Source organism: Sus scrofa, chromosome 1, assembly GCF_000003025.6.
Source record: "Sus scrofa isolate TJ Tabasco breed Duroc chromosome 1, Sscrofa11.1, whole genome shotgun sequence".
NCBI lineage: Eukaryota > Metazoa > Chordata > Mammalia > Artiodactyla > Suidae > Sus > Sus scrofa.
Genome location: NC_010443.5, coordinates 226529006 through 226673184, shown reverse-complemented (window position 1 = coordinate 226673184; position 144179 = coordinate 226529006). Strand labels below are relative to the sequence as shown.

Sequence of the window (144179 nt, the reverse complement as noted above, 5' to 3'; positions counted from 1 at the left end):
AAATAGGATTCAAAGAAATCAAAAGATATTCCATGCTCCTGGGTTGGAAAAAATAATATTGTAAAAATGGCCATGCTACCCAAAGCAATCTACATCAATGAAATCCCTATCAAATTACCCATGACATTTTTCACAGAACTAGAACAAATAATACAAAGATTTATATGGAGCCACAAAAGACCCAGAATTGCTAAAGCAATCCTGAGGAGCAAAAACCAAGCAGGAAGCATAACTTTCCCAGACTTCAGGCAATACTACAAAGCCACAGTAATCAAGACAGCATGGTACTGGTATCAAAACAGACATACAGACCAATGCAACAGAATAGAGAACCCAGAAATAAATCCAGGCACCTACAGTCAATTAGTCTTCAACGAAGAAGCAAGAATATAAAATGAGAAAAGGACAGTCTTTTCAGTAAGTGATGCTGGGAAAAGTGGACAGTCACATGTAAATCAATCAAACTGGAACACACCTTCGCACCATGCACAAAAATAAACACAAAATGGCTTAAAGATTTAAATGTAAAATGAGACACCATCAAATTCCTAGAAGAGAACATAAACAAAACATTCTCTGATATAAACCAGAAAAATGTTTTCTTGGGTCAGTCTCCCGAGGCAACAGAAATAAAAGAAAAATAAACCAGTGGAACCTAATCAAACTGAAAAGCTTTTGAATAGTAAAGGAAACCATTAAAAAAAATGACAACTTACAGAATGGGAGAAAATACTTTCAAATGATGCAACTGACAAGGGCTTAATCTCTAAAATATACAAACAACTCACACAACTCAACAGCAAAAAAACCAATAGCCCAGTTAAAAAATGGACAAAGACCTGAATAGACATTTCTCCAAGGAAGATATATAGGTGGCCAACAAGCACATGAAACGATGCTCAACATCATTGATTGTTAGAGAAATGCAAGCAAAACTACCATGAGATACCACCTCACACCAGTCAGAATGGCCATCATTAATAACTCCACAAATAATAAGTGCTGCAGAGGTTTTGGAGAAAAGGGAACCCTCCTGCACTGTTAGTGGGAATGTAAATTGGTACAACCACTATGGAAAACAGTATGGAGGTACCTTAGAAAACTATGCATAAGACTACCTGACTCAGCAGTCTGACTCTTGGGCATATATCCAGACAAACTTTCCTTGAAAGAGACACATGCACCCACATGTTCATTGCAGCACTATTCACAATAGCCAAGACATGGAAAACCTAAATGTCCATTGATAGATGATTGGATTAAGATGATATTGTATGTATACACAATGGAATACTATTAAGCCATAAAAAAGAATAATAATGTCATTTGCAGCAACATGGATGGAAGTAAAAACTCATGGTAAGTGAAGTAAGTCAGAAAGACAAAGTAAATACCACATGATATCATTTATATCTGGAATCTGATATATGGCACAAATGAAGCTTTCCACCCAAAAGAAAATCATGGACATGGAGAAGAGACTTGTGGTTGCCAAAGGGGAGGTGGAAGTTTGGCAGTTTCCATAGGATTCAACTGTCCCATGCCTTGATATCTACTCTGGAGAAGTGAAAACATAGACTTATACAATAACCTGAACATAAATGTTCATACTGGCTCTCTTGATAATTGATAAAAACCATCAGCAACCCAAATGTCCTTCAAGTAATGAATAGAAAAACAAAATACAGTTTTGTTTATCCGTATAGTGGAGTGCTATTAAAAAAGAAAAAGGAATGTACTTTTGAAATGTGCAAGACTTTGGATATATCTGAAATCTTTATGCTGAGTATAAATTAGTTTCAAAAGATAAGATTCCATTATTACAACATTCTATAAAAGTCAAATCTGTAGGATACAGAAGTTATCAATGATTACCAACGATTATGAGCAATAAGAGGATGTAATTTTAAAGATACAGTAGTTCAAGGAATATTTTTGAGGACTGATGGTACTACTCTGTACATGTTTTTGATGGTGGACATGAATCTATACATGTTACAATGCATAGAATTATACACCAAGGGGGGATAAAGTGTTTATACAAGAGCAAAAGACAACATTTTACTTCCAGGTGATTTTTAAAATTTATTTAAAATTTTTATTTCTCAATTCTTACATATATTGTGACTTTTTACTGGTTTAATTGAATTATGCTCAGAGGAATATTTTATAATGAATTCATTTTATAATGAACTCAGTTCATTAGAATATATGACTTGCTTTATGACCACTATATCATCAATAGTTTAAAATAAATCTGTGTATATTGAAAGAATATGTCTATGTAAATGTTTAATTCAGGAATATATGCCTTTCATTGGATCAATTTTGTTGATTGTACAGATCATCGTCCTTATTTGTTTGTTTTATTTGTTTTTTGGCTATACCTGTGGCATGTGGAAGTTCCTAGGCCATGGATCAAAACTGCACCACAGCAGCAATTCAAACTTTTGCAGTGACAACACCAGGTCCTTAACCCACTGAGCCACAAGAGAACTCTGATCAACATCCTTCTTAATTTCAAAGTTGTTGCCTCTTCCGTCAGTTACTGAGAAAAGTAATATTTTTTCTTTTCATATATTAGGCAATGTTACAATACAATTTTAAATTCGTAAGGCTACCTAGAAGGTGGAATTTTTTATTAGAAAGTAATCCTTCCTATCACTGGTATTTTTTTTTTTTACTTGAAAGCTTTTTAGGTTTGATATTAATATATCTGCACTAGAATTATTATATCAGGGAATATGTGATAAATATTTCTATCCTTTTAATTTCTACTATTCTTTTTTTTTTCTTTGTTTTTTTAGGGTCACACCTACAACATATGGAAGTTCCCAGGCTAGGGGTCGAATCAGAGATATAGCTGCTGGTTTATGCTACAGCCACAGCCAAGCCAGATATGAGCTGTGTCTGCAACCTATACCACAGCTCATGGCAATAACCAGATCCTTAACCCATTGAGGGAGGCCAGGGATTGAACCTGAATCCTCATGGATACTAGTTGGGTTCATTACTACTGAGCCACATTGGGAACTCCTCTACTATTCTGTTTTAAATGTCTTACTTAAATAGCATATATTTGAGTTTTATTTTATTTCCAATCTCCCAGATTGTCATTTAACTGGAGAATTTAGGCCTTTTACATTCAATGTAATTTCTAATACACTTAAACTCTAATCTACCTTCTTGTTATTTGCGTGTATTAGTAGTAGTCTGTTCTAGTTTTTCTATTAATTCTCATTTATGATTATTTGTTATCATCCCATTTTAGAACTTATATGTGCTCTATCTACTATTTTAGTCATTACTCTTGAAATGGCAATTTATTATTAAATTATCAAATGTCGTAGTCCATTCAGGCTGCTGTACAAAATAGTGAAGACTAGGTACCTTAGGAACAACAGTAATTTATTTCTTCCCGTTCTGGAGTCTGAAAGTCTGAGGTTAAGGTATCAGCATAGTCAGGTCCTATTTCTGGTGAAAACCTGCTTCCCAGTTGATAAATGGACTGCTGTATTTTAGCTATAACCCCACATGGCACAAGGGGCAAGGGAGCTTGCTTTGAGCCTCTTTTATTAGTTCACTAATCCCATCCATGAAGACTCTGCCTCATGACCTAATCACCTGCCAAACACCCACCTCCTAATACCATCACATTAGGTTTCAACATATAAATTTCAGGGAGGACACAAACATGCAGGCCATAGCAAATATACACATTATTTGACCCAGCATCTTAGTCCTCATAATTTATTTCCAGGAATAATCACAAATATATAATAATAAAGTCTTCATCACAGTACTGTTTAATAGGCTGAAAAATTTTTAAATATTTAAATATCTAATATCAGTGGTTTAATAAAACTTTTCAAAGAAATATTTAGCCATTTAAAATTATATTTTTAAAATATGAATAATTAAATAACAGTATTAACTTAAAAAAAGGAAAGGAAAACTAAATTTCATTGTATGTGAATGCATACTTGTTTGTGTATATATGGATATGTAAATTTATATGTGTGTGTGTGCATTTGTAACATAAAGACCATAGGAAAAATATTGTTAACAGTAACTATAGTAAAAATATTGTTAATAGTAACTAAGATAAAAAATGCCAAAATTTCTTCTGTTTACCAGCATTTTATACATTTTCTTTGAGAATATACTTTTATAATAACAAAAACAATAAAAAAACAATTAGGAAATATAGACCATAGAATAGTGTTAACAGTAAGAATTTAAGTGAAAAATTTAATTCTATCTTTGCTATGATTATAGCAATCTAGAAATTACATATATATGAAAAGTATCTTTCTAAAGAATGCAGAAAAAGTGAAGTTAATTTAATATGATTTTCAATTGTATTACTTCTTATTTTTACAAAAAAAAAAATCTTTCCTAAAAAATAAAGTAAAAAGCACAAACCTTACTGACAGAAACTGTGATGACAGCCAGAGCAATAGAAGAGGAAATTGTATGGATCCAGGATAATCCAACTTCAAATATAGAGTTTCTCACTGCACATATCCAGTTGTGTTTGTCAGATACAAACTGTTATTGCTATCATTAGCCCACAAGTAAATCCCTGATAAATGAGTATGCCAGGGGGTGGCCCTTCAGTCATCTCTGGCTCAGCCCTGCTATTAATCTCAGAAAAGGCTTTTCTGTGATCTTGCAGCCCTACTCATGTGTTGTGACCTTGGGCTACAGGCTCTGACATTGGACTAAGAAGGAGGAATTGTGGTTTCCTCATTGATTCTGACTTTAGGCTAACATAACTTTTGTGAATCATTTTACCTGCTGCTGTGTCACAAGTTCCTTTTCTTGTCATAAGCACTTACACACATGCACAGAGATGTAAACATGCCCCAATCATTCTTGGCATAGAATGAATAAAAACCTTGAGAGAGGGGTGTGGCATGCAACAACGTTCTTTGGTTACTTTTATGCTTTTGACCTTGTCCTGAGAGATGGTGGTGTGAAGGTTGATTACTTCTAATTTAATTCAAAATCTGAATGTTAAAATGAAAAAAAGAATTGATTTATGGATTTCCAGTTTATCCCCAGTTTATTATCTAGAAGCAGTTTATTATCTAGAAGCAGTATACATTAATTTTTCAGTAGAAATTATCTGAGAAAGGATGTTGCCCATCAGTGGATTCCACATGTTTCTTACGTGGTGAAAACTAACTTAAACTGGAGTTCCCTGGTGGCCTAGCAGTTATGGATTTAGTGTTGTCATTGCTGTGACTTGGGTTCAATTCCTGCCCTAGGAGCTACTGCCTGCCAAGGATGTGGCCAAAAAACAAACAAACTTAAACATACACAAAACTGTACACTTGTGATGTACCCAAGGGGACCCCACTGACTTCCCAGCTCCTGGTATTCACTCCTTTGTATAATTCCCTCCTTGTGATGGTTAAATTATGTGTGAACTTGCCTTAGCTCTGGTACTCCATTATTTAGTCAAACTAGGAGTTGCGGTTAGGGTATTTTGTAGATGCATTTAAATCTACAATCACTTGACTTTGAATAAAGGAGATTACTTCCAACAGTGTGGGTGAGCCTCATCTAATCAATTGAAGGCTTTGAGACAAAAAACTGAGATTTCCCAAAGAAGAAGATATTCTGTCTGGAGGCTGATGTGTCAATTTCTAACTGAGCTGCTAGCTTGCTAGCCTACCTTGTAGATTTCAGACTTGCCACTCCCCCACAATCATGTGAGACAATTCCTTAAAATTTTTCCCTCTGTATATGTCCTATTGTTTCTGTCTCCCTAGAGAACTCTGATACAGTGTGTATATAAAAATATTTTTTGCCTTTAATAATGGCATTATAACACATAAACAGTATTTCATGTCTTTACAAATTAATATGTTTTTAGATAACTTTTTGTATATCAGAATGTACAAATCTACTTTATTATTTTTACAGATGTTCAGTGGCTATCACACATACAAACCATAATTTATCCATGAGCATAGATAAAAATATGTTTAGTAAATTTTCCAGCTTTTAATATTCCACTTTAAATCTTAATTACATTTTAATCCAAGGTAGAGTTGACAGTTTGGGGATTGTATGTTTAAAGTTTTAAAATAACTAACATGGAATAATTAAACTTGAATGATGCTCTCTGCATTTCAGCTCCCCTAGAACAAGGTGGAAGCCAGGTGTTCAGAGAGTCAAAATTTCTCTTTTTTCCTCTCTTGTGACCTGTCTTTGAATAATATCTGAGGAGTTGTCTGGCCCAGAAGGTTTCTTTGCTTTGCAAATATTTGCTTTGGCTTACCAAAGTTTCAGTTTTATTCACAAAATTTATACTTCTAAGCTATTGATACATATCATAAGACTTCGTGGACATCATTCATATTTTCTTTTTCTCTAACTATTGTTATAAAGAAGATAAAAATTATTTCATAAAAGACTTTAAAATTAGAGAATTGCATTACAGTTGGAAGAAGAAAAATAAAACAAAAATGATGTTAGATAATCAGATAATTTTAAGGTTTGAGAGTTACTTAAAAGTTAAAAAAAAAAAAAAGGACATCTTCCAAAATGCAACTTTATTACAACTTGAGACTAGAACTATCCTACATGAAAATACTGCCCTGATCATACTAATATACTATTGTCTTTCTTACAAGAGATACTTTTTTTTTTTGGTCTTTTGTTTTTTAGGGCTGCACCTATGGCATATGGAAGTTCCCAGGCTAGGGGGTCTAATTGGAGGTACAGCTACTGGCCTATGCCAGAGCCACAGCAATGCCAGATCCAAGCCGCATCTATGACTTTCTATGACTTTCACTACAACTCACTGCAACGCTGGATCCTTAACCCACTGAGTGAGGCCAGGGATAGAACCCACAACCTCATGGTTCCTAGTTGGATTTGTTTCCACTGTGCCATGACAGGAACTCACCATTTTTAAAACTTTTAATTTCAGACTGTCATATGTGAAATACACTTTCTTGATTGTTCTGATTCCACTTGTTATGAAAAGGAAATAAACAACTGAACAGCAGAATATACATGCTTCAGGCCTTCCACCCTGTGTATAAGATAAGATCTTTGAGTTCTCTGTAATATGGCTTTGTAATGATAGAAAACTCAGGCAGACCAATTCTCTTTGTCTGAAAACCTCAAACTCAGTCACCCCAGCCTCCCAGTTTTGTGCCTTTTTCTTAACAGTACAAATCTTACTTGTGAGTTAAAAATGGTGAAGAGGGGAGTTCCCGTCGTGGCGCAGTGGTTAACGAATCCAACTAGGAACCATGAGGTTGCGGGTTCGGTCCCTGCCCTTGCTCAGCGGGTTAACGATCCGGCGTTCAGACGCGGCTCGGATCCTGCGTTGCTATGGCTCTGTCGTAGGCCAGTGGCTACAGCTCCGATTCGACCCCTAGCCTGGGAACCTCCATATGCCGCAGGAGCGGCCCAAGAAATAGCAAAAAGACAAAAAAAAAAAAAAAAATGGTGAAGAGGACTAGAAAATATAAGTGTAAACTCCCAAGTGTAAGGTTGAGCCAGAAGGGGCTTTCTGCAAGTAACTGAGGGAGGAGCTGCCTATAAGGAGGCAAAATCAGTCAAGAAGCTGAAGCCATGAATGGGAAGGAAAAAATGCAGATCCAATTTGAAAGATGAAGCATGAATTTAAAAGGAGAAAATAGTAACTAAAACTTTTAGTAAAAAAAACATGAGGGAATCTTCTTGGACAAAAATATTTTTTGTTTGGACAACAATATTTTTTTACAATTATATTATTGTAATTAATATAGTTGGACAAAATTTTTTTTACAATTATATTATTACATTTCAGGTGCACAACATAGTGATTCAATGTTTTATAGAGTATACTCCCTGTGTTGTATGTTACATCCTTGTAAAAAGATGAACAAACTGAAGAATAAACAACTTTTCTTAGCTCAGTAAGAAGAGTGAGGTTGCAAGGGAAAATGTGGTACCCCAAATTGGAGAGACAAGTGAATACACAGAATCATAATTACCAAACCAGAATTACCAGCAGAAAACTCTTCAGGAATAGTACTGAGGTAGGGAAACATGCACTATAATTGATGACTTTCTGGAAGCTCAGTGTGGACAGGTCTGAGAGATGAAAACTCCAGGAGAGGAGTAATAGGGAGACCCCACACTTTTTGTGAGTTTTATCTCTTGAAGTCTCACAGTGAACTACTGGAAAAAAAACCCCTCATGTTTTTGACAGAAAGAGAGGGAAAGGAGACATCAGTGAATTCTGTTCTTCTTAACAAGGTCTGTCCTCAGAACAAACTCTTTAACCACAGCCTAATCTGAGTTTTTAACAGAACCCAACTGAACTAGAGGAATTGAAATATTCAACTCTAGTCCAATCTAGCCATCCTGTCGCACCTGATGTTACAAACTTCTGGCCATCTGCAAGATTGAGGAAGTACAAAAAGATATTCATCATGCTTTCATGTCTTTGTTCATTCAACAGGTATTTATTGTGCATCCAGTATGCGCCAAGTACTGTTTTGAGTGAGGATAGGTCAGCAAAGCGACACAAGTTCATGGTCTATATAAACCTTATATTTAATGTATAAGAGAGGCTGTAAATAAGCAAACAAGCAAATGCATTATATAATTTTAGGTATTAAAATTACATGAGAAAAAATTAGGTTAAAAACTAATGCATCAAATGAATTATAATAAAGTTTTTCTTTTGTAAGTGAACCGTGTTTGTGATGTTTGATATGCCTACTACTGAAATGAAGTTGCACACAGGCATAATTTCATGTGAGGAATAAAAATACAAAGTAATTAAGTAAAACAAAACCCTGAAATGCTTCAATTGAGTACTATCAAAGTAGATTGGGTTAACTCTGTCATTTTGCCTTAAAAGGCCAGGTGTTCAGATACTCAGAAAGACAACTATGTGTATATATATAGAGGGAGAGAGAGACAGAGAGACAGAGAGACAGAGAGAGACAGAGAAACAGAGACAGAGAAAAAGAGAGAGAGAGAATGCTTAAAGACAACCACATATATATAAAGAGATAATGCTTAAATATATTGGCATAATAATGACAAAAATCTAACTTCTTCTATACCTCAACACATGGACACACACACACAGAGGCAGAATTTTGATGAGTTACATATATGAAATTACCAATGAACATAGAACAGAGATGAGAGTCATTGACAGGATTTGGTTTTGGTCTAGAGATTTAGAAGGGTATTTGAATAATAAACATGATCTGATTTTTATTTTATTAATGAGAATTTTAAAATTAATATCTTTTCAAAGTATAAAGAAAAAACTGAATGGATTAAGGGAACATATGTACCAATAAAAAAAATTGAACACATATAGGACTACTAATTTATTTAAAGCACTGGATAAAACACAGTTGCATGTATTATTTCAGTTAATATTAGCAGAAAACGGGAAAACAATGGCACATATCAGTGACATAATATGTGAATCTTTGTAAAGTTAAACATTCCTTTCATTGTCGTTCTTCATGGAAAAAATAGAGACAAACTGGATATTTGTAAGTGATATTTATTTCTATAGACTTCACTTCTGGGACAGTGAGGTCATGGGACCGAATTCTTAGTCTCTTGTGATTGTTTTGAGTTCTCACAAACTCTTCATCTTTGCTAAATCTTTTATTTTACTGAATAAACACAAATATTGTTCTTGAAAAACCTAACAATGTTTAAACAGAAAATGTTAACATGCAGTATCACTTGGAAGGGTGGGGAATGAAAACATTCATTGAGAATCTTCACTATTTGCTTGGACATATCCTTGTAATCATATAAACCCCCAAGTCAGACTAGAGACCAGATCAGAGCTGAGTATAATGTGCAGAATTTTGGTTGCAGAAATTAAGAGTAAAATATTTGTCTCCATGGGGACAGATCCATTACTGTACTTTTCAAAATGTCAAGGTTACATTTGAAAAGTAGTTGCAATTTTCTCCCATTTTATAAAGATAATTCCCTGTTTACTTCACACATAAAAATCTCTGACTTAAAAAAAAAATTGTCTTCACAGTATCAAGAAAATAAGCCCAATCTAACATGGCTTAGAGTGCTATATATATATATATATAATATTAAATATATATATATATATATATTTATATCTCCAGATTCCAGAAAAACATGGTGTTATTGATGATTTAGTAATATGTTGTCCTTTGACCACATACTCAGTTTTATGGGCGATCTTAGTTTGTATCAGAACCATTGTCAAGCAAGAAATCTATTTTGGAAATATTAATCCATAGAAAAAGGAAAGCACATTCCCATATGGTTGCCATTAATATCACAAAAAAATGTTGTCTTTTTTTTATGTTAAAATTTTTTTTAATTATTGCTCTCAGGATGTCTCTGGTAAGTTTAATTTTACTAGGCATATAATTTACATTTGTATGTATTCAATATGTTTTAAGTAAATCCTAATTATTTATATAATGGGAGCGGAGCTAAGCATTGCAATTTATCTTTAAAAATATTGAAGCACCACACTTTATTGTGTACAAATGTTAAAAATATTAGTAGCTCTTGGGATGTAAATATTAGATTTTAGTATTTCATTAGATGGAATGATAAGTATAAAATAAAATTCTCATAAAGAATTTTAAAGAGTACAGGTCTTCATCTCCTTGGTTAAATTTATTCCTAGATATTTTATCCTTTTTGATTTGATTGTAAATTGGATTTTTTTCATGATTTCTCTTTCTGATAGTTCAATATTACTGTATAGAATTGCAACGGATTTCTGTATATTAATCTTATATCCTCCAAATGTACTGAATTTATTTATTCTAATTTTTTTGATGGAAACTTTAGGATTTTCTGTATTTACATGTCTACAAATAGTGCTTGTTCTACTTTTTCTAGTCCAATTTAGATGACTTTTACTTATTTTTCTTATCTGGTTGCTGTAACTAGAACTTCCAATACTATATTAAATAGAAGTGGCAAGAATGAGCATCTGAAAACTATAAGATACTGATGAAGGAAACTGAGGACAATACAAATAAATGGAAAGCTATCCCATGTTCATAGATTGGAAAAATTTATATTGTTAAATGTTCATATTACCCACAGAAATCAATAGATTGAATACAATCCCTATCAAAATACCCATGGCTTTTTTCATATAACAGAACAAATAATCCTAAAATTTGTATGGAATGACAAATGACCCCAAATAGCCAAAGCAATCTTGATTAAAAAGAACAAAGCTGAAGGCATTATGCCCTCTGACTTCAGACTATGCTAGAAAGCCACAGTAACTAAAACAGAATGGCACTGGTACAGAAACAGACGCATAGATCAATGGAATAGAGAACCCAGAAATAAATTCAAACACAGATAATCACTTGATCTATGACAAAGGAGGCAATGGGGAAAAGACAATCTCTTTAATAAGTGGTGCTGGGAAATTTGGACAGTTACATGTAAAAGATTGAACTTCAATTATTTTCTCACACTGAATATATGCAAATAAACTCAAAATGCAAGACCTAAGTGTAAGAGTTGAAACTATAAAACCTTTAGAGGAAATCATAGGCATTGTGCTCTTTGACATTGGTCTTGCAATATATTTTTTTGATCTGTCTCCACAGGCAAGGGGAAAAAAGGCAAAAAATAAACAAATGGGATCTAATTAAATTAAAAAGCTTTTGCACAGTGAAGGAAACCATCAAGAAAATTAAAAGGGGAGTTCCCGTCGTGGCGCAGTGGTTAACGAATCGACTAGGAACCATGAGGCTGCGGGTTCGGTCCCTGCCCTTGCTCAGTGGGTTAACGATCCGGCGTTGCCCTGAGCTGTGGTGTAGGTTGCAGACGCGGCTCGGATCCTGCGTTGCTGTGGCTCTGGCGTAGGCCGGGCTACAGCTCCGATTCAACCCCTAGCCTGGGAACCTCCATATGCCGTGGGAGCAGCCCAAGAAATAGCAACAACAACAACAACAAAACAACAACAACAACAACAACAAAGAAAATTAAAAGGCAGCCTACTGAATGGGAGAAGATGTTTGCAAAAAAATGTTAGACAAGGGATTAATATCCAAAATATATGAAACTCTATACCAATATCCTATAATTCAATACCAAAAAAAAAAAAAAAAAAACAAAAAAACACACACACACCAAACAACCCAATTAAAAAATTGCCAGAGGACCTGAATAGGCATTTTTTTCCAAAGAAGGCAGAGATGGCCAACAGGCACATAAAAAGATGCTCAATATCACTAATCATTAAGGAAAAGCAAATCAAAACCACAATATGACATCATACCTGTCAGAATGGCTATCCATAGAAACAAAAGATATAACAAGTTTTGTTAAGGAGGTAGAGGAAAGGGAATCCTTGTGCAAGAAATCCAAGAACATTAGAATATTTCTTTTATAATATAAATATTTAAAAGCTATACATTTCCCTGTGAAGACTGTTTTAGCTACATCTCACATATTTTCATGTGGCAAGTTTTCATATTCATTCAGTTCAGAATATTTTCTAATATGCCCTATGATTTCTTCTTAACTTTTCTTTCTCAGTTACATAAAAGGTTTTGCTTAATTCTCAAATAGTTGGAGTTTTCAGATATCTATATACATTTCTATTTAATTCCATTGTGGTCAGGCAATATTCTCTGACTTTCAGGCTTACCTTCTTAATGACAGTAATGCTGATTTTGCCAACTCTTTAACTTATTTAAGTATATTCGTCTAAGTACATACTTCTTCAGCTCATTGAAAATATTGCTCTCTGGGCAATTTTAGAAGTCAGAAAATTATAAGGAATCACAAACAGGTCTAATTCACAGGATGTTGCTATTTGATTGTAAGCTTTGGTAGGCAGGGGCTGCTTATCATTGTATCCTATGCATTTATTTGTTTCTTTCAGGAAAAAAACAGTATTCTGGATATTGCAATGCTAACAAAATGTATATTATTCAAAATTAAATACATTAGTCTAAGACAGAAGGTGATCAGGATACATGTCATCTGGTTCCCTAAAAAGAGGGAAACTGCAAAAATGTTTATTCATCAAATGTTTGCATTCTCATTTTAGCTCTCAAGCAATCAAATTTATAAGGGAGGAACAAAGCACTTCCTTTATGTCTAGCTTTGTTTATTTTTCATTTTCATTTGTAAAATAAATCTGCCAAATTACCAGCACCTAAAGTGAGGTTGTACACATGATAAATTTTACTAAAGGATATATAAGTATATACATGTACATATGTATACATAATATATAGTCATGATAGGGTGGCTAAAATGCATCACAAATATAAAAATATGCAAAATATTATACATATATATATAAATAATATATGTACACATACAAATGAACTGGTTTCAATAAAAGCATCACCTGTGTATACGAATGTATATAGAGAAGAATAAATTCCTAGAAGGAAGGGAAGTTTGTTATGAATAAAATGGTTACAAAGTTCAATGAAAGAATGTTCATAGTAATAAAAATCAAATATAAACAGAACAATTTATATGGCCAGGCAAATAAGATTACTACCAAAGGCAGGAAGGCTATTAGTGCATAACTGTGTCATAAATAAAAATGAAGTTTCGGTACAGAAGTGCAGCTTAATTCAAATATCGAAAGCAAAGAGCATCATAAAATTCCATTAGCATATGGAAACAATTGTATCATTGCATCATTTTTAATCTAAATATGTTTTCCACTGATTATTTGTTGTGATTATTTGTTTTTATTTTTAGCAAAAGTGAGGTTTTAAACTCAAGCATGGGGAATTTTAGTATCAGCTTTTCCTATACAGTTAAGCATAAAGTCACATATATTAATAATCTATCAAGACCTATTACCATACCTTTTTAAGTGACTGCTTCTCACATATAAGAGTTTTGAGTAGGTACCACATTGTCTTGCTTTTCTTTTAAAATCTGTGAATATATAATACATTTGCATGGTTCAAAATTCACAGTGATATAAAAAGACATACACACAATAGCAAGTTCACAACTTTTCTTGAACCCATTGGAGGGAGCTGACACAAAAATCTAAAAAAAGACTGGAACTTGTAGGAAAACACACTGTGAGCAAGGGCTTACTGACACAGGGCACAGCTGGACAACAAGAAGGGTTAACTTGAGGTTGTAGCCAAATCAGTAGAGACTGAATGTGTACTGGCAGAGAGTGAAGGCCCTGGGAAGTGCAAATACTGGAGGAGTCTGCCAACTGAGGGCTCACAAAATTCTGGCAGATTTCAGGAAAAGTCTCCCTTGTGATGAAGAACTGAGAAAGGGAAACAGCAGATGCTGGGAGAGAGTCTTAAATCTCAATTTAGATATTTCTTCCCTACCTTTCTTACAAAACCAAAAACCTTCTCCTATGTGAGGGGGAAGATGAACACCCACCATCACTCTTAGAGTTCTAGTGATAACCCATTGCTGCTAGGAGAAGGAAGCAGGAAAAAAAGAAACTTTAGACCCTGGAAGAAGGACATAAAAATGTATTATATTTTGAATTACAAAGCAAGCCATGGGACTGCGAACTAACATAGAGCCTAAGACGAAAACTTGGTAGAGAACAACCATGCCTGCCCCAAACTCTGCCCAGAGCATGTATACCATGAAATGAAACATTAAGTAACAATTTGTAGAAGACAAATCTTCACGGAGGCCCAGTGTAGAGGTAAGACCAAAAGATTAGCAAGGAACAGCCATTGAAATAAAAAGCCCTCTGAATGTCCTCACACTAAATGCAAAATATCAACCAGAAGAATATGAGACCTATGACACACTGAGAATAAGCATAGCAACAGTAAACCTGAAAACCAGGTTTTAATAGGTTAACTGAATTTCTTCCCCCCAAAGTCCTAGCAGAAAGAAAACTATGCCTATTTCCAAGCATAGAAACTATTTACCTTAATCTCTTCTGTCCCACACAAGATATTTATCTTCCAGGAATAAATTAGGAAGCATATAAAATGGCAAGGAAAAAAAAGCACAAAAGAAACCAAGCAATCATTAGATCCGAACTCTTACTTCCAAGAGTATCTGAGAGGGAATTTAAAATATCTATGATTAAAATGTAAAAATCTCCAAGGAAAAAAATAGACAGCATGCAAGATAGCTGGTCAAATTCAGCAAACATATGGAAATTATAAAAAAGATTCAAATCGAAACACCAAACCCAAAACACAGTGACAGATCTGGAAAAATGTCTTCAACTGGCCTAATAGAAAACTGGGAATAGCCAAGGAAAGAATCTAGAAGATAGGTCTCTAGAAATCACCCAAGATGGAATGTAGACTGTGACTAAGGAACCTACAGATGAGTGAAATAAACAACTGAAGTGAGTGAGGAAGAAAAAGCCAACCTAAGTAACTCTGCGAAAGTGTTTTGACTGGATCATAAGACTTAAGACACAAGAAACTGTAAAGAAATACTATAGTTGGTAAACTTGTTTTCCATATGTATGGAAAATATTATCAAACTATTTTATGTAAATACTTGGCTTGAACAAATAAATAAATTGCAGATATCTCACTGTTGGAGAAAGACAGGAGTGCATGTCAAAGGAAAAAGAAGCTCTCAATGACCAAAGGTGAAATCATTTGAGTGATAAAACAAATAATAGTAGTATTGTATTTTAACTCAAAAATAAAACAAATATGCAAATACAAAGCTGAGGACTTGGGTTTCAGCCGAACAGGCAAAGTGGTTGGAAATCATTACTCTTACAATAAGAAAAGGACTAGACAAAAGGAAAAATCATGACTTTCTTAGACCTATCAGAGATCTAAGTTATAGGACAGACTGCATTCACAAAGTCCAGAGAGATAAAATACTTGATATTTGCTTACTTGAAGCAGAAACTGCCAGTCAGGGATCATCTATCTAGTAAGAATTAGGAATTGCCAGAGGCTGCAGAGGGGACCCCCACCATTTATGGCTTTTCTTCCAGGAATACCAACAGGTTTTCACTGGAAGATCTGAGAAAGCTCTTATGTGGCCATGACAAAGAGAAGAAAAAAGACAGCCATTGTAAAACCCTCCCAGACTCCTCTCTCTAAATAAAAACCTAATCTCCAGGATAAAGGGCATTACCAGAAGGCAGTTCCAGGAATTTATCTCAGCTTGGAGATTGGAAATCCATCTTACTCTGGCTTGATCCTATGTCACTTAAAGGGGAAAAAAAAGCCACAGTTATGATGGAAGAGGGCTTCAAGGAAATATTCTGAAAACACTGGGGCCACCGGACAGGAAATTGAGGGCCAAGAGAAATAAAACTTTACCCCTGGAGAAGGAGTAGAAATACCTCATAGGCCAAACCCCTGAGACATAGGCACATTAAAAGACTGAGACTTAATCTGAAGGTTAAGACAGGCCCTTTTTTCTGTAACCTGTCACAACACCAACAAATTTCCAGAAATAATGAATTTAAAGCTTCAAAACTGCAAGACACAGACTCTATCTAAAGAACAGTAGACAGGGAAACTGAAAGCCAAGGGGGGCGGGGGAAGATGACCAGAGTAAGTCAAAGCCTCTGGTGCCTATGGATAAAATAAATATTAAATGTACCCCCTTAGCCAGATTAACATAAATCTCTTACTGATGGCCTATTTACCTCAGTAGCTATTACCCTATACAATATGTCTAATCTCAACAAAATTTACAAGGCATGCCAAAATCCAGAAATAAGTACCATCTAAAGAGATAACAAGCATCAGAACCAGATATAAAAAAGATGCTGGAATTATCTCACAGAAATTTTAAGTAACAATGGCTAATATGATAGAGATTTTCTAGGAAAAAGTAGACAACACAGGAAAACAGATGGAATGCTAGCTAAGATGAGGAAATTTAAGAAAATTAAAAGAAGGGAGTTCCTGTTGTGGTTTAGCTGGTTACAAAGACCCAACTAGTATCCATGAGGATATAGGCTAGATCCCTGGCCTCACTCAGTGGGTTAAGAATCTGGCATTGCCATGAAGTGGTGTGCGTCACAGACATTGCTGTGGCTGTGGTATAGGCTGGCAGCTGCAGCTCTAATTCAACCCCTAGCAGTGGTACTTCCATATGCCTCAGGTGTAGCCCTAAAAAGAAAAAAAGAAAGAAAAGAAAAGGAAGAAAAAGGAACTGATTAAAAAACAAAACAAAACAAAACAAAAAAACAGTATTTGAAATGAAAATTACTTTGATGGGCACATCAGTAGATTGACATGGCTGAGGAAAAAAAATCAGTGAGATTGAATGTAATTAAATGGAAACTTCTCAAATTGAAGTGCAGAAGAAAAAGAAAGCATAGAACAGAATATCTAAGAACTACAGAGCAATATCAAAAGCTACAACATGCATATAATTGGAGTATCAAAAAGAAAAGAACAGGAGTTCCCGTCGTGGCGCAGTGGTTAACAAATCCGACTAGGAACCATGAGGCTGCGGGTTCGATCCCTGCCCTTGCTCAGTGGGTTAACGATCGGCATTGCCATGAGCTGTGGTGTAGGTTGCAGACGTGGCTCGGATCCTGCGTTGCTGTGGCTCTGGCGTAGGCTGGTGGCCACAGCTCCGATTCGACCCCTAGCCTGGGAACCTCCATATGCCGCAGGAGCGGCCCAAGAAATAGCAAAAAGACAAAAAAAAAGAACAAAAGAAGGGAGCAAAGGAATATTTGCAGAAATAATGGATAAGAACTTTTGCAATTAATTATGGATACCAAGCCACAGGACCAGGAATTTTAGAGAACAGCAACAGAATAAAAACTCAAAACAATACAAACAAATTATAATCAAAATGCTGAAAACTGAAGATAAAGAGAAAATATTGAGGGAACCCAGGAATTGGTGAACACCTTTCCTGCAGAGGAACAAAGAATTATAAGCAGACTTCTCATTAAAAAAAAAAAAAAAAAATCGAAGAGTCAAATGAAAAGTTTTATAACCTGCTATCTGCAAGCTTGAAAATCAGGACAGCCAGTGGTTGAAATTCAGTTCAAATCCAAAGGACTGAGAACCCCAGAGTGCTAATGTCTAAGGGCAGGAAAAGGAAGATGGGATTTCTCAGTTTAAGCAAAGAGGACAAACTTGGCCTTCCTCTCCCTTTTTGTTCTCTTCAGGCACTCCCTAGCTTAGATGATGCCCACTGCATTGATATCCTTTACTCAGCCTACCAATTCAAATGTTAATCTCTTCCAGAAACACCCTCACAGACACACTCACAAATGATGTCCTTAACAGCTCTCTAGACATTGCTTAGTTCAGTGAAGTTGACACATAAAACTCTCTCACAGCCAGAGTAGTGGTCTGGGCCCTTCATTTTTTTCAGGACTAGCAGACCTTCCCCTCCTTACCACTTTCAAAAAATACTACTCTTTTGCTGCATTTGTTCCCCAGCCTAACTCACTCCAAAGCCTCAGAAATCTCTCCTCATGTTTCCACCAGCAAAAGACTCCGTTGACACAGGCTTATAAAAATAAAGCTTTAAAAACCAATAAGGCAACATGTCATCAATGGCCACTACAAGCAATCCAGCTACCTCTACAAAGGCATAAAAGTTTTGGGGTGTTTGTTTGTTTGCTTTTTAGAAAAAAGTGAAAAGGGAAAAATTCAATGAGTGGAAAAAACCCAAATAAATATTTCAATAAACTTTCCTGCCATATCTTTTCCAAAGAATCAAATTCATTTCAAGTACTACGTAAGACTGCTGAATAGGCATAAAACTTAGCCATTTGGGTTCTTAAACTACCAAGATGGAGCATATATTGTGTATCAGGACACCTTTGAAAAGGTGTCCTTCTTATCATTGGAGGGAATACACATTTTGTGGTGGGGAGGGTGGAGAACAATGATTACAACTCAAAAGCCATCATATAGTAGCAAGAAAACTACCTTTAAAGGACAGATTCAGTTACCTATGGGGAATATGTTTTATTCGGTGCCAAAGTAGGGATCGCCTTAACTTGATTAAATATTAATCAGTAATGCTTTAGAACTCAAGGTAAAAAGCAGTCCTACTGAAGAAATATTTATGTATCCTTTTCTAGAGACTGAAGATAAATTTAGTCTTTCCTTTATCACAAGGCTTCACTAAATTTTCACTTAACATTTGAGACACTTTACAATTGAAATATTTTTCAAATACATTTTAAATCATTATAGCAACCTAATTTGTATTTGTAAATACTTCCTTGAAGTCACTGTAATTATTTAATAGCATGAAAAGTCACAATTTAAAGTTGGTTTCACAAATATTGGCAATTTTGCTATGTATTTTTTAAGTATTGAAAACAAAAAAAAAATTACTGTTTCATAAATACTGTTAATAGAACTATGAGATTTTCTTATAGGGAAATCAGATATTCAGGGTTCTCTTTTATGCTTTCTCCTTCTCCCTATTTTGTTTGTTTTTCTCCAGGTTGTGTTTTTTAATGGTTGGAGAAGTGGGGAGAGCAGGCTTAGTGGAGAGGGAGTGAAGAAGTGTGTGCAAAGGGGGAGACTTCATTGTACCGAATGGTCATTAACTGTGATGCAAACGCCAATGTTTCCATGGAAACCTCTGTCCACTACAGAATATACTAGAGCAATTTTTGAACCATTTGTCCATTTGATTAATTATGTCTTTGTGCCTAAGGCAGCTTGGCTTGATTGTCTCATCATGTATTAGAGAAGCTACTGCTCTAACAAATGGGCTTATTGTTTTGGGCCTATTCATCTTGGTGCATCCCTGCGAGCTGATAGACATTTCAACAAAATGACTGTCCCTTAATGAGCTGCAGCCTGTCAGAATTGTTTAGGGCTTCATGTGAGGCACAGACCATGGTCATGACAGCCTCAGTTATTATGACAATGAGTAGGATGTCTATAAAGGAGTCCATATAAATACAATGACCCATGTTTTGATATAACATAGTTGCTTTTTAATTATCAAACTTATGTATATTATAGTCACAAAACACTCTGAATTTTGTTCCAACATAAGCTATAGATTATTCTGACAAACTAAGTGAACATGACCACCAAATTACAAAGCAGTAAGACATTTTTTTCTAATTTGATTGGATTGTTTTTGGCTTCCAGTTATCTGAAAAAAATATTATTAATGCAGTTACGGGAAACTGCTAATGCAAGTAAAACAAACGTTTTTTCTTATATTCTGATATTCATGCTGAGATTTTAGCACGCTAAAATGAATAAAAGCTAATTTTACTTGAGCAAGTATTCCTAAAAAACAGCAAAGCAAAATAATACTGAAAGAAAAAACAAACAAAGAAAACTTGAGGAGAGCCCATAATAGTTAAAGACACATAACTAATATTTTAGTAGATGAGACAAATATGACATTTTTAGCACCCCCACTATGTGTGAGATGGTAGAATAAGCTGTTCTGGATTAAGAATATTCACCTGTTGATTTGCCCTAAAGACTTGTGAGCATCGTTACCCCAAAGCCCAAATATCTTTCACAGATGTCAGCCCTTCATAGAGATGTGTCTTCCTGTCCCCAGTAAGTTGTAATAATTCTACTAAAAAAGAAAGAAATATTGGCAATTTTGATTTGAAGTTTGCTCGAAGCAATAACAAATTCTCCTTCAGAATAGATGAGTGCACTTTCTAAGAGGGGATGGTATTCCAGTCACAGCCAGAGTCAATATGCCTGAAACACCCCCTTTTCCAGAAGTTAATTATGACACTCAAGAAAAGCTTCCTATATGTTTTAAAATCATGTATTTCAGTCTTACTTCTCCAGCACTTATGTGAAGGGAACAGTGAGGGAGCATCACTGTGTATGGTCTATGCTTTCACTGTTTCTCCACAGATAGTCAGTGGTTAAGTTGTGTCCCTAAAATTCACAGATGGAAATCAGCATTCTGTACTACCAACAGCCACACTTAATCAGTTAATAACTGGGGATTAAACTTAATTCAGATTAATTTGTATTAGTATAGAGTTTGTAAATCAATTGCTTTCATATTAATTTACATGTTGTCTAGACATGACATCATGTTGATTCTTTGTGTGGTTCAACTACTAATTATAGACTTTGAGGGTAACAGATGCAAACTTTTTGTTTAAAGCTCTAAACATAAATCAAGACTGGAGTGGTGGTCCAGTTTGTTTTAGGTTAGAATTTCTTTTCTTAATACAAAACTACATTAAAGTCTGGAATGAAGATAATTTAACATGTTTAACATGGAAATGGCTTCTAATAAAAATAAAAAGGGATAGTTTTAATTGCTGGTGAGGTACATTCTAGAAAAAGAAGAGAATTGTTAAAAATTAAAATCCCCAAACTCAATCAATATGTAGGACTGAAATGTTATTAAAGTTATTAGTACTTACAGATTTCATTTTTCATTTCTCTCTGTTCTATTCAGAGTCTGAACTTTATATAATGGAGTAACCGTTCTGTGCAAAGTATTTATTTAATTCTGATGATTCATTTAATTCTAGTATCTTTTGAATTTCTCAGAGCTTAATGGTCCTAATTTTCTGATTACAGAGGGAGTTGTGGTAAAAAGTAAACAGACTGAAATAAGTAGGAAACATTTCCTTTGTTTCTCTGCAGCACCCAAAAGTGAAATTGGGAGTCTATGTTTAAGTTAGAAAAAAATCTCAAAATTCATTCACTAGTTAATAAATTTTCCTTAAAAACCAGAATATAAAAGAAGCCAAACTCTTAAATATGATTTCTTTACTTGGCTTTTATTTGTATTTAAAAATAGACAAATCTAATAGAATTAATCCTTATTTTCATTTTTAATTTTCCTGAATTGATTTCAGATGTGAACTTTACCATTTTCAGAATGTATGTTACAGTTACCTGGTTTCGTTAAATCAGTGTCTTATATATTATGCACTTTATAACCCCATTTTTATTTACTGGGATATCCAGTTTCTCCCTCCAAAAATAGTATTACCTATACACATGAGAAAGTCATTGCAGAAGAGAAAGACTTGATATTATGTCAAAGTGATTCATGGAGTCTCTATTCTTGGATGGGTAGGAAGGACAAAATGCCAATGCAATGCTATCTTTGTTGCATGTATATAGCCCTTAAAGCATGACATTTCCACTCAGCTAAGTAATTCTGCTATTTTCTATAATATATATGGAAGTCTATCCTTACTATTAAAATGCTGAACATTTTAATCTTCGTGGATTTAAATGTTAGTAAGCATTAATAGCATAAGCATTATTGTACTTATATATCTATACACCACTGGAGACATGTACTATCAACTTTGCCCCTGAATAAATCTTGATTTGGGATAGTTTTCATGAAGTTTTATTTTCAAAATATCACTTTTTAAAATATATAAATAATTTAAAACAAATTTAAACCTCAAGAAAAATAACAAATATAATACAAGGGACTTTCCATATACCATATATATATATAATCCAAAATATCACTTTAATAAAGATAATTTTTTAAAACTCCCAAAGGGCCTTCATTTAGCAAGTCATAATTTTCCTATTCCTTTGAACATTATCTAAAACAAACATATATTTTTCGTATTTCCTTAGAGAGATGATGGAGCATATTAAATAATTTTGTTCTCCAGCTTAGACTTACACCCAATCAGTAAGAATACAAATTACAATGAGGACTTATAAATGTGATTTCTAAATATATTCAGATCATGCCAAGGATCTAAATTGTTGTCTAGATGCAATTGTGCAGTGAGAGAAAAATGGACATTCCAGACTTCAGTAGAAAAGTTTTATTTGCACAGTGTTCCTCTGGCATAGAACAATGTCTAGCTGAAAGGAAAAATACTAGTTTTCAGGCATATAATCTAGAGAACTCATGACTTCAGTCAAAAGAAAGGAAGCTAAATTGGATTGCCAGAGTTTAAAGCTGTGAAATGAAAGGTTTCTTTGGAATAAAAGGATGGGAACCAGCACAATTTAATCCCCATTTCAATATTAAAGTTGTATTTTATAACTTTTCATTGTTCTCAATAGCATTCAGAAAGGTATGTAGAGATAATCATCAGGTAAGCCTCATAGGTAATCATAAATAGTCTTGGATTCCAGAAGAGTCTCAAACCCAACTTTTCCATACCTCTCATTGGATAACCTTTCAATTTTTAAGAAATTGGATGCTGAATGTATCTGTAAAATTATCTTGGCTTCACCTGCCTTTCTTTTTCTTCCCCCGTTTCTGTGAGTCTCTCTCTAATCTGCCATCCTTTGTTTTCTTAGGCCCAGGAATTCATCTTGACTCTGGAACTGTTTTAAACAACAACAGTGGAGGGATCTAAATAATCTTTTCTTGTAAGTTCAAAGCATTATAACACTAAATATCCTATCCAGATAAAGTTGAATATGCTAGGAACAAAACAGGTGAAGACAATTAAAAACTCTGAAGTGCCATATCTTTTGTTAGCACTCTTATACCACGTTCTCATGAAACCTACTGGAATTAGACAAATAAGATGATAATAAAGGATTTGATATGGATTAATTTTTAGATTCCTTGTGATTTTATATAGAAAATTGTCATCTGCAAGTAGGGTCAGTTTTCTTTCTTTCTTTTCTGTTTTCATGCCTTTTATTTACATTTTCCTGACTGCCTATGTTCGTTAGAACTTCTAGCACTATGTTAAATGAGAGTAGTGACATTAGACATCCTTGGCTTGTTCCCAATCTGAGGAATAAAGTACTCACTTTTTCACTAGTAAGGATAATGATAGCTGTATTTATTTTAGATGAATTGAGGAATTTCTCCTCTATTCCTACTCTTTTCAGAGCTTTTATCATGAATGGGCATTAAATTTTGTCAACTTTTTTTTTTCTGGATGGAGTAATATGATGATGCAATTATTCTTCTTTATCCTGTTAATATGGCAGTTTATATTGGTTGTTTTTAAACTGTTGAAATAGACTGGTATCCCAAGATATTTGGTCATGATATATAATTCTTTCATATTTTGCTTAATTCTGTTTGCTAATATTTTAAAGACGTGTGTGTCTATATTTAGGAGAGCTGTTTGTATCTGATTTTTTTCTTTTTTTGTTTTTCTTGTTTGGGTGGGAGAGAAGGGATAGAGGTCAGGTATTTTCTTTGTCTGATTATGGTATAAGAGAACAAAACTTTGTAAAATAGAGAAGTGTTTCTTTCTCTCCTGTTTTCTATGAAGATATTGTAGAATTGGTATTAATTCTTCTTTAATGTCTGTAGCATTTTCCAGTGAAATCATCTAGGTCATGAAATTTCTTTTCCAAAAAGTTTTTAAATTTCTTTTTTTTTTTTAAACTTTTAGGGCTGCACCCACAGCATATGTAGGTTCCCAGACTAGGGGTCCAATCAGAGCAGTAGCTGCCAGCCTACACCACAGCCACAGCAACACCAGATCTGAGCCATGTCTGCAGCTCACACCACAACTCAGGGCAATACTGGATCTTCAATGCACTGAGCAAGGCTAGGGATTGAATCTGCCTCCTCATGGATGCTAGTCAGATTTGTTTCTGCTGAGCCAGGATGGAAACTCCCAAATTTAATTTCTTATAGTCATAGTGATGTTCATTTTATCTAATTCATGTCAGGTGGGTTGTAGTTGTTTGTGTTCTTTGAGGAATTAGTCTATTTTATGTAAGTAAGTAGAATTATGTACATTATATACATTATGTATATAGAATTCTTTGGAATATGTCCTTCTGTCTTCTTTAAGTCTATGTAATCTGTTATAATATTCCATATAATTTCTGATGTTTAATATGTATCATCTCTGTTTTTTTAGTGTCATTGTTGCTAGAGATTTGTTGATTTTATTGATCTTTACAAAGTACTAGCTGTTTCATTTTCTCTACTAAGTTCCTACTTTTAATTAATTTCTTATTTTTATCATTTCCTTTTTCTGTTTCCATCAAGTTTATTTTGTTCTTCTTTTTCTTTTTGAGGCGGATGCTTTGGTTGCTCTATTGAAACCTACATTCTTTTCTAATGAATGACTTTAATGCTATAAATTTTCCTCTCAGCACTGCTTCAGCTGTAACCCACAAAATTTTATATGTTTATCAAACATGGATATGAAATATTTTCTATTTTATTCAGATTAATGCATTTTAATATTTCTTCTAATGCTTATTTTCATTAATTACTTAAAAGTGTGTGATTTCATTTTCATATATTTGCAGATTTTCTTTTTTCTGTTATTGATTTCTAGTTGATTCCATTGTGGTTAGAGAGAATACTCTGTATGATTTCAAGTTTTAAAATGTGTTGAGTTTCATTTTATAACATATGATCTGTTTTGGTATATGTTCCATGGGCACTTGAAAAGAATGTGTTTTCTTTTTTCTTTTTTTTTTTTTTTTTGCTTTTTAGGGCTGCACCTGTGGCATGTGGAAGTTCTCAGGCTAGGAGTCCAATCAGAGCTGCAGCTGCCAGCCTACACCATAGCCATAGCAATGCGGAATTCAAGTTAAGTCTGTGACCTACATCACAGCTCATACCAACGCCAGATCCTTAACTAACTGAGCAAGGCCAGGGGTCAAACCCCCATCCTCATGGTTGCTAGTCTGATTCATTTCCACTGAACAATGATGGGAATTCCAAGGATGTATTCTCTACTGCTATTCACACATGGAATGCTCTATTTACATCAGTCAAATCCTGTTGATTGATGGTGTTGTTAAGCTCTTCTAAATAATTGCTTAGTAATTTTATTTATTTCTTAGTAATTTTGTTTATTTTTTCCATTCAACATGTATTTATTGAGCATGATAAGCACTGTAGTACACAATTTATGTTGAAATCAATATTAACAGTGGGAATTACTAGTATTTTTGTTATAGTAGAACTTTTTTTTCATTTTTAAAAATTTTATTGAAGTATAGTTGATTTACAATGTTGTGTTAATTTCTGCTATATAACAAAGTGATTCAGTTATACATATACACATATCCATTCATTTTCATATTTTTTCTCATGTAGGTTATCATAGAATATTGAGTAGTTTTCCCTGTGCAGCAGATTCCCCACTGACTTTCCACCAACTATCTCATTAATGGTGTTGTTAAGCTCTTTGAAATAATTGCTAATTTATTTTCTAGTTGTAGTTGAGAAAGGGGCCTGAGGTCTCCTATTATAATTGTAAATTTATTCATTTTTTTGTATTTCATTTCTCTTAGTTTTATGCATTTGCAGCTTAACCGCAATTTGGAACATGAACAGTTGAGATGGTCAAATTTTCTGGGTGGAATGGGTTGACCCTTTTATCATCATATAATATTCCTCTCTGTCTCTGGTAATTTTCTTTGCTCTGAAGTCCACATTATCTGACATTAATATGACCACTCTTTCTTCATTTCGATAAATGTTTTTATTGAATATCTTTGTTCCACCATTTTACTTTCAGCCAGTCTATACCTTTATACTTGAAGTGATACTCAAATGAAGAGAAAGTCCTTCATTAATACTGGGTGGGTTGGGAGTTTCAGATCCTCTTATGGGCTCTACTGGCATCATGGTGAGAGTGACCTTATTACAAGTGAGTGATGATAAACATTCCAGCTATCCTCTAGGCCTCTTTTGAAACTGTTTTAGTGGAGAAGGGGCATGGTGGCCTCTTTGTTACATCTAGTAGGGATGAAATTTTCTGTTTAGCATTCTCTGACATCATCCCAGTGGACACGTTGAGTTTCCTCATGGCAGCCTTGCAAGTATGGAAGTAGAGTTTCCTTACTCAGCCATTGCTGTTGTCATTGGAATAGGGCCACACATTTTTCTGTGGTGTTTGGCTGGAATAAAGCAGTTATTGTCTAAAAGTTCTGTCTGGCCAGGCTGCTTCTTTGAAAAAGAGAGCAAGCTTTTGTTATAATTTTTTTTTCTGTGTTCTTTGGTATTTCCTTGTTGCCAGTTTCTTTAGCTTCAAGTCTGGGATATATGAGGCAAAAAGAAAACCCAGGGTAATAACCACTATTGTTCCTTAGTTTCTGAGGTCCCTGGACAACTTATTACCTTCTTTCTGTATTTCGGAATTTTTTTATGTTTGTGTTATATAGACTTTGAGTTGAACTTAGCAATAAGAATAAAGAAAAGCATGCCTATTCCATTTTACCAAGAAGTAGAAATCCCCAGTACAGATTTTAAAGGTATAAGCCTAAGAAATATGTTTTGTTAAATTTTAAAATATTTTAACCAGAGATAAATTTAGAAATATAAGCTAGACCTTAATGTCTCTTTAATCCCAGTCAGCTATTTGTCAGGTTGTAAATAATAAGCATTGTCTTTGGTAGATATATAATAATGGGCATTAAAATATCTAAATTCTTTGTATAAATCAAATAATCCCAAATCTCAGAGGTTTACAAAAGCAAACTTCTGTCTCTCTTACAAAATATTCCTCTCATCAGCCATGGTTCCACTTAAACTGTGTCAGACTTAGGTTTTCTGATTTGGGCTCTTGACCTGCTCCTCATGTTTTTTGTTTTTTGTTTTTTGTTTTTCAATCTGGGTTCAAAGCTAAGGGAACAGCCTCTCTCATATGCTATTCTTTCATGTCAAGGGTAAGAGTAAGAAACTGATGGATATACATAATAACTATTAAAGCTTCTGCTCAGAATTGGTACACCATTCCTTTTGCTCATATTTTTTGGCACAGTAATTTACATAACCAAACCCTAAGTCAGCTGGGTGTAGAATTATACTCCTTTCATTGGAAGCAGAAAGTTTATTTGGTATATGTTCTTAAATAAAGAGTGTGTCAAAAATATTTTCTATTAGAGATGCAAACCTCATCTGGACAAAAAAATAGCTCTATAAAATGTGAAATTTTTCACATATTCTTTAAAAGATGAAAATAACTAGTAATTAACTTAAAATAGTACATCAAATTAGGGTACTTGAAACATACTATCAATTTAAAATTTTAAAATAAATATTATAAAAACTATCTTTAGGTTTGTGTTTTCAGCCTGCTAATGTTTTACTTTGCATTTCTAAATCTCCATTAGAATGTCTAAAGAGTCAGAGATACATCTAGATATATCTGTATGTCTCATTGTTTCATGAAATATTATATTAAGGCCAGACACAGAATAATTCATAAAATGATAGCAAGGGAAAAAATAAAAAGGATTTTTAGGCAGCTGAAGTGAGAAGATGAATTAGAAAGAAAATGTTCTCTACTGGAAACTATTTTAAGTAAAGAATCTGGGGCAAAATTTTACATAGCTTCTTCTTTATAAATGAGAGAATTGATTCTTATTCCCACAAATTCAATAGTGAACTCACATGGGTTCCACAAAAAGGATTTCACCATAAAGGAAGCCTTACAGTGTTGTGAGATATAAATTATTTTGTGTTGCTTACCTTTTGCTTAATTATATATCTTGCTATATGCTGATAATTGCATGTAGTTTATACAAGTTACCTAGCCTGATTTAAATCTAACTCAAATAAATAGAATTAAATATTACTTAATGCTTTCTGTAGACAGCAATTGAAAAGAAAAACATTTAACAAGTAATCACAAATTAGCACAGAGTAGACCCTCAAAAATAGTGAACAAATGTATATATTGTTGAATTAATCTCCAAAAGAATATGAGACAGTTGTCCAAAGAGATAAAATCTTAGTCAATATACAGTATCTACACTGGAGATATGGGAAGTGTTAATGGAACTCTAAGCAAGAGAGATTATATGCTTTTAGGGGAGGGAAATATATGGAAAAGAGGAAACAAAAATATTTTCAGGAAGGATTTGACACAGGCTTTAAAGTTTAGGTACAATTCTAGCAGTTAAATGTAGGAGATAAGTAGAAGCAGGGTTTAAAATAGTCAAGTAGGAAGATCTTGAACTCACATCCTCCCGCAGACACAACAAATGTAAAAACCACATTAGAATAATTCCTTCCAAAATGGGCCTGAAAACTGAATGAACAGAACCTTAAAGGATAAAAGAACAGCACGGGCATGGGTAGGAGATGCAGAGATATGGGCTTGCCAAGGAAAAACCCACACCCCCGCTGTGGCAATCCACAGTCAAGAGGGATCACAAAGGTATAGATCTTTCCCTTGAGGAGCAATGGATTTGAACACTGTATCAGGAGTGGAGATCATATACAGGACAGATGAGGTCCCAAAACACCTGGCTTTGGAAAACCAATGAAGAATATACTCAGAAAAACTATATAACTGCAGGGACGAGAAATCCCACTCTTAAAGGCCTAGTCAGAAGACTCATACAAACCAAAAGCCAGCACAGAAACACCTGACTGAAAAATGCATGGGCCATAGGTGAAAGGTGCCTACTTACTCATCTGGAAAGACCGCCAGGGAGGCAGAAAATAATTGAGACATTCTTTGGGGACTGAGTCACTGGCAGGAGCTGGTTATACAATTTCAGGTACATTACTAATACTGTTACAGGAGAGGACCATTTTGGAATTTTTGTTTTTCTTTTTGTCTTTACAGGGCCACACCCATGACATATGGAAGTTCCCAGGCTAGGGGTTGAATCCATGCTGCAGCTGCCAGCCTACACCACAGCCACAGCAAAGCAGGATCCAAGCTGTACCTGCGACTTACACCACAACTCATGGCAATGTGATCCTTAACCCACCAAGTAAGGCCAGGGATCAAACCTGTGTCCTCAAGAACACTTGTTGGGTTCATTATCACTGAGCCATGATGGGAGCTCCCACTTTGAAATTCTTAATCTAATCTGTTAGCACCAGTGGGTATACCCTGCTGGGAGATCTCCCACCCCTGCACTTCAGCTGGACCTCACAACTGGCCCAATGACAGCCCTGCCAAACAGTGCCCCATGGCAGCCACCACAGGTCGTGAAGCTGGACAAAGGCCCAGCCCTGCCCACAAGTACCTCACTGCATTGTAGCCCCACCACAAAAGGAGAACACAAGCAGCTCACAGAGAGAACACCTCACTGCTTCTGAACCCCACACTTCATCTCCTAAAAAGTAGACTTCTTCAAGACTGGGAGAGATAGGTGAAATACTTAGAAATGAATACAGAAAATCCAGGCAAATGAGGAGAGAAAGGAATATGTACCAACTGAAAGATCAAGAAAAAACTTCAGAGAAAGAACTAAACTCAAACTAAAAGCAATTCACCTGATGTAGAGTTTGAAGTAACAGTCATAAAGATGCTCACCAAACTCAGAAGAAGAATGGAGAGTTTCAATAAAGAGATAGAAAATATAGGAAAGTACCAAACAGAAGTTATAACTGAACAGAAAAAATACTGGATGGGTTCAACAGAAGACTGGATGAGGTAGAAGAATTAATCAGTGAGCTGAAAGATTCAGAACAGAAAAAGGAATTTTAAAAAGTGAAGATACCTTAAGGAAACTTGTGACAACATCAGCAGAATAAGATTTGAATTATAGAGGTCGCAGAAAGAATATATATAGAGAAAGGGCGAGAAAAGTCATCTGAAGTAACAGTAGCTGAGAACTTCCCTAATCTGGGAAAAGAATCAGACATTCAGGTCTGAAAAGTCCAGATAGTTCAACATAAAATGAACCCAAAAAGCACACACTAAGACAAGTTATAATTAAAATGGTAAAAATATTCATTGATGGGTTCTCAAAGACAAAAGTTAATTCCTATTCTTTTTAAACTCTTCCAAAAAATATGAAGAGTAAGGAAAACTTCCAAGCATCCTTTACAAAGCCCCATCCTGATTAAAGACAAACAAGAAAATAAAAAATAGAAAAAAACATAACTCTTAAACTTTCATGCAGTTTACCTTAAAATCATTAGAACTTCTTGATTGCCTTCCAGTAGTAGGTCTGGGGCCAAATATGATGTGGCCTATTGTTAAGAGTCAAAAGCAATGATTATAAATGAGTTCCTTCACGGCTTAGTGGGTTAAGGATCCAGTCTTGTCACTGCTATGATTTTTTTACAGCTTGTGATGCAGGTTTGATCTCTGGCAGGGTAATTTCCACATACCATGGGTATGGCCAAAAAAAAAAAAAAAAAAAAAAAATGATTATATAGATATCTATGGAGTTTGTTTCATTTTGAGAACAAGGAGTAAATGAATTCCAAAAAACTTCGTTTATGATAGAATATAAATATAAATCAACTACTTTTATTTAAACTGAGGTACTCATCCCAATCAAACATTTAGTGTAATATGATTTTTCCCACCTCAAATCTAAACTATAGCTCTACATGTCTGCACAAAATCAGAGCCTCTTTAATTTACTTGAAGCTAAATCATCCATTTGAACTAGACATATGTTTTATTTTATAATTACTATGAAAATGTGGATATCAATCTAAAAAATAAATCAGAGTTTCTGCCTTTACTGGCTGAATATAATTTTAGGTTGGATTTTTTTCTGCTATATAAATTATTAAAAGCTTTTATCATTTCATTCATTTTTGGCTAGAAAAAATTAGACATGATTTATGGAGATTTAAAATAACACAAGAAGTAGAAAGCTAAAAACACATTTATGACTTAAAAATTCTGCCACCAAAAAGGGAATATATTTTGAGATTTTTTTCATAATTTCCATTATTGCCTACACAGTCTGAATTCATTCCATAATTAAATATTCTATGGCTTTATCTTTGTCAACTCGGTGCTTACGCTCTTAACTTATACTTAATTGGGTATGTTTTCCTAACTATTGCAATAGATAAATTATTAAGACTTTTTTAAATCTATTTTCTGTCAAAGTTTATTAAAGAAAATGCAGAAGTAATTCATACTAGACCCTAAAAATAATGCTTTTATAATTTGTCATTTCAGGCTAAATATTGAAAAGTAGTAAAGGATATTTTGTTAAGTGTGATAATAATGTATCTGGTTTCTGAGAACCTGGAAATGTAAAGATATTAATTCTATCAACAACAATTCTGAAGATTCATTTGACTCTCAGGTAAGAAACAACATAATGTGTGCTAACTCTGGTTTATCACTTTTGGTGGGCTTCCAAATGTCAGTATTACATTGAGTAGTAAAGTCTCATTTGAATGAAAATGGATAACAAGTTTATTGTGAAAATATATGGTTACAGTGTTTTATAATCTTTCAAATAATAAACAAGAACATTTGGTGAGAAGGCATGTACTAAAAATCCAAGGAAGATTATATTTTAAAAGTTAAGCCGTCTCTTTATGTTTTCTATTTTTATGCCTTTAATTTGTTTGCATAGCAAGGAAAGGCTGATGATAATTCTTTATCAGGTAGAGCAGAACCTGTCATAGGAAAGTAAGTATACCTAGCCTGAACTGCATTGAAATTGTGATGAGAATTTCCCTAGATGCCTAGGAAGTAACTTGATTTTTTTGGTTTGGTTTTGTTTTCTAGCCTTGGGGAATGATTCATGGGGAGAGAGGGGGAGTTGCAGAAACAGAACAGGTAAGCAATGACAAACCAGACAACTGAAGAAAGAATAGAAGGGATCAGGCATTATTTTGCCATCTTGGTCACTAAAACCATTAGCCTCTCGTCTGACCAAAACTTTGCCTCTTTTCTTCTCTATCCCAAACTTAAAAATGAGAAAACTAAGTCTTGGAGAGGCTAAGTTATTTTACTACAGTCATTTAGCTTCTGTGTAGTAAAGACGTATTTTTCACTATATCCTGCCAAGCATTTTTTTTCAATTAAAATGTAGTTGATTTAAATGTTGTGCCAATTTCTGCTGTACAGCAAAGTGACTCACAGATATATATATATATATCCTTTTTTATATATTATTTTCCATCATGGTCTATCCCAGGAGATTGGATATACAGTAGAACCTTAGTATCTATCCATTTGGAATGGAATAGTTTGCATCTATTAATCCCAAACTCCCACTCCATCCCACACCCTCCTCCCTCCCCCTCAGCAACCATAGTCTATTCTCCATATCTGTGAATCTGTTTCTGTTTTTTAGATAGGTTCTTTGTGTCATATTTTAGATTCCACATGTAAATGATATAGTTATTTGTCCTTGTCTTTCTAACTTTCTTCACTTAGTATGGTAATCTTTAGTTGGGGAGATTTATGTTGCTCCAAATGGAATTATTTTATTCTTTTTTATGACTGAGTAGTATTCCATTGTACATAGTACAGTGTCTTCTGAATCCATTCATCTATGGATGGACATTAAAATTGTTTCCATGTCTGAAATATTGAGAATAGTTCTAAAATGAACATGGGGTGCATGTATCTTTTTGAATTATAGTTTTGTTGCCAAGCAATTTTTAATCTGACATGATAGTTACATGACAAAAAGCATTTGTTTTTTAAGAAAAAGATACTTTCACCATGTAACATTTTAACTTCTAAAAATGAGTTACTTACTTTGCCCTGTTACTTTAGGACTTCAATTTTTAATGATATGTATTTATAGTATATATATATATATATATATATATATTTAGTTTCTTAATACAGCTTACAAAATAATATGATGTCTGCATCATCACCATTGAACTTCATAATAAACCTGAAAGGAAGACATGGCATTTATTAATACAATGAGAAAACATCATCTCAGAGAGTTCAAGGGACTTGCCCAAGATGATAGTGAAAATATCTGAAATAGGCAAGTTCAAATACTATTCTCAGACTCAAATATCAGTTGTTATTCTACTACATTGTTTTATAATTTCATTAATTAATCCAGGATATAGAAAATTTTTTCTGATTTTTACATTCAGAGATAAACCTAATCTCGCTTTTGGAATTATTATATACATATTTTGCTTTAAGTATTTCTAACTTTTATATGATTCCAGAATAATTTGAAATTACACGTTTGGAGTTATGTAGTTAGATGCCAGTAGTGTCTAGACTTATCCAGCATTGTGGTTTTTATAGATATTCCACAATTTAACTAACCTGACCTTTTAATAAATATTTTAAATTGTTTCTAAAACATTGTCTTAGGGTATAACTGTGCATATTGCCTAGGAAATATTATGAATTAAAATAAAAATATGGTGAAATATATCAGCAGACTCTAGATTTTCAATATTACAATACAATTATACCACTTGTGAATTTCACTTAAGAATACATCTATGGGGAGTTCCCGTCGTGGCGCAGCGGTTAACGAATCCGACTAGGAACCATGAGGTTGCGGGTTCGGTCCCTGCCCTTGCTCAGTGGGTTAATGATCCGGCGTTGCCGCGAGCTGTGGTGTAGGTTGCAGACGCGGCTCGGATCCCACGTTGCTGTGGCTCTGGCGTAGGCCGGTGGCTACAGCTCCGATTCAACCCCTAGCCTGGGAACCTCCATATGCCGCGGGAGCGGCCCAAGAAATAGCAAAAAGACAAAAAAAAAAAAAAAAAAAAAAAAAAAAAAAAAAGAATACATCTATGGAAGCTTGTGAAAAACAAATGGAAAAAGAATAACTATTTAAATGGGCCTATCAAACTATAACATGAATACATATAATGTATCATTTTTGCTGCATTATAATAGATAGTTTTGTCAGGTATAGTTTATTATATTAAATAACTTTGTCTATAAGAAAATGTTACCTGAAAACCTGGTTTGCCTCTTGGTGAATGTTGAGCCAAAAGTCACAACCAAGACAAAGAGCTGGAGAAGGAAGGATTTATTACTCACAGGAAGTAAGGAAAACACCAGGGATCTTTCCCAAAAGCAAAATTAGGAAATTTTTAAGGTAGGGTGCATGTATGATTGTGAAGAGGCTTGAGCAGAGGAGAATTCAGAATAAAATTGGGACAAAGATCAACAGAGTCCAAGGTTTAGTTGATAGAAGTCAGAAATGGTTGTCATCATCATCATTTCATCCTCCACCTAGACAGGTACCTTAGTTCCTGCAGAACGCAGGGATGTGTATCAGATTGTTATGTTTATCCCTTGAGGAGGAACTAGGACTGTTTTATTGCTGAAGTATTTTTTCTTGACTGCTTTTCCTTTGTTTCTACTTTCCTTCACTTCTCTTAAGATCATTAACTACTGAGACCTGTTGTAGGGCAAGTATTGTGGCCAACCTTGGATCAAAATGACTTGGGCCAAAAGATGATTTATCTTATGTCAAGAAAACCATGCCTGGCTCTCTTTCTTCAGGGGCCCCCTATGCTATTTGCTTACAATACCTCAAAAGGAAAAGGGTTAATTTAGGAAGAGAGCTTCTAGGGTTTTGGGTGCTGGATTTATAGGATGTCTTTGGGAGAGATTGGTCAGATTGTCTAATCTAGGGAGTTATTATGGAAGTTTTTATCTTTAGGGATTTACAAACTCATGTGGAATCATTGTTTATCAGTTTACTCATGGTCTTATCTAAATTCAAGGATCTAAATAAGTTGGTGCTAAAAGAATGAGTTTAAATAGTATGTGATATACATAATAATTTTTTCTGGCACCCTGTCTATTTTGTGATTCAACATACATGTTGTAACTTGTGGTTTCTGTTTCAGTTCTCATTTATTCCTCCTCAGCCACTCTGCCAACAAATTTTCCCTCTTTTCACTATTGACAAAACTTATAACTGAGTGTAAGTCATTTAAATTTCCTTGAGTCAATGCTTTCATTTGTATAATAAAAACTTGGACTTGATATTCAACATATTCCTTATACTTTTGAGTATGAAATACTAAAGTCTAGAGACATTTTGTTTTATTTTTTTAAACTTTTACTGGAGTATAGTTGACTTACAATATTTGTATTAGTTTAAGGTGTAGAGCAAAGTGAATCAGTTGTACCTGTATACATATATATTCCTTTTCAGATTCTTTTCGCATATAGGTTATTATAGAGTACTTAGAAGATTTCCCTGAGCTATATAGCAGGTCCTGGTTACAGACTGATTTGGTATATAGCAGTGTGTATATGCCAATCCTGTCCTCCCAATCCATCCCTCCTCACAGTGTTTCCCCTTTGGTAACTATAAATTTGATTTCAGAATCTTTGAGTCTGTCTCTGTTTTGTGAGTAAGTTCTCTGGAGTGCCAGTTTAATATCCTGTATCTTTACCAAATTCACTGATGAGCTCTAGTAGTATTCTGGTAGTATCTTTAGGATTTTCTGTGTATAGTATCATGCCATCTGCAAACAATGACAGTTTTACTTCTTTTCCAATTTGGATTACTTATATTTCTTTTTCTCTTTGATTGCCATGGCTAGGACTTCCAAAACTATGTTGAATAAAAGCGGTGAGAGTGGACATCCTTGTCTTACTCTTCATCTTAGAGAAAATACTTTCAGCTTTTCACCACTCTGAATGAGGTCAGCTTTGGGTTTGTCATATTTGGCCTTTATTATGTTGAGGTAGGTTACCTCTATACCCACTTTCTGGGGAGTTTTTATTATAAATTGGTGTTAAAATTTGTCAAAATCTTTTCCTGCATCTATTGAGATGATCAAATAGTTTTCTTCAATTTGTTAATGTGGCGTATCACATTGATTGATTTGCATATTTTAAAGAATCTTTGCATTCCACTTACCTATTTTATATTTAGCAATGTATATATATATATATATATATATATATATATATAAATCCCAACCCTCTAATTTATCTACCGCATGATTTCCCTTTGATAACCATAAATTTGGTTTGAAACTCCTTTAGTCTGTTTTGTGAATAAGTTATTTTGTATCATTTTTCATTAGAATCCCTATATTAGTGATCTCAAATGATATTTGTAGAGACTAAACATCTGCCTTTAAACTTAAAGGAGAGTCTGAATTTTGTGTCCACTCAGCCTTAACTACCATCATCTCAAATTCCACACTGGAAAATTGCATAATTGTGATTTAACCATAAAAAATAGAAAATATCAAATTCTTATTTTTACAAATATTCACTAAGAATTTTAAAAGAAATTGCAATATAAAATCATAGTAGCTTTAAGACATGGTGAATTTAATATTAAATGTACTCAGTAAACTAGAAAAATAATATAATGAAACTGTTAATTCAAATGAATATTCATCACCTTTATTAGATATCAAAAGAATCAAAGCAACCACAGATGAAATTAAAAAAAAAATAGACACATTGTATTACTAGTTGTCTTAGTCTGCTCAGGCTGTAAATACAATAGACTGGATAGATTAAACAAAGAAATGTATCTTCTCACATTTCTGGTGGCTGGGAATTCACGTTCTGGCGGTGTTCAGTTTCTGGTGAGAGTTCTCTTCCCGGTTTGCAGGTAGCCACCTTCTCTCCACGTCCTTACAAGGAAGAGAGAAAGAGCTCTGATATCTCTTCTTCCTCTTATAAGGCCACCATTCCTGTTATATAGGACCCCATTTTTATGATATTTAAATTTATCACCTCCTGACATGCCCTTTCTCCAAATACAGGCATGTTGGGATAAAGATTTCAATGCAGAATTTGGGAGGATACAATTCAGTTGAACACTAGTAAGCACCCCCCCCCCAATAATTTACTTTCAGTAAAACATTATATGTAATAGAGTATAAAGAGTATAAATGCTTTGTTAATTTTAGCTCATGAAAAAATAAGTCTACATGAAGTAGAGAGAATTCCATTATCTTCATAATGCAATCCTGTCCCTTTCCCTTAGAAAGAGGTTCTCCATGAGAAGAGTGAGAAGTTCCAGGAGTTCCCATGTGGCTCAGTGGTGACAAACCTCACTATTATCCATGAGGATGTGGGTTTGATCTCTGGCCTTGCTGTCACAGACATGGCTTGGATCCCAAGTTGCTGTTGAACCCTAGCCTGGGAACTTCCATATGCTGCAGGTGTGGCCCTAAGAAGCCAAAAAAAAGGAGTGAGAAATCCCTTGAACTGTGCTGGTAAAATCTGCCTCTTCTCTATGTCATTCCCAACTCTGACCTCTTCACAGATTATCTTGGTAGAATTCCTGATGGGGTTGGCTTTGGGTAATTTGAGTGATATGTCCTTCAGTACTTTCTTAAACATGAACTTAAAAAGGATCAGCCTCTAGCAGTTTAAACTGAAATCAAGCAACTACCAGAAAAAAAAGTTTAATTTTAAAAACAATTTTACTCAAAATTTCTAGTTTTCTTTTAAGACTTATCACAGCCTAATTTCAATGAATGGATATCTGGATCCTTCACTGTCAACTATTTAGTCATTAGCTAGAAACAAGTTTCCTGGCTTTCATCCTATTTCATATAATATAAAAGCCCTGTTATCAGAAGATGCGAATGGCTAAGTTAATTTCCAAAATCATTATTTCATTTATTTTATTCATTATTGTTGAGCTTACTATTAATAAGCTTAAAAATCTAGTTTATTGCTTATACATGCAGTTGTATTTTAAAAAATAATTTATTTTATGATATGGTTTTATTGATTTTTAACTAGTTTTCTCATCTAAATAGAAATCTAAGTACTGATATATAATCTTTCTACTTGATCCAAAATGATTGAAACAAAACACAAAAAAACAACTTTTAATTTCCACTGCTACACCAAGGGATATATTTTACCTTATTTTTTTCTAACTTGTAAGTGGAATTATATACATTATTTTATCATGGACACGTTTCTCTCATCCATCTCTTTATTTTTCCTAATTGTAGCAGCCTATACCAATCACTTCCTTTTACTTAACCCATATTAGCAACTTAGTGCATGTCTATATATATTTCTCCACAGTTTAATAATCTTTATAGTTCATATAAATATTAATCTACATGCTCATACACACAAATTCAGAGTTGGGTTTTTGATACTGCTTTTACCTTCATTTTTCATTACCTTGAACAACTCTGCCATTTGTAGCTTTATATATATATAAATATATATATATATGTATAAGCTCTTACAAACTGATATATTTGCTTCTACAGAAAAGCATTCTAAGAAAGGAATAACTTAAAAGTTTTAGTAGTTATTATCAGATTCTCCTGTTACAGGTTAATATAAAGACCTCTGGAACAAAAGGCTAAACAATGTTAAATCACATTACAGTTCAACCAGCAATCTAAGACAGTACCTTTTACCTCATATCTGTGTTAGCTTTAGGTTTTAGAGCATTTTTAAATACTCTCAGGTTAAATTGTTGTTGTATTAATTTCTGTTTCTCTGGTAACTAGTGAATTTCCTTTTCCCCAAATGTGTTAGTCATTTGGATTTGCTCTTGATACGTTGTGTACTCCATCAATCAATTTTTTAATTCAACTGGTATTAATTTTTGTAAAAGTATAAGACAGAGATCCATTTAAAATTTTTATAGATATATACATTGCTCTTTCAGCCCATCTTTTTCTCATCAAATGCATCTACACCGTTGTGTTAATGTCATTATTTTGATAAGTTATTCAATAAGAAATAGCATCTAGAAACAGTGTTTAAAACTGGTTTTTCAAAAAGTATTTCTTCAATTAAAAATACGTGCCCTCTAATATACTAATGTGAATTAGTTAGTGTGAAAATAAGATTCATAAATTCTATCTCCTTGCCGTATGAGTACCATTCTTCTGAATTTGATATGTATAGTAAACAAACTTAGTATTTCTGTATCAGTATTTCAGCCCTTGTCAAATATCAAATCATTCATTTTTGCAAGCATTTTAATTATTTCTTGTCACATACATACATATAGAGTATATGTTATCTTTACATATATGTGTATATTATGTAAACATACATATTGTGATATATCTGTGTTTGCGTGGTTGATATACTCTGTCTCCCAAGGCTAGGCACAAATGAAATCTGTATTATTTTGACTCGTACTGTGTGCACACCTACTAATTCTAGGGGTACAACAGCAAGACAGAACATTCATGAAAGCTATGTCATACAGTAAGCATACACTTTGAATTTAAATAGTCTGGGTTTGGATCTGTGTTGTGCTTCTTATTGAGCTGTGTGATCTTAGGCTGTTTAACTGTACTGCATGTACATTTTTCTCATTTGTGAAAAAGAGATAACAGGTATGTCTCGGTTTACTTGTTTTGTCCAAGGTGAAAAAGACCAAGAAATATATAGGAAGTCTGTGATTTGTCTCCATTGCTACTTTAATGCATTTATCTTCTTTGCTTCTTGCATACCTAATATCCACTTCTTCCCCACTTGCCAACGGCAGCAGAACTATCTAATCATGTCCTTTGTCTTTGCCTATTTTTTAATTAGACTGTTTTGTTGTTGAGTTGTAGGAGTTCCTTAGGTATTCTGGATTTTAACCCCTTATCAGATAAATAATATGCAAATATTTTCTATCATTTTGTAGGTTGCCTTTTTGCTCTATTGATTATGCCCTTTTAGGCACAAATTTTTTACTTTGATGTAATCTAATGTGTCTTTTGATTTTTGTTGCTTGTGTTTTTGGTGTCATTTTACAGAAATCATTTCTAAGTTCAATGTCATGAGGATTTCTCCTTTGTTTTCTTATAAAAGTTTTATAGTTTAAGCCCTTACATTTAGATACTTGATTCATTTTGAGTATAATTTTTATATGATATAGGTATCCAACTTCACTCTTTTTCATGAAATATTCAGTTTTCCTAACACAATTTGTTGAAAGGACTTTTATTTCCCATTGAATGGTCTTGGCATTTTTATCAAAAATCATTTGACCAAATAAAGGAGGGTTTATTTCTGGGCTCTCTATTCTCTTCCATTGATATATATTGTCTACCTTTACTTCAACATATTGGTTTGATTACTATAATTTTGTAATAAGTTTTTAAATCAGGGAATGTTGGAATTTCAAATGTATTCTTTTTTTTCAAGATTTCCCAGTTACTTGAGGTCCCTTGAGATACCATGTGAATTTTAGGATATTTCTATTTCTGAAAAAAAATAACATGGTGTTTTGATATAGATTGTGTAAGTCTATTTTTTGGTATATAGTTATTCCATTCTCCAGTTTCTAAAAGAGTTCTTAGAATTTAGAGTATCTCTAACTTTATTAGTTTGGGTATTATTTCTCAGTGGGAGATAGAATGTTAAGAACATTACCATATAGCAAGAAGCAGAAATTCTGAGAAGGATAGAGTAAAGAAAGAAAGAAAAGGTATGTATAACCATGTCACAAAAGTTAAGAAAAAATGGATATGCATGTGTATTTGTCTGCTCAGGCTGCCATAACAAAATATCACAGAGTGGGTGACTTAAACAACAGAAATATACATTTCTCATACTTCTAGAGTGTAGAGGTTCTGAAGGCATCTTCAGAAATGATTTTAGGTGAGGTCTCTCTTCCTGATTTGCAAATAGTGACCATCTTTCTGTGTTCTCAATGCCTTTCCTCTGTGCTTAAAGGGAGATAGAGGAGTTCTCTGTCATGTCTTCTTTTCTTATAGAGATACCACTCCTATCGGATTATAGCCTCACCCTTATGACTTTATTCAATTACCCCCTTAAAGACTTTATCTTGAAGTACAGTCTCATTGGGTTTGGGGCTTCAACATATGAATTTGGGGAGCAGGGAAGATGACAGAATTTGGTCCATAATAATATGGATTGAAAAATAAAGGAGTTCCAGTTGTGGCTCAGTAGTAAAGAAACTGAATAGTATCCATGAGGACGTGGGTTAGATCCACGGCCTCAGTCAGTGGGTTAAGGATCCAGCATTGCCATGCACTGTGATATAGGTTGCAGACACGGTTCAGATCCTGGGTTGCTGTGGCTGTGGCATAGGCCAGCACTTACAGCTCCAATTTTACCCCTAGCCTGGGAACTTCCGAATGCTACATGTGTGGCCCTAAAATGACAAAAAAAGAAAGAAAGAAGATAGAGAATAAGAATGATATGTCACTAACAGATAGTGACAGTCTCTTGTTGAAATGACTGCCTGTGTCGTTTTAGACAGAACTGGCAAGTCAGATGCTTAATAGATTTCCAGAATCTAGTATTAAATTAATAGAGTATATACAGTGTCCAAAGTTGTGAAAAGCAAGCTTTTGTGAATTAAAAAATTAGCTTCACTCATTCAGTGGTATTTTTAAAATGGCCCACAATACATTCTTTACTTTTTGAAAATAAATAAGTAGGATGAGAACATTTATATATCCAGACATTCAGTTTACATTTGGAAGAGTGGGTTTTAAGGCATTGAGTGAGATTACAGTAAAAATTGTCTTGTCTTTTATTTAAAGCAAAATATTTATAAAGCTTCCTAAAAATATAAAATACTGAGTCTTTATTGATATTGCAGTGAAAGAAAAATGTGATCCAGTATATAATAAATCACCTGGATGCCAGAGCAATGATTTACATTTAAAATACAATTTCTCTAGTCTCTTAACTTCCACAAAACTAAAGCAAAAATTTAAAACAGTTAGAAGAACTATTTGGTGTTTCAGAGTGACACTAAATATGAATGAAAATTCAAAATTCTTATTTAAGTACACATTGGCATTTTTACTTTTATAAAGCATGAGAAGACTATAACCTAGAAAAATAACTGTCTTCTAAAATTATGTCAAATAGCCATGCTACTTCAATCAATAACATGGAAGTCAGAACCCTTCACAAGTTGTCTTTTTTTTTTAATTGAATTTTTAATTGTTATTTCCCCCGACACACTTTTTTCTCCACTGAACAACATGAGGACCCAGTTACACATGCATGTATACATAATTTGTCTCTAATTATCATGCTGCGTTGTAAGTATCTAGACATAATTCTCAGTGATACACAACAGGATCTCATTGTAAATCCATTCCATGAGCAATAGTTTGCCTCTGTTGACCCCAAGCTCCCACTCCCTCCCCCTCTGCCTGGGCAACCACAAGTCTGTTCTCCAAGTCTGTGATTTTTTTTTTTTTGTGGAAAGGTTCATTTGTGCTGTATATTACATACCAGATATGAGTGATATCACATGGTATTTGTCTTTCTTGTTTTGACTTATTTCTCTCAGTGTGAGAGACTCTAGTTCCATCCATGTTGCTGCAAATGGCATTATTTCGTTCTTTTTTATGGCTCAATAGTATCCCATTGTGTATATATACCATATCTTCCTGATCCAATCAACTGTCAGTGGACATTTGGGTTGTTTTCAGCTCTTGGTTATTATGAATAGGGCTGCAATGAACAGGTGCATGTGTCTTTTTTAAGGAGAGTTTTGTCAGGATATGTGCCCAAGAGTGGGATTGCTGGATCCTATGGTAGTTCTATAAGTAGTATAGATTTCTAAGGTATCTCCATACTGTTCTCCATAGTGGCTGTACCAGCTTACATTCCCACCAACATTGCAGGAAGGTTCCCTTTTCTCCACAACCCCTCCAGCATTTGTTATTTTTGGACTTATGAATGATGGCCATTCCGACTGGTGTGAGGTGACATCTCATGGTAGTTTTGATTTGCATTTCTCTAATAATCAGTGATGTTGAGCATTGTTTCATGTGCCTGTTGGCCATCTGTATATCTTCCTTGGAGAAATGTCTATTCAGGTCTTTTGCCCATTTTTCCATTGGGTTGTTGGCTTTTTTGCTGTGGAGTTGTATAAGTTGCTTGTATATTCCAGAGATTAAGCCCTTGTCAGTTGTGTCATTTGAAACTATTTTCTCCCATTCTGTAAGTTGTCTTTTTGTTTTCTTTTTTGGTTTCTTTTGCTGTGCAAAAGCTTGTCAGTTTCATTAGGTCCCATTGGTTTATTTTTGTTTTTATTTCTGTTGCTTCAGGAGACTGACCTGAGAAAATACTCATAAGGTTGATGTCAGAGAATGTTTTGCCTATGTTCTCTTCCAGAAGTTTGATGGTGTCTTGTCTTATATTTAAGTCTTACAGCCATTTTGAGTTTATTTTCGTGCATGGTGTGAAGGTGTATTCTATTTTCATTGCTTTGCATGCCGCTGTCCAAGTTTCCCAGCAGTTCTTGCTGAGAAGACTTTTTCCCATTTTATGTTCTTGCCTCCTTTGTCAAAGATTAATTGACCATAGGTGTCAGAGTTTATTTCTGGGTTCTCTATTCTGTTCCATTGGTCTGTCTGTCTGTTTTGGTAACAGTGCCACACTGTCTTGATGACTGTGGCTTTGTAATATTGCTTGAAGTCTGGAAGAGTTATGCCTCCTGCTTGGTTTTTGTTTTTCAGGATTGCTTTGGCGATTCTGGGTTTTTTTGTGGTTCCATATAAATTTTTGGATTGTTTGTTCTAATTCTGTGAAAAATGTCATGGGTAATTTGATAGGGATTGCATTGAATCTGTAGATTGCTTTGGGTAGTATGGCCATTTTGACAATATTAATTTTTCCAAACCAGGAGCATGGGATATCTTTCCATTTGTTTACATCTTCTTTAATTTCCTTGATTAATGTTTTATAGTTCTCAGCATATAAGTCCTTTACCTCCTTGGTCAGGTGTATTCCCAGGTTTTTGATTTTCTTTGTGGTACAGTTTTAAAGGGTATTGTATTTCCGTATTCCTTTTCTAATATTTCATTGTTCGTATATAGAAGTGTGACTGATTTCTGAATGTTAATCTTATATCCTACTACTTTGCTGAATTTGTTGATCAGTTCAAGTAGTTTTTATGTTGAGTCCTTAGGGTTTTCATATATACTATCATGTCATCTGCGTACAGTGACAGTTTTACCTCTTATCTTCCTATTTGGATACCTTTTATTTCTTTTGTTGGTCTGATTGCTGTGGCTAGGACTTCCAATATTATGTTGAATAACAGTGTATTGAGTGGTGGGCATCTTTGTCTTGTTTCTGATTTTAGTGGGAAGGCTTTCAGCTTTTCTCCATTGAGTATTATGTTTGCTGTAGGTTTGTTGTAAATGTCTTTGATTATGTTAAGGAATATTCCCTCTATACCCACTTTGGTGAGAGTTTTGATCATGAATGGATGTTGGACTTTGTAAAATGCTTTTTCGGAATCTATTGAGATGATCATATGGTTTTTGACTTTTCTTTTGTTAATGTGGGGTATGATGTTGATTGATTTGCCTATGTTGAACCATTCTTGTGAACCTTGGATGAATCTCACCTGGTCATGGTGTATGATTTTTTTGATATGTTGTTGAATTTGGACGGCTAAAATTTTGTTGAGAATTTTTGTGTCTATATTCATCAAAGATATTGGCCTGTAATTTTATTTTTGGTGGTATCTGTGTCAGGTTTTGGAATGAGGGTGATGGTGGCATCATAGAATGACTTTTGGGTTTTTCCTTCTTCTTCAACCTTTTGAAAAAATTTAAGGAGGATGGGCAACAGTTCCTCTATGTATGTTTGTAGAATTTGCTGTAAAGCCATCTGGTCCTGGACTTTTATTTGTAGGGAGTAATTCATTTAGGTGGTGGGTTAAGTTGTCAATTTGAGATCTTTCTTCTGTTTTGAGGAATGCCTGTATTGCTGTGAATTTCCCTCCGAGCACTGCTTTTGCGGCGTCCCATAGATTTTGAGAGGTTGTGTCTTCATTATCAATTTTCTTGAGGTATTTTCTAATTTCTTTTTTGAGTTCCTCATTGACCCATTGGTTTTTTAGTAGCATGTTGTTTATTCTCCATGTAATAGGGTTTTTTTTTTTTTCATTTCTTTTCCTGTGGTTGATTTCTAGTTTCATGCTATTGTGGTCAGAGAAGATACTTGAACTAATTTCTATATTCTTAAATTTGTTGAGATTAGCTTTGTGCCCCAATATGTGGTCAATTCTTGAGAATGTTCCATGAGCACTTGAGAAGAATGTGTATTCTGATTTTTTTGGATGTAATGTCCTGAAGATGTCAATTAAGTCTAAATTTTCTATTGTTTCCTTTAGGATCTCTGTTGCTTTATTGGTTTTCTGTCTAGAGGATCTGTCCATTGATGTGAGTGGGGTGTTAAAAGTCTCCTACTATGATTGTATTCCCATCAATTTCTCCTTTTGTGTCTGTTAATATTTGTCATATGTATCTGGGTGCACCTATACTTGGGACATATATGTTGATGATACTAATATCCTCTTCTTGAATGGATCCTTTAACGATTAAATAGTGACCTTCTTTGTCTTTATTTATGGCCTTAGTTTTAAAGTCTATTTTGTCTGATATAAGTATTTCAACTCCTGCTTTCCTTCCTTTTCCATTGGCATGCAGTATCTTTTCCCATCCCCTCACTTTCAGTCTATATGTGTCCTTTGTCCTAAGATGAATTTCTTGTAGGCAGCAGATTGAAGGTTTTTGCTTTTTTATCTAATCAGCCACTCTGTGTCTTTTGATTGGAGCATTCAGTCCATTGACATTTAAGGTGATAATTGATAGATTATCATTTTAAACCTTGTTTTCCAGTTGATTCTATGATTCTCCATTCTTCCTTTCTTTTTTGGACTTCACAAGTTTTGAAGCAGGGTTTAAAACCACCATTTTCTTCACCAAGATTATGAATTTAAAATAGTATTCACCTAATCTTTCTTAAATAATACTAATTTCCTTGTATCACTATGTTATGCATTTATCTTATTATTTAATATTTTCTTATTTATTCTTTTTAAAAAAGTTACCAGCCTATGTTTAAATCATTCCCTTTTATGAGGAAATTATACTGATGTGAAGTCAAGTGGTTTACTATTTGGAGTAACAATATTTATGAAAACTCACTGAAAATAAGTTCCAGTTTCATTATTTTTGTAGGCAAGTTAGTTTCCATCTATTTCACTGCCACAGGTAGCAATTTTTAGGGAAGGGCAGATGACTTACAAGAAAGACATTGTATATACCAAGAGTGTTAGCATAAGAAGATGGTGGATTGGAGTTCCCATCATGGCTCAGTGGAAATGAATCTGACTAGCATCCATGAGGACATGGGTTCAATACCTGGCCCAGCTCAGTGGGGTATAGGTTGCAGACACAGCTTGGATCCCACCTTACTGTGGTGTGGGCTGGCAGCTGCAGCTCTGATTTGACCCCTAGCCTGGGAATTTCCATATGCTATGTGTACAGCCCTAAAAAGACAAAAAAAAAAAAAAGTGGTGGATTATAAAATACTATGAATTAATACCTGAGAGATATTTCAAATCTATCACTCCCAATGCATGAGACTTCTGGGAAATAATTTAATTACCCTCATTTGTTCTTTGAACTATTAAAATGGAAATGGCAAAATAAAATAGAATTAAATAAAATGGAAATAATGGTAATGAAAACCTTCCCTATATATTCAAATAGATGTGGTAAGGACCAAATGGCTGTGAAAATGCTCAGCATAGAGAATTTCAAGTATAATTTATTAAAGAATATTATATAAAAACTATATGTGTTTAAAGATGTGGATTTAGAATTTTTATTTTTGGTTAAGGTACTTTTTATCACTAGAACATTTTCATGTATTGAGGAAGCCAGTAAGTTTCATCTGGCTTGCAGAAATGATGTCTTTTTCAGTTTTGCCAAATGTTCAGTATTTGAAATATCTCATATTCCTTCATATCAATCATCCAGTGTTTAGCAATTCATCCTCAGAATTAAATATAGTGTTTTACAATTTACCACAAGGCAAGAATGATATGGAAATACCAGATTGACCACTTCCTTTTGACTTAATCTTAAATAAACATACCAGTTGCAGATATCTAAGACTACACTTTATTAGATTTATTTCTTGTATGACTTTGTACTACTCACCTGACCTTATATTTGACAATTCTTTTAAAAAATGGGAAATATTATGATTCATATCTCAAAAGAAATAATTATTTTAAGGTCTCTTCAAAAATTAGATACTTAAAATCAGAAAAAGACATATGTCTAAAATTTGTACATATTTTGAAAGAAAATTTTCAGCAAATTTAATTCCTTACTTCTTGTATTAAAAAGAGTCTAGATCATCCACAAAAAGGTATTCTTGTGTTAAATATATATAAAATGAGTAATTTCTATACTGCCTGTGGTATGTCAGCCATAGAGAAATACAACATTATTAACACAAAGAAAATTAAAATAAACAAAAGGTGCATTTTAAATTTTAAATTGATTGCACAGTCTACACTCAGAACACATCAAACCTGCACACTATCTGACAAGTGAGTTTACAAAGTGAGATAGCTCTGTACCAGTGTCATGTAATTTTGATAAAGTAAGCGATTAAGTTCCTGTACTTAGTGGAAAGGAAGTCATTCTGAAAGGTATAGGTGGAATCATTGTAATTTACACATAAATTATTTTGTTTATAATAAAATGCAGTTGAGGCAAGGTAAGGCTAAGTCAGATACCAACATATGTTCTTGCATCTCTTGGGCAGTCATTTCTTTAGGGTGATTAGCAAACTGGAACGCTTTAATTTGAATTGGCCAAGTTTCTAAAACTGGATCATGAACATATGTGGTCAGATGACAGTCTCCTGAGATCAGGAAGGATGTATTCCAGTTAGTAGTGTCTTAAAGTTTCACATCCTATCTGCAGATGGCCTTTTTTCAGAATTATTATCAAAATGATAAGACTAAGGGGAACAAACTTACATAGTCAATGGTTTGACCTTGGCATTGTAAGAAAAATAAATTGTGGGGGAAAGCAATGGATAGAGAAACATGATATTTTGCTTCATTTTGCCATTTCTGTGTGAATAATTTGCCTTCTTGTTCTTATATGATTAATGATGATACAATCTTTTGGGGCCCTTCAACTCCTCATTTTAGGGAGCCTTGATCTCATCGCCTCTTTCCTCATTTTTAGTTTATAAAGCAAGTGAGCTAATAAATGTTACATGCTTAGCATAGTGCCTAACACTAATTATTTGAAAAATATTAAAAGTATTAATAGCAGGCATTCAATAAACATTGCCTAATCCCCGAAATTTTAGTTTCTCTTTATTATATATTAAATAGTATAACAATGTCCTCAAAATTTTCTAGCAATCAGTACATATGATAGTACTTTATATTTTGCCATGATTCTATTATTTTAAGAAACATCAGGAATGTCTGGAGGATACCAAAATTCTGTTAAATGAGAAATGAACTGTGAATTAAGAAGAATCTATAAGATTAGAGGAATAGATGTTACACTAAACAACAACAGAGACTGAAATAAACTATTTTTCAGCCTTTGAAGTGGCCTTTCTTAAAAACTAAGTATTGGCCATTTCATCCTAAGTAGGTATTTTCACACATGAGATCTCATAAAGAATATCTCATTTAACAAGTGTAAAATAGGTGTCTGATAAGTTGTTTTTAAACCAGCTTTGGATGAGTGGAGATAGGAAAGTCATGAAATGAAAATTGTGGAATTATTTGTCTTGTCCATAATTGAGAAGAAAATCTATCAGTTATAGACAAAACTCTTCCCTGTTACATAGTTTAAAATGACTGCTTTAACTCTAGCTCTAAAAAACACAATTCCTAAATAATCTTGTTGGTCATTAGTACCCTATTCATCTCTGCTTAAAGTGCTTATAGGGTTTCCTACCTCAAGAAGCAGTATGAAAAAGTGGGCATATTCAGATCTCTAACCTTCCACCAAAAGTAATCTAGAATTACAGAAAATATATCCAAGCCCCAAAGGAAAAAACACAGCAAAATCTATGAGTTTCACAAAGAAAAAAAAGAAAAAGCCCTGGAATAGAATATTTGAGAAAACGCTAAATAATAGGTTAGAACTGATACACAAGAGGACAGAGGCAAAGAAAATATAAAAGATGACTATATACTGTAGCATTTGATGATGCCTTTAGCATCATCAGAATGATCCTATCTGAATGAAGGTCTGGAGGCCTGAGATCAAGGAGAACTGATATGCTGTGTTTACTCCAGAACAGCCATAAAAACCTGGGGAACAAGATACAAACATCAGGCAGTTCACTAAATACACTGTTGCCTCAGTTTCCAGGGAATAATTATATCTCCATCTGAGGCTATGGTTAGTGTGAGTTAATAGGCGTAATTATTTATTAATAATTCTTTTTATTATCATCATTTTCCTACTGTGTTTTTCTCAATTTCTAACCAGTTAATATTTTGGTCAAAGTGGAGTTATTTCTATTTCATTGACAAATATGAGGATATAAAAATACTGTCAAGTTTTATAAACTACCATGTAAATATTTAAAATGCATATTATTTACTTCAGTGATCAGTGATTACTACATATTATTAAATACATTTTATTAATCAATGCTTTTTTATTTTTTTATTACTTAGTGAATTTATTACATTTGTAGTTGTATGATGATCATCACAATCCAATTTTATAGGGTTTCTGACCCACAACCCCAGCACATCCACCCATCCCCCAAACTGTCTCCTTTGGAAACCATAAGTTTTTCAAAGTCTGTGAGTCAGTATCTGTTCTGCAAAGAAGTTCAGTCTGTCCTTTGTCCAGATTCCACATGTCAGTGAAAGCATTTGATGTTGGTCATTGTTTGGCTGACTTCACTTAGCATGAAAATTTCTAGGTCGATCCATATTGCTAAAAATGCCAGTATTTCGTTCCTTTTAATGGCTGAGTAATATTCCACTGTATATATGTACCACTTCTTCTTTATCCACTCCTTTGTCGATGGACCTCTAGGTTGTTTCCATGTCTTGGCTATTGAAAATAGTGCTGCAATGAACAGCAGAGTACATGTGTCTTTTCGAGTCATGGTTTTCTCTGAATAGATGCCCAGGAGTGGGATTGCTGGATCAAATGGTGGTTCCATTTTTAGTTTTCTGAGGAATCTCCATACTGCTTTCCACAGTGGTTGCACCAATTTACAAGCCCACCCCAAGAGTGTGACAGAGCCCCTCTTTCTCCACACCCTCTCCAGCACTTATTATTTGTAGACTTTTGGATGATGGCCATTCTGGCTGGGGTAAGGTGGTACTAGAGTGGTTTTGATTTGCATTTCTCTAAGAATGAGTAATGTTGAACATCTTTTCTTGTGTTTTTTGGCCATCTGTATGTCTTCTTTGGAGAACTGTCTGTTTAGATCTTCTGCCCATTTCTTGATTTTTTTTTTTTGGTAATGAGCTGCAGAAGGTGTTGATAAATTTTGGAGATTAATCCCTTGCCAGTTCATTCACTTGCAAAGATTTTCTCGCATTCTGTGGGTTGTCTTTTCATGTTGCTTAGGGTTTCCTTTGCTGTGCAGAAACTTTGAAGCTTGATTAGGTCCCATTTGTTTGTTTTTGTTTTTGTTGTCAATACTCTTAGAGATGGATTGGAGAAGATGTTGCAGTCATTTATCTCAGAGAGTGTTTGGCCTATGTTTTTCTCTAAGAGTTTGATAGTGACTGGTCTTATATCTAGGTCTTTAATCCATTTGGAGTTTATTTTTGTGTATGGTGTTAGGGAGGGTTCTACTTTCATTCTTTTCCATGTGGCTGTCCAGTTTTCCCAGCACCACTTATTGAACAAGCTGTCCTTTCTCCATTGTATATTCTTGTCTCCTTTGTTATAGATTAGTTGGCTGTAGGTGCGTGGGTTTAATTCTGGGCTTTCTATCCTGTTCCACTGGTCTACATTTCTGTCTTTGTGCCAGTACCATATGGCTTTTAAGACTGTTGCTTTGTAGAATAGTCTGAAGTCTGGGAGCCTGATTCCTCCAGCTCCATTTTTCTTTCTCAGGATGTCTTTGGCTATTCTGGGTCTTTTGTGCTTCCACACAAACTTTAAAATATTTTGTTTGAGTTCTGGGGAAAATGTCCTTGGTAACTTGATAGGGATTGCATTGAATCTGTAGATTGCCTTAGGTAGTATAGTCATTTTGATAATATTAACTCTTCCAATCCCCAAGCATGGTATATCTTTCCATCTGTTTGTGTCATCTTTGATTTCTTTCATCAGTGTCTTATAGTTTTCAGAGTACAGGTCTTTTGTCTCTTTAGGTAGGTTTACTAATAGGTATTTTATTCTTTTGGATGTGGTGGGATTGCTTCCCTAATTTCTCTTTCTGATCTTTCATTGTTAGTGTATAGAAATGCAGTCAATGTCTGTGCCTCAATTTTGTATCCTGTGACTTTGCCAAATTCATGGATGAGTTCTACCAGTTTTCTGGTAGAGTCTTTAGGTTTCTCTAGCTATAACATCATGTCATCTGCAAATAGTGATAGTTTTACTTCTTCCTTTCCAATTTGGATTCCTTTTATTTCTTTTACTTTTCTGATTGCTGTTGCTAGGACTTCCAAAATTATGTTGAAGAGTAGTGGCAAGAGCAGACATCCTTGTCTTGTTCCTGATCTCAGTGGGAATTCTTTCAGCTTTTCACCATTGAGAATGATGTTCACCGTGGGTTTGTCATATATGGCCTTTATCATGTTGAGGTAGGTTCCTGTTATGCCCACTTTCTGAAGGGTTTTTAGCAGAAATGGGGTGTTGGATTGTGTCAAAGGCTTTTTCTGCATCTATTGAGAGGATCATGTGGTTTTTATTCTTCAGTTTGTTAATGTGATTTATCACACTGACTGATTTGCAGAAATTGAAGAACCCTTGCATCCTTGGGATAAATCCCACTTGGTCATGATGTACAATCCTTTCAATCCTTTGAATGTATTGTTGGATGCAGTTTGCTAGTATTTTGTTGAGGATTTTTGCATCGATGTTCATCAGTGAAATTGGCCTGTAGTTTTCTAATCAACCTTTTTTTTTTTTTTTGGTACAGCTTACAAGTGTTAAGGCTATCACAATATGTTTTAATTTGTACTTCCATGACCATGAATGATGTTTATATCTTTTCATGTGCTTATTGGTCATTCTCCTTGGATATTTTTTTCAAATCTTTTGTTTTTGAGCTACTTATCTTCTTTCTAGTAATTCATAGAAGTTCCCTGTATTTTTTCATGCAGCTCCTTAGTGGTATATAGATACAGCTTTTCATCATTTTATTCTTGCCAGTTGGTGGGCAAAAAGTTCTTTTTTTTGATGAATAGTGTACACTTTATCAATCTCTTATTTTATGCTTAATGTTTTTGTGTCTTATTCAATAAATTTTGATTCTCCTCCCCAAGGTTTCTATTTTATATTCTAAAAACTTTATTATGTTATCTTTCATATTTAATCTACATCAGTCCAGAATTGACTCATATGCCCTTTGGTTCCATGTGGATATTCAACTCATCTATTACTACTTCACGTCTGCCCTTTCCTTTTCTTTGATCATTACAGTGATCTTTTTACAATAAATTGAGGCTCACTATTCTCTCACTCTGATTTTGTTCTTCAAGATTTCCTAGCTATTTCTGGTCCTCTGCATTTCCATATACATTTAAGAATTGACCTATAAATTTATATACATACACACTGGAGTTTAAATTAGAATTGCACTGAGTCAATAAATCATTTTGAAGGAAACTGACTGATAAAATGTCATATATTAGATCTTACATTCCTCTTGATGTTTTATAAATTTTTTTGTTTGTAGAGACTCTGAAGATCTTTTGCTATATTAATTCCTAATGTTTTTGTTGCTATCATAAAAAGTAATGTTTTAAATCTTTCTTAGTAGTTCAAAGAATTCTATTTGATTTTTCTTAATTTTAATTTGTATCCTATGAGCTTGATTAATTCACATACTGATTCTAATACTTTGTACACTATTTTAAATTATCTTTCTATACAAATTTTATTTTTTCTAATTGTTTATTACCTTTTATTTATGTTCATGACTTGTACTAGCTAGGACCTCCAATTTTAGGTTTGTAGATTGATGTTCAGTTTTATAAAATTCCAGGAGTTCCCATCATGGCTAAGTGGAAACAAATCTGACTAGTATCCATGAGGATTCAGGTTCTATCCCTGGCCTTGATCAGTGGGTTAAGGACACAGCATGCTGTGGTGTAGGTTGCAGAAGTGGCTGGGATCCTGCATGGCTGTGGTGTAGACCAGCAGCTACAGCTCTGATTCTGCCCCTAAGCTGGGAACCTCCATATGCTGCGGGTGCAGCCCTGAAAAGCCAAAAAAAATTTTTTTACAAAATTCCATTTCAGTAGGTGAGCATATTATGTGTCTCTTGTAAGCAGTATGTCATTGTGTATATTTATGCACTCTAACAATTTAGTCTTTTAATTTACATTTTTGGAAATTACTGAAATGTTAAATTTTATCTGTAATTTTGCAATTTTTTTCAAGGTATTCTACCACATTTTATATCTTTTTTAAAAATAATTTTTATATTTTTAAATGCTTACAAAGGTTGCAATCAACCTAGAAATTTATGGTCACCTTAAGTATCACTCATATTTGAAAAATAAACATGTTTTGAAATATGTAAGAATAATTTATCTTTTATAAATTCTATTTATTTTTGAAAGAATAGTATTCTTTATTCTTAGGATGAAGGTCTTTAACATCTTCTAACTAAATAAAGGATTATCTTTCTAATGTCAAACTTGATTGCAACAGTATAGTTGGGAAATTTTATGGAAATTAGGCATTTGGCAGGACTAAATAATCAATGTATTTCCCTCACCCACCTGCCTCTGGAGGTTTTCATTATATCAAAAAGTTCCAGTTGCTACAAAGAATGATCTCTTCATCATTTTTAAAAAAATTTATTTTGTAGTAGAATTGATTTACAATGTTGTGTTAGTTTCAGGCATACAACAAAATGATTAAGTTATACATATGCCCATTCTTTTTCAGATTCTTTTCCCATATATGTTATTACAGAATATTGAGTAGAGTTCCCTGTGCTATATATACAGCTCTTGTTCATTATCTATTTTATATATAGTAGTGTGTATGTATTAATCCAAAACACTTAATTTATCCCTTCCTTCCACCTTTCCCCTTTGGTAACCATAAGTTTGTTTTTGAAGTCTTGTGTTTCTATTTTGTATATAGGTTGACTTGTGTAATTATTTTTACTTCACATATAAGTGGTATCAAATTTGTCTTTGACAATTTCACTTAGTATGATAATTTCTAGGTCCACCCATGTTGCTGCAATTGGCACTATTTCATTCTATTTTATGACTGAGCAGTATTCTATTGTATATATGTACCACACCTTCTTTATCCATCCCTCTGTTAATGGACATTTAGGTTGCTTCCATAGCTTGGCTATTGTAAATAGTGCTTCAGTGAACATTGTGGTGAATGTAACTTTTTGAGTTATGGTTTTCTATGGATGTATGCCCAAGAGTGGGATTGCCGGAACATATGGTATTTCTATTTTTAGATTTTTAATAAATATCTGTTCTTCTCTCCAAAGTGATTCTAATATTTTACATTTCCACCAGCAGTGTAGGAGGGTCCCCTTTTCTCCATACTGTCTCCAGCATTTATTGTTTGTAAACCTTTTGATGGTGGTCATTCTCACCAGTATGAGATGACACCTCGTTGAGCATCTTTGCCTGTGATTTGTAGCCATCTGTCTGTCTTTGGAGAAATGTCAGGTTAGACTTTCTGCCCATTTTTTGATTGGGTTGTTTGTTTTTTTGCTATGAAACTGCATGAGGAATTCCCTTCTGATGCAGTAGGTCAAGGATCCAGTGTTTTCACTGTAGCGACTCGGATTGCTATTGGGGTATACATGTGATTCCAGTCCTGGGAATTTCCACATGCCCTGGGAGTGGCAAAAACACTGCATGAGATGTTTGTATATTTTGGAGATTAATCCCTAGACTCTCACTTCATTTGCAAATATTTTATACAATTCTGGGCTTGTCTTTTCATTCGTTCATGGTTTCCTTATATGTGCAAAAGCTTTAAAGTTTGATTAAGTCCCATTTGTTTATTTTTGTTTTTATTTTCATTATTCTAGGAGGTAGATCCAAAAAGACATTGCCACAGTTTATGTCAGTGTTATTCCTATACTTTCCTATAAATGTTTTATAGTATCCAGTCTTAGATTTAAGTTTTTAATCCATTTTGAGTTTATTTTTGTGCACAGTGTAAGAGAATATTCTAATTTCATTCTTTTACATAAGCTGTTCAGTTTTCCCAGCACCACTTATTGAAGAGATTTTCCATCATTGCATAATCTCCCCTCCTTTGTCAAAGATGAGTTGACCATAGGTGTGTGGGTTTATTTCTGGGCTTTCCATTCTGTTCCATTGATCTATATTTCTATTTTAATGCCAGTACCATACAATTTTGATGACATTAGCTTTGTAGTATGGTCTGATGTCAGGGAGCCTGATTCCTCCAGATCTGATTTCTTTCTCAGTATTGGTTTGGCTATGTGGGGTATTTTGTATTTCCATACAAATTTTAAAATGTTTTGTTTTAGTTCTGTGAAAAAATGCTATTGGTAATTTAATAGGGATTGCCTTGGGTGGTATGTGCATTTTGACCATATTGATTCTTCCAGCACAGGAGCATACTGTATCTTTCCAACTGTTTTTGTCCTCTTCAATTTATTTCATCAGCATCTTATAGTTTTCAGAATGCAAAGCTTTTTGCTCCTTATCTAGGTTTAATCTTGGGTATTTTATTCTTTTTGATGTGATGGAAAATGGGGACTGTTTCCTTAATTTCTCTTTCTGATCTTTTGTTGTTAGTGTATAGGAATACAAGAGATTTCTGCATATTAATATTGTATTTTGCAACTTTGCCAAATTTATTTATGAGCTTAGTAGTTTTCTGAAAGTATCTTTAGATTTTTCTATGTATAATATATCATGTTCTTTTGCAAATAGTGACAGTTTTACTTCTTCTTTTTCAATTTGGATTTCTTATAATCTTTTTCTTCACTGATTGCCATGGCTAGGATTTCCAAAACTAGGGGAAAAAAAAGTGGTAAATGGACATCCTTGTCTTGTTCCTGATCTAGGAGAAAATGCTTTCAGTTTTTCACCATTGAGAATAATGTTAGCTGTGGGTTTGTCATATATAGCCTTCAATATATTGAGGTAGGTTCCCTCTATGCCCATTTTCTGCAGAGTTTTTATGATAAATTAGTGAAGGATAGGTATTAATTATTCTCTAAATATTTGATAGAATTTGCCCGTGAAGCCATCTATTTGTGGATTTTTGTTTGCTGGAGTTTTCTATTAGTTTCAGTTTCAGTACTTTTAATTGGTCTATTCATACTTCCTGTTTCTACCTGGTTCAGTCCTGGAAGATTGTACACTTCTAAGAATTGGTCCATTTCTTCTAGGTTGACCATTGTACTGGCATATAGTTGCTTTTAGTAGTCTATTACGATCCTTTGCATCTCTGTGGCATCAGTTGTCACTTTTTTCTAATGTTATTGATCCAAGCCCTCTCCTTTTTTTTCTTAATGAGTCTGACTAAAGGTATATCAGTTTAATTTTTTCCAAAGATCAGCTTTGATATTCATTGATCTTTTGTATTGTTTTCTTCATCTGTATTGCATTTACTTCTGCTCTGATCTTTACAATGTCTTTTCTTCTATTAATTTTGGATTTTGTCTTTAGTTTCTTTAGGTTATCTGTTTAGCGTATTTTTTTTTTTTGAAGTATTTCTTGTTTTCTGAGGTAAGATTATATTGCTATAAACTTCCCTCATAGAATTGCTTTTGCTAGGTCTCAAGTTTGGGGTTTTTTTCCAGAACTTTTTTTTTTTGAGATACAGTTGATGTACAGTATTGCATAAGTTGCAAGTGTTCAGCACAGTGACTCACAATTTTTAAAGTCTATACTCCATTTATTGTTATTCTAAAGTATTGGCTATATTCCATACGTTTTGGATTGTTGTGTGTTCATGGTCATTTGTCTCTGGGTATTTTTCAGTTTCCTTTTTTATTTCCTCAGTTATCCATTGGTTGTTTAGTAACATTATTTAATCTCCACATGATTGAGGATTTTTTACAGTTTTTTTTTTTCCTTTAGCCTATTTCTACTCTGATAGCATTGTGATTAGAAAAAAATGCTTAATATGATTTCAATTTTCTTCAATTCACTGAGGCTCTGTAGCCCAACTTGTTTAATGTCCTAGATAATGTTTCATGTACACTCAAGAACAATGTGTATTCTGATGATTTTGGATGCAATGTTCTATAAATATCAATTGATCTGTCTGGTCTATTGTATCATTTAAGACCTGTGCTTCCTTATTGATTTTCTTGACTAGATGATCTATCCATTGATATAAGTGGAGGGTTAAAATCTTCCACATTATTGTGTTACTGTCATTTCACTGCTTTTTTCTGGGTCCCAGTGCACATGAAATCTTGTATGTGCCCTCCAAGAGTGGGGTCTTTGTTTCCTAAAGTCCTATGGGGCTACAGCATTCAAGCCCCAACTGCCTTCAAAAGCAAGTAATCTGGGGGCTCCTCCTCCTGATGCCAGACCCTCATACTAGGGAGCCTGAATGGAGCTCAGAACTTTCACTCTTGTGGGATAACCTCTATAATATAATTATTTTGCAGTTTGTGAGTCACCCACCCAGGAAGTATGTATGGTATTTGATTATATCACCAAAGTTCCCCTCCTACCATCTTGTAGCTTCTTCTTTGTCTTCAGATGTAGAATATCTTTTTTGGTTGGTTCCAGTCATTTTTCTTGATGGTTTTTTTTTTTTTTTTTTTTTTTTTTTTTTTGTCTTTTTGCTATTTCTTGGGCCGCTCCCGCGGCATATGGAGTTTCCCAGGCTAGGGGTCTAACCGGAGCTGTAGCTGCCAGCCTACGCCAGAGCCACAGCAATGCGGGATCCGAGCCGTGTCTGCAACCTACACCACAGCTCACGGCAACGCCAGATCGTTAACCCACTGAGCAAGGGCAGGGATCGAACCCGCAACCTCATGGTTCCTAGTCGGATTCGTTAACCACTGCGCCACGACGGGAACTCCTCTTGATGGTTTTTTTAGGAGTTAGTTGTGATTTTGGTGTTTTTGTGAGAAAAGGTGAGCTTAAGTCCTTCTACTCTGCCATCATGTCTCTTCCTTGTATAGATCCTATTTAAAAGCACTAAAGGATTCTTTAACAAAAAGAGGCATGAATTCAAGAGGAGTAGGATGAAAGTGACATTGGTCAACACCATAATACATATGTAATACTGAAAAACTGAAAAGTCTAAAAAATGTTAACTATTTTTAAAAGATGGAATACAACTGCAGATGAAAATTACCTTAGAGACTCATGGGATAAAGATATGGGATTGTTCAGTATGCAGCAAAAGCATGCTAACAACTGTGGGGAGCTGAGGAGATGTAGGGACTCGAAAAAAGGACCTTGCCTGACAGCAGAAAAACCTGAAGGCAGGTTCCTAACCAAGGAAGGGAGCTCACCTGAATGGTACAAGCTGAAGGTGGGTTTCTGGTCAGGATAAAAGCCTGCCTGAAGGTACAAGCCGAGGGCAGGCCTCAGGTTACACAGCTTTCATTTTGATGTTGATGGGGAAGAATTGGAGCTTTCCTGGGAAAAGAATTTCCATGTTTGCCCTGGAGAACATGGATTGTTTCTCGGGTGACCTTGTCTTTCCTGTTTTGTTATTCAGTTTTCCTCAGTCTTTCCTGATTATTTACTTATTATTCTTATTTTTCATTCTTATTTTCCTGTGGCGATTTGTGATTTAACAAAGTTACAACAATAATATAATAAGAATTTCATCCTGAAGGACTTTCCCCTATTTAAATCCAACTTCGTTAAAACATCATAGTGTTTATCTACTAACCAGTTATATAGTAAACTTTAGAGTTAGGATTTTAATGAGGTTCATAGAAGTTAGACATATATTATCCATGAAACCTAGCTATGAGTTTTGTCCTTGATTTTAAAAGCTTTTAAGTGATAGCTAGTTAAGTTGGTTTATATTTTCTTACACTGTCTCCCTGCCATAATACTTTAAAGATAAGCACCAGTCTAAAAACAAGATTTGTGAATGCCAAATTCTTGTGTCTGTGACCTCTTCAAATTGTAAAGACTGGCTGGCCATAGCATGATTTGTACTGAGTCTCCTCCTTTCCACATGATGTATTGTACCTAATTGCCTTTAAATTGTACTAAGTTTAGTTAAGATAAAGATCTTAAACATGATGTATTGTACCTAATTGCCCTTAAATTGTACCCACTAAATTTAGTTAAGATAAAGATCTTAGAACATGATGTATAGCTGCTATCCCATGTAATAGTTAACCAATGTACATTTAACACTGTGATGTAATCTGTAGTGAAAAACTGTCTATATAATCAACCACTTATACCAATAAAATTTGAGCAGTCCAGTGCCCTGAAAGAAGGGACAAAGAGGCTGTCTCCGTGTACATCCACCGATGCTGTCCATCTCCTTCAGGAAAAAATGTACATTCCCTGGCCACCAGAGCTAGCCTCCAGAAAACAACTTGGCATGGGGAGAAAGAATGAGATATAAACAAATAAATTATGCTTTACTAATGAAAATATTTTACAATACATACATAAATATGTCCAATATCATCTTTATAAGAAAAACACATGTGTTCCTAATCAGAAGAGATAACGTCAAAATAAAATATAAAAAAATTAATAGAAAGCAAGAATAAAAATGAATTAAAAATGGATAATTTAAAAAAATCCAGGAGTTCCAGTTGTAGCTCAGCAGGTTAAGAATCCAACTACTGTACAATAAGGCTGCAAGTCCAATCCCTGGCCTCACTTATTCGGTTAAGAATCCAGTGTTACTGCAGGCTGTGATGTAGGTCACAGATGTATCTCGGATCTGGCTTTGCTGTGGCTATGGTGTAGGTCAGCAGCTGCAGCTCTAGTTCAACCCCTAGCCCCAGAACTTCCATATGCACAGGGGTGGCCCTAAAATGCAAAAATAATAATAATAATACAAAATAATACATTAAAAAGTTAATTGTTCATTAAAAATTAATAAAAATATTAAATTCATCAGTTATAGAAAGCAATATAACATAGAGTTAAAGAAGAACTAAACAAGGTGTCCCTATTACTGGTTACAAAAGACAGGCCTAAAGGAAAATGGCACAGAACATTATAAATGAGAAAATTAAAAAACCCATGCTAGAAATCAATTGAAGTAATGCTAATATCAGAAAAAAAAGTAATAAATAATTTTTAGGAGTAAAGGCTAAAATCACATTAGGGTAAAGTGTATAATCATTTTAAAGTGTGAACCCATGAATCTAGTCAAATTAGATTCCAAAAATGAATAAAATTATAAAAGCATACAAGAAAATATTAACATCTTTGTTACATATCTCAATTTCAATCAGATTAAAATAAAAAACTGAAAGTGCTCATCTTTAATAGTGCCTTATTATTAAAGGTCATAATAAGTCTGATTTCTTAAATTACTCATAACTAGAAGATGTTGAAAATTATAAAATCAATAAATTCATTTTATAAATGAAGACAGTCTAATAATATATGTCTCTATTTCTAGAAAATCTTCATGTCAAGAAAAGCATTTTTAATTTATGACAGAAAATGTTTCTTTCAAAGGCAAAAAATGTTTTAGAATCAACAGAGCGTCACATTCATACTCATTATTTTTCAAGTAGAAATTTTAATTGATTTTTTTTAAATATATAAAGTTTAGAACTGCATACCAGGAATAATTTATGTATAAAAATTGGAAAAAATAACACAAATTTACTTAGCTAATCCTGGATACTTGATTAAATAGGTCTAGGAATAACCTACAGCAAAGATTTACAACCACCTAATGGTAAATAGAAAATTTGCATGCTTAAGAACCTTGTCAGACTAAGCAATTGCACCCCAGTATTTTTTAAGTGACAGTAATTTCTTATATTATTATGATATTGAAATCATATCCAGTAGGAGTCTGTATAGTGTTTCTTAACTTATGAATGGCAGAATATCTGATTGATGTCATAAATAACTTATGGGGGAATTTCTGCTCCTATCCTTGTTATGAGTTGAACTGCATCTCCAAAAATTTATTATGTTGCAGTACTAACCCTCAGTAACCCCGACTGGAAATTATTTGAAAATAGGGTCATTGTAGATGCAACCAGTTAATACGAGGTCATACTTGAGTAGTATGCATTCCTAATCTAATATAACTGATGCTTTGTAAAAAGGGAAAATTTTAATGCAGAGATGTACAGTGAGAGAGAATGCCATGTGATGATTGGAGTTAGGCTTTCAAAACAAGGAACTACCAGAGACCAGAAGAGAGGCCTGGAAAATCCTTCTCTAGTGCCTTCAAAGGCACTATGGCCTAGCCAATACTTTAAGTTTAGATTTCTGGAATCCAGACTTCTGAGACAATAAATTTCTCTTATTTAAACTGCTCAGGTAGTGGTATTTTGTTGTAACAACCCTAGAAATCTATTACAAAACTTGATAGAGTTCAAGGGACCAAACATATAATCCTGCCATAAATAAGTAGCAAATTGGGGGAAAAAAGTGTGAAACTAAAACATTGAAAGGTGATATTTTATAATAAAATTAATTCTAAAACTTCCCTAAACAAATTTAAAGACATCTTAGAAAGAGTCAAAATAATCTGAGCATCTTGCTGCCTGTGCCATGCAAGATCAATAATAGAAATAAAAAATAGCAACCTAGAATTACTCAATTAACCCAAAATTAGGCTGTTCAAAAGGAAAGAAGGAACAAATGGAAAAATACAAAACAACTACGAAGACACTGGGTTTAAACACAAACATTTCAGTAATTACATTAAAATAAATTATTTAATCTTCCATTTAAAAGATCTAAATACGTTTGTGAGAAATAAACTATAAATATACAGATACAGATGACAGTATAGATTATATTACATGAAAGTATGGGCAAGGCCATACCAAGCAAACCCTAATCATAAAAAGCTGGATTTAATATATAGCGACAACATTATAAAGATAACATTTATAATTACCAGAGAAAAAGGACAATTCATGATGATAAAAGAATCAATTTATAAAGAAAACGTGGCAATCCTAAAGGTGTCTGCATCTGATTAGCGTGCTTCAGGATAAGTGAAGCAAAAACATACAGAAAAATGAATTAGACAAATTCACAATTACACTTGGAGAATTCAACAGTCATCTCTCAATAATTAATGGAACAAACAGAAAAACTGGAAGTAAATATCCCTAAAAAAATCCATTCAACCTACTTGACCTAATTGCTGTTTATTGAACACAATGCTCCAAAACAGCATAATACACAAGTGCATAGAAAACATTCATTGAGATAAACTGTATGCAGGCCCATAAAACAAGTCTCAATAAATGTTTAAAAAATGGCTCAGATGAGACATTTTCTTTGACAGAAACAGTATTAAACTAGGAGCCAGTAATTGAAATATATCTGGAAAAAATGTTAAGTACGAAATGTAAATAGCCTAATTTTAAATAACAGCTTATTTGTTGTTTAAATAATGGGTCAACAATTATAAGGAAAAATTTTTAATATTTTGAATTAGATAAAAATTAAAGTATGACAGCACAATTTATGGTTCAGGAGGGATGAGGTCAGGGAAATGTTGGAGCAGAGTGCTCTGAGAAGCATTTCCTCACTAAAGCAACCATTAGGCTGGCAAAGTTGACAAGATCAACTTTTTTAGGACTCTGAAATCCAATAGGAAATTACACAAACTAACTGAAGGATTCAAAATCAACATGTAAAAGTTGTGTTTCTGTACTCTAACACTGAGACATCAGAAAAACAAATAGGAAACAAACATCAGAAAAAAAATACTAGGTAGGTGAAAGACATGTATACTGAAAACTGTAAAACACTTAAAAGAATTTAAAGAAGACACAAACAATTGGAAAGCTTATTCCTTGCTCATGGATTAGAAGACAATATTATTACAATATTCATACTAACCCAAAGTTATCTACAGATTTAATGTGATCCCCATCAACAACCAAATTGCATTTTTTAACAGAAATTGGAAAAAAAAATCTGCAGTTTTTATGGAGCCACAAAAGGCCATGATTGGCCAAATCAATCCTGAAAAAGAAAAATGCTGGAGGCATATTTTTCTGATTTCAAAACATATTACGAAATTGCAGTAATTGAAACATAGTGCTGGCACAAAGGCAAACAATTTCTGCAGCATTTAATTATGATTTTATTTCTCTTTTCTGATTTTGTTTCTTCTTATATTTAAGTGTAATGCCCTGGCCAAGGTATTTCCCCCTGGAGAGCCAGGCATTCATCAGCTTTGTGACATTTAATGGACAGATTCTGTTTTAAAGGGAGGTCCAGTCCAAGACATAAGTTTTCCAAATATATACTTTGAGGCATATTGGACTAGAACTTAGAATATTGAAGGTCAGATTCTAGAATACTGCCTCAAGAAAAGATCCTGCATCCAGAGTTTTAGTAATTGTCAGAACAGTAGGGTAACCTCTAACGTAAAAAAACAAGAATGTTTAGCCCTCAGCACATCCTATCTAAAACAACACTCAACACTTATTTTACTCAATACTGCACTCACAGGGACATTTTTCATTAGCCTTTCAGGAATACCATTATTGGAAAAGTGTTACTTCAAGTGAACTATAGCTACTAGATTTCATACATATCTTGTACATTAACTCATTCGCAGAATAGCTTATCATCTTTTATCTCATGAATTTGATCTATGAGCATTTTCAGTTTCTTCCAGGCTTTGATATATTTATCACCTTTGTGACACTGATAAGACTGAGGGAACTTATAAGCAACTATGCCGTGTTTTTATCCTCCGTCTCCTTGTTTCTCATTTCTGTCTAACTGCCCTTTACTCAATTCTCTTTAGAAAGTTAACAGTATATGACCTAAGAAAATATTTAGCTGAGGTTTGGAACTTATTTATTTTTCCAACTATGGGTTAACTTGTTCTACTTACAAAAGCAAAAATTTTTTATGAATGGTTCTAAAACGTGTATTTCCAAGGAAACTGGAAACTGCATGAGCCATTCTTGCTGTTTATATAGATGAAATCATAGTTTTGTCTTTAGAATGTGTATTATTTCCCCAGCTGCCCAGGAAAAAAAATATATGATTTAAAGACATTTAATTAGCACTTATTTCTTTGGTCAACTCACTAGGGTATAGGGACCCAATTTTTTAGGTAAAAATAATCTATTGAAGAAATATATTTCTTTGACTAAGATATTTAGTGCAATGCTTCCACAGAACATAGATTTTTTTTTTTAATGGATGAGTTATAGACCCTTGGAAAAGGAATTTATAGTGGAAATGCTGACACAACTTTAGCTCCTGTATGGTAGTGCGAACTCGTGCTATAATAATTAAGCAATTAGGCATGACAGAGAGTGTGAGTTTCCTGAGATAATCACACCCCTGGGGCAGAGCAAGTCATGATCCAAAGATAAGTGTTTTTAATCTCCCAAGAGTGTGATTATCAGATGATAACCACACCCTCTGGAGAAGACTTATGACTCATAAAAAAATCTTTACCATAAGGGAAAAAATGATTATACTGCTGTATGCAGATAAAACTAGCCATTGAGACTGCAATGTGTTTGCTACAAATTAATTAAAAATTGCAAAATGTACACCACTTTAATGGTGTTGAGTATTGATCCCACGGACTGGTTTGTTTTCTCATGCTTATTAAAGCAGACAGATAAGAAGGGCCTCTGCATCGCAATTTCAGAAAGAAATGAGTGATTGATTAAATGAATTATAAGGCACCTATTGCCAAGCCTTTCTATTGATTAGATTTTATCAAGTGTATCCTAAGGCAGAGTCTCACTACCCAAAATACTCATTTTGAAGTAACTTGGTCACTTTTAATAACCAACATCTTTATATAAGTATTTTGTATCTTAGCATCCATTCATTGATTTCATTCCAATACCTAATAAGCACACAAGAAGCAACTATGATAAAGATACAGAGAAGCTAAAGACCTATGTTCTGATTATGGAATACAGGCACATAAGTTATTAGTAAAGAAAGTGTCATCATGGTTGTAACTAAAATGTGCTAAGAGGGCAAAGAATAAAGTGAGTAATCTCAGCTGAGCAAGAATAAGAAGGCTTCATGGAGAAAAAATATTTGATATGGATAAAAATTATAGTTGTTACACTTTTTGAGCATTGACTGTATATCATAAGACATTACGCTGAGCACTTAACTTTCATAATCCCATTTTAATCTTTACAACAGCTGTGTTGAGGTTTGATGATATTTTCTGTGTGTGTGTCATAGATGTAGAAACTAAAACAGAGTGGTTATGTGCAAAGCTCAAAGTCAGATAGCTAGTTGACATTGTCTAGAAAAATGGGGTTGCCTCTAGAAGATATACCATCAACCAATAAGCTCTACTGTAAAAGGTAGCTGCATCCTTGTTTATTTCAGAGTACTATATAAGGTGAAGTATTCCAGGAAGAGGAAGCATAAAATGGGGAGACTAATAAGGGCACAGCATATTCCTTAAACATTCTCTGTAGCTAGAGTCTATGATGCTTGCGTGGGGTGAGTGATAAGAGGAGAGTCTGGAAAATTCAAGTTCACATTAAATTTAATCCAAGTCACAGAAGAGCTTCAGTGCTTTGCTGAGCAGTTTGCAAGATTGTTCTGAATGAATCTGCCTCATTGATTAAGGTCAGTCAGACTGGTCAGCAGGCAGTAAGGATTCCTTCTCTTACTTTTATCTACCAAGGTCAGAAACATTTCCTTAGAATCCATATAATTATGGCAGACATTATAAAAGAGATAAAAGTCAGACAGGTCTAGTATTCTCTTTAAAAATAATTTCTGATTGTAGTTTTACAAAGCCCTTGTTGGACATCTTCAAATTTTTGAAAAATTTGACTTGAGAAATAAATATAAGTTGCATTGTACATTCAAGATGTGGAAACTGTTACTCTTGAAGATAATTATCATGAAAACTGCATGAGATCCAGGCTCATAACCATATGGAGAAATATGGAAATAAGCATCAAAGAAAATATATATACAAATAAGCAAGAACTGGTGTTTGCAAAGCACCATAGTCTCTGAGAGATATAAAGCTGCATAATACAAGGGATCTACCTTTGAGGAGTTTGTGATCTGTTTGGGAGACAAAATATGAACAGATTTCTGGCAAAAGAGAAGAATAAATGATATAGTTATATGGATAAATGACATTGTTCTACATCATTAACAACTCCTTGGGGTTTAGATGGAAACTTCTGGTGACTGGTTTTTGAAGTATTATATATTTAATAATAAACACAGTAGAACTCTTTTATTGCTGCCTAAATCATTTTTTTTGATGTCTTCATTTTCTATAACTTGAATAGCCCTGTATTTAGATCAGATAGGCGTGATTTTAATTCTTCTTCACACTTATCACCTGTGTCATCTTCTACCCATTTTTTGACTCTGGAATTTTACTAGTCATTTTGTAAAATATCATCAATAGTTTCCAAATCACAATATGAGAACATATGAAATATTACATAGAGTTGAGTTCAGTGGCCAGCATATGAGGAAACCTTCATTAGATCATAGCTATAATGATCACAATGACAGCTACTGTGCCAGATATGAGAAATTAAAAGATAAGTTAAAAATAATCACTCTTCTGAATTTAGTAATGGTTTCCCTCTCTCCCTAGTTCCTGGTGCTTCACTATGCTTTGCTGTTATCTGTATATCTCTATTTCCTCTTGGGACTCCTTAATATAGTTTAATATTAAGTCCACCTTAAAAACTTTAATCTGAAGTTCCCATAGTGGTCCAGTGGAAACAAATCTGACTAGGAACCATGAGGTTGTGGGTTCAATCCCTAGCCTCGCTCAGTGGGTTGAGGTTTTGGTGTTGCCTTGAGCTTTGGTGTAGGTCACAGACGCTGCTCGGATCTGGCATTGCTGTGGCTCTGGCATAGGCCATTGGTTAAAGTTCTTATTAGACTCCTGGCCTGGGAACCTCCATATGCCTCAGGTGCAGCCCTAAAAAGGAACAAAGACAAAAAAGCACTTTAATCCATTTCATAAATATATAAAATAGTATTCTTAACTGTTTACATTTATTAAAATTGCCACTTTAGGATGATATGCAATGCTTCTCCTGGGAAGTTTATTTCCTTAGCATAAATATGCTGACTGCAGCAGATTTTCTGTTCCCCTGGCTGTCAGATTTCATAGATGGTCCCAAGTAAGCTGAATGGATGAGGTTCTCTCATGGGAGCTTCAAAGACTACCTTCATGTCAGTGGAAGCAACTCCTAGGACATGTTTTGGTTTTCCTTCATGGAGCCTTTCTTCTCTATCTGTAGAAATGGACACAAATACCTTTCATTCTGACCTTAACCCTACCACTGCCCTATGACAAATTCCTGAAAACCTCAGCTTTGCTCACTCAAATGAATTCTGCCCATGATTATTCTCTATTCTTTGTATATCTTCTGATGTTTCTTCAGTGCTTTGTCAATTAAACTTCCCTGAAAAGAAGATATGATAAGGCCAGATAATAGGATTAAAATCTGAGGTTACCTTAAAAGTAACATTTCAGAAGCTCCAAAAACTTTATTTATTTGGGCTTTTGGAGATCTCACAAAGTCCCTGGGTATCACTTCAACAGGTGAATTTATGAATGACAGTAAAATGTGCAAACCATTAGCAGGTTTCTTTGCCAGTCTGTAATGTTGTTTATTCCTGTATAAAATGAAAAGACCATGTAACTCATGGGGCTGTTAAGATAAACAGGAAAACAAACAGGTAAAGGACATATCAACATAGTGGCACAGAATAGTTCAGCAATTTAGAGCTGTTAATATTATGATTACAGTTTCAATGATACAGTCTTCGTTCATTCATCTTTCACAGGGAATCTGCTTGGATGTATTTTAATAAAACTGTTGCTGTCTTAGTAATTGGGTTGGTGAGGTGAAGGATAACTCCATCAATTGCTAGCTTTAAATGAGTCCTTGGAATATATCACTAACTATTTAAGCGCTATTTTTATTATCTCATCTACTGATAAAACATGTTTGACGTTGGTTGTGTTATTCCCATTTTATATATAAGGTAACACACATGAAGAGGTTGAGTTACCTGTGCTCATGTGGCTATAAGAATAGGGGTGGCGTTTGACTCCAGAGCCTGAGTTCTTAACCAGTCACGTTTCTCCTTATCGAGAGCTCTGGAGGTCTTCTGAGAAGTAGGAGTTCATATAATGCTTAAGAAAATAGAGACTGAAATAAAAATTACTAAATTTAAAATTATGTCTACTTAAAGTCTTTCCTAGAATAAAAGAGATGAAAACAGGATTGTGTAATATATGTTCTTGGGTAGACATCATTCTGAGGTAGCTCTTAACTGCATCTTTAGCACAAAGCACATAATAAGAAAACTGTTCCTTTTTAGTATGATTATTAGGAAATTAATAGGAAATAGTATAGATTCAAAGGAATTTAAAATTCCTTCAAACTGCTTAATTAAAGATTAGATTTTTCTCATATATTTTATGTTAAGGAAGTGTGTGATTGGAAGCTGGAAAAAGAAATTTGATTCTGTGGAAGATTATGACTTCTGATCTTGCATGTCCTTTAGATGTATTACTTTTTTATTTGCCCAGATACAGATAACATGTAAGCATAAGACTGTAAAACTTCTCAGGCTTAGAAATAAACTAATACTAAAAAAAAATAGAATTAAGGAAGTCTGAAAAACTTATGGCTTTAATGTCTTATAGTTATTTTCTCTCAATAGCTATAAACACAAATATATTATTTAATTTTTATTTCAAAGTCAGTGGATAAAAATAGAGAGTGCTAAACACTTAATACATATTAAGTGAATAAAAGTTATCTTATAAAAGGAATACTTTTAGGATATTTAAATATAGAAATGAATTGAATATGAATGAGTGGTTTACAGAGGCTGGGGGAAAGAAGCCTGGAAAGTGACTGCTAATGGGAGCAGGCTTTCTTTTTGGACTGGGGAATATTTTCTGGAATTAGATAATAATGATGGTTGTACAACCTTATGAATACACTTTTTTAAAAAAAGGAACACTGAATTTAACACGTTAAAAGGGTAAACTATGCAAAGGTATGTGAATTGTATCTGAACTTTTATTTAAGTAATGCCCCCCAAATCAATTATTTTCAAGCCCTTGGTTGTGAAAGACAGGACAGGACATGATACAGCAACATAATTTTGGAGCTGGAATAAATAAAGGAAATTTAATGTCTAAAAAATTCATGAAGCCCATTAAATTAATATAATACAATTAATTGTGGCTATTCATGATTCAAAGACAATCTAGACAAAGTGACCACATTTTCCAAAACAACAACAACCAAAAGGGCAGTCTAACCAAGTACGAGGATTGCCCTGGTTCTTTATGAATAATATGATACTGGAAATACAATTTGGATATCCAGCTTTGGATATTAGAATGTCCAGATTTCAAGTACTTAGGGACACAGGAGGACAGACTGTAACTAATCGGTATGGATTAATAGCTCTCTTTTAGAATTCTACATCAGCTGAATGCAAATATAAATACAGCAAAAATATACAAAGAAAAGGTGAAAAATAGGAAAGAGCAAACATTATTGAAAGAGAAGCTGAAAAATTAGGCCTCAGGAAAGGGGGGATGTATCCTGGGAAGTAATGGAAGGTTTCCTACAAGGAAATACCACGAACCTAGCTCAGATCCAGTCACTTCTCCTATTTCTATCATTCTGCTTAAGAATTATATTCTAGGAGTTCCCATTGCAGCTCAGCAGGTTAAGAACCTGACATAGCCTCCATGAGGATGTGGGTTTGATCCCTGGCCTCACTAAGTGGATTAAGGATCTGGTATTGCTGCAAGGTGTAGTGTAGGTCCCAGACGTGGTTTGGATTTGGTGTTGCTGTGGCCATGGTATAGGCTTGCAGCTGCAGCTCTGATTGTCTGATTGGACCCCTAGCCTGGGAACTTCCATATGCCCCAGGGGTGGCCTTTAAAAAAATTAATAATAATTTTACTCTAGGAAAAAAGCACATTTCATTGCAGAGAAGGCAGAAAATAAGCTGGATTAATAGTCCTACCTTGATTGTATATAATGGAAGAGTCATCATCTCAAGAACTCTTACCAAATGAGCAAAATTTCCTGGGAATAGGAAACAGGTCATCCAAAACCACCAATGGCAACCAGAGCCACCTATCTTCAAATAGCTCTACAAAACTTGCTAGTACAAGATAGAAGTTTGGAGCTAACCTGTTTGTATTCAAATTCTGATTCCTTCTTATATGTGCCATACCATCTTGGATAAATTATTTAACTTCTTTGTATTTCAACGTCTTCATTTGTGAAATCAGGGTAATAATGTTACTCATCTCCTAGAGTTGAAATTTAGCACAATATCAGGAACCTATAAGGAAATTGTTAGTTGTTATTATCAGTGATATATAAATAACATACACACACACACATACAAATATAAATTTATCCATTACAAAATACCTATTTACAAGTTTAGAAGATTGTGGAAGAGAGATTTCTTTTCAATAGATAATAAATTAAAGCATTGTATTTATTGAAAAAGAATAGTAATTTTTCCCTAAATCAGATTGGGCTACTCAATCTATATAAGTTAGCTAACATTTCTTGTGATTCTATGGAAAAGCAATTTTTTTTTTTTTTTTTGCTTTTTAGGGCCACCCCTGCAGCATACAGAAGTTCCTGAGCTAAGGGTCAAATCAGAGCTGCAACTGCCAGCCTATACCACAGCCAGTGCAATGCAGGATCCAAACCACATCTGCAATTTACACCACAGCTTGCAGCAACGCCAGCTCCTTAACCACTGAGGGAGGCCAGGATTTGAACCTGCATCCTCATGGATACTAGTCATGTTTATTTCCACTGAGCCACAATGGGAATTCTAGATAAGCAATATTTAAAGTTTTTTTTTGTTTGTTTTTTGTTTTTTTTTACTTTGGAGAAAGGCTATAACTAAGTTCAAAGTAGCTCCCCTTTTATTTATTTTGTGAGCCGATGTCGATTTAGTCCAGAAGGCAAACTTCATAGCATCAGCATTTACACAATCATTTATATCCTAAAGAATGCCACACATAAACATATCATACATAAGATTTAGTTGAGCCTTTCAATATTAGCTTAGTAACAATAGGAATCCATAATTTCACTAGAGTCATAATTCATTCTTGCTCTTTTAAAATTAAACTCGACAGAATGGATTGTCCAATAGGAGTCAATTTTCAAATAAACACAAATAGACAACCCGAAAGTAAGAAATACACAGTGGACAATCTTTATTTTTCAGTAAATTTATTCATTGACCCATTCTTTTTAAGTTCAGTGGAAACTTTACTTTTGTTATTGAGAAAATAGTCTCCTTTGGTGGTTTCCCAAGACTTAGCCACAGCTGAAGGCTTTAAGTGTTCACGCAGAAACAAAATCACCTAGCTTGAGATTTAAAATGGCCATGTGCCCGTTTTCTGACTCCTCCCCAGTGTATCCACAAAGATAGCACTTCCAGCTACTGTCTCTCTCCAGTTCAGAAAGGCAGCATTTGGAGAAGATGTGTGGGTGGCTTTTGTTGAGCTACTTATATCAGTCAGGGTTCAATCATGGAAAAAGAATCACTATTTGTATTCTAGAATAAAAACTAAATGCAGCAGAATAAATCCATGGAGAGGATTGGGTTTTCCTAAACAGTTATATAAAAATAAACCTTCAATAATTGAAAAATTCTCCTTCAGATTCTTTTCCCATATAGGTTATTACAGAATATTGACTAGAGTTCCCTGTGCTATGTAGTAAATACTTATTGGTGATCTATTTTATATATAGTAGTGTGTATATGTTAATCCCAAACTCCTAATTTACCCCTCCCCAAAATGCCCACTTTAGTAATGATAAGTTTGTTTTTGAAGTGTGAGTCTGTTTCTGTTTTGGAATAAAATTCATTTGCATCATTTTTTTAAATTTCACATTTAAGTGGCATCATGTAACATTTGAATTTCTCTGTCTGAATTACTTCACTTTGTGTGATAATCCCTAGGTTCACCTATGTTGCTGCAAAAAGCATTATTTCATTATTTAGGCCTAGTAATATTCTACCATATATATGTGTGTGTGTGTTATCCACTCTTGTGTGGATGGACATTTAGGTTGCTTCCATATATTGGCTATTGTAAACTGTGCTGCAATGAACATTGGGGTACATATATTTTTTTACATATTTTGGAATTATGATTGTATCCAGATATATGCCCAGGAGTGGGATTGCTGGATCCATATGGCATTTCTATTTTTAGTTTTTTTTTTTCTTTTTCTTTTTGTAATTTCTTTTTGTATTACTTACTGAATTTATTATATTTATAGTTGTACAATGATCATCACAATCCAATTTTATAGGATTTCCGTCTATTTTCAGTTTTTCAAGGAACCTCTATACTGTTCTTCATAGTGGTTTACGAATTTACATTCCTACAAACAGTGCAGGTAGGTTCCCTTTTCTCCACACCTTCTATAGTTTTGATTGTTTGCAGACTTTTTGATGATGGCCATTCTGATGATTGTACTTTGGTTAGCATTTCTCTATTAGTGATATTGAGCATCTTTTCATGTGCATATTTGCCATCTGTATGTCTTCTTTTGAGAAATGTCTATTCAGATTTGCTGCTCATTTCTTTGAGGGTTTTTTGTTTTTTTGTTTTTTTTTTGATACTGAGCTAATGAACTTTTGTAAATTTTGGAGGTTAATCCCTTGTCAGTTGCTTCATTTCAAATATTTTCTCCTATTCTGTGGGTTGTGTTTTAGTTTTGTTTGTGGTTTCCTTTGCTGTATAAAAGCTTTTTAGTTAAATTGGGTACCATTTGTTCATTTTTGTTTTTATTGTCATTACCCTAGGAAGTGGATCTGAGAAGATATTGCTGCAGTTTATGTCAGAGAGTGTTCTGCCTGTTTTCCTGTAAGAATTTTATAGTATCAGTCTTACATTTAGATCTTTAATCCATTTTGAGTTTATTTTTATGTATGGTGTTAGTGAATGTTCTAGTTTCCATTCTTTTACATGTAGCTGTCCAGTTTTCCCAGCACTATTTGAAGAGATTCTCTTTCCTCCATTGTATGTTCTTGCCTGCTTTGTCTTAGATTAACTGACCATAGCTCTGTGGGATTACTTCTGGGTTTTATATCTTCTTCCACTGATGTATATGTATATGTATATGTATATATACATATATATTTTAGTGCCAGAACCATGTAACTTTGTAATATAGTCTAAAGTCAGGGAGCCTAATTCCTCCAGCTCCATATTTCTGAAGATTGCTTTGGCTATTTGGGGTCTTTTGTGTTTCCATGCAAACTTAAAAATGGTTTGTTCCAGTTCTGTGAGAAATATCATTAGTAATTTGATAGAGATTGCATTGAATCTGTAGATTGCCTTGTGTAGTAGTTATTTTGACATTATTGATTCTTCCATTCCAAGAGCATGTTCTATCTTTCCATCTGTTTGTGTCATCTTTGATTTCTTTCATCATCATCTTATTGTTTTCAGAGTACAGGTCTCTTGCCTCCTTTGAGAAGTTTATTCCTTGGTATTTTATAATTTTTAAATGCAGTGGTAAATGGGATTTTTCCTTAATTTCTTTGTGATCTTTCATTGTTAGTTTATAGAAATGCAAGAAATTTTTATGTATTAGTGTTGTTCCCTGACACTTTACCAAATCCATGATGAACTCTAGTAGGTCTCTAATAACATCTTTAGGATTTTCTATGTATAGTATCATGTCATCTGACAACAGTGGCAGTTTTTACTTCTTTTCCAATTTGGATTCCTTTTATTTCTTTTTCTTCTCTTATTGCTGTGGCTAGGACTTCCAAAACTACGTTGAATAAAAGTGGTAAGAGTGGAAATCCTTGTCTTGTTTCTGTTCTTAGAGAAAATGCTTTCAGCTTTTCACTGTTGAGAATGTTAGCTGTGTGTTGTCACATATGGCTTTTGTTATGTTGAAATAAATTCCCTCTATGCCCATTTTCTAGAGGTTTTTATTATAATTGGATATTAAATTTTGTCAAAAGCTTTTCCTGCATCTATTGAGATCATATGTTTTTTATTCAGTTTGTTAATGTGTGGTTTGTTACAGTGATTGATTGAAGAAATCGAAAATTTCTTACATCCCTGGGAGGAATCCCACTTGATCAGGGTGTATGATCCTTTTGATAAATTGTTGGATTCTGTTTGCTAGTATTTTATTGAGGATTTTTGCATCTATATCAGTAATATTGGCCTGTAATTCTCTTTTTTTTTGATGGTATCTCCCTCAAGTTTCAGTATCAGGGTGATAGTGATCTCATAGAATGAGCTTTGAAGTGTTCCTTGCTCTGCAATTTTTTGGAAAAGGTTCAAAATGATAGATGTTAATTCTTCTCTAAATATCTGATACAATTCCTCTGGGGGTTTCTCTCTCTCTCTCTCTTTTTTTTTTTTGGTCTTTTTAGGGCCACACCCATGGCACATGGAGGTCCCCAGGCTAGGAGTGAAATCAGAGCTGTAGCCTCCAGCCTACAGAAACACCAGATCTGAGCTGCATCTGTGACCTAAACCACAGCTCACAGCAACACCGGATCCTTAATCAATTGAGCAAGGCCTCATGGATCAAACCTGCATCCTCATGGATACAAGTCAGATTCACTTCCACTGAGCCATGATGAGAAATCCTTTGAGTTTTTTATCTTATTCCTTTGTCTCAAACATAATTATCTGCCATCTCATTTTGTCTAACATTCTGAGTTTGTGGTCTTTTTTTTCCACAGACTGCAGGTTCCTACTTTCTCTTGCTTCTGGTGTCTGCCTCCTGGTGGGTGAGGTTGGTCCGGGGGCTTGTGCAGGCTTCCTGGTGGGAGGGACTGGTACCTGTTCTCTGAAGTGTCGAGCTTGGCCTTGACTCTCTGGTTAGCAGGGCCATGTTTACAGGTCACTGTGTACTCATTAGGACTTTAGGTAGTCTGTCTGCTTTTAGGTGAAGCAGTGTTCCTACCCTGCTCCTTGCTTGGTGAGATGCCTTCCAGCACTGGAGCCTCCAAGCTGTTTGGTGGGAATAGGTCTTGGTGCCAAATATGGCAATTTCCAAGAGATCTCACACCAATGAATACTCCCCAGGCCTCCACCACCACTGCCCTTGACTCCAAAGTGAGCCACAGTTGACCCTTGCTTCCTCAGGTGACCCTCTGAAACCCCCAGATAGATTTGGACCCACCTCCTATGGAGTTGTTCGCACTCTCCAAGAATGAGGTCTATGCTTCCCTTGGTCCTTTGGCGCTCTTGCACTCAAGCCCCACTTGCTCCAAAGCCAAATTCTCTGGGGGTTCCTTTTCCTGATACCAGACCCCCAGGCTACAGAGCCTAACATGGGGCTCAGAACTCTCACTCCAGTGGGAGAACATTCGTGAAAAAATTATTCTTCAGTTTGTGGGTTGCCGCCTGGTGGGTAGAGGATTTGATAATATTGTAAAAGAACCCCTCCTACCATCTCATAGTGTCGTCTTCTTTGTCTTGTGGGTGGAATGTCTTTTGTGGTATGGTCTAGTCGTTTTTGTTGATAGTTGTTATCCAGTAGTTAGTTTTGATTTTGGTGTTTTTATGAGAGGAGGTAAGTTCAAGTCCTTCTGCTTTGCCATATTATCTCCTCTGGTGCAATTCTTCAATGTTTTCTGTATAAATAATTTTACTTTTTGTTGTAATTTTTTGTTCATTTAGTCTTCATATGATCTTCCAATACAGGTGGACTCTATAGAATGCTTTTTTCCCTTTTAAATAATCCACTAAATGACTCAGTGATAAACACTTCAATCCTGAGCCACTTCTTGCTTATTGAGAAGTGATTTTATTCTTTAGATAAATGGGCATTACACTTCCTCACTCTTTATTATCATCGTATATATATATAATTAACATTAATATATTAAATTCAGGTTTCCAGGGTCAAAAGCCAGGGCAATCTTTAGCTTTAAAAAATATCTGGGTCCCTTGGTTATTTTCTTTGAGTGGTAAAATTTAAAGTTCTTCCTACTCGAAATTTCTCATCAACAGATACATCAAAAATGACATTGTTTACAGTGTGCTAAACATCATTTCATAAGAAGTGGCTCCACTTATCAATCTCAGATTGTGGCTACCTAAGTTTTACTTTTAGATATTTATAGCATGCTCTGTATAAGCTTAATCATTCACTTAAATTCCTAATCTTATGGCTGGCTCAGAACTACATTTTCCTTTGAAAAAGTTTCAAAGATGAGAAAGAATTGTAAATGCAATGAGAAGTGAGGCCTTTAAAGGCACACTTTTAGCATGACTTTACCACTGTGCCTGTTGCCAGGTCATGCTGAACATTAATGATTTGTTGTCTCCCCAATCCTTGTGTATGTATAAGTTATAGATGGTGGATTGAAAGGAAGGTGTCAGTTCAAAGACAGAAACTCAGACTCTACAATTAGTGATTCTTTTTTTTTTAAATTAAAGTCTCGTCACTTACTTTTGACGGAGCATGATAATGTGAGAACAAAGAATGCATACATGTATGTGTAACTGGGTCACCATGCTGTACAGTAGGAAAAAAAATGAAAGGTTAAAAAAAATTTAAAAATAAAGAATAGTTGATTTACAGTGTTGTGCCAGTTTCTGCTATACTGTGACACATATATTTACATTCTTTTTCTCATATTATCTTCCATCATGTTCTATCCCAAGAAACTAGATATAGTTCCCTATGCTGTATAGTAGGACCTTGTTGTCTATCCATTCTAAATATAATAGTTTGCATCTACTAACCCCAAACTCCCAGTCAATCCTAATCCCTCCTCCCAATATGTGATTCTTTAAGTTGCTTATATTTGGCTTTTTATCCTTCATTTTATTTTAGGAAGATGAAATCTATACTCTTAACTATTCAGTACTTGTTTAGAGCATAATGTGGAAGAAGTTGTGGGAAGTAGCAGAGATGCCTTCCCTGGTCCTATGATCTGGACCTTAACATTTATTTTATAAAATTAAGCATCCAGAGAAGTTTAGTTTCTTTCCTATTCATACATGGTTTACTTGCATCATGCAAAAAAAAAAAAAAAAAAAAAAAAGGCAAGAAAGAAAACTTACATTGCCAGCTCTTTCTGCATTAAGGAACTGGGTATTTGCATCTTTGCAGATGATTTAATGGTCACTAAGCAGCAGGAAAGAGTGCTCACCTCAGCAGAAGATGGGACTGCAAAAGCTAGGTAACATTGCCGGAGCACAGCTGGGTGGTCAGGACATTGGCCAGTAATTACCAGCCAGTGTAAGAGAATCAATTCTAAATGAGAGGATGAAAAGACCAAGGCCTTAGGGATTGGATTTCAGACATAATTAACATAAATTGAGAGACAGGTTTGGTTTAGCCCAAAATATAGGAAGGGACATATTTCTAAGCTTTTGCTGTGTGAACCTTAAAATATCTGCCAAAACACTTGGATTTCATTTCCTTTCAATTCTTTCACAGCTGTAGTGTGCTATTTTTACTGTGGTTAATAATAACGACAGTAATATTTTCCATAGTACCTTTCTCTTGAAGTCTTTAGGACATCAAGTAAGAGCTTCAAAATTCTCTGAATAGCATTTACCTAATAAGCATGACAAAATGTCAAATTAGTGAAAAAGAATAAGGTGTTAGTTTATGATAGGAAACGAGGGAGAAAAAGATGCTTTGAACAAAGCAAAATAAAAGTAGCAAAAGGAGAAATTATCAGCTAATAGCAAAGAAACATGACAGATAATCAATGTCCCTTTGGCCAAGCTTTTCTGGGAAAACATGGACATATTAAATGTTAGTATATTGGAAGCCATCAGATAAGACTTTTTAGAACTTAAAAGATGTAACTGCTTTTATTTCCTCATATTCCAAGCTCTGAACTAGGCCAAGAATTAAAGATACCACAATCATAAGGTAAACTAGGAAGGAAATGAGTTCTAGAACTTTTCACACGAAGATGAGGCAGAGGTCTAAGAAAAGGTAAAACATATAAGAAGACAGTGTTTCTTTGAAGAAACTCATTCCAGCTTGTATTAAGTAGTGTTTGCCTCAGCCACATGAGGTTGGTGATTCAGATGCTTTTGTCTTCATCTTTTTTTTCAGAGTAATGAGATTTTTATGTGCTGGATAATAATAGAAAATGTTTATTGGATGCCTACTCTATGGCATTTTTCTAAGTACACTTTACATTGGGTTATTAACTTAATATCAAAGCCTCATGGGATAAGTGGCATTATTATCCAGCCCATCTTTCAGATGAGAAAACTCAGGAACTGGATCACCCAACATCACATGGCTAGCAAATTGTACAGCTAGAACTTGAGTCTAAGCAGTCCGACTCCAGTGTACATTTTTGAACTAGTACACTAGATTGACCAAAGTTTGTTTCATTTTGTTTTGGTTTTCGTTTTGTTTTGTCTTTTTAGGGTCTCACCCATGGCATATGAAATTTCCCAGGCTCAGGGTCAGATCAGAGCTTCAGCTGCAGGCCTACACCACAGCCACAGCATGCAGGATCTGAGCTGCATCTGTGACCCACACCACAGCTTATGGCAACATCAGATTCCTAACCCACTAAGTGAGGCCAGGTATCAAACCCACATCCTTATAGATACTCATCAGATTTGTTACTGCTGAGCCACAATGGGAACTTTGTCAAATTCATTACTGCTGAGCCACAGTGGGAACTTTGATATTGACCAAAGTTTTGATGAAGTTTCTAGGTACCAAGGAACTCATAGTTTGCTGCTGCTTTATACTGATGTGGCATTTGAGGAAACAAAATAGTCAGTAATAGTCTCTATCACAAAGAAATTAAAAAATACTCAATTTACTATCAAGACCAAATCACATCCCATTTTCATTCCTTTCCATACAACCCTCACCAGTGTTTGCTTCTTCTTTTCTGTCTACTTTAAATCCTGCTTCCATCACATTATGTATAGATTCATATATGAACTCAATATTATTCAATTACATTGGCCCATATTAAGTCCTGAACATATGACACTTCTTAAAAAACAGAACAATGAATCAAAAACTAGGTAGAAATCACATGTAACACATTTAAAATAATTTGTCTTATAGAAATATCTACTATATTGAGAAGATTTTATGCTCTGATATCAAATGAGAGCATAACTCAAATAAGGTTTGCCCAAGTATCAGGCCTTTCGACCTAGCTTACATCAATTTATTTTCACATTCCAAATTGTTTTATTGTTGAGCTAAAATAATTATCATCTAAGAGACGAACAAAGTCTAATAAAAGTTTGGAACTCTCACAATCAATACTGGTTGGTATAAAGTCCCACTGGGGAACAATGAAAAATGTACTTGCTAGCTTTCTAACAATAGGTCAGGTTATTGCCATGGCATTTCTGACTAATGCAGGTGCTTCTGAATTGTGCATTGAAATATATGCTGTTCTTTCTGTAGGGAAGTTGTTTTTGTTTCTCTATTTTCTCAACATTATTTGGGAAGAAAAATAGGAATTAACAGCTTGCAGCCTATATTTTGATTTCCTTTTTTGTGGGTAAGCTTCTTCATTAACAATACTGAAAATGAATATGCTGCCTTCTTATTGAACCAAAGTTTTCTGTTTGGTCCAACTATATAGAAATATAATACAAGAAATCAAGGACAGGAAAAGTTGGGGTAATTAATTTTTTTTCCAAATTTATATAAAATACTAGAAGTTATTATTAAGTATTAGCAAAAAGAATGTTAGAATGTGCCTGTTTACATCATGAAAATATTAAATACAAATCTTTGTTGCAATGAACATGCGGGTGCATGTGTCTCTTTTAAGTAGAGCTTTGTCCGGATAGATGCCCAAGAGTGGGATTGCAGGGTCATATGGAAGTTCTATGTATAGATTTCTAAGGTATCTCCAAACTGTTCTCCATAGTGGCTGTACCAGCTTACATTCCCACCAACAGTGCAGGAGGGTTCCCTTTTCTCCACAGCCCCTCCAGCACTTGTTATTTGTGGATTTATTAATGATGGCCATTCTGACTGGTGTGAGGTGGTATCTCATGGTAGTTTTGATTTGCATTTCTCTTATAATCAGCGATGTTGAGCATTTTTTCATGTGTTTGTTGGCCATCTGTATATCTTCCTTGGAGAAATGTCTATGCAGGTCTTTTGCCCATTTTTCCATTGATTGATTGGTTTTTTTGCTGTTGAGTTGTATAAGTTGCTTATATATTCTAGAGATTAAGCCCTTGTCAGTTGCATCATTTGAAACTATTTTCTCCCATTCTGTAAGTTGTCTTTTTGTTTTCTTTTGGGTTTCCTTTGCTGTGCAAAAGCTTTTCAGTTTGATGAGGTCCCATGGGTTTATTTTTGCTCTAATTTCTATTGCTTTGGGAGACTGACCTGAGAAAATATTCATGATGTTGATGTCAGAGAGTGTTTTAACACTATTCACAATAGCCATGACATGGAAACAATCCAAATGTCCATCGACAGAGGATTGGATTCGGAAGATGTGGTATATATACACGATGGAATACTACTCAGCCATAAAAAAGGATGACATAATGCCATTTGCAGCAACATGGATGGAACTAGAGAATCTCATACTGAGTGAAATGAGCCAGAAAGACAAAGACAAATACCATATGATATCACTTATAACTGGAATCTAATATCCAGCACAAATGAACATCTCCTCAGAAAAGAAAATCATGGACTTGGAGAAGAGACTTGTGGCTGCCTGATGGGAGGGGGAGGGAGTGGGAGGGATCGGGAGCTTGGGCTTATCAGACACAACCTAGAATAGATTTACAAGGAGATCCTGCTGAATAGCATTGAGAACTATGTCTAGATACTCATGTTGCAACAGAAGAAAGGGTGGGGGAAAAACTGTAATTGTAATGTATACATGTAAGGATAACCTGACCCCCTTGCTGTACAGTGGGAAAATAAAATTAAATAAATAAATAAATAAATAAATACAAATCTTTGGGAGTTAACGCTCATCTCTTTCAGAAATATTTATAGGCCAAAAGGAAAAGGATTAGTGAGGCAATAAATGGCTTCAGAAAAGTTTTTACTTTTCCTCTGGAAGTGTAGAGCCACTAAAGACTTTTAAACAGGGGAGTTTTAGTCATAAGTTAGTGTAGAAAATTCCACTTCTGTGGAAGATAGATTAGAGAAAGTCGAAGTTAACAACATGGGAACAAGTTAGGAAGCAGTTGTATTTGTCCAGTCATTCATAGTGATCTTGTCCCACTTGGAACAGTTATCGACATCTAGATTTTTTTTTTTTTTTGGTCTTTTTAGGGCCACACCCATGGCATATGGAAGTTCCCAGACTAGGGGTCAAATCAGAGCTACAGCTGCCAGCCTATACCACAGCTGCAGCAACACAGGATCTGAGCCACATCTATGGCCTACACCACAGCTCATGCCAATGCCAGATCCTTAACCCACTGAGCAAGGCCATGAATCAAACCCCCATCTTCTTGGATATTAGTCGGGTTCATTATGGCTGAGCCATACTGGGAAGTACCTAGAGAACTTTTGACTTTCGCAGCTGGGTATGGGGGTGTTTTTAGTATCTATTGAATGGAGGCCAGGGACACTTCTAAGTATATGCAATGCCTAGAACAGCCTGCCACAATAAGGAATTATTTCGCCCAAAATGTCAATAGTGTCAAGGTTGAGAAATGCTGTTATTCCATGCAAGAATAAGAGGCTGATCCAAAGATGTGAAATATAGAAACAGAAATATTTTTAGGATATATAATCAATCAAAAACTTAATGCCTAATTAAACGTGGTCAGTGAGAGAAAGTGAGTGGTCTTATTATAATAGATATTATACATAGATAGTGGGAGGCTGTGTGGGTAAATTGTACTTATATGTAAAAGAAAAAGAAAGGTAGTATCAAAAAGGGAGTTTCCATAGAAAGTAATAGGTTGGGAACAGAACATTGGAATTGAGGTCTCATGAGCATTACATTTACAAGTCTGAAAATCAGAATAGAAATCTATTTTGAAGGTACAGATTAGGAAGATATCAACAGATGGCAGTTGGAGCTATGGGAATAGATAAGATGCCAGTGAAAAAGGATGTGGGAGTGGAAAGATAAAAATTATTGAGGAAGGATGGAATGAGAAGTCAAGATTATAGACTGAGAAGACATAGTTGGAGATCTGGAAGGAAAATGTATTCAGGAAGTTCCCATCGTGGCTCAGTGCTTAATGAATCCGACTAGAAACCATGAGGTTGAGGGTTCGACACCTGGCCTTGCTCAGTGGGTTAAGGATCTGGCATTGCCTTGAGCTGTGGTATAGGTTGCTGACGCAGCTCGGATCCCGCATTGCTGTGGCTCTGGCATAGGCTTGGCAGCTACAGCTCCAATTAGACCACTAGCCTGGGAACCTCCATATGCTGTGGGTACAGCCCTAGAAAAGGCAAAAAAAACAAAGAAAAACAAAAAGAAAATGTATTCAGTTAATACAACGCTATGTTAACTATGAATAGCTCCAACCTTGAGCATCAATGGCCTTCCTAAGTTCTTATATTCTTAGTAATTACTAACCAGAGAGCAGTTCCCTTTATGTGAAAAGGGGCACCTGAGGGATGTAGAATGCTAGTAGATGGATATTTAAAAATAAATATTCCAGAAAAGTGAATGTGAAAATCCTTTCATAAATGAAAACACTTGCTACTAAAACTTCAGCCACAACTTCTAGCTGGGAATTATAACTTTCAATACTGACTTGATCAAATTTCATGATCAAGTGTTAGGTTTCAGTAGCTTTTCTGTTAAACCCAGTTCATGTTTTTAAAAATGCTAACTTTCTTTAAGTGGAATCTTAATAAATTGTTGCAGAAAATATGTAGAGTCTAGTAGAGTATTCAATACTATTCTGTAACCCTGACCCAAAATTAATTTTCCAGCTGCTTTAGTAAAATACTCAGGAAGTAATTAAGGATATGACAACATTTCTTGAACATATCCTGAGTTAACATGTCTTGAAATAATAAATACCATGGTAAAATATTGATCTCAACTGTTTAAAAAGTAAGTAAAAGTTGTATTTATCGTCTGCCACAGATATTCTCCATTTCCAAGAAGATGGGGGTTTGATTCACGGCCTTGCTCAGTGGGTTAAGGATCTGGTATTGGCATGAGCTGTGGTGTAGGCCATAGATGTGGCTCAGATCCTGTGTTGCTGCAGCTGTGGTATAGGCTGGCAGCTGTAGCTCTGATTTGACCCCTAGTCTGGAAATTACCAAATTTATTCTCTAATAAATCATACAGTGATACTTATTAACCACAAGTAGTTTAGCACTGATATTTCTCAGATAAAAAAGAATTAGCCTCAAATTTGTTATTTTAACAACAACAACAACAAAAAGATAAAAAAAAAAAATTTGTTATTTTGGGCATCACACCCTAGCACATATTCTGTATGCCCACTCTTGCTTCCAAATGCTAAAATATGAGTTTAAACAACTGAGTTATATCCTTAGTCATAAAAGCAGAAAATAACCAATGTCAGAGTAAATTTTAAAATAGATCAAAAATGAGTATGACCCATGAGCTTTGTTCCAAACTTTTGCCTAATTGTTTGTATGAGACCCATGCCTTGATCTTTATTGAAATGAGTGGGGTTGGAAAGGCTCCATGAAGATAATAATAGAGAATGGTACCAAAAGTCATAAGAGCATTACTTTAATATTTCTTAACTTTACCTTCAAAGCTTCTTTTCCAAATATTCTAGTACTATCACTTCAGGGATATTTTAAAGCTCTAAAGTCTAGTGCTACTGGTTCTTCCCACCCACTGGCAAAACCAGAAAGAGCCTCCTTTAACATGGTTCTGTCTCAGTTTCCCCCAGGAGCTAGTTCAACTCATTTACTCTATTGCTAAACTTGGAGGATTAATGGAATAAAGCTTGTAAATCGATATTTAAAACCTGACAGAAACTTTATTAAAGAAAGGTCATTTTCCAAGATCCCTCTGTGGTGCAAGGGGATTGGTGATTTATTGGGAGTACTGGGATGCAGGTTTGATCCTGGGCATAGCACAGTGGGTTAGGGATCCAGTATTGCCACAGCTGTGGCTTAGGTCACAACTGCAACTGGACTCGCCCTGATCCCTTGACCTAGAACTCCATATGCTGAAAGGCACCCCCCACCTCCAAAAAAAAGAGCCATTTTCATGAGTAACTATAGAGTTGAGGAAAACCTTACTTGTATATTTGGTGTTCTCAAGTCTACATAATAAAAATCACAAAATGTAGAGGAATTTGATGTAACTTTCAAGAGGAGCAGTTTTAAGATATGTTCTATGAGTTCTAACACAGTAAGGAAGACACATTATGATTGCTACTGAATGATCCTCAAAATTCTACAAAATCAATGATTCTTTTTGCCACCCATGATTAGTTTTTCATTTTCAAGGAAAAAATATCCTCATGTAAAGGCGCTTCTGTAAATCAGGGGTTTAGGGAAACTGGATGTACCCCATAACAGAGTAGGTGTTATGTCAATTAGAAAATACATTCATATAGTAGCACTGATAATTTTTATATAATAGGAGTCTTAAAATCAAATAGAAAACTGGTTAATTTTAAAGTTAGATAATAAATGCTCCTGTACAAAGGTAAAAAGTCAGTTTCCTAAATGAAAGCAAATAAAAGCAATATCAAGATAAAATTTAAGATGTTGAAGGGTAGAGGGTGAGACAAATGGGTGAAGGGGGTCTAAAGATACAAACTTCCAGTTTCACATTTAAAAAGTCATGTAAAATATGGCATAATGACTATATGTAACAGTATTCTACTGAATATTTGAAAGTTGCTAAAAGCATAAATCTTAAAAGTTCTTATCACAAGAAAAAAACTAGATGGTGACAGATGTTAATGAGATTTACTCTAGTGATCATTTCAAAATATATAGAAATATTGAATCATTGTTGTATACCTGAAGGTAATATAATGTTGTATGTCAGTTATACCTCAACTAAAAATAAAGTGCCATTCCTGAAAATTCACTATTATTCCCAAAATCTAGACTTTTCTTCCTTGGCTGAGTGGGTCAATCACTAACAACAGGGTCACATTGCTTTTAGAAACTGAAAACTGTAAATTTGGATGCACAGTATTATGTTGGAATTATTTTTATAATATCAGTGTCTCACACACTGAATCTAGGTACGAATTTATTTCCAAATATATATCCCCACTTTGACTTTTACGTGTAGAAAAGGTAAGGATGAAAAGACCCTTCCCCCCCATAAAAAAACCTGCAGGTATCAATACTTTGAAAAACTAATTAGTGAGGCTGAAATAAGCATACTGAAATAAAACATATGAAAAAAAAAAAAAAGAAGAACCAATGTGGGTGCTGTAGTGCTACTGCAGTCCACCCGCAAATTCACTGATTTCTGCCAAGCTGTCTACTTATCTTCTAGATGGCTGTTGAATATTAAAATCTTATTCTGAAACAATTATGGCATAACTTTCAAAAAATCAATACTTTAATAAAGATTCAATCTTCATGGTGTGACTTGAAAGTAGCAGATAATAAGGATGTTGAGCAAAAGGATGTAATTTCCTATCACAAATATAAACCAGCTTTTTTCCTTTCTTTTGCTTTCTTCCTGCCTCTCTTTTTTCCTCCCTCCCTTCCACTCTTTTTGCTTTTCCTTCCTGCCTTCATTTCTCGTCTTCTACAGAAATTTATGAACCATGAGACATAAATACTGCAATAAATATCACAAAACACAATGGCAATGAACCTGAATTCTAGAACTACACTGTCTGAATTCAATTCCTGGCTCTACTAATTAAAGATGTGTGATCTTGGGCAAGTTACATCACTCTTCTGGCTTTGTTTCCTTAGCCTATAAAATATCAATGTGTATCCTAATGCATTGTTTTAATAACTAAATTAATTAATATACACAAAACACTTACATCGGTGATTTCCACCTGAGGAGTTCCTGTCTTGGCTCAGTGGTTAACAAATCCGACTAGGAACCATGAGGTTTTGGGTTCGATCCCTGGCCTTGCTCAGTGGGTTAAGGATCTGGCGTTGCCATGAGCTGTGGTATAGGTCGCAGATGTGGTTCAGATCTGGCATTGTTGTAGCTCTGGTGTAGGCCGGTGGCTACAGCTCTGATTAGACCCTAGCCTGGGAACCTCCATATGCTGCAAGTGCAGGCCCCAGAAAAGACAAAAAGACAAAATAATAATAGTAATAATTTTCACTTGAGTATTTGCTCTTATCGCTCTCAGTTTGAAAAATAAGACTTGGCCTAAGACTAGAATAGCCAGGCATGAAAAACATAAAGTAGGATATAAGGTGGAAACTAAAAAGGAGGAATAGCACCTGAAAGAATATAATATGACATTAATAATGTTAGTAAGAGTCAAGGAAGTTCCTAAAAATATTTAAATATTTTTAAAGTGAATAAGGCATATTATTTTTATTTATTTAGCTTTTTTTTTTTTCTTTTTAGGACTGCACTTGCGGTATATGGAAGTTCCCAGGCTAGGGGTCGAATTGGAGCTACAGCTGCCGGCCTAACACCACAGCCACAGTAATGCAGGATCGAAGCTGTGACTGAACCTATACCATAGGTCATGGCAACACTGGATCCTTAACCCACTGAGCAAGACCAGGGATCAAACCCACATCCCCATCCTCATGGATACTAGTTGGACTCATTTTTGCTGTGCCATAACAGGAACTCCTAAAGCATATTATTTTAAAATCTGCTTCTATCTGCTTTTCCTTCCTGAAGATCTGTACCAATGTTTTTGAATAATAGAGAACCCTTCTGACAATTGCATTTTCTAGGAGAACTTATGTCCTCAAGTATGGCATTGTCTATTGCTTCTTCTCTTTAAGCCTCTTATCTGGAAATACAACAAGCCTGATGTTATCATTGGCTTTCATTGGGCAATTATGAGGTCAGCAGTTTATGGTATCATGAAGAAATGCATAAACAATCAAAATCTCTCTCTCTCTCCCCATCTACAGAGTGGTACATATGGGTAATATTTAGGAGGATTTAGCAATGAAGTTATCTCCCACAAAAGAAATTTTTCAGTGTATGAGTTCTCTTCACAAAGGAGAATAAAGTCAACTGCAAAGAAAAATAATTCTCTTCAGTAAAGGGAAATGACATTTAAGTTAATTGTAAGCATCCAGCAAGGAAGTGAGATTCTACAAACAAAACAATGACACTGATGCTCACTCTGACCAGTTCATATGTTTGGGAAATCAGCTTTATAAACTGTGCAAGGTTGATTAAAAACAGTCATCTTAAAACTGAAACCAATAAATTATATTTCAGAAATTCCAAGAGGGAATAATCTGAAATGCAGATAATGAGGAAATATTTCTAGTAGTAAATTTTTCAAACAAATCTCTAATGAAGGGAGAATACTAGATGAATTATGGGTGGTTGATCATAACATTGTTTCTAAAATGTCTTATTCCAAATAATTTGTATGTAATATTATTTCTATATTATTAATTAATTTATATAGACATAATTTTAAAAGAAAATAAATGATAGAAAATTATTATAGCAGATGCTCCTGGGAAAAATGTGGAGAATTTTCAGAATCAAAGACAAAAGTTCATCAAAAATCATCTGGTTAAGATGACAGAGTATTCAAAAACAGTGAGTTCAAAGTGTTTTAATTTTGTTCATCTCATTGATGATTTGTGAATCATAGAATTATTTTATAATAATTTCAGCACTTGCAAGGCCTTTTAGAATTTTTTTCTTTTACCTTCAGTCTTTTTCTGTATTATTTGATTCTAAGTTCATAATTATAATTACTAGATTTCCTACTTTCAGTGAAATATTTAAAAGTACATTTTCCAAAAATTATTTCTAAATGCTATTATTCACTATCTCAGTAAGTTTTGTGTACAACAGAAGAATTTTAACTGAAATTTTTCATTTTATCTGCTTTTACTATTTTTTTGGCCACACCCACAGTATGCAGAAATTCCCAGGCCAAGGATCGAATCTGTGCTACAGCAGTGACCTAAGCTGCTACAGTGACAACCCTGGATCCTTAACCCACTGCAGATCCTGCTTTGATGCTTTTTTAGAAATTCCTTTTTGCTTCAATGTCCACAATTTCATGTATGCTTTACATACTATAGGGCACAAATTATATCCTTTATTATTTTTAACTAGTTTGTAAGGTGACTAGAAACAATTGCATTTGACCAAGATATATTTTGAAAAGATGTTATAAACCAAAAGACATTTTAAAAAGGCTTTTAAATTATTTCTGCATTATCCATATTTTTATAATAAAACACATGATCAAAACTTAATTTAAAATAAAGGGAGGTTAATGAATAGAAAACCCAATGCAACAGGTAATAGCTAATCAGACTCGCTATATAAAAAGGGCTTGCTGACTCAGAGCAGAGTCCAGAGGAACAAGATGATGGAATAGAAGGACTGGAGTTCAACTTCTCTCCTTAAAACAACAAAATTCACAGCTAGAGGCTGAATAGTCTTTAACCAAATGGACCAGAAACCTTCAAAAAGATGTCCTACTCCAGAAGACAAAGAGGAGGCCACATCAAGGGTAGGAGGGACGATTATGTGATCAAACAACCCCATACCTCCCGAGTGAGAAGGCCCACAGACTGGAAAGAACCTGGTTCACAGAGATTGACCTACAGGGGTGAGAGTTTGAGTCCCACATCAAACTCCCACATGTGGGGCTCTGGCACTGGGAGAAGAGCCTCTGGAGCATCTGGCATTGAAGGCCAGTGGGACTTGTGTGCAAGAGCTCCTTGGGACTGGGGGAAATGGAAATCCCATTCTTAAAATGTGCACAGAGATTTTTCAAGTGCACTGGGTCCAAGGGCAAAGCAAAGTCTCCATAGGAATCTGTGTCAAACCTGACTGCAGTCCTTGGAGGACCTCCTGGGAAAACAGGGATGAATGTGGCTTGTTGTGAGGGAAGGACATTGGAAGCAAAGTTCTCAGGAATATTCATCAGTGTGCCTTTCTCTGGAGGTGGCCATTTTGGGAAAATCTGGCCCCACCTGTCAGCACTGAGAAGCCCAGGACAAACAACAATCCAGGTGGGACCACAGCCCCACCCATCAGTAAACAGCACCTAAAAACCCCCTAAGTATACAGCCACCTCTAATCCCATCTAGAGATTAAGCCCCTCCCACCAGAGGGATAGGAATCAACTCCAGCTACCAGTAGGCAGGCATCAGCCCCTCCCATCAGGAAGCCTACAGCAAGCCCTCACACCAACTTCAGCCACAAGGGGGGCAGATGCCAGAAGTAAGAGAGGCTACAACTTTATTATCTGTAAAAAGTCACCACACCAAAAACCTATAAAAATGAAAGGACAGAGAACTATATCTCAGATGAAGAGAAAGAAAAAAAACCCAGAAAATTAGCTTAGTGATGAGATTCTAAGCCTCCTGGAAAAAGACTTTAGACTGTTGATGCTAAAGATGATGCAAGACATTGGAAATAAACTGGAGGTAAAGATGGATAATTTACAAGAAACATTGAGCAAAGAGATACAAGATATAAAACTTAAACAAGAAGAGATGCAAAATACAATAACTGAAATACAAAATTCACTAGAAGCAGCTAACAGCAGAATACAGGAGGCAGAAGAACGAATAAGCAAGGTGGAGGACAGATTAGTGGAAATTACAGATGCGGAACAGAAAAGAGAAAAAGATTGAAAACAAATGAGAATCTCAGAGAAGTCTGGGACAACGTTAAACACACCAACATCCATATTATAGGGGTGCCAGAAGGAGAAGAGAGAGAGAAGGGGACAGAAAACATATTCCAAGAGATAATAGCCAAAAACTTCCCTAACATGGAAAAGGAACCACTCACTCAAATCTAGGAATCACATCAAGTACCGTATAAAATAAACCCAGGGAGGAATACACCGAGACACATATTAATCAAATTGACCAAAATTAAAGACAAAGAGAAAATACGGAAAGCAGCTAGGGAAAAGAAACAAATAACATACAAGGGAACCCCAATAAGGTTATCAGCAGATTTTTCAGCAGAAACTCTGCAGGCCAGAAGGGAGTGGCATAATATACTTAATGTGATGAAAGGAGAAACCTCCAATCAAGATTACTTTAACCAGGGAGTTCCCATCCTGGCATGGTGGTTAATGAATCGACTAGGGACCATGAGGTTGTGGGTTCAATCTCTGGCCTTGCTCAGTGGATTAAGGATCCAGCATTGCCATAAACTGTGGTGTAGGTTGCAGACACGGCTTGGATCCCGCATTGCTGTGGCTCTGGTGTAGGCCGGCGGCTACAGCTCCAATTAGACCCCTAGCCTGGGAACCTCCATATGACATGGGAGCAGCCCTAGAAAAGGCAAAAATCAAAAAAAAAAAAAAAAAAAAAAAAATTACTTTACCCAGCAAGGCTCTCATTCAGATTTGAAGGAGAAATCAAAAGCTTCACAGATAAGCAAAAGCTAAGAGAATTCAGCAACATTAAACCACCTTTAAAACAAATAGTAAAGGAACTTCTCTAGAAAGAAAAGAAAAGGCCACAACCAGAAACAAAAACACCACAAATGAGAAGGCTCACCAGTAAAGGTATATATATACAGTAAAGAGAGGAAATCATCTACGTACAATTATGCTACCAAAATCAGAAATCTTGAGAAGAGGAGGGTACAAAGGCAGGACAGTGGAGATGTACTTGAAATTAAGAGACCAACAAATTAAAACATCTCATATATATGTAGACTCCTGTATCAAAACTTCAAAATAACTGCAAACCAAAAATCTACAATTGATACACAAATAAATAAGAAAAATCAACTCAAATACAACACTAAAGATAGTCATCAAACCACAAGAGGTGAGAATAAGAGAAGAAGGCAAGAAAAAAGAGCAACAAAAACAAATCCAAAGCAATTAGTAAAATGTCAATAAGAACATACATATCAATAATCACCTTAAATGTTAATGAACTAAACACCCCAACCAAAAAACATAGACTGGCTGAATGGATACAAAAACAAGATCCATATATATGCTGTCTTCAAGAGACCCACTTCACTTCTAGGGACACATACAAATTCAAAGTGAGAGGATGGAAGAAAATATTCCATGCAAACGGGGATCAAAGAAAGTTGGAGTAGCAATACTCATAACAGACAAAATAGACTTTAAAATGAAGAATATTTTAAGGGACAAAGAAGGTCACTACCTAATGATCAAAGGATCAATCCAAGAAGATGATATAACAATTTTAAATATCTACACACCCAGCATAGGTTCACCACAACTGCTAACAACCTTAAAAGGACGAAATGATAATAGCACAGTCATAGTGGGAGACTTTAACACCCCACTTACAGCAATGGACAGATCAACCAGACAGAAAATCAGTAAGGAAACACAGACCCTGAATTAAGCATTAGACCACATGGACTCAATAGATATTTATAGGAAAGTCCATCTAAAAGCAACAGAATACACATTCTTCTCAAGTGCACATGGAATATTCTCTAAGAATGATCACATTCTGGGCTACAAATCAAACCTCGGTATCTTTAATAAAATTGAAATCATATCAAGCATCTTTTCCGACTACAACACTAAGCAAATGGAAATCAACAACAGGAAAAAATCTGCAAAAAACACAAACATGTGGAGACTAAACCACATGCTACTAAACAACCAACGGATCGCTGAAGAAATCAAAGAGGAAATTAAAAAATACCTAGCAGCAAATGACAATGAAGATACGACACTCCAAAATCTATGAGACGCAGCAAAAGCAGTTTTAAGAGGGAAGTTTATAGCAATACAAGGCCACCTCAGGAAACAAGAAAAAGCTCAAATAAACAAGATAACTTTACATCTAAAGAAGCTCAAGAGAGAAGAACAGACAAGACCTGAAGTTAGTAGAAGGAAAGAAATCATAAAGATCAGAGCAGAAATCAATGAAATAGAAATGAAGAAAACCATAGAAAAGATCAATGCAATGAAAAGCTGGTTCATTGAAAAGATCAACAAAATTGACAAACCCTTAGACAGACTGATCAAAAAAAAAAAAAAAAGGGACGACTCAAATAGTAAAATTAGAAATTAAAAAAAGAGAAGTAACAATGGACATCATAGAAATACAAAGGATCATAAGATACTACTACATGCAACTACATGCCAATAAAATGGAAAACCTAGAAGAAGTGGACAAATTCTTAGAAAAGTACAATCTTCCAAGACTAAACCAAGATGAAATAGAAAAGATGAATGGACTCATCACAAGAACTGAAATTGAAACTGTGATGAAAAAACTTCCAACAAACAAAAGTCCAGGCCCAGATGGCTTCACAGACAAATTCTATCAAACATTTACAGAAGAGATAACACCTATCCTTCTGAAACTAGTCCAAAAAATTGCAGAGGAAGGGATACTCCAAAACTCATTCTATGAGGCCACCATCCCCCTGATACCAAAACCAGACAAAGAAACCACAAAAAAAGAAAACTACAGGCCAATGTCACTGATGAACATCGATGCAAAAATCCTCAACAAAATACTAGCAAACCGCATCCAACAATACATTCAAGGGATTGTACATCATGACCAAGTGGTATTTATCCCAGGGATGCAAGGGTTCTTCAATTTCTGCAAATCAGATAAACCACATTAACAAACTGAAGAATAAAAACCACATGATCCTCTCAATAGATGCAGAAAAAGCCTTTGACACAATCCAACACCCCATTTCTGCTAAAAACCCTTCAGAAAGTGGGCATAGAGGGAAGCTACCTCAACATGATAAAGGCCATATATGACAAACCCACGGTGAACATCATTCTCAATGGTGAAAAGCTGAAAGAATTCCCACTGAGATCAGGAACAAGACAAGGATGTCTGCTCTTGCCACTACTCTTCAACATAATTTTGGAAGTCCTAGCAACAGCAATCAGAAAAGTAAAAGAAATAAAAGGAATCCAAATTGGAAAGGAAGAAGTAAAACTATCACTATTTGCAGATGACATGATGTTATAGCTAGAGAAACCTAAAGACTCTACCAGAAAACTGGTAGAGCTCATCCATGAATTTGGCAAAGTCACAGGATACAAAATTGAGGCACAGAAATTGACTGCATTTCTATACACTAACAATGAAAGATCAGAAAGAGAAATTAGGGAAGCAATCCCATCACATCCAAAAGAATAAAATACCTATTAGTAAACCTACCTAAAGAGACAAAAGACCTGTACTCTGAAAACTATAAGACACTGATGAAAGAAATCAAAGATGACACAAACAGATGGAAAGATATACCATGCTTGGGGATTGGAAGAGTTAATATTATCAAAATGACTATACTACCTAAGGCAATCTACAGATTCAATGCAATCCCTATCAAGTTACCAAGGACATTTTCCCCAGAACTCAAACAAAATATTTTAAAGTTTGTGTGGAAGCACAAAAGACCCAGAATAGCCAAAGACATCCTGAGAAAGAAAAATGGAGCTGGAGGAATCAGGCTCCCAGACTTCAGACTATTCTACAAAGCAACAGTCTTAAAAGCCATATGGTACTGGCACAAAGACAGAAATGTAGACCAGTGGAACAGGATAGAAAGCCCAGAATTAAACCCACGCACCTACAGCCAACTAATCTATAACAAAGGAGACAAGAATATACAATGGAGAAAGGACAGCTTGTTCAATAAGTGGTGCTGGGAAAACTGGACAGCCACATGGAAAAGAATGAAAGTAGAACCCTCCCTAACACCATACACAAAAATAAACTCCAAATGGATTAAAGACCTAGATATAAGACCAGTCACTATCAAACTCTTAGAGAAAAACATAGGCCAAACACTCTCTGAGATAAATGACTGCAACATCTTCTCCAATCCATCTCTTAGAGTATTGACAACAAAAACAAAAACAAACAAATGGGACCTAATCAAGCTTCAAAGTTTCTGCACAGCAAAGGAAACCCTAAGCAACATGAAAAGACAACCCACAGAATGCGAGAAAATCTTTGCAAGTGAATGAACTGGCAAGGGATTAATCTCCAAAATTTATCAACACCTTCTGCAGCTCATTACCAAAAAAAAAAAATCAAGAAATGGGCAGAAGATCTAAACAGACAGTTCTCCAAAGAAGACATACAGATGGCCAAAAAACACAAGAAAAGATGTTCAACATTACTCATTCTTAGAGAAATGCAAATCAAAACCACTCTAGTACCACCTTACCCCAGCCAGAATGGCCATCATCCAAAAGTCTACAAATAATAAGTGCTGGAGAGGGTGTGGAGAAAGAGGGGCTCCGTCACACTCTTGGGGTGGGCTTGCAAATTGGTGCAACCACTGTGGAAAGCAGTATGGAGATTCCTCAGAAAACTAAAAATGGAACCACCATTTGATCCAGCAATCCCACTCCTGGGCATCTATTCAGAGAAAACCATGACTCGAAAAGACACATGTACTCTGCTGTTCATTGCAGCACTATTTTCAATAGCCAAGACATGGAAACAACCTAGAGGTCCATCGACAAAGGATTGGATAAAGAAGAAGTGGTACATATATACAGTGGAATATTACTCAGCCATTAAAAGGAACGAAATACTGGCATTTTTAGCAATATGGATCGACCTAGAAATTTTCATGCTAAGTGAAGTCAGCCAAACAATGACCAACATCAAATGCTTTCACTGACATGTGGAATCTGGACAAAGGACAGACTGAACTTCTTTGCAGAACAGATACTGACTCACAGACTTTGAAAAACTTATGGTTTCCAAAGGAGAGAGTTTGGGAGGTGGGGGGATGCACTGGGTTTGTGGGATGGAAAGCCTGTAATATTGGATTGTGATGATAATTGTACAACTATAAATGTAATAAATTCATTGAGTGTTAAAGAGAAAAAAATAGTGCTTGCTACTGAAGCTCCTTTTTAAAAATTTCTTAATCTCAGATTAAGACGGCATAGAAGATTTATTATAACAAACTTTTTTTCCTTCTGTACCTCTTCCCCCCCCTCGCTTTTTTTTAGAATCAAGGAATTTCCACTTTCAGCCAAAAGGGAGTTACAGGGACTGGATATACCCTCCTATCTGGAAGAAACCACAGACAAAATATGAAACTACAGTGTTTAAACAATGCAGATCAGGCAGCCAACTATGGTAGTCTCTACATAAATAAAAGTGGTGAGCCCTACAATTGCCCACATTTAAGTGAGAGAGTTTCCAGACTGCAGCAAAGGGAGGAAAAACCAAGGAGGAATCCAGCACTCTCTGTGGGTTGAGAAAATGGAGCTGAGAGTTCAGAAAGACAGGGGTTGCTAGGATTTGGAGGGCAGATACTTAAAGTTACACAGAGTGTCCCAAAGATCTGCAGTGTATTCTGGGACAGACTGAAATGTTAGATAGATATGTGAAAAATATTTTCTTAAAAACTCAAAATATCAAGAGGTTAAAACTACAAAGTCCAAAATGAAAAATATGGTGGATGAGAATAGCAGATAGCACCTTACAGGGAAAAAAAAAAGAAAGTGAATTTACATAGTACTGGAAACTATCCAAAATGAGAAGCAGGAGAAAAACTATCGAAAAATAAGAATGTATCAGTGAGCTGTGCAATGATTTCAAATAGCCTAATGTACATGGAACTGGAGTTTCCACAAAGGAATAGGTCAAGGAAGAGACTGAAAAAGGTATATGAACTACTGCCATTATTTAATGGCCAAAAACCCGAAAAAAAATTGAGACGTATTTTTCAGCCAAAGAATTTCCATTTTGTTCTTTTTTATATCTTCCTTTCTCTCTACATTATATTTATAGTATTTAATCCTTGAATACATTTATAATAGGTGGTTTAAAATTGTTGCTGCTGGAGATCCTGCTGAATAGCTTTGAGAACTATGACTAGATACTCATGTTGCAACAGAAGAAAGGGTGGGGGAAAAAACTGTAATTGCAATGTATACATGTAAGGATAACCTGACCCCCTTGCTGTACAGTGGGAAAATAAAAAATAAATAAATAAATAAAATTGTTGCTGCTACTTTTATAATCTCTTTTATTTATAAATGTGATTGCTTGATTTTTCTCCTGATAATGGGACATGTTCTTCTTGCATCTTTGCATTCTTATTAATATTTCATTGCATATAGACATTGTCATATTTTATTTCATGTCTGGTGTTTGTTGCTTTCTTTCCAAGAATACTGACATTTATTTTTCAGGCAGTTAAGTCATTTGGATCAGCCTAATATTTTTGAGACCTACTCTTTGCTTTGTGGTGGGTTTTCTGTTGTATCTTTACTCTAGGACTACTTTCATCCTCCTACTAAAGTATTACTCTTCAGGAATCTGTTTTGAATGCCCTGGTTATTCAGCAAGATCTCTCCAACTTGCTTTGTTGTAACTTGTGTATCTCCCAGTCCTACATAGTAGTCTGGCAATTGTTCATGTTATACATGTTTGGTAATTCTTTACCAGCCTGAGGGGCTTTCACTCTATGCTGTGCAGGTTAATATTCAACAATAGATTCAACATGACTCCTATGCAGATTTCCAAAGCTACTCCCTGTGTATCTTTTCTTTTCATACACTGTCCCACAAATTCCAGCCACGTTAGTGTCCTTAAGGTCTGACTTCTGTCATCTCCTTTCAGCAAGACTGATACTCTGCTCGAGATCTCCTTCTTGGGTCATGATCCAGAATATGCCTCTGGGCAGAAACTGGGGAAATCACAATGCACATCTTGTGTTCATTTCCTCTTCTCAAGGATTGCAGCCCTGGGCTGCCTGTTTCCAGTATCTGAAAACAGCTCTTTCCTATAGTTTATGTAGTTTTCTAGTTGTTTGTGATGAGGAGAGCATGTTCTAGGACCAGCTACTCTCATGGTGAGAAACAGAATTCAAAATTGCTTTATATGAACTTATTTTCAATAGAAGTAAATTAAAGGGATATTTTCAATGTTTTAAATCCAAATGCAAAGCAAAGAGTAGCAGCTACAAAAATATCAGTTAAGAGTTTTATGAATGACCTTATGAAAATTATTATATACACTATGTTCAACTTTATCTGTATCACTACAAATTTCAAGAGAATGACATTCTCTGCTGACAGGGAGAAATGATAGCATGATTGTATTGTCATTCCAAATACCTTTTCATGATGTCTTGATTGTTCTCACTCTCCCTCTCTTTTTGTGCTTTCAGAAATATACACAATATAATCATCTATTTATTACCTTACACATAAATGGGGAGGTTATGAAGGAAGAAGATCAAATAAGATAAGGAAAACTTCAACAATCTCTAGCACCTAAATTTGAAAAAATAAATGAGTAAAGTACTAGGACAATGGATAGCAGCTCTAGTCATTGTAATTCATGTGCCCACTGGATACTGTACTCACAGAAAATACTGAGTCTCCGAGTTCCTGTCATGGCTCAGCATTAACAAACCTGACTAGTACCCATTAGGACATGAGTTCGATACCTGGCCTTGCTCAGTGGGCTAAAGATCCAGTGTTGCTGTGGCTGTGGTGTAAGCCAGCATCTACAGCTCTTATTTGACCCCTAGCCTGGGAATTTCCATATGCCACATGTGCAGCCCTAAAAAAAGAGACAAAAAAAGCAAATGCTGAGTCTCTTCCTCCTAGATGTGTGCCTCATTACTCACCTAACAACATGTAAAACAGGTACCATGGTAATAACTATAGTTTCATATTTGTAGTTTTTCATTTAAAAAAAGTAATAAAAAGACAGCTGCCTTAGCACTGGAATCTGAATTTAAGGCAGAGAAGAACCAGAAGAAATTGTTTTCTTGATATAGAGAATATCTATTTAGACAGCTTATGTTTACTTTGCTGGGTTTACAGTTTAACCCAGCAAATATTAGGGTTAAAAATAGCATGAGTTCTGTAAGTTTAACAGTCACAAAAGTAAAATTTTAGGGTTTTTTTTTCTTTTGCATTTTCATTAAAGATTGTGTTTGGGAGCCACATCTACACATTAGAATTACCTATGGATTTTTAAAAAAATATATTCATTTTTTGAAGTTTTTTGAAGATTGTGATTTCATTGAGCTGCAGTGAGGCTCAGGTGTAGGGTTTTTTGTTTGTTTGTTTGTTTGTTTTTTAAATTTCCAGGTGATACTAAAACATGAAATAGGGAGGGAAGGGATCATGATGGCAGAGGAGTAGTACCTGGAGCTTACCTTCTTCCACAAAAACATTAAAAATAAATCTGCATAAGATCCTGTTGTGGCTCAGTGGGTTAAGAACTCAACATAGAGTCCATGAGGATGCAGGTTCAATCTTTGTCTCAGTGGATTAAGGATCTCATGTTGCCACAAGCTGAGACATAGGTTGCAGATGTGGCTTGGATCCCACATTGCTGTGGCTGTGGCACAGGCCAGAAGCTGCAGCTCCAATTTGACCCCTAGCCTGGAAACTTCTATATGCTATAGGTGGTGCTCTAAAAAGAAAATAAATCCACAAATTGAACAATTTACACAGAACAACTTCTAAATGCTGACAGAGGACCTCAGACTCCAAAAGAGAAGTAAAACCTCTACATAACCAGGCAGGACAAAAGGAAAAAGGAAAAGAGAGAGAGCATGTAATGGAGACAAGGCCTATGCCACAGAGAAGGAGCTATGAAGGAATAAAAGTTCCTGCACCAAGAGAGAGGTGGATACAAATGAAGGATATTGGAAATGCATTTACAATTAAGACACCAGCAACTTAAAATAATCTTGTACACATATAGGCTGCTCTATCAAAACCTCATGGGAACCACAAACCAAAAATCTACAATAGATAAACACTAGGAAAAAGCAACCTAGCTTTGCCAAATTCACTTATGAGTTCTAAAATTTTCCTGGTGCTGTTTTTAGGGTTTTCTAGGTATACTATCATGTCATCTGCAAACTGTGATAGGTTTACTTCTTATTTTCCAATTTGGATTCCTTTTACTTCTTTTTCTTCTCTAGTTGCCATGGCTAGGACTTCCAAAATTATGTTGAATGACATTGGTGTAAGTGGACATCCTTGTCTTAATCCTGATCTTAGTGGAAAAGTTTTCAGTTTTTCGCCATTGAGAATGATAATAGCTATGGGTTTGTCATACATGGCTTTTATTCTTCTCAAGTAGGTTCACTCTATGCCCACTTTCTGAAGTTATTTTTTAGCAGAAACAGATTTTGAATTTTGTCAAAAGCTTTTTCTGCATCTGTTGAGATGACCATATGGTTTTGCAATTTGTTGATGTGGTGGATAACACTGGTTGATTTGTGAGTATTGAAAAATTATTGTATCCCCAGGATAAACCCCCCTTGATCATGATATATGATCATTTTAATATATATTTGTATTTGCCGATATTTTGTTAAGGATTTTTGCATTTATGTTCATCAGTGCTATTGACCTGTACTTTTCTTTTTTTGTGTGGTACCCTTGTCTAGTTTGGGTAGCAGAATGATGGAGGCCTCATAGAATGAGCTTGGGAGTGTTCCTTCCTCTGCTATTTTTTTTTTTTTGGAAGAGTTTCAGTAGAATTCTTTTCTAAATGTTTAATAGAAATAACCTGGGTAGCCATGAGGTCCTGGACTTTTGTTTTTTGGAAGTTTTTAAATCACATTTTTTATTTCAGTACTTGTGATTGGTCTATTCATATTTTCATTTTCCTCCTGGATCAGAGGAGAATATGTACATTTTATTAGCATATAGTTGCTTATGGTGGTCTCTTATGATTTTTTGGTATTCCTATGGAGTCTGTTGCAAATTCCTTCACTCTTGGTGGGAACGTAAATTGGTACAACCACTATGGAAAACACTATGGAGGTACCTCAGAAAGCTAATTATAGAACTACTATATGATCTAGAAATCCCACTCTTGGGCATATATCCAGATAAAACATTCATTAAAAAAGATACATATACCCCTATGTTCATTGTTATTCACAATAGCTAAGACATGGAAACAACCTAAATGTCCACTGACAGATGAATGGAATAAGATGTGGTACATATACACAATGGAACACTCCTTACTCATAAAATAAAACAACATAATGCCATTTGCAGCAACGTGAATGGAACTAGAGATTCTCATACTAAGTGAAATAAGTCAAAAAGAGAAAGTCCATATGATATCACTTACATGTGGAATCCAAAATATGTCACAGATGACCCCATCTACAAAACAGAAACATTTTCAATCACAGACATGGAGAGCAGACTGTTCATCAGTGCTATTGGCCTGTACTTTTCTTTTTTTGTGTGGTACCCTTGTCTAGTTTTGGTAACAGAATGAGGTGGGGGAGGGGGAGTTTGGAATTGGCGGACAAACTGTAACATCTGGAATGGATGGGCAATGGGGCCCTACTATACATTGCAGGGAACTGTGCATTATTGGGTCTTTTGGATGTACAACAGAAATTGAAAAAACATTGTAGATCAACCATACTTTAATTTACAAAAATAAAAATCAGAAAAAGAAGAAAAAGCAATTCAAACCCAACACTAAAAATAGTCATCAAATCACAAGAGAAGAGGGAGGAAAGAAAAAAGATCTACAAAAATAAATCTAACAGAATTAACAAAATGTCAATAAGAACATACATATCAAAAATTACCTTAAATGTGAATGGATTAAATGCTCCAATCAAAAGACATAGACTGGCTGAATGAATATGAAAATGGGACAGATACATATGCTGTCTACAAGAGACCCACTTCAGATCAGGGACACATACAGACTGCAAATGAGGGGATAGCTAAAGGTATTATATCAAATGGAAATCAAAAGCAATCTGGAGCAACCATATTCATATCAGACAAATTAGACTTTAAAATAAAGACAGTGACAAGAGACCAAGAAGGACACTACATAATGATAAAGGGATCAATCCAAGAAGAAGACATAACAATTGAAAATATATATGTACCCAACATAGAAGCACCTCAGTATATACGGCCAATACTAACAGCCATAAAAAGAGAACTTGACATTAGCACAATAACAGTTGGGGACTTTAACACCACACTTAAAGCAACGTACACATCATCCAGACAGAAAATCAGTAAGGAAACAGGCCTTAAAGGATGCATGGGACCTGATGGACTTAATTGGTATTTATAGAATATTCCATCCAAAAGCAGCATAATACACATTCTCCTCAAGCTCACATGGAACATTCTCCAGGATAGATCACATCCTGGGCCATAAACCAAGCCTTGGTAAATTTAAGAAAAACGAAATTTTTTTTTTTTTTTTTTTTTTTTGTCTTTTTGCTATTTCTTTGGGCCGCTCCCGCGGCATATGGAGGTTCCCAGGCTAGGGGTTGAATCAGAGCTGTAGCCCCCAGCCTACGCCAGAGCCACAGCAACGCAGGATCTGAGCCGCGTCTGTGACCTACACGACAGCTCACAGCAACGCCGGATCGTTAACCCACTGAGCAAGGGCAGGGACCAAACCCGCAACCTCATGGTTCCTCCTCAGATTCTTTAACCACTGTGCCACGACGGGAACTCCGAAAAATGAAATCTTATCAAGCATCTTTTCTGACTACAATGTTATGATATTACAAGAAAACTACAAGACAAAAACTAAAAACACAAACACCTGGCAGCTAAATAATATGTTACTAAACAACCCAGTGGATCATGGAGAAGAGAGAATATTTAAAAATACCCAGAGACAAATGACAATTAAAACACGATGATAAGAAACCTAAGGGACACAGGAAAAACAGGTGAATTCTATCAAACATTTATAAAAGAGTTAATACCTATCCTTCCAAAATTGCAGAGGAAAGAATACTCCCAAGCTCATTATATAGGCCACCAACACCCTGATACCAAAACCAGACGCAAAAAAAAGAAAATTACAGGCCAATATCACTGATGAAAATAGACACAAAAATTCTCAACAAAGTACCAGCAAACAAATTTACATTAAATGGATCGTACACCATGATCAGGTGATATTTATCTCAAGGATTCCTCAGTATCTGCAAATCAATCAGTGTGGTATACCCCATTAACAAACTGAAGAAAAAAAGCCATATGATCATCCCAATAGATGCTGAAAAAGCTTTTGACAAAATTTAACACCAATATATGATAAAAACTCTGCATAATTGTGAACCTATCTCAACATAATAAAGGCCATGTATAACCAACCCACAGCTAATATCATTGTCAACAGTGAAAAGTTCAAAGCATTTCATCTCACTTCAGGAACAAGACATGGTTGTCCGCCCTCACCACTTTTATTCTCATTTTGGCAGTCCTATGCATGGCAATCAGAGAAGAAAAAGAAATAAAGAGGAGTCCAAATTGGAAAAGAAGTAAAACTGTTGCTGTTGCTGAGGACATGATGCTATACATAGAAAATCCTAGAGTAATGAAAATTAAAACAAAAATAAATGAAAGAGACCCAATTAAAATTAAAATATTTTATATGGCAAAAGAAACCATAAACCAAACAAAAAGACAACCCAAAGAGTCTAAAATTTGAAAAAGTCCACAAACAATAAATTCTGGAGAGTGTCTAGAGATTAGGGAATCCTCCTACACTATTGGGGCAATGTATATTGGCACAAGCACTATGGAGCACAGTATGGAATTTCCTTAATAATCCAAAAATAGAACTTCCATGTAATCCAGCAATCACACTCCTGTGCATATATCTGGATACAACCATGATTCAAAAGTATACATGCACCCTGACATTCATTGCAGCACTATTTACATAGTGAAGGCATGACAGCAACCTAAAAATCCATGGACAGAGGAATGGCTAAAGAAGATGTGGTACATATATAAAATGGAATATTACTCGCTGTAAAAAAATAACAAAATAATGTCATTTGCAGCAACATGGGTGGACCTAGAGATTATCATTCTACATGAAATCGGAGAAAGAAGTATCACATGATATTTACATGTGGTATCTAATTTAAAAATAATCCAAAGAATTTATTTACAAAATAGAAACAAATTCAGTTTTTGAAAACAATCTTATGGTTCCTAAAGGGGAAACATTGTGGGAAGGGATAAATTGGGAGATAGGGCTTAACACATATACACTATTATAAAAAAATATATAAATAACAAGGACCCACTGTTTAGCATAGAGAACTATATTCAATATGCTGTAATAACCTATATGGAAAAAGAATCTGATAAAGAATATATATACAACTGAGTCACTTTATCATATACCTGAAGCTAACACAACATTGTAAATCAGTATACCCACATTAAAGTTTATAAAGTTTTGGCACAATGGGATCAGTGGCATCTTGGGAATGCTGGGATGCAGCTTCAATCTCCAGCCTGGCACAGTGGGTTAAGGATCCAGCATTGCTTCAGCTGTGGCTTAGGTCCTAACTCCAGCTTGGATTTGATCCCAGGCCCATAGCCACCTAAGCATCTAATAGCAGAAAGATTCAGCCCATCCACACTGTTCCAAATTCTAACACGACTGCAAAAGAATAGACCCTGAATATAATCCAGCATATACTCACTGTTCCATAATCTAACCAATCACATACATATAAACTCTCAAAAGGATCTAGCACATTCTCACTGAAACAAATTCTAACACAATAACATCAGAAAAAAAGATTTTAAATCACATAGGTATTTAAAGTGTTCTCCATAAACAAACAACACTCGTATCCACTAGGAGCTTTTCTGAAATGTAGAATCCCTGTGCAAGACCTACTGAATCTATATTTTAACACCTAGATGATTCATAATGCACATTTAAGTTTTAGAACAGTCTTTGTTGACAAAGATATTTCTTGCTTTTAAATAATTCTTAATGTAAATTATAGAGCATTTAGACCTGTGATAATCCCAAATTAAGCCTAGCATTACAATGAGGTGCTCTTTTTTAAAAATGCAGATTCCTAGGCTTCAGTCCAACCCTGTTCAAACAGTTCCTCTAAGCATGAAGCTTGGGCATCTGTGTGTTTATTATATGTTCCAAGCGATTTTGAAAATTAGAGAAGTTTAGGAAGTAAAGTAAAATAAGGGCCATGGTTTTAACATTTGCTTCTATCCAAAGACCTAACTAGGCAAAGAGTAAGTGCTGTTATGAAACTAATAATGGTAGATACATATTTTTTTCTTACACAGAATTCCAGAGCTTTGTAACAACAACAATTTGAGATAGGTTTCAGAGTTTTCTGTTAAAATAAATTTTAGGTTTCAGACATTTTTGCTGTGGCTACAATAAGGAAAAATATACATACCTGGCCATTTACAGGTTCTGTCAGTTGAGAATTTTAAGCCATTTCTATGCAATACGGGGGTCAGTCTAATAGAGGCTGCAGAGTAAAACAGCAGTCTGACATGAAACTGAAAGAAAACTGACAGGTGTAGTGAGTGTGAGAATGGCATAATGCTGAATAGGCTGTTTTATAACAGAAAAAAGAGAACATTTCAAAACTAGTTAACTTAGTTACAAGAGTTTAACTAGGTCAAAAATTTAAGAGTCTGTGAATACTTTCAACATAGTAAAGACTGTCAAAAATTAATCATATGGTTAAATCTTAGGTGTTTGAATCATGAGACAATTCCTGGCTAAGTAGATGGAGGTAAATGAAAATACACCAAAATATACAGTCTTTTAATTTATTATTTTATTATTTTGTCTTTTCTTTTTGTGCCATTTCTTGGGCCGCTCCCACAGCATATAGAGGTCCCCAGGCTAGGGGCTGAATCAGAGCTGTAGCCACCAGCCTACACCACAGCCACAGCAAGGCGGTATCCGAGCCACATCTGTGACCTACACCACAGCTCACAGCAATGCCGGATCCTTAACCCACTGAGCAAGGCCAGGGATTGAACCCACAACCTCATGGTTCCTAGTCAGATTCGTTAACCACTGAGCCACGACGGGAACTTCTACAGACTTTTTAAACAGATATTAATTTTTGTAAAAGTTTTTAGCATTTCTTATTAAACTCTATAGATTTACAAATGGTTAGAAGTCATGAAAACTCTACTATGTCACCATATTCAGTGACATACCATATTAAGAGACACAAAGCATGAGATTGGAGTTAAGAAACCTGATATTGAGCTCCAGCAAAGTTACTTCATGTGCACTATTTGTCAGACCTCATAACATTTCTGAGGCCCAGTCCTCTCATCTCTAAAATGGAAATAATAGTAACTCTCTTGTTAGGACAGCCATATCCCTGACATCTTCTCTCACTCATGGACACCAATTTGATTATGGTAAAATGTTTAGGTAGAAACTCATAATCAATGTAAATCTCTCACAGTTTAATGGAGGTACACATCATAGGCAAATGCTAATGCTCTGGTTCTTAAAGTCAAAAAATTACATAATACAATCTGACTTGAGTAAGGTCAGAAACACATTAATCCATACTATCTGGCACTTGCAAAAGATGTACAGTTTGGGGTATATTATAGCAATGCACAAAAACAGTTAAGCTAGTACTTAGTTGCTTTTTTATGCTGCTAAGCCTTTTAGATATTTTACCACAGTAGCATATTTTGATAGTAATTCCATCAATTATTAGTTCACTTTTTTTAGACTATACTATGTACCAGACAATATACAAGATATGAACGATTCAGTGGTCAGATGGAGATTTAGGTGGGGCTAATAAGCAACAAATGCATAAATAATATAACCCAATATGATATTGCTTAATAATAACATGATATATCACATAGCACTACAGACTGTGTTACATGTTTTAAAGAAAATAAATAAGGTGATTAGCTAATGTGTACCTATGGTATCAACATAGGCAGACCTATCCAGGGAGATATTTCTGAGCTAACAGCATTTGAATTTTCCTGATCTGAAGAATGAAAATATGTCAGGTAAGTGCTAAGAAAGCATTCTTAGATGGAAATACAGGTCCTATGAAGTTAGAAATATCTAGGCAGGGGGAGAACAGTATGAATTGATGATGGAGAATTAAGACAGAGACCCTATGCAGGGCCTGTAAGCTATGTAGAGTAGTTTGGGTTTTTATCTAAAAGTAATGGGAAGCCATTGAAGAGTTTTAAGTGAGAGGATGGCACTATTTACAAAAAATACAAGTAGACAGTCCAAATATTCACAAATAGATGTCTGGTTAAATTATGGTATATCCACAAAATGAAATACTATGTAGCTCTAAAAGACATTAGCAACATCTCTCTTATGGCTTTATATCCAGCATCTACCATGAAGTAAAAAGGTAAGATGCAGATGAGTATGGATGAGTATGTGCAGTATGCTATCATTCATGATTACACAGGCATGCACACAAATATGCCTAGACTAAAAAAGGAAGATGAACCAAAACTAGTTTAGAAAAATAGGTTATACAGAAAGGAAGGGGGAGACTAAGGTTAAATGGACTAGACTAGAAGTGAGACTTCACTCTATTTTGTAGCGTTAAGTTTGGAATTGTGCGAATACCTTTATAGTAATACAACATAATAAACATAAGCAGAAGGAGTCCTTAAGAATTGAAAGCAAAATAAAACACATGAAATGGACTGTATTCCAATGGACTAAACTACCCAAACAGGTGTAATATCAAGTTGTGTTAAAGTTAATCTTAGCCAAAAGGCTGAAAAGCAGTTATGTCAAGTGATTTTAAAACAGTAATTCATACATTTCCAGTGGGATACAGCCTAAGGAGAAAAACACCAAAAGATCTTAAACAATTTTTAGTGGTTATGCTGTTTTTCTGTAATTATTTACGTCTGTTTCTATATTTGACAAATCATTTCAACAAATACACATACGTATTAGAATGAGCAAAACGTACTTATGCCACTGTTATTAGGATTCAAGATATATAAGAGAAAATATATGCAAATATAGGACTAATAATGTCAAAATAATATTTCAGTTGGAAATTTGAACATGAGCTCATGGTGTATTTTATCTTCAGTTTTTTCTGAAGATCTGTCCAATGAGAAGGTCTGAAAACACTGATCAACACAGTAGCCATGGACATCACTAGCACTTAAATTAAGGTCTTTATCATTTCTTCTAAAGGAACTAGAGTTTTTGAAGAATTTGGTGCTTCCAGGTATGGGGCAAGAAATTTACAAGAAAAGCACAGAAGAATTCGTCATACCAGAAAGAATGGAAGCATTTGGGTAATGTCATCAAAACCCAGGATTCAATCTGAAGTGATCAATGAGCCAAAAAAATAAAGCACGCGCACACACACACACACACACACACACACACAAAATGCAATAATTTGAACAGCAATATTAATAATTAAAAACAGTATAAATATGTTAAAATCTGATTTCATAATAAAACCCAATAAAAACAAAAAATTTATCAGTTACCTTGAAGGATGCTTGAAAATGAATCCATTCTTCTAAAAAAATCTACAAATAAAAGATATCCCATTTACCCTGTATTTTCTGTACAAATTCACCTACATATTAACAGCTTAGATAACAAAAGTTGTTTTGTTTTTTTTTCTTTTTAGGGCCACACCCACAGCATATGGACGTTCCCAGGCTAGGGATGGAATCAGAGCTACAGGTGCCAGCCTATACCACAGCCATGGCAATGCCAGACCCGAGCTGGATCTGCAACCTACATCATAGCTCAAGGCAATGCCAGATCTTTAACCCCCTGAGCAAGGCCAGGGATCAAACCCACAACCCCATGGTTCCTAGTCGGATCTGTTTCTGCTGTGCCACAACAGGAGTTCCATGAAAGTTATTCTTTACAGATGTATCCCAGCAAATAAGTGGGAAAAAAATGTAAAATTAGTATGTAACCATTTTGCAACCCTAAGTAAATAATGGATTTAGTTTACAACCATCAGCAATAGCTAAAGCTACTTACTGAATTACTGGTGGAGACTACTATTATGAATGCATCAGGCTGACAAAATCTTCACCTACTGATTACTGTTAACATCTCAAAAAGAGACAGCCAAGGTATTTGTGACTTTTGATGTGTTGCACAAGAAAACACAAATATTACCTATGAACTATTCTTTTTAAAAACTTTATTAGAGAATAGTTGATTTACAGAGTTGTGTTCATTTCAGATGTACAACAAAATAAATTACTTATACATAAACATATATCCATTCCTTTTCAGATTCTTTTCCCATGTAGGTTATTACACAGTATTGAGTTGGTTACCCTGTGCTATACAGCAGGTCCTTGTTACCTATCTATTTTAGTTATGGCAGTGTATGTCAATCCCAGCCTAATTTATCCTCTCCTCACGTTTCCCCTTTGCTTATCACGCATTTTGTTTCTAAATCTGAGTCTGTTTCCATTTAATAAGTTTTTTTTGTTATCATGTTTTACTAGATCCCACATAGTAGTGATCTCACATGATATTTGTCTTTTTCTATCTGACTTACTTCACTTAGTATGGTAATTACTAGTAACAGCTATGAACTGTTTTTGCCACAATATGAATCTGAATCCCTTCTAGTCCCTAACATAATTATCACATTTCATAAATATGTAAGTCAGAGGAAAATGTTAAAAGACACCATTACAAAGAATGTACAATTACAAAAATTTGGATTGAGGGACACTGCAGATCAAAGGACAGGTCTCTGACAGATACAATGGAAGAAAGTAGAAGAAAGGGGAAATATAAGCAATTAAAAAGAGCTATGAAATAACCAAATATATGTAAATATTTGTAATAATTAAATATTTTAAGACAGCCATGAAATCTGAATACTGAATGGATATTTGATGTTATAGAATTATTTTAAAAAACTGAGTCTGTATCTTTCCATTATATATACTAAAGTATTCACAGAAAAAATGATATGAGGCCAAGAATTTACCTCAAAATAGTTCAAGGCATGCTTGAAAGGGGGAGTTTAGTGAAAAATATAGTTAAAACAATTGACAATTGATGATGATGGGTATTAAATCTAGACAATGGATATGTGAGGATTCGTTGTACTGTTTACTTTTGAATATGTTTGAAATTTTTCCTAATGCCATTTACAAGAAAAAAATATGTAAAGATCCCACTTACATTTAGGAATTTTGAAATGGGGCTTAAGTGAAAGCGGGAAGACCAGTTAGGAGGTAACTAGTGAGTCAGGGGAGAGATGATGGTGATTTATACTACAAGGTGGTAGTGAAGATTGAGAACCGAAAAGATTTAATATATTTAGAAGTCAAGTCCAGAGGACTTCTAATTAATTGGATTAGGGGTTGAAAGAAAAAGAGCCATCAAGAATACCTCCCAAGATTTCTGCTGGAGATCTGGGTCGATGATGATGCCTTTTGCTGAGAATGAGAACACTGGGAGCAAGACAGCCACAAGGAGGGTTGAGGTAAGAGGTAATCGAGAGTTCAGTTGGGGCATTTTAAGTCTGAGACGTCTATTACACATACAGGTGAAGAGAGAGCACAGGGAAGAGGTCAACCCTTGAGATACACATTACAGAACCAGTAACGTATAGATAGTGTTGAAAGGCAGAGGACTAGGTAAGAACACCTGTGGAGAGACTAGAAAGAAAAGCAAAGCCAGGTAGAGCCCTGAAGGAAAAGCAGCATTACATAGCAGGTAGAGCAGAAGGAACAAAAGAATCAGGAACTGGTAGGGTACAGAATGAAAGACATGCAGCCCAGATTTCTTATTTAACATGAGTTGTTTTTTACAACTTATTTAGAGAAGATAGTCTAATAACTGGACTTACCAATAAGCACATAAACCTTGAACCTTCAAAACCAACCTGCAAAAGCAGCACACCACACAAATGTCTACTTAATGATACAAATGTAAAACTCCTGGTTATAAAAGAAAACAAACCAAAATCAAAACAAAGTCTTTGAATATGACTAGGTAATGGTCATGCTTTGGTAACTTGATTAAAAGGCTGAACAAGATAGTAGTAGTTCCCATTGGGGTGTATATTTATTTATATCCAGCTTTAAAGTCTTAGCGAACAAATCTGAAAACATTGAGCAATGAGTTTCCCTTATATTTTCTGAATTCAGCAAGAACTGATTAACCCATTTAGAAAGAGCCGAACCTATCTTTATATGTAACTAATTATGTTCTAATGCATACATTCAGCAATGCCATGAGGCTGTCCATCTGCAAACTGCCAGAAATAAGCCATCCAAATTCAGAGAACTGCTTATTTTAAGGCTTAAAAATGACACTGATTTAAAGATTGCTTTTGCTGATTTGATAAACTGTAAATTGAAATAATTACATTAATGTAGCACATTGTGATGCCAACAATTTTTCTAAAAAGAAAAAGTAATTGCCTTTAACTTACATGTGTTAACAGAACGAAGCATGATTTTGAAAGTCAATTTCTGACCATCTTCAAAGTGCTACACTAGAATAAAGTGAGTGGAAAAGAAAGTGTTAACTCTTGACTTCCCCTGAGTGAAAGATACCTTCCAGGACAAGGTATAAGAGATTCCAAAGGTAAGAGATTCCAAGGGTTAGCAAAGAAATGCCATTTTCAGGTAGTCTGCAGCAGTTGTCTCTTTATCAAGAATGGGTAAAAATAGCAAAGGAATCAGTGCACAGTTGAAAAGTTAGTAGGATAGTCAATCCATACGAATGACCCACATGCAAGGAGAGACTGCTCCACAGACAGAGAAGAATTATCAATGAGCAGCCCAGGAAAGAGGGAGAAGCACAAGACCATGAAGCCAAGACAGAAAGAGAAATAATTTTGAGAGTTTCAAAGCCCTTTCCAGTGGAGCCCTTTGACTGGAGGCTTAACTTAGTCCCCCAAGGGGCTGACAAGGATTAGATGCTATCAGCAAGTCCACTGCCCTCTCTGGGCCATCAAAATTGGACCAATCCATTCTCCTAATGGACCTCCTCTTTCTCCCTCTGTTTTCTGCCTTCAGGCAGGCCCTTTTCTGTTTTCTTAGTGTTTCCAAAATGGAAAAATATATAGATTGTTCCATTCTTTCTCAAATTCTACCACAATTTTAATGTTGACTTCATTAGCACACCCTCTATTTGTCACCACCACAAACGGCAGAAATTAAAAAAAAAAATTCATACAGTAGTAAATCCTTGCTTAACAGATTTTGAGTTTAAAATAGGCTTTTTTTTTTCATTCTAGAGAAAAGTTTTTGGCCACAGGTAGCTCTAACCTGAATCTGTTGAGTTCTGCATTTTTAAACAGTTTTGATATATTTTCTTTGTTTCTTTTTATAGCACATGCTGAGTGGGAATGAATCAGGGCCAGTCCTAAAATATAGATTGGGCAGCTCTTGGAATTTCAAAGGCAATGTAGTCAAAGCAAAGTTTCTAATAGGATGAACATACACTAAGAGAAAATTTTTCTTTATTATTCTAAAAGTTTTATTCACATAAAGACTGTTTTTAAGTAGACATAAAATCAAGATAGAGACTGGTTTAAACAAATATTGCCATTTAAAACAACAGAAATGTTCCACCTTAAAAAATAACTAACCCTAAAGTTCCTCAAAAGAACGTAAGAATTAATAAAGCTATTCTTTGAAAGAAAAAAAAAAACCTCGAATTATAATTGTTCAAATGACCATCTATGATAAATAGCTTTATTTTGAATTTTCTGATTCTTGTCAAGTTATTCTTGACATTTAATTATACCTGAATCACTAAAGCTTAGAGTATTTTTTAATGGTGAAATACATAACCCAAGTCCCTGAGTGATATCTGACAAGAAAATATGCCTCATATTCATATATCAGAGCCATGGCATTTCAAAAAAAAAAAAAAAAGAAAGGAAAGGGAAATTTTGCTGTTTTTAAGCACATGAATGTTGGGGTAGGGAGGGGGGTTGATGGCGGAGAAAGGACTGGCGCTTTTCTAGGACTACTGGCCTTCAATAGAAGACTAAGGGTTACTTGGACTCACAAACTGCTGCTAAAACAATTCTTTTTAACAAGCCATCATGAACCTCACATGGAAGGTAAAAACCCATCAGAGTGCAGCTTCACAAACAGTCTGGTGTCGTCAAATTGCAGCTAACCTCAGCAAGGTTTTTAGTCCTCTAATGCTTTCACTTCCACACTAGGAACTGTAAAAATAGGAGCTCTTGGATGCATTAGAGAGACCTTTCTTCTCTCACTGAACAACACTTTATATTGCTTCATTCAGTGATCCAAGCATTGCCACTTTACTCCCTTTGCAGCGTTTTCTATGTAACACTGTTTTTTTCAGATGCATCTATCTAAACCATCCAAATCTGTACATATTAACATTTCTGAGCAGCAACTCTGGGAGGATTTTCACCCTGACCTTTCCTTTTCCTGACACAATCTCCATCACAGTTTTCATTTCCAGTTTTATTTTTGATATCAAAGATGTTGCTATAACGGCCAACAGCCTTGCCTTTGGGTTTCTTTTCTCAACTCTGGAAATCATTCCTCCTCTAACAATTGGTGGAGTGAAAAACCTGTGAGAATACAGGCTTCGGTGTACTGAAAATTTTCTCTGCTTATTGTATTGCACAAGTACTGAAAGATCAAAATATAGGTTTATAAGACAAAGCCAATAGGGTAAACCCCCGCATTTTCTATAAAATTCTAGCTTTCCTTTTCCCCCTTTCTCTTACACATACCCAAAATTATACACATAGAAAATTTAATACTTCATTAATAATCATTTCTCTCTAAAATTCCCTTTATTCAAGTTCTTTTTAGTATACCGAAAAAGAACTTGGGGAAAATGTCTGGAAATAACCTAAATATCCATCCACAGGGGAATGAGTAAATAAACTGTTACACTCATACATAAATACTATACAATATGAAAACATAATGTGCTACATTTAATTTTAATGAAAGGAACCAGAATAAACTAAAGGAGCAAAATTGAATGTATAGGATGCCACATATAGAAATAATATAGGTAGTTATATACATATGCAGTCTGGCATATGAATTAGGGGTATTTAATCAGATACATAAGAAAATATTCAGTTGCCTTTGGCAGGTAGGTATAGGGAACATCAGTTATAACTGAATTGAGATTTTTTTGCTTCAATTCTTTGCCCTCTTTAGTTTTGCTTGCCTTGTTCATATATTAATTGTATTAGAAATATACATTATAAGGAAGGCCTAAAAAAAAAGGCTTATCTGGATCTTTTGAATATTCCAAATGACATCCAGCTGAATTACATAATTACTAATAAAATGGAGGCACACACAGGGTATAGTGTAGCATTGAGGAAATAAGCTCCATAACTTTATATTTTATTGAACATGTTATTTTATGACCATGTATAAATTGCTCATCTACTGATACCTGATTTGCTTCATCTGTAAAATGTGAAAAAGTAGTTACATCTACCACAACTTTCACTTATACTCAGTATCGTGATGGAAATAAAATGATAGATAAATCTCCTTGTGTATCTTGCAGGGCTCAAGTGTATAGATGTGAAATTTTGTGATGGAGATCATGTTCACTTTCAGATCTCAAACTGATTGACTCTTAGTTTATCCCAGGGTCTCACATTTGTTCTTACTGTACATTTTTCCTGGGAAAGCTATATTCCACTAATAGCTGAGTAGTAAAAAAAAACATGATAGTAATAGTGTATGCTTAATCTAAAACTTCAAATTTTGGTAATAGGTACATAAATAGACATTATTAATTTAAAAATTATAGTTAACAGATACATGGCATCATAATGAATTCATAATTTATTCTTCATAAATTTTTCTGCTTACCTACTTATAATAACGATAACAAAAGTTGTTGGTTTGCTAAGTACAGCACATGGTTCAGATATTTAAAGATGTTATTTTTTTACTTATCCTCAGATATTTTTACATATTTATTATTAGTATTATTATCTGAGTAAACAAAATGAGACTGAATGATGCTAATTTTCTTGTCCTTGGTCATTTAAGTAGTAATTGAAGTCTAATTATGACTCAAATCTATCTAAATCCAAAGGCTAATCTTCTCCTTTTCTAAACCATCAGGCACTATTAGCTTAAACTAAATTTCAACCCGAATACATCTCTCCACCTTCCATTATCTGTTAGGCAACACTACCAACTATAATGCCTACTCTAAGGACACTAATCTTTTTTAGTGTAACTATAAATAGAAAATCCTACATTTGTAGAAATCAGTTTGGCAGTTCTTTTAAGGAATTTTTCATATTCTATGAGCCAAACTTATGAATTTACCACAAAGTTTTCAAAGATAAGGACATGACTTTATACCCAGAGATGTTCATCAGAAAGCAGCATATGTAAAATGCATAGAGAAAAAAAGTCAAAGAAATTAATGTTTCCAACACAAATGTCTAAACGCATAGTACATTTGGTATTGAAATACATATGGAATGATAGATAGCTTTTAAAGTTATCCTTTTGTAAAACATTTGGTGATATTGGAAAAAATTTCTTGATGACACAATATAAAGTAGGAAATACATGTGTGTATAAGATAGAAAAAAAGACAACTCTGAGGAAAATGATAAAATTAGGAGCAGTGTTTTCTGTTTTTCTTAATACTCTAATATTTATTTAACATTTACAAAAATAAGGATCTATTATTTTTATAATATAAAGGCTTTAAAAAAATAATAAAACCTAATCATACCAAATCTTCAAGTTGCTTCATGCTCTTTAAACTTGAGACTCTAAGCATGCAACAATGCCACTACCCCAATAGAAAGAATGAAAACAAAACTAAGTTTAATGTGTAAAATCTTTGTCTTTTATTGCTTAGCTTTTGGTACCTTTGATTCTTAAAGACTAGATATTTCTGCTATTACATTTATTTTTATAACTACTTCTAAGATACATAATATTTGGTGAATGTTAGGACACTATCTCTAAATGCCTAAGGTGGCTTTCAATTTTTTTAAATATGAACTGCATTAGTTCATTTTATTAAGCTTGAATCTATTTCCAGACTTTTTCTATGCTCATGTTTGTGTCTTTGAGCATATATATACATACATATGCAAACCTAAAACATACAACACTTTGATTTGGCATTCCTGTGTGAAGAGGTGTGGTAGATTTTAAAGTTCAGACATGACCCAAATATCATCCAAAGATAATGTACCCATTTATAGTCTCATCTGTAAAGCATTTCCACATCCTGTTAGTGATTGATATCAACCTCTTTTTTTTTTTTTTTTTTTTTTTTGGTCTTTTTGCCATTTCTTGGGCCGCTCCTGTGGCATATGGGAGGTCCCAGGCTAGGGGTTGAATCGGAGCTATAGCCACCGGCCTACACCAGGGCCATAGCAACGCAGGATCTGAGCTGCGTCTGTGACCTACACCACAGCTCAGGGCAACGCGGGATCTTTAACCCACTGAGCAAGGGCAGGGACCAAACCCGCAACCTCATGGTTCCTAGTCGGATTCGTTAACCACTGCACACGACGGGAACTCCTGATAGCAACCTTTTTAATGTTAGTCATATGACTGATGAAAACTTTTATGTATATTGTAATTTGTATTTACTTAATAGTGGACATGATTTATCATAGTTTGATCGGTCTAAAAAGTGTTGTATACTTTGAATGTGAATACCTTCTTTATTATTTTACTCCCCTCTTTCCTGTTAAATTGTTAGTCAAACAAATCATAAATTCGTGGAGTCACTGAAGACAGTTGTGGATATGCGATATGGAGTAAATAACTTACTCCAACCACCTCCCCAAATGATAAGAAATAACTTCTCAATTGTGGAATTTCCTAGCAAAGCCACATTCTTGGCATCCCTTGACCCCAAAGACCACCCAAACCTCAAAGTAACTTTGAGCCCCTGTGCTTCTGCCTTCCTGCCTGCTCTGAGAACTTTGGGGTGAACTGAAGTGGAAAAAAAGAAGCTCAAGGCAGACAGGGAAGGGAGGCTGGTTCAAGAGCCAGGATTCGCATTGGTGTAGGAAGAACTTATAAATAAAATTGAAAATTAAAATGAATCCTACAGTGTCAGTTTGGAACCACAAGCAGTAGTAAATAATAGATGTGCCCATGTGCATGTATACACACATATATTAATACACACATATCTGTATATATTTGAGTGTATTCACATTTGCATATGTGTAATCTTTGTTTCAATCCTTTGAAAATGTAAAAAAAAAAAAAAAAAACCCTAAGAAGCTACAATTGACACCACAGAAATAGGATTATAACAGATTACTACAAGCAACTATATGTCAATAAAATGGACAACCTAGAAGAAATGGTCAAATCCTTAGAATGGCACAATCTTCCAAAACTGAACAAACAAAAAAATATAAACAGACCAACCACAAGTACTGAATTTGAAACTGTAGTTTAAAAATTCAAACAAACCAAAGTCCACTACCAGATGGTTTCACAGGCAAATTCTATCAAACATTTAGAGAGGAGTTAACACCTATCCATCTGAAACTATTCCAAAAAATTGTAAAGGAGGCACACTCCCTAACTCATACTATGAGACCACCAACACCTCAATACCAAAACCAGACGAAGTTACAACAAAAAAAAGAAAACTATAGGCCAATATTATTGGTGAGTACAGATGCAAAAATCCTCAACAAAATACTAGCACTCTGAATCCAGCAATACATTAAAAGGAATATACACCATCATCCACTGGGATTCATCCCAGGGATGTAAGGAATTCAGTATCTTCAAATAAATAAGTGTGATACAACACAACAAGAAATTAAAGAATAAAAACTATATGATCATCTCAATATATGCAGAAAAAAAGATTTTTACAAAATCCAATGCCCATTTCTGATTAAAAAAAAAAGAAAAAAGAAACTACGGGAAGTGGGCCTAGAAGCAAACTACTTCAACATAATAATGGCCATATATTACAAACCCACCAGTAATAGCATTCTCAAGGATGAAAAACTGAAAGCATTTCGTCTAAGATCAGGAACAAGTCAAGGATGTCCACTCTTGCCACTTTAATTCAACATAGTTTTGGAAGTCCTAGCCATGGCGATCAGAGAAGAAAAAGAAATAAAAGGAATCCAGACTGGAAAAGAAGAAGTAAAAGTGTCATTGTTTGCAGATGACATGATACTATACATAGAAAATCCTAAACATGCTATCAGAAAACTACTACAAAAAAAGAAAAAGAAAGAAAAAACTACTAGAGCTCATCAATCAATTCAGTAAGTGGCAGGATACAAAATTAATACACAAAAATAGCTTGCATTTCTATACACTACAATGAAAGATCAGAAAGAGAAATTAAGGAAACAATCCCATTTACCATCACACAAAAAAGAGTAAAGTATCTAGGCATAACCCTAGACAAAGGAAGCTAGAAGACAAAAGACTGGTACTCTGAAAACCATAAGATTCTGTTGAAAGAATTCCAAGAGGACACAGGTGGAAAGATTTACCATGTTATTGGGTTGGAAGAATCAATACTGGCAAAATGAATTATTGTATAAGGCAATCTACAAATTCAATGCAATCCCTATCAAATTACCAATAGCTTTTTTAATTCTCTATTTTATAGATTTCCTCTTTGATCTTTATGATTTCCTTCCTTCTGCTGACTTTAGTTTTGCTTGTTCTTCTTTTTCTAATTCATTTAGGTAATGGATTAAGTTGTCCATTTGAGATTTTTTCTTCTTTTTTGAGGAAGGCCTGTATTGTTATGAATTTTCCTCTGAGCACTGTTTTTGTGACATCCCATAGATTTTGCGTGGATGTGTCTTAATTATCATTTGTCTCCGGGTGTTTTTTAATTTCCTTCTTAATTTCCTCATTGACCCATTGGTTTTTCAGTAGCATGTTGTTTAGTCTCCATGTAATAGGTTTTTTCTCATTTCTATTCCTGTGGTTGATTTCTAGTTTCATGCCATTGTGATCAGAGAAGATACTTGAAATAATTTCTATATTCTTAAATTTGTTGAGGTTAGCTTTGTGCACCAGTATGTGACCAATTCTTGAGAATGTTCCATGTGTGCTTGAGAAGAATGTATATTCTGATTTTTTTGGATGTAATGTACTGAAAATGTCAATTAAGTCTAACTTTTCTATTGTGTCCTTTAGGATCTCTGATACCTTATTGATTTTCTGTCTAGAGGATCTGTCCATTGATGAGAGTGGGGTGTTAAAGTCTCCTACTATGATTGTATTCCATCAATTTCTCCTTGTATGTCTGTTAGTATTTTCTGTACTTATCTGGTGCTCCTATATTAGGGGCATATATATTGACAATTGTAATATGCTCTTCTTCAATGGATCCTTTACTGATTAAATAGTGGCCTTCTTTGTCTTTCTTTATGGACTTCATTTTAAAGTCTATTTTGTCTGATATGAGTATTGCAACTCCTGATTTCCAAACAATTGAAGAAATTAATAAAACCAAGAGCTGGTTCTTTGAAAAGGTAAACAAAATTGACAAACCTCTGGCTAGACTCACCAAGAAGGGGACAGAAAAAAACCCAAATAAACAAAAAAAGAAATGAAAAAGGAGAAGTCAAAATGGATACTACGGAAATACAAAAAAAACCATCAAAGAATACTATGAACAATTGTATGCCAACAAATTTGACAACCTGGAAGAAATGGACAACTTTCTAGAGTCTTACAGCCTGCAAAAACTGAATCAAGATGAAATAGACCAAATGAACAGACCGATCACTAGAAATTGAATACGTCATAAAAACACTACCTACAAATAAAAGTCCAGGACCAGATGGCTTCACAGGCAAATTCTACCAAACATACATAGAGGAACTGTTGCCTATCCTCCTTAAATTTTTTTCAAAAGGTTGAAGAAGAAGGAACACTCCAAAGACATTGTATGATGCCACCATCACCCACATTGTATGATGCCACCAAAACCTGAAACAGATACCACCAAAAAAGAAAATTACAGGCCAATATCTTTGATGAATATAGACACAAAAATTCTCAACAAAATTTTAACCATCTGAATCCAACAACATATCAAAAAGATCATACACCACAACCAGATGGGATTCATCCCAGGTGCACAAGGATGGTTCAAGATATGCAAATCAAACAACATCATACACCACATTAATAAAAGAAAAGTAAAAAACCATATGATCATCTCAATAGATGAAGAGAAAGCATTTGACAAAGTCCAACATCCAGTCATGATCAAAACTCTTACCAAAGGGTGTATAAAGGGAACATACCTTCACATAATCAAAGCCATTTATGACAAATCCATAGCAAATATAATACTCAATGGAGAAAAGCTGAAAGCCTTCCCACTAAAATCTGGAACAAGAAAAGGATGCCTACTTTCACCACTGTTATTCAACGTAGTATTGGAAGTCCTAGCCACAGCAATCAGACAAACAAAAGAAATAAAAGGCATCCAAACAGGAAGAGAAGAGGTAAAACTGTCACTGTATGAAGATGACATGATACTATATATAGAAAACCCTAAGGACTCAACATAAAAACTACTTGAACTGATCAACAAATTCAGCAAAGTAGCAGGATATAAGATTAACATTCAGAAATCAGTGGCATTTCTGAATACTAACAATGACATATTAGAAAAGGAATACAGAAATACAATACTTTTTAAAATTGCACCCCAAAAATCAAATACCTGCGAATACACCTGACCAAGCAGGTGAAAGACTTATATGCTGAGAACTATAAAACATTAATCAAGGAAATTAAAGAAGATATAAAGAAATGGAAAGATATTCCATGCTCCTGGGTTGGAAAAATTAATATGGTCAAAATGGCCATACTACCCAAAGCAATCTACAGATTCAATGCAATCCCTTTCAAATTACCCAATGACATTTTTCAGAGAACTAGAACAAACAATCCAAAAATCTACATGGAACCAATAAAGACTCAGAATTGCCAAAACAATTCTGAGGAACAAAAACCAAGCAGGAGGCATAATTCTCCCAGAGTTCGGGCAAAATTACAAAGCTACAGTCATTAAGACAGCATGGTCCTGGTGCCAAAACAGACAGACAGACCAATGGAACAGAATAGAGAACCCAGAAATAAACCCAGATACCTATAGCAAATTAATCTTCAAAAAAGGAGGCAAGAACATAAAATGGGGAAAAGACAGTCTTCTCAGCAAGCATTGCTGGGAAACCTGGACAGCTGCATGAAAATCAATGAAACTAGAACACACCATGCATGAAAATAAACTCAAAATGGCTTAAAAACTTAAACATAAGACAAAACACCATCAATCTCCTGGAAGAAAACATAGGCAAAACATTCTCTGACATCAACCTTACAAATGTTTTCTCAGGTCAGTCTCCTAGAGCAACAGAAATAAGAGCAAAAATAGACCAACGGGACCTAATCAAACTGACAAGCTTTTGCACAGCAAAGGAGACCACAAAGCAAGCTTACAGAATGGGAGAAAATAGTTTCAAATGATGCACCTGACAAGGGCTTAATCTCTAAAATTTACAAGCAGCTTATACAACTCAACAGCAAAAAAGCCAAAAACCCAGTTAAAAAATGGGCAGAAGACCTGAACAGACATATCTCCAAGGAACATATACACGTGGCCAACAAGCACATGAAACAATGCTCAACATCCCTGATTATTAGAGAAATGCAAATCAAAACTACTATGAGATACCACTTCACACCAGTCAGAATGGCCATCATTAATAAATCCACAAATAACAAAGGCTGGAGGGGGTGTGGAGAAAAGTGAAACTTCCGGCACAGTTGGTGGGAATGTGAGCTTGTATAGCCACTATAGAGAACAATATGGATATACCTTAGAAATCTATACATAGAACTACCCTATGATCCGGCAATCCCACTCTTGGGCATATATCTGGACAAATCGTTCCTTAAAAAGACACATGCACCCACCAGCATGTTCATTGCAGCACAATTCACAATAGCCAAGACATGGAAACAACCCAAATGTTCATCGACATTTGATTGGATTAGGAAGATGTGGTATATATACACAATGGAATACTACTCAGCCATAAAAAGAATGAAATAATGCCATTTGCAGCAACATGGATGAAACTAGAGACTCTCATACTGAGTGCAGTAAGTCAGAAAGAGAAGACAAATACCATATGATATTACTTATATCTGGAATCTAATATAAGGCACAAATGATCCTTCCACAGAAAATAAAATCATGGACTTGCTGAATAGACTTGTGATTGCCAAGGGGGAGGGGGAGGAGTAGGGTGGTTGGGGATCATGGGGTTAATAGATAAAAACTATTGCCTTTGGAATGGATTAGCAATGAGATCCTGCTATGCAGCACGGGGACCTATGTCTAGTCACTTATGATGGAGCATGATAATATGCTAAAATAGAATGTGTACATGTATGTGTAACTGGGTCACCATGCTGTACAGTAGAAAAAAAAATTGTATTGGGGATATAATTATTAAAAAATAATAATAATAAATTACCAATAGCATTTTTCACAGAAATAGAACATGATTTTTTAAAATTTGTGTGGAAACACAAAAGACCCTACATAGCCAGAGCCATCCCGACAAAGAAGAATGGAGCTGGAGGAATAGGGTTCCCCAACTTCAGACTATACTACAAAGCTACAGTCATCAAAACGACATGGTGCTGGCACAAAAACAAATATATATCAATGGAGCAGGATAGAAATCCCAAAATAAACCCATTCACCTATGGTCAATTAATCCATGACAAAGGAGACAAGAATACACAATGGAGAAAATACAGGCTTTTCGAAAAGTAGTGCTGGGAAAACTGGACAGCTACATGCAAAAGAATGAAACTAGAACACTTATACCATGCACAAAAATAAATTCAGAATGTAATAAGGATATAAATATAAAACTATATACCATAAAACTCTTTGAGGAAAACACAGATAGAACACAGCTGGACCTGAATTGCAGCACTATCTTTTCAAATCCACCTTCTAGAATAATGAAAATAAAAACAAAAACAAACAAATTTGACCTAATCAAACTTAGAAGCTTTTGCACAGTAAACAAAACCATAAACAAAATGAAAAGACAACCCTCAGATTTGGATTAAGTATTTGCAAATGAAGCAACTAACAGGAGATTAATCTTAAAAATATACACATGGTTCATTCAGCTCAATATCTATAAAAAAGAAACAACCCAATCAAAAAATGGGCAGAAGATCTAAAGAGACATTTCTCCAAAGAAGACATACAGGTGGCCAAAAAGCACATGAAAAGATACTCAATACCGCTAATTATTAGAAAAATAAAAATCAAAACTCCTATGAGGTACCAACTCATAATGGCCATCATCAGAAGGTCTTTGGAGACATTTAAATGTTGGAGAGGGTGGGGAGAAAAGGGAAACTTCCTACCCTGTCTGTGGGAATGTAAATTGTTACAACCAGCTTGTAAATTGTTACAAGACAGTTTAGAGGTTCCTCAAAAAACTAAAAATAGAATTACCATATGATCCAGCAATCCCACTCCTGGGCATTGATCCAGAGAAAACCATAGTTTGAAAAGATACATGCATCCCAATATTCCTTACAGAATTATAACAGCCAAACATGGAAGTAGCCTAAGTGTCCATGGACAGAGGAATACATAAAGAAGATGCAGTATATATATTCAATGGAATATTACTCAGCCATAAAAAGAATGAAATAAAGCCATTTGCAACAACATGGATGGACCTAGAGATTATCATACTAAGTAAACTAAGTCAGAAAAAGACAAATATCATATATCACTTACAGGTAGAATATAATAAAAATGATGCAAAAGAATTTATTTATAAAACAGAAACATGCTCTGTCTGCCTGAGAACAGAGTTAGTGAGAACCAGTCACACTGCCCCTGCTTGATTGCAGGAGGGCTAGAAAATACTGTTGCCTTAACATGCTCATTAAGAGGATAGGGTTGATCCATGTCTCATCAGTCCTTCCATCAATACCATTTGCTTAGGCTTTACTCAGAATTCTTTTTGACCTTAGTTTAAGGATAGGATACCTAGTTAAAGACGTGGTATCTAAGCCTCCTGACATCCATAGTACTTTTCTTCCTATCACCAATTATTGAAAGGGGGAATGATTATAGATGGAATTACTATAATGTGAAAGTTTAACCAGGTTTCATGTGCAATTTCTCACTAATTCAGTGATTGAAGGAAGAGGGTGAATGAATAAATTATTTCCATAGGTCTTAATTCATGTCTCAGAAGGAACAAGCAGTGTTTCCTGACAGGTGTGTAAGGAAGGGATTCTAGTTAGAGTACCACAAATCAGGCTGTTTAAGCAGCTTTGAACTTTTGTTCTCTTTTGTACCTTAGACCCTCAGGAAACCAAGCAGATTGTGTTTAACTGTTGCAAGTAAGTCCTTACCTACTTCTAAATTCAGCAAATGCCAAAGTTAAGTGAAAAGCAGAATAGTTTGAGACAACCATTTCAATATATGTGAAGCAATAAATTTCTATAATAAAAAACCCAGCAGAACCTTCCATAAATAAATTCATAATTATTCTAAAGGAATTAGTGGATAATTAAATGCCTACTTATTACTGTTTATTCACATCCTAGAAACTTCACTGATAAAGTGATTTAATATGAGAGTATTGGAACATTTACCAGAGGGGAAAATACTTGGAGAAACTGACAATCATTATATATTTGTTCTAAAAAAAGTCATTTTTTTCTCCTAGGAAAACAAATTTTTGCTGTTTTTTGCCAAGCTGTCACAAGATACTTTGTATTTACCTTACAATCCTCAATGCCATCTAAATGATACCTAAGGAAAAGGATTTTAATTCCATAATTTCCTCACCAGCCAATTTGTGATAGAAAGGCAGAGTTTTAATAACACAGGACTATAGAAACAAAAATGTTATACTGCCTTCCATAGAGAAATTGGGAGGAAATTTCTGAGAAAAACATAGTGCAGTATCTTAGGTCTGGATCTTTGCTATTCTGCTTGCTTTGAGACTGTGAGCCTAAACCAATATTACTTTTTAGGGAAGTTCTGGATGAATGAATTCATATTTCTCCATGTAGCTTTCCCTGTGTCATTTTAAAATCCTTTTTTTGTTTTTAATTTGTTTATAGCCTCAGAAAGTCCTAAGATTTTCATGTCAAAGTTATCCACACACACACAAAAAAAAAAAAATGCTGTTTGAGGGCAGGGACTGACTCTTGTACAAATTTGTAGCACTAACATTTTCTAGTGCAGTGGCTATCACACCACAGTTTTGTTATGAAAACCTAAAAAAATGAGGACAGTTATTTTTCTCAATAAGAGACACTTTAAATTGAATCAGTATAATGGTTATTGTAGTACAACAAATATCCTTTCTATCCCAAATCTCTTATCTTCCCTCCCACCACTCCCCTCACTGGGACTATAACACCTGCTCACCTACCCATTCAGTTGAATTGAAAACTCTACTTCTGAGTGAAGAATTTAAAGTTGTAAAATGAAAATTTCCAAGAGTTTTCTCTTCCTCTGAAATCATGTTATTCCTCATCATGTATGTTTTTATGAACTTTTATACATTGGATTTTTATTCCCCTGTCTTCTTCCAATCGATCACAAACTCAAGAGAACAAGGATTAATCAGTCAACTTTCCCCAGAGTACCTAGCAGAAATATTTGCACATAATAAATATCTAGTAAGTATGTATTGAGTATACTCATTCAGAAAAAAAGTTAAAGGACATTCTCCTTAATTTATTTCCCAAACTAGAGATTCAAATATTTGAATAATTACTTTAGGAATCTAAAAAAAGAGAAGGAAGGAAGGAAGGAAGGAGGGAAGGAAGGAAGGAAGGAAGGAAGGAAGGAAGGAAGAAGAAAGAAAGAAAGAAAGAAAGAAAGAAAGAAAGAAAGAAAGAAGAAAGAAGGAAGGAAGGAAGGAAGGAAGGAAGGAAGGAAGGAAGGAAGGAAGGAAGGAAGAAAGAAAGAAAGAAAGAAAGAAAGAAAGAAAGAAAGAAAGAAAGAAAGAAAGAAAGAAAGAAAGGCTTTTTATTTTTCTTGGACATAACCACGGTGAACAAAAATGAAACTACTATTCTTGAAGTTCCCATTGCGGCTCTGAGGGTTAAGAACCCTATTAGTCTCCATGAGGTTGTGGGTTTGATCCCTGATCTCACTCAGTGGTTTAAGAATCCAGCTTTGCCAAAAGCTGCAGTGTAGGTTGCAGATGTAGCTTAGATCCCACGTTGCTGTGGTTGTGGTGTAGGCAGGCAGCTGCAGCTCCAGTTCGACCCCTAGCCCAAGAACTTCCACATGCTGCAGATATGACCAAAAAGGGAAAACAGAAAAAGAAAAGTACTATTCTAAAGATTAGATGATACATTACTTTCCAGCTCTAATATCCGAGACCTTAAAAGAAGTTGTTTTATGGAAATGGTGCATATCCTATTCTGTTTGGTCATTTTCTCCTTCACATTTCCCACAAACATTTACAAAATTTAAAATGATGAATAAATGAATGTCAAGTTTAAAGAAAAAAAAAAATCACTTCTAGGCCTTCTTCACCTTGAGGAGCTTGATCAAGTTGCTGAAGTCAGCTCTGTTTCCCTGTGTACATGCTCCTTGGCTGGTTATGGCTGATAAAGACTTTGCCCTCAGAAGCACACTGCTCAAAACCCAATGTAAATGAAATAAGACAGGGAAAGACATGTCATGGTATCACTTATATGTTGAGTCCCCCCACCAAAAAAATCAAACCAAAGAAACAGATAATAAAAAAGGGATTGGGGTGGGTGAGGATAGGATGGTAAAAGGGTACAAACGTTCAGATTTTATAAGGTTGGAAGGTTGGAGGATCTAATGTAACATGGTGACTGTAGTTCATAACACTGTATTATGTAATTTAAATTTGTCCAATAACCCCCCACAAAACCAAAATAACCAAATACATAGGTATATACTATACATGTGTGTGTATATGTCAATAAAGTTGGAAAATAAAAGTTTATGTAGACAGACTATAAGTTTATGTAGACAGACTTAAGTTTCTAAGTCACTGAAACAAGATGATGTCTTCATATCTCTTTTCAATTCAGTGGCCCATGTCCAAACATTATCCTCACAGGATTTCCCATTTCACTGCCTGGGAGGTATCACAATTGAAAGATACCAAAAAAGTGATTGAACAAAAGAAAACACCTCTAAAATAGAAACACAACGGAATTAGTAATTGTGTTCTGGATAATTATTTCTATCATTCTATATATTCATTTTACTGACAATTTAGGATTTCTTTTGTTGTTTTTTATGATTTGCATTTCTCTACACAGAGATAAGGAAAGCAAGTGAAATACCTTTGCTAATTCTAATCATGAAGTCACATCATTTTTTCATGATTTTAAGTTCAACACTTTATGACTTTGGAACTTAAAATAGAGCAACGATAGCCACTCTATCTTTTGAAACCTTGAGGAACTACCAAACTGATGAAAGTGATGTCTGAAGGGTTGATTTTGCCTAAGACCTAATAAATCTAACCGTTATGTTTATATCTCAAGATAAAGTCATCAGAGAATTCTGCTCAGATTTCACTTTGTTTTTTGAATTAACTTATATCTACATAATACCTGTCATGTTAATATATACTATTTGCATTTTAAGTTGGTATTTTCCAAAGAATTCTTAATTTTTGAATTGTCGAAAGATTTGCAAAATATAAGTGTTACTTTAGCAAACAGTTCTATCCATAAATAGGTGAAAATATACTAACAGGAAGGCACAGGAAATAGTTTCTAAATGGTCAGGATTTGACTGCATATTTGCAAGTGGGTAATTATTCTAGCGGATTTTTAAGATCAACATTCTTTATATGAGTGTATATAATAAAGACCTCTATCATATTCTCAGACACACAGAGTCCTTCCACCTTTTTAAACCCCTGTAGCATACGAAGCTTTCTGCTCAAGGCTTCTATTTAAAGTCTTTTCTTTATTATGATCCTAAAGGAATTTCAAGGATTGCTTCTAGATCTCTTTCTTTTTACTTCAGTTTTGAAAAAATTCTACTGGGATTTCTATTTTTGTGTTACTTCACCAGATGTCCAAACCATTTAAGACATGGCCTCTAAATCCTTGACAGCTATTTGAGGGTGTCAGTATGTTCTCAATTCATTTTGGGTTTTGTCTGAGCTTGTCTTTCATTTTGCTGTGGAAAGAATAAAACAAACATCTAAGGAGTGTCAACTGGGTATAAGTCATAGTGCTAAGCACCAGGGAACAATAATAAGACCTGTTCCCACTCTCGAAGAACTCAGAGAAATAGAAGCAGATACAATGTGTTAGCATTTCTCATAGAGTCTAAGAAATTGACCTCTACAGTTTGGATTAACTTTCTTCTATCCTTTCTGAACGTCTGCTAGTCCATTCAGTACCAATGACTTAATTCTGTACTTGTACATTATATTTATCTTAGGGTGAATAAGACCTTGTGACTCCTTTTAACTCACTTACTTTCCTCTTACCAGGGCCTCTGGCAAATTTAGTGCCCTGTCTTGTAGCCAGTATTTATTATTACTATTATTATTATTGCTTTTTAGGGACATACCTGGGGCATATGGAAGTTCCCAGGGCAGGGGTCAAATCATAGTTATAGCTGCTGGCCTACACCACAGCCACAGAAACATAGGATTCAAGCCATATCTGCGAACACCACCACAGCTAATGGCAGTGCTGGATCTCTAACCCACTGAGCAAGGCCAGGGATGAAACCTGCATCCTCATGGATACTAGTTATATTAGTTTCCGCTGTGCTACAATGCGAACTCTTAGCCAGTATTATTAACTAAACAAATCTATCAAGGCTCTCTAATCTAGTACTTTAATAAGCTGATGGGCTGTTCACTACTCTTTTTTATTTTTTACCAAATTTACTGTTATTGGTAAATATATGTACTCTTCTTTCCCAACCCTTGTCTGATTGAGGTCATTTGATCAGACTGATAAACAAAAAACTAAAAAATTTCATTGCTCATTTTTTTTCTATCACAAGCATTCAGAACAAATTATTTAATGTTTACTTTAAGGTTTTAGGCTAATTATCAAAAACAAAGGAATGCCATCCTCTTGGACCAGATTTTGCCAATCACCCTACCCATTTTCAAGAAGAAAGTCTATACATATGGAATTCTGATGTGATGTCGGTATACAGTTGAAATATTTGAAGATACTAGAATAGCTACAGACAAAGGATATTCGTGAGAAAAAGTGTTGAATAATAAATATTACTACTAATAATAATTACAACTATCATTGAGTTTTTATTATATGTCAGTAACTAGACTCTGTCTAACCAAAGACTTTTGACAGAAGACAAAAGTCCGAAATATATGACTCCATGAAAGCAGACCAGGGTCAATGCTAGCTTGTGGACATGCAACCTTCACAATCACTTAGGGATCCCCAGGTTTAATGCTCTTCAAGAGCCATGCTGAAACTATATTTTTTTCTTTGAACTGGAGCATGTCTATGAGCAAGGAGATACACTGTCATTACTTTCTGTCTCATTCACTTATAAATTTTGCAGTGCCACCTGAGAACAAAATTCAACTGAATCCACAATGTATTTGAGTGTTGTGGGACTTCAAGTACAATATAAGTTTGTTATCTCTAAGACTAAGGGAGGCACTGACAGTCCAAGAGAGCCCATACTTTTTGGTCAAAACAGAACTCACTTCAAATGTAGGAGAAAATAGCAGTAGCATTCTAAGAAACACAAACTACCAAGGAAACCCACTGTATCCTTTTACTCAGGGTACTTCCTTAATTTGCCCATCCCTTACAACAAAAAGGAAGAAAAGGGAAAGATAGAGCAACTATACTTCCTTTTTCTTTCAGTCCTTTCTTACTCATCAGGTAAGCCAAATGTAAATAGCATTGATGGAATATGTGCTTATCAAAAAATAAAATAAATAAAATGAGTTAGTTTTATTCTTCATTTCTACTCTTTTGGTATAAACATATATGAAGTAGAAATAAACAGTATAATTTCAAATTATGCATACATGTAAAATGTTCTTATATTTTCAGTCAAAACTGGCATTATAAATAATACAAAGTTGAATATTAAAATTTATGTTAATATTTTAACTTTTTTTCTTTACCTAGAGTGATGTTAAACAGCAAATAAAAACATTGTGACAAGTCTAGAGACAGCCCAAGGAAGAAAAGAAAATATATCTTAGTGCTTTTAGTGACATTTTTCTTTTTTTTTGATATAGAACCCACATTTTCATTTTGCACAGGATCCCAACAGTTACATAGCTGGCCCTGCCAGTATTGATATGGTGTTCTCCTTGTCAGAAACCCAGGTGCCTTCTATTCTGTTGCTCCCTTATTTGTGGCCTTTACTGAAATAGTCCAGGAAGCAGCATCTATTTCACAGCACACATGATGGCAAAGTAGATGAAGGCAAAGAACACATACAGTTTCTGTTTTGCTAACTTTAAAAAAGATGCCACATGATTCTTCTGCTTTTTTTGTTGTTGTTGTTTGTAAATCAGAAGGTAGTCATATATGCAAAACTAATTCTAGGGAAGCTAGGAAAAGGAAGTCTTCGGTACCCATGTGTTCAGCTAAAATTTGGGATTCTATTATTAAAGAAAAAGAGGAGAGTGAATGTCAGACACAACTAACTGAATCTATGACACAAGCCAAAAATGAAAAACTTTATGAAGAATTATGAGTGGCATGGCTGCATAGGGATGGGCATATTGTAAAAGTGTCCCTGTGAGGAAAGTAATGTATATCAAAAAGAGAGAGAGAGGAAGAAAGAGAGAAACAGATGGAGGGAGGGAGAAAGAGGAAAGAGAGAGAGAAACTGTATCATAAAGTATTTATGATAGGTAAATAACAGAAGTAAAATGATAATCATTATTTGAAGAGAACTATTAAAAAGGAGCCTAGACTGTGGATTCACAAAGACCAAAAAAAGGTTTCATCAAGGTTTATGTGACTTGGGCACATTATTTAAATCATTAATTCCAGGAGTATAAAAACTTGAGCTCACCTCCTTTCATAAAACTCAAAAACCACAACTAATTTCTGAATAACCATCGACAACAACAAAAATGCCAACATTTGAAAAAAAGATATTCTACATCCAAAGAAAAAGAAGCAGCCACAACAAGAAGGTAGGAGTGGTGCTTTCAAGATGTAATGAAATCCAATACTCACTGGGTGGGTGACACAAAAACTGGAAAATAATTATACTGCAGAGTTTCTCTCACAGGAGTGTTCTGATCCCTATGTAAGGCACCCCAGTTTGAGGGTCTAGCATCCGGAGGAGGAGCCCCAAGAGCAGTTGGCTTTGAAAGCTAGTGGGGCTTGAGTGCAAGAGGCTCCACAGGACAGGGTAAACAGAGACTCCACTCTTGTAGGGTGCACTGGGACCCATTGCAAAACAATGACTCCCTAAGACCCTGGGCCAAACCTATCAGTGGTCCTCAGAAGGTCTCCTGGAAAGCAGCAGTCAGCTATGGATCACTGTAGGGGCAAGGACACTAATGGTGGAGGCCCAGAGAATTTCATTGGTGGGAGTTCTCCAAGAGATGTCCATTTTACACAAAGACCTTTCCCCACCCAACAGCCTGAAGGAAGAATAGGACATGGAGCTCCACTCTGCCCACAAAAACTTTAAAAATACATCTACAAGTGGAATCATTCACACAGAATGAAGACTTTCAAAAGGGCAAGAAAATCTCCTCATAATCAGTAGAACAAAGGGAAAAAGAAAAAAAAAAAAAAAGAAGAAGAAGAAAGTAATCAGGACAGGGCCTTTGCCCCAGAGAGGGAGCTGTGATGTGGGAAAGATTTTACACTCCAGGAAGCCCCCTCACCTGAAAGGAGATCATTTTGGATGGAGGGTAAGCATTGGAGCCTAGGAGGAGAGCACAGCACCTGGTTTGCAGAAGGCAGGGGTCTACTATGTGTCACTCTAGGGGAAATTACAGTGGTGGTGGTGGTGCCAGGAAATAATCATCTGCTCCTGGAACTCACCAATTTGGCACCAAAACCTGGTCACACCAAAGAGCTTGCATGGTTCAGTGCTGAAAGACCCAGGCTAAACAAGGAACAGTGTAGGAACACAGGGCCACCTATCAATGGACAGACTGCCTAAAGTTGTCCTGAGCTCACATCCACCTCTGAACACACTGCTTTATATGGCCCTGCCCACCAGAGAGATTAAAAACCCAGCTTCTACCAGGGGGCAGGTACCAGTTCCTCCCACCAGGAAGCTTACCCAAGCCCCTGAACTAACCCTCACCCAATGAAGGGGAGTCACAAGAAGCAAGAAAAACCACAATCCCAAAGCCTGTGGAAAAGAGGCCACAAAGACAGAAAAAACAGCAGAGAAATGTGTTCCACATGAGGGAACAAGATGAAAATCTAGGAGAACAAAAAAAAAATTGGAGACAGGCAATCTACTTGCAAAAGAATTCAGAGAAATAATAGTAAAGATAATCCAAGATCTAGGAAAAAGAATGAAAGCAAAGACAGAGAAGATATAAGAAATGTTTAACAAAGAACTAGAAGACTTAAACAACAAAAAGACTGAGATGAACAATACAATAACTGAAAGGGAAAGTATACTAGAAGGAATCAATAGCAGAATAAAAGAGGCAGAAGTACAAGTAAGTACGCTAGAAGACAGTGTGGTAGAAATCACTATTATGGAATAGAATAAAGAAAAAGGAAGGGAAAGAATTTAGGGCAATCAAAAAGACCTGTGAAAGAACATTAAATGCACCACATTCATATTATAGGGGGGGTCCCAGAATGAGGAGAAAGGGCCTAAGAAAATATTTGAAGAGATTATAGCAGAAAACTTCCCTAACAAGGTAAGGAAACAACCATCAAAATCCAGCCAGAGAGTGTTATACAGGATAAATTCAAAGAAGAACAGGCTGGGAAACATATTGATCAAACTCTCAAAAATCAAAAACAAAGAATTTTAAAAGCAACAAGAGAAATCAACAAATAACATATAGTGTAATCCCCATAAGGGATTGCTATTTCAGCACAAACTCTGCAGGCCAGAATGGAATGGCATAATATATATAAATGATTAAGAGGAAAAATCTACAACCAAAAATACTCTATCTAGCAAGGCTCTCATTCAGATTCAATATAGAAATCAAAGGCTTAAAGACAAAAAAAAAAAAAAAAGCCAAGAGGATTCAGCACCACCAGATGAGCTCTGTAACAAATGCTAAAGCAACTTCTCTTGGTAGAAAAGAAAAGGTCACAACTAGAAACAAGGAAAGTATGAATGGGAATGCTCACCTGTCAAGGCATACATACAGTGAAAGCAGGAAATCATCCATATACAAATATGATATCAAAACCAGCAATTTTGAGAAGAGAAGAATACAAATGCTGGATATTGTAAATGCATTTGAAATTCAGGGTTCAGCAACTTAAAATAATCTTGTGTGTGCATGTGTTTTTGTGTATGGGTACACACATAGACAGCTATATCAAAAACTCATGGGAACCACAAAACAGAAAACTACAATGGATACAAAAATAAGAAAAAGCACTCCAAACACAATACTAAAGATAATCATCAAATCCAAAACTAGAGAAAAAAAAGGGAAGAAAAAGTACATATAAAAACAAATCCAAAAGCTTTAACAAAATGGCATTAAGAACACGCATAGTCATAATTACCTTAAATTTAAATGGATTAAATGCCTCAACCAAAAAACTTAGACTAGCTGAATGAATACAAAAACAAGACCCATATAAATACTGATTACAACAGACCCACTTCATATCTAAGGACACATGCAGACTGAAAGTGAGATGGGGAAAGTTATTCCATATAAATGGAAAAAAGAAAGCTGGAGTAGAAATTTTCCTATCAGAAAAATTTCACCTTAAAATAAAGACTGTTATAAGAGATGAAGAAGGAAACTACATTAAATGATCAAGAGTTTCCAAGATATACAACTATAACTATACTTGCTTCCAAAAAAAAAGGAGAACCTAAATATATTAATCAAATACTAATAGCCATAAGGGGAGAAATCAACAGTAACACAATAAGACTGGGAGATTTTAACACCACTATTTCATCAAAGGACAGATCATCCAGACAGAAAATTAGTAAGAAAACACTGGTCTCAAATGACGCATTAGACTAGGTAGACTTGTGATATTTACAGAACATTCCATCTAAAAGCATCAGTGTATATTTTCTTCTCAAGTGCACATGAAAATTTTCCAGGATAGATCACATGCTTGGCTGCAAAGCAAGCCTTGGTAAATTTAAGAAAACTGAAATCATATCAAGCATCTTTTCGAAAGATAACTCTATGAGATTTGAAATCATGTATAGGAGAAAAAAAAATTGTAAAAAACACAAACATGGAAGATAAACAATATGTTACTAAACTAAAGGATCACTGAAGATATTAAATAGGAAATCAAAAAATACCTAGAGAAAAATAACAAAACATGACAATCCAAAACCTATGGGAGGGAGTTAAAGGAGTTCTAAGAGGAGAGTTTATAGAAATGTAATCTTACTTCAAGAAACAAGAAAACTTTCAAAGAAACAACCTAAACTTGTAACTAAAGCAACTAGGGAAAGAAAACAAACAAAACCCAAACTTAGGAGAAGGAAAGAAATGATAATGACCAGAGCAGAAATGAATAAAATAAAGAAAACAATAGAAAAAATCAATTAAATTCAAACATTGAAAAGATTAAAACAAAATGGATCAACACTTAGCCTGACTCATCAAGAAAAAAATGGGAGAGCTCAAACCAATAAAATTAAAAATGAAAAAAAAAAGAAATTACAACTAACACAACAGAAGCCCAAAGGATCATAAGGGACTACTACAAGCAACTCTATGGTAATGAAATGGACAATCTAAAATATGGAAAATTCTAGAATAGGTACCACCTTCCAAGACTGAACCAAGAAGAAATAGAATAACCTACAATATGCTTCCTACAAGAGACCCACCTTAGGGTAAAAGATACACATAGATTAAAAGTGAAAAGATGGAAAAAGGTATTTCGCACAAATAGAGGTGACAAAAAAGCAGAAGTCACAATACTCATCTCAGATGAAATAAACTTTAATACAAACACCATAAAAAAAGATAAAGGAAGACACTATTTAATGATAAAAGAAGAGGATATTACACATGTAAACATATATGCACCTAATATGGGAGGACCAAAATACATAAATTAGATACTAACAGAAATAAAAGGAGAAATTGATGGGAATACATAATAGTAGGAGACTTTAACACACACTCACATCAGTTGTAGATTTCTAGACAGAACAATAAGTAGAGCAATAGAGATCCTAAATTTCACAATAGACCAGTTAGACTTAATAGATATTTTCAGGACATTATATCTAAAAAAACAGACTATACCTTCTTTTCAAGTATATTTTCAAATATATTTGTGCACATGGACATTCTCTAGGATTGACCACATACCAAGGCACAAAACTAACCTCAACAAATTTAAGAGTACAGAAATTATTTCAAGCATCTTCTATGAATACAATGGCGTAAAACAAACAAACAAAACATCAACCATAGGAAAAGAAACTAGAAAAAACTCACTACATGGAAACTAAACAACATGCTACTTAAACAAACAAACAAAAACAAAAACAAAAGGGCCACTGATCCATTTCCTTAATAAAAAAGGAAATTAAAAAATATCTTGAGACAAACAATGATAAGAACACAACAATTAAAAATCTATGGGATGCCATAAAAGCAGTTCTTAGAGCAAAGTTTATAGTGATACAGGCCTTTCTGAGAAAACAAGGAAAATCTCAAATCAATAACCTAGCTTACCACCTAGAAGAATTAGAAAAGAAGAATATACAAAACCTAAAGTCACCAGAAGGAAGGAAATAATAAAGATCAGAGAGGAAATCAATAAAATAGAGATTGAAAAACAGTAGGAAAAAAAAAATCAATAAAACCAAGAATTGGTTCTTTCAAAGAGTAAACAAAACCAAAATTGTCTGGCCAGACTCAACAAAATGAGAGAAAGAATCCAAAAAAAGTAATGAAAAAGGTGGAGTCTCTACTGATAATACAGGAATAATAATAATAAAAAAAAACCTAAGATAATTCTATGGACAATTATATGCCAATAAATTCGACAGCCTAGAAGAGATAAACAACATTCTAGAAACATACATCCCACCAAAACTGAATCCAGAAAAAAAAAAAAGATAATTTGAACACTGATGAAGAGAAATGAAATTGAATATGTAATTTTAAAACTCCCTACAAACTAAAGTCCAGGACCAGATGGCTTCACAGGAGAATTCTACTAAACACATAAAAAGAACTTATATGGATCCTTTTTAAACACTTCCAAAAGATGATCTGACATTTGCAAATCAATGTAATACACCACATTAACAAAAGTCAAAAACCACATGATCATCCCAATAGATGCAGAAAAATCATTTGACAAAATTTAACATCCATAATAAAAACTCTTACCAAAGTGGGTAGAGAGAGAACATATCTTAACATAACAAAAGCCATTTATGACAAGCCCATTGCTAATATTCAATGGAGAAAAGCTGAAAGCCTTCCTGCTAAAATTAGGAATAAAACAAGGATGCCCCATTCTCACAACTTTTATTCAGCATAGTATTGGAAGTCCTAGCCATAGCAATCAGACCAACAAGAGAAATAAAAAGTATCCAAATTGGAAGACAAGAGGTAAAACTGTCAATATATGCAGATGACATGACACTACACAAAACCCTAAGGACTCCACACAAAAACTGCTTAATCTGATAAATGAATTCAGCAAATTAGCAGGATACAAGATTAACATTCAGAAATCAGGGAGTTCCTATTGAGATTTGGCAGGTTATGAACCCAACTAGAATCCAAGAGGACGTGGGTTCAATCCCTGGCCTTGCTCAGTGGGTTAAGGATCCAGCATTGCTTTGAGCTGTGGTGTAGGTTGCAACAGCAGCCTGGGTCTGGTATTGTTTTGGCTGTTGTATAGACAGGCAGCTGCAGCTCCAATTCAATCCCTAGCCTTAATACTTCCATATGCCAACATACAGCCCTAAAAAAGAAACCAAAAAAACCCAACAACATGAAAAGGAAATCAGTTGTATTTATGTATGCTAACAATGAAATATTACAAAAGTAATATAAAAAAATTCCTTTTAAAAATCACACCAAAAAATTTCAATACCTAAGAATAAACCTGAACAAGAAGGTGAAAGACTTATATGCTGAAAACTATAAAACATTAATCAAGGAAATTAAAGATTTAAAGACGTGGAAAAATATCCCATGCTCCTGTATTGGAAGAGTTAACATTGTTAAAATGGCCATACTACACAAAGCAATCTACAGATTTAATATGTTACCTATCAAAATACCCATGACAATTTCTACAGAACTAAATCAAATAATCCAAAAATTTATATGAAACCATAAAAGACCCAGAATTCACAAAGCAATCCTGAGGCAGGGGGGACGCATGAGGCAGAAATCTCCCTAATTTCAGACAATATTACAAATCTATAGTATTCAAGACAGTGTGGTACTGGTACAAAAAAAATATATATATATGGAACAATAGAACAGAATAGAGGGCCCAGAAATAAACCCAGACAACTACAATCAATGAATCTTCTACAAATGAGGCAAGAATATAAAATGGGAAAAAGACAGTCTCTTCAGTAAGTAGTGCTGGGAAAATTGGACAGTAAATCACTGAAACTACAACATACCCTTAGACCATGCACACGGATAAACTCAAAATGGCTTAAGGACTTAAACTTAAGACATGACACCATAAAATACCTAAAAGAGAACATAGGCAAAACATTCTCTGACATCAACCACACAGATGTTTTCTTTGTTCAGTCTCCCAAGGAAATAGAAATAAAAACAAAAATCAACAAATGGGACCTAGACAAACTTACAAGTTTTCTACAGCAAAGGAAACCATTTAAAAAAAAATGAGTAGACAACCTATGGAATGGGAGAAAAGAGTTGCCAAGAATGCAACTGACAACAGCTTAATCTTCAAACTATACAAACAACTCATGCACTTCAATGGCAAACAAACAACCCACTCAATCAAAAAAAATGACCAAAGACCTAAATATACATTTCTCAAAAGAAACATACATATGGCCTATAGGCACATGAAAAAATGTTTAATATCACTAATTATTAGAGAAATGCAAATCAAAAGTGCAATGAGGTAATCCCCACAGCAGTCAGAATGTCTATTACCAAGTCTACATGGCACAATTGCTGGAGAGGGTGTGGGGAAAAGAGAACCCCTTCTACACTGTTGGTGGGAATGTAAATTGCTACAAGCACTATGGAGAATAGTATGTAAGTTCCTTAAAAAACTAAAAATAGAACTACCATATGATCCAGCAGTCCCACTCCTGAGCACTGATCTGGAGAAAACCATAATTTGAAAACATACGTGCAACCCCATGTTCATTGCATCAGTTATTTACAAGAGCCAAGAGATGGAAGCAACATAAATGTCCATTCAGAATGGATAAAGACAAAGTGATACATACATGTGTGTGTGTGTGTGTGTGAGTGTGTAATGGAATATTATTCACCCATAAAAAATAACAAAATAATGCCAATTGCAGCAACGTAGATGGATTTAGAGATTATAAAGTCAGAGAAAGTCTAATATCATATATCACTTATATGTGGAATTTAATGTTTCAAATGATGCAAATGAACTTATTTACAAAATAGAAACAGACTCACAGACCAGAATATCAAACTTACAGTTTTTTTTTTTTTTGGTTTTTTTCTTTGGTTTTGCTTTTTTTTGTGTTTTAGGGCTGCACCTGCAGTATATGGAAGTTCCCAGCTTAGGGGTTGAATTGGAGCTACAGCTGCTGGCCTACACCACAGCCACAGCAACTTGGTATCTGAGCCACATCTGCAACCTACACCACAGCTCATGGCAATGCTGGATCCTTAATCCACTGAGCAAGGCCAGGGATAGAAACGTGACCTCAGGGTTCCTAGTCAGATTCGTTTCTGCTGCGCCACAACGGGAACTCCTCAAACTTAATAGTTTGAAACATGGGAAACATGGTGGGGGGGGGTAAATTAGAAGTTAGGGGTTAACATTTACACACTACTATATATAAATATATATATTATACATAGATATATATAGATAGATAATCAAAAAGGACCCACAGCATAGCATAAGGAATTCTACTCAATATTCTGTAATAACCTAAATGGGAAAAGAATCTGAAAAAGAATGAATATATTTATATATTCAACTGAATCATTTTGCTGTACACCTGAAACTAACACAACATTGTAAATCAACTATAATCCTCTATAAAATAATTGTTTAAACTAAGTATGTTATGAAAAATGAATTAATTTCTACTTCAGAGCATTTCTTCTAGAGATTATCAATAATATATCTAAACTGAGTCTGATATATATTATATACTAATTCAAATTTTATTTTACTTAATTTTAATTTTAAAGACAAAGTCCCTATTATTAATTACACTGTGTTTTTATTTATGGAAGACACTTTATTTTGCAATATACTATTTTTATATGAAACAAATATGCACAACAATGCATCATAAATTAATTCTAATAAATAACCTGATAATTTAAAATTATAAATATCTATAAATGTAAAGCACACAATTTTTTTTGTCTTTTTAGGGCTACACCTGCAGCATTTGGAGGTTCCAAGGCTAGGGGTTGAATCAGAGCTGCGGCTGCCGGCCTACACCACAGCTTACTGCAATGGTGGATCCTTAACCCACTGAGCAAGACCAGGGATCAAACCTGCAACCTCATGGTTCATAGTCAGATTCGTTTCTGCTGCACCACAATGGGAACTCCAGAGCACACAAATTTTAAAACAAACCATTCATTTTTATTTTAGCTATTCTTAAACTGTAACATGGATAGATTAATAGTCTTGAGATAATTTTTTCACATTTAAATAACATCTAGCAGCTTTGAGTATTCTATTTTATTAAATAACTTCCACCTCTGATGCTAGCCTATTCAGATATGTTGAATTCATTTTTTTAATCCTCCATGTCTAGTGTAGTGCCATGTATAATTGGTAGGTCAGACTGTACAAAATCATATAAATATGTTTAATAAAAGACTAAACCTGAATTTCCTTTCAAATAATTAACTTGAATAAAGCATCTCAGCATTCTGAAGAACTAAATAATTAAAAGTCTGCATTATTATCCCCATTTTATAGATGGAATCATAGGTACAAAGATATTAAATAATTTGCTGGAGACATAGATTTAGTCATTAGCTAAACTAAATTATAAGTAATACTCAGAATTTGCATTAGGAGAAAAAGTTCAGCAGAAATTTCTGCTACATCTGTATTCTACATAGAAAACTAAATTGAAATTACCACTGCTTTCATTTTTAATATTCACTTGGTATCAAAATATGCTAGGTACTATAATATACATGAAATGAGATCAAACCCCCTAACCCCAGCCCAACTATATATCTAATTCTCCTAGCTTATTACTAGTACATCCAAATGGGTGTTTTATCATCTTAATTATTTTTAAGAAATGACACCGACAGCAAATAATCTTCTGAGTTTAATTGCTACAGATAATACAACTCATTTTCACTCAAGTAGTATTAACATTCTATTATAAAAATAAAGTCAATACTTGAAAATATATGATATGCCAAAAAAAAGAACTAAAGACATTATCTAAAAATTGGACAACCTATTAATTTGTGTTGTATTCACACAAAAGTTTCAGTAATAATTTTTAAAATGTATTCTTATTCTACATAGATGAGCACTGTGCTAGCTACATTGCATTCATGGTAAATAATCATTACAAAACACCTCTGAAATATATGCTATCTGGTATATACAGGTAGGAAGAGCAGACTCTGAAAGGTCTACATACCTGAGGGACACATAGTTTGGTGGATAATGGTAAAAATGGTCTTTAATTGAAGTAATTCCAGTTCTTTCTATTCCAACACAATTATTCCTAATAATTGTATCTAGTCCCAAAATAAAATAGGCTTAAAATGCAAAAATATTGGTGCATTGTTCATATTTAGTTTAATTGTTAATATTATCAAAATAAGTGATACATTTTGATATAGTTTTAAAACATTTTCTGTTTTCAACTGAAATTTTTGATTTCTGCTTTTTCTGGAATTTTTTTTTTATTCTCTTTGTCTTCTATTGGTTTTCAAGTTAAATATTTATTTGCCTATTTTTAGTGGTTTTAAATGTACATGTTAAAATATAAGTTAATGAATGTCTCTACTATATGAATATATTAAGATTTATTTAATGGTCTTATATTTATTACTTTTAGATTATTTATTGGTTACCTTTAGTATTTACCCAATATTCCTCTCTGATCAATATGTTAAATATTCTAATCTCAAGCCTCCGAGAAAATTTGCTATTAATTATGGAAAAATTCCATACATATACAGTGCTCAACCTTAAGAAAGTAAATAGTAGGAGGTAATTGTCATTGTCATGGATTTTTTCTTTCCCAATTCTGCAGCAATTGTTCAGTGCTCTGTAGCAGACATTCTTAGATGTCTGAAAAAGGAGGTAGCTGTTCTCAGATCATGCCCAACAGCATGAAAAAACTTGTGGCCCAGAGGCCCAATCTGTTTTGTTTGACCAACCTAATTTTTAAAAACTCAGTATTTTAAACTTATGAAACTTTCACATATAATTTTGTTTCCCTGGAAATAATTGGTGGGGAAACATTTGATTTAACTAATGTTATATGGGTCTATACATACTATTATATGGTTATTTGTGTTTTTCTTTTCAGATTTATCCAATGATGGGATCTTTTCTTATTGATGACTAAGAACTCTTGATATAGAAAATATTTGCTTTCTAGACTTTTATTTTGCGAATATCTTTTCCGGTTTTCCAGATCTTAACTATCTCTATTCCTCTCATTTCTATACCAGTATCATATTCTTTTAACTCTTAAATCTTTAAATTGTGTTAAATATCTACTAAGGACAAATATTTATATGGTTCTTTCTCAAGATTTTTTGTGTATTCTTCTCCATGAAATGTTATATCATTTTATTAAGTTTCCTATTAAAAATATAAGCAAACAACAACAGAACAACAATTGGTACCCTGATTGTGATTACAGTAAATCTATCAACCTAAGACACAGCAATGTCTTTAAACTCTTGATACTTAATGTTTCCTAAGTTACCTGATTTATTTACTCAAAAAGACCATAACTCCAAGGGAAACCAGTGATTTAAAAAGAGTGTGAAAGAAATCAGGTCTTATTATTTAAAGATAGTTAACATTTATTGCAAATGTAATACTAACCTAACAGTATGTTTGGGGTTTTTTTAATTCTTTTTTTGAATAAAAATATTATCATTGTTTCCTAGATCTACTGAGTTTCTATTTGTGAATCAAATGAATTCACCCTAGGGATTTTGGGTCTCCTGAGGGAGTACATCTGTCTCAGAACTCACTGAGGGCTGCTTCAGACTTATCATCATCAGGTTTACCTGACCCCTAATCCTGCTAATGTCTTTTGTGGCTGGAATTTAGGCTCTGGTTAGAGCAACGATAGTTATGAAACCTAGTAGAGTCAAGCGGATGCTAGCATTATGTATGTTATTCCAATGGAGAGGTCTGAGACATTAATAATATGAATGAATTTCCTGTAGCCAGGTAGGTATATGTATAGCTACACTTAAAAAAAAAAATGCTTTAGGAAAACCCCTTAAAGACATTATGAGTATATGCAACAAATATTAGGAATGCTTTTTTTTATATGCACTGTGCAAAGTCAGAAAATGGTTGCATTTTTATAATAAAATATAAGCTCATTAACAGTATAGCTACCAAGGTTATCCATTTTTTTTCTCAGTGTCAGGTATTTTGGCCACATTTTCCTGATTTAAACAACTACTGGAAAGAGAACCCCCAAAAGAAATTCTATTTCTTTGTGAAAAAAAAATTTATTCTTATTTCTTTAGCACTTTAAAATACTCTATCCAACATGGACACATCTTTCAATTCCACCCTTAAATATTTGCCTTTATGCCTTTAGATCACATAATACCATGAAGGATTTTTCTTCATACCAAAATGTGTTCTGTTAAAGAAAATATACATTGTAGGTCTCTAAACACATCAATAAACCTTTATAAAACCAAAGTGTACATTTGTATATGAAATTTCACTTCTCAAACATGTTGACATGAAGGGAGTTTTAAAAGCAATCATAAATGCCCGAGTTAGAAAGACAATAAACGTTCTTTACTTGAGGAAGTGATAACTCAAGGGATTAATACTCACCTCTAGGTCATCAGGTTGCATCCAATCCAGGTGGGTATTGATTGAAGTTGCTGCCATTTGACAGCTACATTGTGACCTATGTGCACTGAGTTCCTGGTTATAATCTTAATAAAGAAGAGTCAACATCCTAAAAGCTGCCACTACAATTAGAATTAATTGGTATCCTTCTTAGCAGCCGCTGGCAGGATATTGGGTTAAAATGGTATCCTTTCATTCTCTCAACCTAATCATCTAGAGAAAAAAATGAGGAAAGTGCAAAGTGCCATTTTCTACTCAGAAAAACAGAAGGCAAAAAAAAAAAAAAAAAAAAAGGAAACCACCACTCTGAGCTTGCATCCATCCATTAATTCATCAAATCTTGGGCCCCATGCCATAGTCATGAGAGAAAAAGGAAACAGAAAAATGAAGCAGTTGCAGGCTTTATTTTTTGAGAGCTGATAATCTAGCAGGGGAGATAAAACAAGCACAGAGACAACTATAGAACAAGGGAGAAAGATATATGTGCCATAAAAGAGAATAAGTAAAACGCTCTTCCCAGCATTAAGAGGAGGGAGTGATAACTTATGTCTGTGAGTTGTGAGGTGGGGGATTTAGCCAGATGGAGAAGTAAAGGAAAACACAAAAATGAATCAAGAAACCCATTTTCATTCGCCCTTCTCATAAACCAACAATCCATTTAAATCATGAATTGTTACTCGGTGCTATTACACTCAAGTTATCAAAAAACAGTCTATTGTTGCATTTGACTGCTATTTTCAAAGCCCACATTATTAATTATGGGCTTTTAAAATAAAAATGTAAATCTTACTGATTCACAATTTCATTTTACATCATCTTCCAAAAAGAAACCAATTCACATAGAAGCCAGATTCTAGGAAATATAAAATGATAATCTTAAGACCCTATATCTAAAACACAACAAAATGAACATATATGAAATGTAAAAAAAAATAATTTCACTCAACATCACTTAATTTTGGCAACGATATTTTTAAAAATACTACTTTTTTATAAAGTTATCAAAATAATGTTTTATTTATATTATGTGCCACTCACAACACTGTCAATAGCTGGGTGACTTTCCTCACCAGAGTGAATCAAGTAATATATTTTAGTTTGGAGTAAGAACTAAATATTAGTCTTCAAAAGACTGTAGAAAATTAGATAATGTCTTTGCATTCTGATTACAGAAAATCATTTATCTATTTAATGAACAATTAGCATAACATCTAGAGTTCACCAAATACCTTAAAGCAAATGTAAGCTCTCTTTCTTTTGGTAATTAG

The 144179-nt window shown here is 34.7% G+C and overlaps 1 long non-coding RNA gene across 1 annotated transcript; it reads right to left on the bottom strand.

Annotated features, from left to right (window-relative positions):
- Positions 67582 to 143140, bottom strand: LOC110257039. Its single transcript, XR_002339201.1, has 5 exons — positions 142894 to 143140; positions 107938 to 107979; positions 104847 to 104963; positions 70760 to 70913; positions 67582 to 68204 (listed from the first exon to the last, which is right to left on the bottom strand). It is a non-coding gene; the product is annotated as an uncharacterized LOC110257039 (long non-coding RNA).